Source organism: Camarhynchus parvulus, chromosome 21 (genome assembly GCF_901933205.1).
Source record: "Camarhynchus parvulus chromosome 21, STF_HiC, whole genome shotgun sequence".
NCBI classification, from domain to species: domain Eukaryota; kingdom Metazoa; phylum Chordata; class Aves; order Passeriformes; family Thraupidae; genus Camarhynchus; species Camarhynchus parvulus.
This window is the reverse complement of record NC_044591.1, coordinates 3,449,665-3,561,987: the sequence shown is the minus strand read 5'-3', so window position 1 is coordinate 3,561,987 and position 112,323 is coordinate 3,449,665. Positions and strand designations below refer to the sequence as shown.

At 41.5% G+C, this 112,323-nt stretch overlaps 6 protein-coding genes across 8 annotated transcripts; 1 reads left to right on the top strand and 5 right to left on the bottom strand.

Annotated features, from left to right (window-relative positions):
- Positions 1–8,267: 8,267 nt before the first annotated feature.
- On the bottom strand, positions 8,268–23,197 carry PDPN (podoplanin). Of its 2 annotated transcripts, none has more exons than XM_030963835.1 (6): positions 22,865–23,197; positions 12,114–12,199; positions 11,589–11,682; positions 11,320–11,355; positions 10,421–10,532; positions 8,268–9,431 (listed from the first exon to the last, which is right to left on the bottom strand). In XM_030963835.1, exons 1-6 carry the CDS (start codon positions 22,932–22,934, stop codon positions 9,425–9,427), a joined length of 405 nt encoding a protein of 134 aa, XP_030819695.1. In that variant the 5' UTR covers positions 22,935–23,197; the 3' UTR covers positions 8,268–9,424. The 2 variants fall into 2 exon arrangements, with proteins under 2 accessions (XP_030819695.1, XP_030819696.1); XM_030963836.1 differs by having other exon boundaries at positions 10,427–10,532.
- Positions 23,198–44,581: 21,384 nt separating this feature from the next.
- Positions 44,582–61,948, top strand: LRRC38 (leucine rich repeat containing 38). Of its 2 annotated transcripts, XM_030963842.1 has the most exons (3): positions 44,598–45,316; positions 52,716–52,802; positions 59,665–61,948. In XM_030963842.1, the coding sequence occupies exons 1-3, from the start codon at positions 44,689–44,691 to the stop codon at positions 59,916–59,918; spliced, it is 969 nt and encodes a 322-aa protein (XP_030819702.1). In that variant the 5' UTR covers positions 44,598–44,688; the 3' UTR covers positions 59,919–61,948. The 2 variants fall into 2 exon arrangements, with proteins under 2 accessions (XP_030819703.1, XP_030819702.1); XM_030963843.1 differs by lacking the exon at positions 52,716–52,802 and having other exon boundaries at positions 44,582–45,316.
- Positions 61,949–82,443: 20,495 nt separating this feature from the next.
- Positions 82,444–86,440, bottom strand: LOC115912345 (arylacetamide deacetylase-like 4). Its single transcript, XM_030963849.1, has 4 exons — positions 86,279–86,440; positions 84,453–84,669; positions 84,198–84,261; positions 82,444–83,514 (listed from the first exon to the last, which is right to left on the bottom strand). The coding sequence occupies exons 1-4, from the start codon at positions 86,438–86,440 to the stop codon at positions 82,740–82,742; spliced, it is 1,218 nt and encodes a 405-aa protein (XP_030819709.1). The 3' UTR covers positions 82,444–82,739.
- Positions 86,441–88,216: 1,776 nt separating this feature from the next.
- Positions 88,217–92,927, bottom strand: LOC115912387 (arylacetamide deacetylase-like 4). Its single transcript, XM_030963917.1, has 4 exons — positions 92,751–92,927; positions 91,468–91,684; positions 90,266–90,329; positions 88,217–88,991 (listed from the first exon to the last, which is right to left on the bottom strand). The coding sequence occupies exons 1-4, from the start codon at positions 92,925–92,927 to the stop codon at positions 88,217–88,219; spliced, it is 1,233 nt and encodes a 410-aa protein (XP_030819777.1).
- Positions 92,928–94,251: 1,324 nt separating this feature from the next.
- Positions 94,252–98,778, bottom strand: LOC115912468 (arylacetamide deacetylase-like 4). Its single transcript, XM_030964044.1, has 4 exons — positions 98,602–98,778; positions 96,217–96,433; positions 95,776–95,839; positions 94,252–95,026 (listed from the first exon to the last, which is right to left on the bottom strand). The coding sequence occupies exons 1-4, from the start codon at positions 98,776–98,778 to the stop codon at positions 94,252–94,254; spliced, it is 1,233 nt and encodes a 410-aa protein (XP_030819904.1).
- Positions 98,779–101,013: 2,235 nt separating this feature from the next.
- Positions 101,014–105,876, bottom strand: LOC115912467 (arylacetamide deacetylase-like 4). Its single transcript, XM_030964043.1, has 4 exons — positions 105,694–105,876; positions 105,107–105,323; positions 102,103–102,166; positions 101,014–101,788 (listed from the first exon to the last, which is right to left on the bottom strand). The coding sequence occupies exons 1-4, from the start codon at positions 105,874–105,876 to the stop codon at positions 101,014–101,016; spliced, it is 1,239 nt and encodes a 412-aa protein (XP_030819903.1).
- Positions 105,877–112,323: the final 6,447 nt, after the last annotated feature.

Sequence of the window (112,323 nt, the reverse complement as noted above, 5' to 3'; positions counted from 1 at the left end):
TTCACCCTCTTTACCTCCTTTATCCTCTCCACCCCTCAACCCCCTGAGGCCCCCTCAGATCACACCACATGCCCCAGCCACCTCCATCCACCGCCCTCTACCACACCATCAACAGGTTCCCCAGACTCTTTAACCCCCCCTTTTTTTTAATGTCTTTTTCATCTTTTTGTAGTAAAGCAGCTCCACAGGGTTGTCACCTGTGACTGAAATTAAAAAACAAAACAAAACCAAAACCAAAAAAAAAAAAACAACAACAAAAAAACCCAAGAAGGTTGAGAGGAAATTATTTGGGTCTCTGAGGTGAGGTGGGGACTGACCCTCACAGCCCTGAGGGGCCCAGGCTGTCGCTGGCTTGGGACCCATTTGTGCTGCACATAAATTGTACTGTTCCGTATAAACCAAGTTTTTTGCTCTGCTGTTCTGAGCAAGTTGCTGAGAGGAAAAAAAACCTCCTTAATCACCTGCTGGGAGATGTCTGTATTTGTACTGCAGGACATAACGGTGAGCCTGCCCTTAATTTCTCTCTCCCCTGAACATTCTATTCATAATGCAGTCAATGATGTATTCCTCGCAGGCTAGGACTGTATTTTACATGGAATTGTTAAGAATTTGCCATTGTCCCAGAGAAAAATACCCGATTTAAATCCATAGGACATTAATACAGTTACAGAGAAGAGTAAGTGTAGAAATGTTTTACATTTATTTGATGATATACATCAATGAATAACGTTAAAACTGTCAGTAAGGCTGGGCACAAAAAGTACTCATATAGCATCAGGACAGAGGAATCCCATTCCATTCCATGAAGCTGGAAGCTGGATTTCCTCAGAAAGTAACCAAGAAAATCACCTGTCTGCCCACTCTTATTAAAACACAGCTTTTTTAAAACAATCCACCATATTACCAAGAAACAGCTATAAACTTAACCTTTCACACATCTGGAAGACACACACTACCAGGGAATTTGAACACCTCTGCAGTGATGCTTATGTTTGGCAAGCAACAGCAGACTGGAAAATAACAGGACACAGTGGTTTTTCCACCTGGAACACTCAGGATGCATTTATATTACAAAATGTTTTGTTGTAGGTACACCATAATCAGTTTTGAACCCTCTAATTTTAGTAGTAAGAAAACCTCAAATAGGTTTAAACTACTTTGACTTATTAGACTAAATTAATTCTCATTTAGCTGTATTAACGTTTAATTTTATAAGTAAGCTAGACTAGTTATACCCATGTAAATTTGGAGGTTATTTTAAGAAAAATCAAGTTCCCATTTAACAGGTTACAGCCCTATACCTTTAACAGAAAAATTTAGAACTTAGAGCAAATTACCTACCCAACTAGCTACAATATTAACCTTTCTACCTTCAAGGTTAAGTATGAGATTTCCCAAAATAAACCTTATTTTCCCCACATTTATACTTACTGAGAATATCCACCATCTGGTGGTGTTCCGGGGGATCTGCACTTTCAATTTACACTTTCAGTTGTCAGAGAAGCCTACAGATCTTTATTTGATTAAAGTTCTGAACACTTAATTTTTTGTATTCTGAAAACATCAATATTTCTGCTGTAGTGCTCTTTAAAATTATGAATAAGCTTTTTTTGTTACTTGGAGGTGTGTAAGCACACAAGAGAGACAAATACTAGCAAAAACATTTTTGTAAATCTTGGTGGGTGACTGAAATCTTATTCAGGGTGACTGAAAAGGTGACTCATGGGTTAGAGAGAATTTTCTTCTTGTGTGTGAAAATCTCAGTGTGCCATGGCAGGAAAAAAACATTTCTAGAAAAGATTTTTTTTTTAATCAAAAGTTCTAAAGCAGCCTTGAAAGTAAGTGGACTCCAGTGATACCAGTATGGCCAGTTTTTCTCTTGTTAAATGGGACAAGGTCTCTTTTATCATAACTTTTCTGCTATTCTGGTTTTTCTTTATAAACATAGAAGACAATGTGCTGTATGTTATGGCTCTGGGAAAGACTGAACTGCTTGGGTTACTGCTTATTAATAGCTCTGAATTTAAGCAATATTGCCATCTTTTTCTACAAGTGTCATTTTGTAAAATAGAGAATCGACTGAACACTAAGATATTTTGGGAAACTGTTCTCAAAATGTCCTGGGGAATGGGACACTTAAGACTCAAGCATTAAATATTCCTGCTCCTTTCCCTTCCTGCTCATTTAGGTGAGCCCTTCTGACCTCAAGGTCCTTCACAGTCCTCATTTCTGCTTTCTACAGCCTGCACCAGTAGCAAGTTTTGTTACAAAAATCTAATTTTTCACAGCTTAAAGCAATGTCCAAGCTTTCACACGACTCAAATGTCTCATGGTTTGGTTTGGTTGTCACTCTTGTCTGTGTTGTAACTCACCTGTTATGTTGTACAGAAGTTCCTCACCTGCTGCCCCACAAGTGCTGCTTTTCCTACAGCTGTGGAGGGGTCCCTTTCCAGGAGCACTTATGGAACTGATCATAGCTCATAGCTGGTTAATCTTACATATTTGGGTTCTCTATCCTGCTCCAGGGGGCTTTCCCACAGCTCCCATTTGACTGACTTTAGCAAAAGGGTGACCAGGATATCTGATGGGACAGGAGAGGGGTGTTAAGTCAGTTATGTTGATTCATTTCCCTCTTGATCACAGGTTGGGATCCCAAGGTTTTTACCCTGTTTCACACAAGAGATTACTCCTGTCCAAAATTCATCATTGCCCTCTCCAGAACGTGACAGCTGTTGAGATCTTCAGTCCAGCAGGTAAATTCTGTAGGACTTGATAGAATGGGGTGGATTGGATTTTGAGGATTGTCCAGTTAGGTTGTTCCAACCCTGTCCAGCCTGGCCTTGGACACTTCCAGGGATGGGGCAGTTGCACTAAGATGGACTTAGCAGCCATTTCCTGCCTGCTGCTCACACTAACTGGCTAAAATTCATCTGTATAAATTACAGCAACAGCATCATCTTTATGGCTAAAGATAAAGTTCACTAAAACGTAAATTTATCAGTGACATTGGATAATCTCCATTGCAAACTAGAGCAGATATTTTAGGACTGTCTCTAGAAACTGATTTGAACACTACAATATTGGGTCCAGAATATTGATGAATACTAGTTTCTTAGCTGAATTAATCACTTAAACTTATTTAATCAAGAAATACTTATTGAGAGAATATGTTGGCAATACTCCATGGAAGGAAGAACGTATAAAAATAATTTTCAGCTCTTGGTTGTGCTGCTTACTAGTTGTGAGTGACAGGCTGGCTCAGAGGATGAAAATATCCCTGAGAAAGGAGAAAGCATCTCATTGCCTGCCCTCCTTCTTCCAACTTCCAGCAGCTGGATCAACCAGAACCACTGAGGGGCTGTGTAGATGGTGTAGGCAAACCACGAGTAACCAATACGTAGCTTTTCCTGGAAGCATTTTAAAAATGAAACCAGGCTTGATGAGTAGGAGGCAATACATAAGAATCTGAAACTTTTCTGTTATGAACATGCTCATCTTTCCTGTAAAAATGCCATCAGTAATTCCCACCACTAGCTGGGGCTCAGGTACAGCTTACTGTGTGTGCAGTTATCCTGCATCTACATCAGCCTGCAGAGAGGAGTCTTTCATTTTAATATTCTGCTTGTGCATTTCTTTACCCATTGTTTTCTGTCAGGGGTGAAACCTGAAGTTTCATGCCTTCATGAAACCTGAAGTCATTCCTGTGGCTCTTGCTCACTTTTCTGCATGAAATGCAGGCCTGATTTACCTTCTCAGTAATTCTAGTGCTACTTTACCCTCATTCAAGCATGCTTGTCGTGTTAGTAAGTTTAGCATTTATCATGACAAAATTAACTAGAAGAATTCATCAGGAAAATTATTTTTAAGGAGAAGCTTCATAGTTATGAGTTAAACATTTTTTAACTTCAGCCCTTCCAGGTTTAAATGAAGAGATGACAGGCTTTGCCTCCCTCTGAGAGGTGATTAACAGTAATTTATGCTTACATCATATTAATATTTTCTCTATTACCAAGACTCAGATCTTAGTTCCAGGAATAGTTTCCTCAGGCTAGGACCAGATCTGGATCACAGAGGAAACTTTGAACAGCAACTTAAATCAATAAATTCTTCCACTACTTTATAACAGGCAGCCTTTGCTTTACTGTAAAAGTGAGCTGTGCTTTTTATATAAAACTTGCCTTTAAGGGCTGGCTTTTAGGTCAAAATCTCTTGTACCACCTGTATGTAAAGCTCTGTCTAAGTGATGAGAAGTGGACTTTTCTCAGTTTTCTTTGTCTAAACAGTTTGTAGGGGTATAGGCAGGAAAACAGCTCTGGGCTGCCCCTTATTTCTCAATAAATTGCTTCAGTGCCTGATGGATACAGGAGAGAACATTCCTCCGAGAAGGAAGCTGGAATGTCCTACACTGTGCTCAGTTATTGCTGCTTATTCAACTCCTGTGGGGTTTATTCCTGTGGTGGATAGGAAATGAGGAAGAGCTGACATTCCTATCTCCTTTCCCTTGAGCACACCTGCTGAACCTGCTAATTCCTTCCCTGTTTCCTGCATAGGATGAATCAAATGTCATGAGGCAAAGTAACCACAGGACTCAAAGGAATGTGTTATTTGAGGATAGCATGGTTCATAAAGGCAGGAAATGGAGTTGCTTCCCAGCTCAAATAAGACATACAGTACTAATATCCTAAGACAAACATCAGTATATTTAAAATCATCTTGTTAGAAAATGTTTAGTCATTTTGGAGGGAAGAAGAGAGTATTTTAATAAGGATTTAGGTTCATCCACTTGTAGACAATGACTTAACTCAGTTCCTGGTCAGTATTGCCTTCAAGTTATTACCAGTAATTGTAAGAAAAATTACTTAAAGGGCTTGTGTAGTACAAAGAAATCCATGTTTCTAGAACATCAATAGCTTCCAGTTCTGCATGGGAGAAAGAAGCCACAGGGTCCTCTGAGTAATAGACAGATTCTGCTTCAATAAGGTCATCTTACCCTTCACAACCCAGCTTTTTTACATGGCTGTTACTGGACTTGTTGCTGTCTTCCATCAGCATCACTCTTACTGCCTTTCCTATCAGAAAATAAGGTCCAATTTTATCTCAAGCTGGAAATGTGAATAAAAATTAAATTTCAGTGAAGACAAAGTGCTGCAGTTCTCTACTTTCCCTTTTCCTTCCATTTTCCTCTTTTTTTTTGTACATGTCACTCTTTGGTTTTGGTTCTGAACTCTCAATAATCACTCATCCTTGCCAGCTACCTTCTGGAGACTGAACACAGCTTTGAAAATGCATGGAATGGGCAGCACTCCTTTGCCTGCTAAGACATTTGCCAGTTAAGCATTTACCAGAGTCTGAAAATCTGACTTCTCAAGCCTGGGAGAGCTGAACAAGCTCCATGATTGAATGGGGATCTTTGTGTTGCAGCCCAACTGTTTGTTGCAGAGCAGGGGGAGCTGTGGGTTTGGTCTGATGCCTAAATCCACAAGGCCTGGACAAAGACACATGGCCAGTGTGATGCTCAGTTTATTTATCCATAAATACCTCCATGCTGCAGCTGTGAAAAGTGTACAAAGCATTAATTCAGCTTTCTCATTGTGGCACCTGGTGTCAAGTTTCAGATCCTCTGTTACCTTCTGCATCCATCAGGAGCTGTCAAGCAAAAAAATGGGGATTTCAGCATGATTAATCCTTTAGTTTAAAAAAACTGCAGAAGGATGGGTATGGCCAATCTGATGTTTCAGCTGGTGAAGTAGGTGAGTACAAATAGGTGTAACAATGTCTTCTTAAGCTTTAGAGTGGTTCAGCAGAGAAATTAATTTTAGATTGTTCCTCATTAAAAGCAGCCCAAGCACACTCCTGACCTGAGTGTTCTTGGAGATTCAGTGAGGGGCTTTTTTTGCTCTGTATCCTTTGTTCCTGCCTTTTAGAAAAGAACATTAAGGATGGTGTTACTGTAAAATGTAATGGAACTTCACTTCATGGGAACTAATATGAAGCTGTGACAGGACTAATGTTTTAATGTTTAAAGTTTCCTGGGTTGGTGCCTTTCCTCTTACCTGTGTTGTAACCTTTGGCAAGTCACTTCATCTGGCAGTGCTTGCCATCTGCCTGTGAACAATGCATCAGTGCTTCTGAGTTTGAACTCTTTACAGAGGTGTTAATGTGCAGGCTGTCCTTACTCTTTAATAAAATCAGATGTGGTTAAAATAATTGTAATGACATACTGCAATGCTCCTAAAATAATAAGCAATTGCTGCATGTTTTAATTGATATTTAATCATAAATGAACACTTCTTTAATTTATAGGAGTAAGTCAATCTCCATAATTCTTCTGGTGCACGCATTTTTAGTGCTGGTTTTATTAAATTAATTCTTCTGATATTTTCTGTTCTTACAGCAAAAGCGTGCCTCAAATGAACTCTTGTAAGAATTGCTGTATTGATGTCCAGAACTATTATAAATATTGATGTATCAAGTCACTGCTTTCATAGTTCCTACTGCTGTGTATCTTCCCCACAGACACAAATGCAAGGGGACAACTATGTTTATGATGCTTTTTAGTGACATCTGGCATTCTCACAGGAAGCCTGGTGCCTGCTTGTCTGTTCGGGGGAGCCACATTTATGACTCAAAGCCAAGCTGCAAAAGGGAACATTATTGTTACTAACTCTAAAGGAATGAATATGATCAGGAGTGAGGACTTGAAGTTAAAAGCAAGTGTTGATTTATTGAGTGTTGTTCCCTGTGAATAAAAGTCAAGCTTGGCCAGCTGGTGAAAGTATGGAGCTGTTGTTTCCTTCATGCACAGGAAGTCTCCTGACCTTGGCTTGGTTGTACTGATCACTCATTTCAGCTCACAGAAGGATTTGTCCTGGGACAATGTGCTGTTTGACTTCTCACAAAGCACAAAAGGTCCCATCTTCCACAGAAATTCTACCAAAAAACCACATAGCTTGTGTTCAACCCACCTTTGAGGTCCTGAACTAGTAACAGGAAATTGCATAATGTGACAGCTCAGTCACAGAATGCTGCAGTAGATTCATGTGAAATACAAACCTCTGTGCATCTTTAGTCTGCATTTCCAAAACGTTTGTATAATGAAATTACAGATTTATTAGATTAAGGATTCAGTAACACATAGATATGTAATAAATGTGCAAGATTTTAATGAATTTTCCATTGTTTCTTGAGGTTTGCTTGAAGCTGACTGGAATGTTCTGCACTTGAGATTTCTGGGCAGCAAGGTTGTATGAATCATCAGAATATTGAATGTATCAGTGCAGCAGCAGTTGTTGGATTTTCAAAGTAAGAGATATCTTCTGGTTCTTTGGAGTCCTTGCTTTCTTTAGCCATAACTGAGTATCCTGGACTCCAGCTGATAATCAGAAGGAAATTTTCTTCATGTTTTTGTGGGACAGATTTAATACAGCACAATATTTAGTACTGAGTCTCCAGTGCTGGAAGCCCCCTAAATATTTCAGTGGAGTGTGGGCCATTTGGTCAAGGATTGACTTTTTACCTAAGATTTAAAAATCTTGCCTTAAACAAGGTGGGCTATAAAGGCACAGATAAGAGCAGAAAAATTAAGTAGTTGTAATATGAAGTTAAAATGGCTTCTGGAGCAGGAACAAAGCACAGTGTCCTTGAGCAGAATGCTGCCTGTTCAACTGTTCTGCCCATGAGAACTCAGAACTGCCCAGAAAGGTTCTCTGCTATCCATTTTTCAAATGGGGGGCTTGTTACTATTGAGAAATAAAGGTTTCCTCATTTTGGTACTTGCAAATTAGCAGGGAGTGAGCTGAGGCAGAAGAAACTGGTGACATCTGTGCATTCCCTTCAGTGGGTGAATAATTCATAATTCCATATGCCACACATTTGAGCAGGCATCAGAGCACCTTATGGGGTATTTCCCAGTACAGATAAGAAAATGTTCAATTGAGGCTAACAGAATTAATATTCTTTTGCTGCAAGAAGAAAAAACTGTAATTTTCCTGCTTTCATATCAATTTACACAATGATAAAGATTAGGTTTACTCCTTGGTCACAGACTGAGAGTCTCATCACATCAGCTCCAGAACTAACTAAAGACTTCTGAATTAGTTATCTCTCATATGTTTACTTTTCAATTATAATTTCATTTATCAATGTCAAGTGAGTTGGTTGTAGACATTACATTGATAAGTAGCAAAATAAGTCAGGAAATTTGAAAGAACAGTAAGACATTTTAATTTTTTTTTTTCAAGAAAACAAGAACAATTATTGTAAAATAATACAGTTTATATTATGATTTTTATTTCCAAAGCTTGTATTGATATGATAGTTTGAGGCACGTGAAAGAAACAGAAAAGCAAACACAGATAAGCTGACAAATTTAGCAATGAATTATGATACTGATTATCATGATTTTTACACCAAACACTGAAGTGTCATAGCATTTAGGAAACCTGATGCACTGCAGTCACTTGTCATGCAAAGCCTTTGCTCTGAGCTCTGTCCATTCAGGCTGTGTGCTGCTAAATATGCCCCAGAAAAGCTGCAGACTCCGAAGCTGCATCACACCTCAGTGACACATTCTGACCTGGTGTTGCACATGTTGTCAAACAAATCAGCTGTACAGTTAGAAAATGGGACAGGCATAATGAGAAAACACAGTGTACACTAATTCAAAAGCTTCTACACATCAGCTCTAAAGTGACCCATCAAAACTGGGTATTTTCCAAGCACCCCTTAATTCAGGATGTGTATTTCAATTCCTGCATGTCTCTGCAACAAGAGAAGGCAGGAAATTCCTGATGCCATAGTCAGATGAGCAAGCTTTCAGTTGGTAGATCAGTTCCAGCCAGATCTACCATATTTTGCCACAAAATAACATAAATATCAAGAGCAGAAAATCTGTATCAGCATTAGAAAGATTTTAGCTTCCAATATCCAGTATTTTCCTAATTTGTAAATAACTGGTTCTCATTGAAGCTAATTTCTCCTTTTTGATACATCGTGTGGTAGATAAACATGCCAGGAGCACTTAACCAGGCAAAACCACTTTTTTGTTGTTGTTTTAAAAGAATACATATAATGTAATGTGAAATAATCTTTGGTAACATTTAAAACTCAAGCATATAATACCTGCAAATCACATTTCAGATGTACATCTCTTTGCTGCAGGGTTTTTTTACTGCAATATCTTTTTCTTCTAGTAAAATTCTGGTTAGTAAAAAAATCCTATGAAATATTCCATGCTCTGTGCAAGAGGGGGTGTGAGGGTGGTCCTTAGAATTGTGTGGTATCCCCATAGATCTGAAATTCTTTGACTATATTTTCCATGGATCATCTTCTCACACAAATACAGGAATAGTCTTTAGTTTGTATGAAATAAGGAGCACTTGTATTTTCCAGCATGGAATGGTATGGTTGCTTGTTTCAGCTGTGTTTAGGGCCTGGAAAACATAAAGCAGACATTTTATTGTTCATCATTACCCAAATTTTAAGTCACATGATGGTTTTTTTCTCCTTTTCTTTGTCTTTCCTATCACCTCTGTGTTTCTCTTCCTAGTTTCAAGTTGGCTTTCTCCTGGTGCCCAGTATCTGCTCAGTTTCCTGGGGTTTTCTTACTTTCAGAGTTTGTAAAACTCTTTAGATTTGTGTGTCACCAAAAAATAAGGTAGAGATCACTCCCCAGTGTCTGGTATTTTCTGAGACCCCCATTGTTGGAAGGAGTGATGAATCTGACTCCATGTTCTCAGAAGGCTAATTTATTATTTTATGATCTATATTATATTAAAGAATGCTATACTAAACTATACTAAAGAATACAGAAAGGATCCTTACAGAAGGCTAAAAAGATAATAATGAAAACTCATTGCTCTTTCCAGAGTCCCCACACAGCCTGATCATGATTGGTCATTAAGTCAAAACAATTCACATGAAACCAATGAAACAATCACCTGTGGGTAAACAATCTCCAAACACATTCCAAAGCAGCAAAACACAGGAGAAGCAAATCAGATAATTATTGTTTTGCTTTTTCTCTGAGGCTTCTCAGCTTCCCAGGAGAAAAATCCTGGGCAAGGGGATTTTTCCAGAAAATATGACAGTGACACCCAATGTTCACATGTTATCCACTACTTCTGGAACCTGTTGTAGTCCCTAGTGAATGCCTCTGTTCCCCAGAGTAATCTTGGCCCCAAGCACCTGATATTATAACAGTATGTGCACACTGGCTGGGAAGATCTTCTGAAGCACATGAGAGAGCATGCAGACACCATACCACACTGGCAGCTCTTGCTGAGTCTGTCTAAGGCACTGTAAACCAGGAAAATGAGTTGTTTTTGTCAAAACAGAAACCTTAGAAATTTCCCAAGTGATTCCTGTGACCCTGCTCAGAGGAAGATGCTTGAAGAAAAAGCCTGATGAGCAATTTACTTACGAGTACCTGCCTGACATCTTCCTCACAACTGCAATTATTATTCCTGCAAGGATTCCAACTGCAACAATGATTCCAATAATTATTCCAAGCAGTGCAATTGTTCCCAGGCCACCTGAAAGAAGAAATTGGGAATGTTAGTATGTATCTCATGGAGACCATTGATAAGAGGCTACTGATGGACCTGGTGCTGTTCTGCTGCATTCTACTCCTTGGGGAAATTTCTTTTTGTCTTGTGAATTCTAAAGTAGATTTGGATGTTCACCAGCCTGGTGTTGTATTTGGATTCCCCCCAGATGAAGGAAGGAATGATGAATCTGACTCCATGTTCTCAGAAGGCTAATTTATTATTTTATGATACTATATTATATTAAAGAACGCTGTACTAAACTATACTAAAGTATACAGGAAGGATATTTACAGAAGGCTAAAAAGATAATAATGAAAACTCATGACTCTTTCCAGAGTCCTGACACAGCTTGGCCCTGATTGGTCATTGAGTCAAAACAACTCACACCAGAATTCAATGGAACAATCACCTGTGGGTAAACAATCTCCAAACACACTCCAAACGAGCAAAACACAGAAGCAAATGAAATAAGAATTGTTTTCCTTTTCTCTGAGGCTTCTTGGCTTCCCAGGAGAAAAATCCTGGGCAAAGGGATTTTTCAGAAAATGTGAATGCCACAGTCTGGAGCCATGCCTTTGGGCTGAAGGGCTCCATAGGGATGTGGATATGGAGATAGTGAGCTGGTGACCCAGGGAAAGCAGCTCAGGGAGCAGCTGTGCCTCTCCTGGAACCTTTATTTAATGGCATGGGCACAGGAAGGGCTGCTGGAAGGGGAATTGCCTGGCAGTTGCATTTCTCCCTTGTCTTTGTAAGCAAATCTTGTCTTTAATACCTTCATCAGTTTTCTCTGTTTCCCCACTCCGTTCACCTGTAAAGGCAGAAAGACAATAATTACTCCCTCTGCTTTGCACACTGTTGCCTTCCAATCTGAAAGGCTATATCCAAAACTTTTATTGACTTTGCCACAATGGTTTGAGCTTGTTCCTTTGATAGAAAGTGAGCAAATGAAGTTTGAGAGAGTATTTGAGATTTCCAGATATTGTTTAGTAGATGGCAGTATAACTTTGAAGTGTAAAAATAGAAATGAAAGGGATTTTTTACCATCAACAGTTTCTGTGTTAACTTCATAAGCAGTAGCATTTTCAATTTCTCCATCCTGGATGAAGGCACTTTCTGTGGTCTTCAGTTCTCCAAACTGCAAAACATTTATTACATTGTGTAGTCTTGTGGGAAATGACAAGGGGGAAAGAGGGAAAAAACCCCCTCAGTACATTCAGTCTACATGTATAAAGCAACATTTAAATTTCTTGATCTGTCAGGTGTGGATACTTGTTTAGCAGTCACCTCTCATGTTTGACTTGTGTACAGAGACCAAACAAACCAAGATAAGCTGATTTGTCTCCCCAGCTAGAGGATTTCTACATCAGATCTCTTGGTAGAACTGCAGAAGATGTAGAAGGCTGCAGAATTTTGCAGACCTGCCTTTTTACAGTGGGTTTTTGTAAATTAGTTTTTGAGGTTAGTTTGACTGAAACTCTTTGAGAGATACTGAATTGGAAGAGGTGGGAAGTGGCAGTGAATAAGAAGGTAACATAAAGGATCTTTTATTTAGCATTATATACTCACAATTGTTGGTACTTCTTCAAATTCTGTGTCATTTCTGTCTCTGAAATCACTTGTTGCACTTTCTTCTCCTTCTAGAACTGAGCTTGCTGCATAAAATTTTAGAAAATTAGTCAGAATTTTCCTTGGTAAATGTTCTGACTCCTCTGAGAAATAAACTTTATTAAACATGACCTCTGTGTGGTGTTCTGTCTCCCTGCCCTTGCCCACATGGGAATGGGAAATTATTTGAAATAAGCTTGAATTCTGTTATACTCTTGCCCAAAGCAGTAGGACAAAAAGCTGAAGCCATCACTTAACTCTGGTACAACCTTGAAACATCCTGGTTACTAGCATTTTGTCCAAGAAATTATTTTCTTTTTTATTAGAAAAAGTTTCTCCAAAGTGGATGTGATGATTCCAGATTTCAAGCTAAGCATTACCTTCTGTATTGGGATAGATTCCTTCAAGCATCTTCCATTTTCTAAAATAGTAAAAGCTTTCTCCCATCTTTCAGCTCAGCCCCAGCTGCAATCTTTCTTTTCAGACCTGCCTTCAATGCTTATGTGTGCAGCTATAGTTTGGAAATATTCCTACACAAATCAGTCCTGAGGCTTTCCTGAAGCTGCAAACCTTATTTGGCATAATTTAAATTTTTAGATAACAATGTAATGGTTGCTTGTTGGGTTTTTTTTATTCTAGACCTCTGGCTCATCTGTGCTCATTGATAAAATGGATATTTAGATTTTGGCTCACACAGTGCTGTTAATTCAGAAATAGAGCCAGAATTCATGGGTAGGGAAATGAGCTGGAATAAGGTAGAACAGGAAAGGTAGGGCAGTGTGGAGACAACTGGCAGTACCAAGAATGTGCTGAAAACCTGAAAACCTAACTATCATTTAATTCCATTTTGTGCTGATTCATAAACCTGTGGCAGGCAGAGTGTGATGTTAATGTGCTGTGAGAGCTCCTGGGAGTTTGTAATTCCTGGTGAATTTCAGATAGCAGCGCTGAAATTTAAGCAAACAGCTAATAGTAGATGTCCTGAGCAAGTACTTGAGGGAAATAAAGCACTGAAAACTTCTTTCCTGGACTCCAATTTTGCATCTAACTTCTATTTATCAAAGCAACCAGATCAGAAGAAGGACAACTCTTGATGGTTCTTTTAAAAAATGAAAATTACTGTACCATTTGAATATCTTAGGTATGAGAAATATTCACCTCTTGGTTTTAGTAAATCATAACACTTTCTACTAATGACACTTTTTATTTTATTTATAATTAGAAACATTCTCACCTGCTCTGCATGTGAAGTTGGACAATTTCTGAATTGCTAGATTGATTCCAAATACTTTTTATGGAAAACTTTACTACTTCTAAATGCACTCCACTTGTTTTATAAATGATATGGAGGCAAGTAAACAGCTTTTTTTCTGTGACTGAAATAGAAAGGATGGGCATTTTGCTTGATAGCAGCCAAAAATAAATAAAAAGGGTAGAATCTCTTTGGATCAGCTGAGCAGACATCACTCAGAAATTGTTTTTCTTTAATTGTGAGTTCTGTTTAAAATTCGTTCATTTTTACCTGTCCCTTTTAATATGAATATGTTATTTCAAATAAAATAGCCAATATTTAATTTTAAAATTGGTAAAAAAATGTACTGGCAGCTTAGAGAAAATTTTTTAACCAGAAGATGAATGATTTGCCATTGAGAAAAATAACCCCTGGTTTTGCTTGAAACTCTCATTTGAATTCTACTGGAAACTTGCAAATATTTTTCCTTGGCTTCCAAAACTGTTTTCTGAACCAAACTAGAAAATTTTTATCCATCTCAACCAATATAAGACTGAGAGCTTTGTCCCATTTCTAAGAGAGCAAACACTGAACTAAACTTAGATTTCTAATTCCATGTTTACTGAACTAAATAGAATTTTATATTTCTGTGTCCTTATAAACCTGAATACAGATGCAGTTGCTATTTAGGAGCCAAAAGGGTGTGCAGGTAGGACTTTAGGCAGTAGTGGATTAAGAAACTACATTCATGTTGTGCCAACATGAGGCCAAATATAGTGGCTAATTAAGCCAGTCTCCCAGAAATCACTTAATAATCCGTGGAAAGACTAGAACAGGGTAAATCAGATTCCAAATTAGATGGTAAAAATAATGGCTTGGTCATTTTTGATTGAAATACCCTAGGTATTATTGAAGTTGCATAAAGTGGGCTGACTTTTTTTTGTATATTTAGACACTCTAAATATCAGTGCAATTTAAGGTATAGCACTATTTTATAATCCTTATTTTTTGCTAATTACCTTTAAAATAATGTGATGTACAATCACAGCTATGTACATGTTAAGTGTGAACAAAGAAACAGCAATAGAACTCAGCAGCCCAAATGTGTATGGATCAGTTTACTTTGTAATCCCAGTCAGAGCTGAAGAAACATCCTTTATTCACTTGTTGAAAATAAGTAAAGATGGAGAAAACCAATTACTAGAGGAAAATCCCCCAGTAGAAGGTGAAATAAATTTTGTATGTTAACAAGCAGCTTATTGGGAGAAGCTGCTTATACTCCTGGCATGGCAGCAGCTTTCAGCCCTGAAAATTGCCTGATAGTGAAGGCAGGAAAGGAAAGCATGTCACACAGAAAATGTGAAGAAAATCAGTGAATGTCACAAAGAAACATAAAATAATTTTTCTTTGTGTGATGCTTGTTGCAGATTCTTGGCCATGAGTGGCAAGAAAACCTATTTCAGTGCCTTTGCCCTCTCAGTACTGATTGACAAAAGGAGGTGGCCCAGATTAATCTTGCCTAATTTTAGGTTCTTAATAAAGACACCTAAATAAAGTGTCTACTTGCCCTTATCTTCTTTGATAGCCTGTAGGGAAAAATAAATACCTCTGGAAGATAAATCAGCTCACCTGAGATTTGGGTCATCCTCGGTAGTGCTGCCTTTCCTTAATTGCAAAGGGGAACTGGAATATGGCTTCCCTATGAACTGCCCAAGGCTCAGACCGATCTGATCTGTTTTCTGTCACTCTGAAGGTCTAGTCCCAGCCCTGTTCAAGCTGAAATTCTGTATCTGATGCAGAATAATCCCTGGACTCTATTTCCAGGTTCATTTTAGACTGACAGCGGAGGTGGCTGGCTGGTGGTTAGACACTACCAAACTATTACCCAGAGAAAGACTGGCAGGCAATTTTTATCAGTGTTCTGCATTTGTAGGAAGGAACACTGGCTGCTAGACAGCTCTTTGTCAGAGAAAGTCACAATTAAGTTAAATATTGAAAGGGAATTGGGACACACTACTGGACTTCAAGCTTCTTTCACTGTACCCAGTACAAGGCTCAGCACCATTGCCCCCAAAGAGGATGGAAATGGGACTGAAGGGGTGTGTGCTTGTGTCATTTCTGGATTTCATCTGATGTGGGCCAAATGTAGCAAGAGTCAGGCCTGAGTGGTGCTTCTGCATGTGTTCTTAATATTATCTTAGAGAAGGTTGTAAATAAAAACATTGCCTCACAGTGCTGGGCTGTCTCCAAGGAGCCCCCTCTGTTTGCAGCTATATGTTGCTGCAGATGTGAATTAATCATTGCATCCCTTTCTGCCAAAGCTCCAGCTGGGAGCATTTCAGTTCAAAGTCCCAGCTGCTCTCAGGCTGCAGCTTCTCACACCAGGACAAAATTTGATGTCTTTAAAAGTTTAATACTACTTTGAAAAACCTCCCATGCTTAAGCATCCCATGACCCACTTACGGGAAGCTGAGCTCACTACTTCCATGCACAGAGTGACAGTTTACTAGAGAAACCTCTTAGAGCTGCTCTCAAAGCACAGTGGTTGTGTTGGAAAGGAGAGGGAGTTGTAAAACTGTCGTTCATTAGCATTTCTTTCAGGTATCTCCAAAACCAACAAAGATATTTCTGAAGATGAAATGTGGTGTAGGATCTTGCTTCTCTCCTTGCATAAACCTAAATAAACCCAAACCCTTGTGGGTAAAGGCAGTTGTAAGCCTGTATTTTAGCTTAGTCCTTGAAATAGTAAGCCCTCAAAATAGAATGTTTCCATTTCTGATAAGAGACCAGGAGATAAAAATGGCAGACCTTAAAGGATTCCCTCCAGCAAGAACTGCAATAATCTTTTGCTCATTGCCCTCTGCTTCTACATGAAAAAAAAAAAAACCACCAAAAACCCCCAAACCCCCAGCTTCAGTTATTTATAACAGCAAAAAATATTAACTAGCAGAGAGTTTAGCAGGATGGGTCACTTGGGACATATCACTTTTCTGTTGGAGATGTAACAGAGCAAACATCTGGAGCTGACTGATGGTTTTCAGTATCTGCTTCCGGAATTGGTACAGACCACGGGGTGTTGTTTGAAAGACTGAGTATGGATGAGTGTGTTGGCCTTCCTGTTTTGACTGGATATTATTCAGCATTTATGTCCTGATACAGGAATTCCCTTCCTGCAGAAGTGTTCTTCACTTAGAGACCTTAATTTGATTGTGAGCAAACTGAGTCTTAGATAATTTGATTGTGAGCAAACTAGTCTTCCTGATATGGGAATTCCCTTCCTGCAGAAGTATTCCTCACTTAGAGACCTTAATTTGATTGTGAGCAAACTGAGTCTTAGTCAGGATCTCATAATTGGTTCTGTTGTAGTTCATTGAAAATTTCTATTCATGGTGGTGGAGGTTGAACAAAAATGCTTGATTTGCAAGGGATCTGCCTTTTCAATACAGCAGCTCTGTAATTTTCAAAAGCAGTTTTGTCTGTGATTTGGCTTCATCCTCAATTTAAGTGTATTCCAGAGTCATGTCCAAAACCTACATCATTAGATTAATTTTGTCTGAGAATAATTTTCCATTATTTTTATACTTTTGGATTTATTTTTTTTTTAAGTATACAGGTGTCTCCTTTGTTGTGAAATCATTCAACATTACCAAATCCAAGCCACAAAATTTTTTGCACTTTGAAAATGCAAGGGTTTGAAGAATAAAATATGGTGGATTCTGGGGTTTGGATTTTACAGCTTGAATCTTTGGACAGTTACAATTTTCGAACTTCAGAAAAGTAGGGAAGATTGTTAATGAGAACTGAAATTCTCATTTGTGCCTGGGGCTCCTGCAAGGTCATATCTGCAGTATCCAGAGACCTCTGTGTCCTTGGCCTGTTTGGGGCCACAACATTGGCATTTTCTTTCTCTGTAAATTCTTTCTGGAAGCTGGAGTAATCTGTCATGTCCTTAAAAATCCCCTGGCGTGTATTTAAGTGTCTAGACTGTTGTTCAGGAGGAAGTATGTACTGTGTAAATCCTGAAGTGCTTTCTGCATTTTCCTTAGACAAAGACTGACAGCTCTGCTATATATAACAAAGGAAGCTGGATGACAGAACACCAGAAACTTTGGGAAGTATCTGCCAGTTGGGAAAATGGTCATGAAGCACAAGGAAGGATTTAGCACAGCCTAATTTAGAGTATGACTGACTTTGGTCAGGTATTCCATGTAGCATGTGATGACAATGCTTTGCTGAACTGTCAGAAACATTTCCTTTGGTCACCACACCCTGCTGCAGATGGGTTTTATTGCTGGGGCTGGCTCAGCCAAAGGAATTGTCCTGGTTTGAAAACCTGGTTTAAAGCCAGAGTTTAAATCCGCAGCGCCAAAGTGGCAAAGAACCACTCGGCTGCTCCTCAAGTAATTCACATGTCTGAATGTTACAATATTGCACTGCCAGAAAAGCAAACCGAAATGTGCTTTAAATGGGCAGATAGAGAGAAGCAACTTTTCAAGTGCTTGGTGTGTGTAATGACCCCCAACCAGAGTCACAAAACAAAGCCAGAAGAGGAAAAGCTGCAAACTTCCTAAGCTTTGTCTTCTGCATGGTGAAATCAGCCACAGAGCTGCGGGCATTAGGAAGGAAATGACAAACTCCATTACAGGACATTCCTTTAAAATATTCCTTGCAGAGCTAGAGATGAGTATTCCAAATTTATGCTTTTAATAATGTTGCTGTGTCAACATCTGCTTTCTTGTCTACTAAGCACACTAACCTCAGACATGAAGATGGGATAAAATTACTTTTTTTTGAGATTTGCTGCCCCGTGACCCTGATCAGTGAGGGGTGGAACAACAAGGTTGGGCTGGTGATCAAGGTGTAAATGCCTCTTGTATCTTGCTGTAAAGTGGCAGAATCACAGAACTTTCAGTCTTTTGATGCATGGCTGGCTAGGAAGCAGAGTTGCAGCCAAAACAAAATAAAAATACAAAACTTGGTGTAAGGGATCATCAGATTGGGCAGATGTGCAGCACAAAGCAGACGTCTGCTTACAAATACAGGGATATGTAAATGCAAATGAAAAGAATTAAGAAATGACCTCTACTAGTAATAAACTAATCTTTCCCCTAAATGACTTCCTTCCATGGACTCTGAGGCTTCAGCTGTGCGCCCTTTCGCAGCTGCCTTGTTGTAGATTACTAACCCTTTGTATCTGCAAGCAGAATGTTTTGCAGATTCCTCAACTCATTTGTTTGAAAAACTCATGCCAGACCCGGAACTGGAAACTCTTAGGTGTTAATTCTGTCCCCACAGTGATTTTTGACTACCCACTTCAAATTGCCATGCAGCAGGCAAGTTCCTTTCAAATGTGTTTAGTCGGACTTCTATACTCCACTAACAATAGACTAATGTTTGGATGGGTTTCATAGTCATAAAAACATTTTAATGTGGGTTTGGAATTAAGTGTGTCCCCATTACAAATCTAGTAATGTCTCAAGCTCTCCTAACACATGCTTGCCTGAAAATGGTGCTGGTGTAACAGCTGAATTGTGCCCTCACTAAGGATTATTCTGATGCTGGATGTTGTAGTGTTTGTAATCAACAAGTACAAGGATGGAAAAAACATGAGGAAGTCATAAAGCAACATGAGAATGTGCTCAGCATCAGCCTCTATGTCCTTTGAGAGGTTTTGGCCAAGCTTCTGAGATGGAGAGTTGGAAATCAATAGTGCATTTGTCTCTTATTTTTTCTCCATTTATTTCTCTTTAGCTCATCCCAGCATACCTATACTCCCAATCCCACATTTTTTCTGAAACTCTGTGTAACAAATTGTGCACTGCAGAGCTCTGAGCTTTGCTGTGGGAATAATCCCCATGGAGGGGATGGTCTGTGCACACACAGATCAGAGGGGCCCTTTGAGAGGATCTGGGAGGCAGGATCTGGCAGCATCTGGGTTCATCCTGCAGTCCTTGACCACATCCAGACAAAAAGCAAACAAACCAACAAAATAAACGTGCCACTGAGCCAGCCCCTGTGCCCCAGCTGGGCCACCAGCCACAGTGGGCATTTCTGTGGTCCTTGTGTGGCTCACCTCAAGTGACACATGGAGAAACACCACACGGTCCTGTTGAAGCCTCACAGCCTGAAAACCTTCCTGCGCTGCCTCATCATCTACCTAAATGCTTTCCAGGTTCTTTGCTGCTTTGGTTTTTTTGCCTTTTTTTTTTTCAGATGATTTACAAGTCCTTGATCTGAGGTAAATGCACAGATTCAATAGAAACTGCTGAACTGCAGGAGCTGAGAATCTGGCCTCTCTGTTTCCAGTTTGAGTTAATGAAAGGTCCACTTGTAAGCCCTTAAATATGACTCTTTTCTTCGTTTGTGAAGTTACAGATTCAAAAACTAACTGTCAGAATACAGATGTGCAAACTTCCCGGGTAATTTTAAATTTTAAAATCAGATAATTTTTTTCCTTGCCCAGCTGAGGAGAAATTGAATTTTATTTGTTCTGTGCTGTCTTTCACAAAGATTCTGCAAAATTCAGACTTGCAGACCCTACTAACTGAGATTCAGCAAGATTATTTTCTTCTTTCTGTGATAATAACTTTGGGTATTGGACATGTAAAGTTAGATTCATGTGGGACATGTGTGAGAGTACCCCTCATTCTTCATGCAGGATGAAAGGTTGTGCAGCACTTATTTAGTAGAAAACTGGGTCCCTTTTGAGTCAAATGTGACTATTCCATTTGATTTTACCACCAGCAGTTACAAAGTTTGATTTTCAAAAGGCTCTAGAGTTGCCTGATTTTATTGTTTAGTTTTGCCACTGCAGTAGTGACAGGGTTTGGGTAAATCAGGACTGTTTTGAAACAATCTTTTCTTGTGATTTTGTCAATTCTCTTGGTTATGATTTTGAAAAACTTTTTAGTCTTTCACAGCTGACTGTAAACTTCAATTTCCTTTCTTATGATAGAAACACTTTTAATCTGAATTATCCTGCCCCATGTTCTTACTTTCAGTCCAAACCAAACATAACATGACCTTGTATAAACCTGCCTTGCATAAGGAAATAAAATCTACTATTTGCCTCTAGGTAAGATCAGGCACATGGGCAGTTGATACAGCCCAGGTGACATGTGGTATCTTGTTAAACAATCATGTTAAATTTTGTTCATGTTATGTGACAGCCAACAGAGTAATCTCCCTCCCTGCAATGATACAGCACCATGGAAAGATTTGGAATCAGGAAATGTGTTGTGTCTGCAAAGCACTGCTTTGGATGCTTGTTGAGGCCAACTTCCATCTCAGTCCTTTGGTCTGATTCTGTGTGTGAAGATTTGCCTGAGTTTTGGCATGCTGAATCAGATCACCAAAATGTATCTGCTAATATGATAATGATGATTAATAGAAATAATATTAATAATTTTAATAATAGTAATAATAATGATCCTTTTGGAAATTGCAAATATGATTCCTGCTGGAAACAAAGCTGCTTTTCTCGATTTCATCTCAGTCCATAACCTGGAGTGCCCAGCCATAAGGAAAGGGTAGCTGCAGGTTGTTTATGGTTTTTTCTAGGTTAAGAGGTGTCAGATGGAGACTTTTTTCCTCTAAAACCCTCAGGCCACACAGAGGTTCATGGATCTGGATAAAGCCACTCCACCAAGCACTGCACAAGTCAAACCTTCTCCATCTCCCTGTCAGCCAGCAGACACTGCTGAAGGTGGCATTGCCATTTCATGTCTCCTCTAACTTGTAATTGCTGATGATTATCAGTAAACAGCAGTGATAGACACTAAATACTCAAGACTTATTTTATCTGGAGTCTGTTTTCCTGCTGTATCCTTTGGAAGTTGTCCTAAATGGCTGGCACCATGAAGAAAAAGTCACAAACCCTAAACAGACACAGAAAACCTCACATACTGTAAATCACATTCTTGATCCAGCTCTGGAGTTCAATGTAAACTGTACAGGTAATAAAGCAGAGGTAATATTCTTATTCTTAAAGAAGGAAATATTCCTATATTTTTTATGACTAGTAGAGTTTCAGCCGGAGCATTGATGGACTCCTCTCAGAGTTGAGAGAAAATATGTTTAAAAACTTCTCAAAAGCCTGAAGACCCTTTAACCTGTAATTTTGGTAGTAATTCTATAAAGTAATGGTGGTTTTGCCTCATTTCTAATGGCTTTAAAATTTGGCACACTTAATATAGATGCTTTTTAAGAACAAGGTGGCTGGGTGAGCCTAGAAAACAACTTTTCTGACTTGCCTAATGTCTGTTGATTTTAGTTTCTCTGTGAAATTTTGAAGCATAACTCCAAATTTCAACCTCACATTCTGACATACAGAACACCATTAGAAGTTTCAAGTCAGCATCCACACTCAGTGTACGTCAGTATATCTCCATTCTTTCCAGCAGGATGACATTGATTGTTATCAGGCCAAAATCAGGTAATTTTTGCTGTTTGGGTCCCCAGATCTCAGCCTGATGAGTAGATCTGTGCTTCTGATCAGCAGTGGGCTGAGTTTAAGGTTGCTGTACTCGGAGCACTGGTATGAAACTGCTGCTTGGAACGTGCTCCATGGCCATGGCAGCTGCACACCACGCTGCCTCTTGGCCAATTCATTCACATGAGTCAAATGCTACCCAGAAAAACTGAGTTTCAAAATGACATTCCTGGAATCAAGTACTGATCAGGGTAATTCTGGTTTACTGCTAACAAATCAGACTCCAAATCCTTTACCTATAGAAAGACTTAAATGTCTATTTTACCTAAAAGTGAATATTGTGTCTTTCTGATAAAATTCAAAATATTTAGATTCCAAAATTAATCTTTTTGGTACATAATGCTTTTTAAATCTGTCTTTGGTAATCATTCCCCCGGGTTTATTTTCCCTCATTGTATATCTATTGAGCCATATATATAATATATATAAAATATATTAAGAATATATAAAAATATATATAATATATATTATATATAATATATTAAATATATATATAATAGATATATTATATATATATTATGGCTAAGTTAGACTCAGCAAAGCCCTGCAGAAGCCTCAAATTCTAAGAGTCTGAAATGTCTCTAAGCACAGAAATTGATCTCCTGAATGAACAGATTCACAAGTCACTTTCACAGAGTTATACCCCTGATTTAGTTACACTAAACCATGCTTGCAGAGCCTGCTGTGAGTGTTGCAGTGAGACTGGAGCCATTTCCAAGGCTGTGCAGGGAATGCCTCCCCTGCCTGCCCCTGCCCCTCTCCCTCCCCTGCTCACACACAGAAAATTCTTTCCTAATGGAGTCAAACTCAGCCCATCGAAAACTTTTACTGCTTCTATCCAGATCACAGCTGCAGTAGGTGCCTGTTGCAGCTTAAGAATTGCAAAGAAAGTTTTACAAACAGAGCAACTATGTAACCCATGAGAGAGCACAGAAACTGTTAAATTACAGGAAATGACTGGGAATAACTGTTACCAAACTTTCCCCTTACCTTCTTGAGCAAGTGCTACAAAAGGCAGGCTCCCGAGGAGGAGGATGAAGAACGGAACTTTTAGAAACATATTTGATCTGCTCGCAGAGTCGCTTTCCAATCCTGAGACCAGATGGATCCAAGTTTGGATTATTGGAGGATTACGATGATAAAAAGAAATCACTGCGAAAAAATACTTTGGTATTCCAAATATTCCTTTGGCTGCTGTAATGCGAAGGGGGGAGGTTTTCTCAGATGATAACTGAGCAGTTAAAGAAAACTGAGTGGAGTCAGAGTTATTTTCTTTAGCCAAGGGATGGGAGCAGCCTAAGGTGGTCCTCAATGAGCAGCCAGGCCCGCCCTCCCCACGCTGTTTGGTCAGGACCAAAGTTATGATCTCAGCTCAGATTTAAAGTTACAGGACCTGTTGTGGCTTTCAGAAGACTTTTATTTAGCAAGGGGGGAAAAGGAATTTAGGCCAAGCTAGGTGTTCGTTCCCTCCCTTCTGCAAACTGTCTTTAAAAAATCCTTAAGAAACAACACTCAGGACACTTCTCTTGTTATTTCCAGCAGTGAACTGATGTTTTTTTCATTTCAAAGTGAGCCCCCATGTTTATCTAAGCAAGTGTGGTACTGAATGTGCATTTAGGGATACTGAAATAGTTTTTAGGGCAGGCTATTTAATTCTGCAGTAAATACTGTCTGAATTTTCCTGTGTGTCTGTGTCTCTCAGCTTGTGTCCTCAAGTGACATCCGGGCTGTTCTGGACCACTTCTGTCTGCCCACAGGCTTGCAGAGAGCCAATACCACCCTTCAGACAGAGGATTTCTCCTTTTCATGTGCAATATTAGGAGTGCAGCCCCGTGGAAACCCAGGGCACTGGGAATATTTCTGTGTCTGCTCTGGGGTGCCCTGACCCCCAGGGCAGCACTGACTCTGACCCTCATTCATGGAGAAAGTTTCCCAGACTTCAAGATAGACTGGAACCCACAAAAGTGGGAAATAGATTATAGAGAGCAGTGCAGGTGGATCACTTGGTGAGAAATTGAGGTTTTGGGATTTTTAGTATGTTGTGGATGGCAGCAAGATGGAGGGCACAGGGTGTCGTCCTGGGATTCTTCTTCATGCTTCTTCTTCCTCCTTCTTTATGAGTTTGGGTGTCATTTTGTAATTGGGCAGAAAAGTCTGCATTGGGCCTCTTTGGGATCAGTTATTGGGTTAAAAGGCAAATAATCTATGTGTCAGTTCTTAATTGGATAATTTATCTTAAAAGCCCTTGTACCAAGAGATTGTTGGCCATTTTTGTGGTGTTTTTTCCAGCGCTGAGCCTGGTGTGTCCTGGACGCTGTGCAAAACTCTAGATAAGATAACAATAATCAAGAACCTGAAGACCAAAAGAATCCAGTGAGTCTCTCTCTCCTGACACAAAACCACTTCAGGAGGGTCTCCCCAGACAGGGAAGCCTCCTGGGAGGGCCCAGCCTGAGACCCAGAAGTCGGGGAACAGGGAACAGGTACCCAGCACAGCCCCTACAAGAGTCTGTGCAGGACTTGCTTCTTTTTCCTTGTCTGTGTTTCTGGGCAGCAGCTCTGCAGGGCAGGAGTGGGAGATTGGACACCCCCACCATGTGTGAGAGACACCTCTGCTCACTGAAACACAAACTGGGGCTGAACAGGACCTGGGGAGAAATGGCTTCTAGCAATCCTTTCCTGAACCTTGCCTCATCTTGAGCAGGGGATAATCCACTGAGTTACATCTACTTAAGAGTGCAGTGAGTTTTAACCAGGGCTCATGTGTGAATTAAGTGTCCCAGTGACAGAGCTGGGTGGGGAAATGTGGGACCTTCCCCCTCAGCTCCTGCAGTGCCAGGACCAGGCTCCAGCACAGCAGCAGAGATTTGCTTCCTTTCTGCCCACAGTTGTAGGATAACCTCTGCCAGAGGAGCGGGCAGACATGTGGCAGAGATTTTGTCCTTTTCTAAACACACACATGTGGCATTCACATTCTCTGGAAAAATCCCTTTGCCCAGGATTTTTCTCCTGGCAAGCTGAGAAGCCTCAGAGAAAAGGAAAACAATTCCTATCTCATTTGCTTCTCCTGTGTTGTGCTCACATGTAGAATGTGTTTGGAGATTGTTTACCCACTGGTGATTGTTTCACTGGGTTCTGGTGTGAGTTGTTTTGACTCTTTGGCCAATTGTGTCAGGACTCTGGAAAGAGTCAGGAGTTTTCATTATTATCTTTTTAGCATTCTGTAAGTATCCTTCCTGTATTCTTTAGTATAGTATAGTATTCTTTAATATATTATAGTATTATAAAATAATAAATTAGCCTTCTGAGAACATGGAGTCAGATTCATCATTCCTTCCTGTACACACACACACAAGACCCCCTCACCCAACCAAACAAAAAAAGAAAACCCTAAGCCGTGGCTGGATTGTTCTGCTCAGGGAATGTGAGTCAGAGCTGTCACTAAAGACCCCTCAACTCTTGGTACTATCAAGGCCCAAAACAAGAACAAACATAAGCAGTGATGTAAAAAGGGCTGCACATGCGGAATGCAACACCTTCCATAGGGATTTTCTTTCCTTCTGGAAGTGATTGATGCCAAAGGAATTTGTTAGCTATCAATTATGGTGATATAATTGTGTTATTTGTGATGAAAAGGAGTGTAGGATGAGAACAGTTGGTGTAAATGCAAAGAAACAACAGGCAATGTTGGCTGATTGTATGCAGGAAAATAGCAAAATAAATATTGCCATGTATTGCCACAAACTTTCAGTATCTTAAAATCTAGAATTAATTATTTCTTGATAACTCTGCCTCAAGTTTAGTTAAAGGAATGTTTGCTTATTGGGGAAATGTTCCTTATAAGAATCCAAAGCTTGCTAGGGGAGTGTGTCAGTTTTAATGGAACTTATTTTGAAAGACTGAAACAATTTTTTTTTTTAACCTTATCGGAATGGAATGTTTGGAATTCTGTATGTATCTTCAGAACAAAAAATTAATGCAGTACACTAGGAAAGACAAACCAGAACACTGACTTTTAAATGTTAACATATTCTCAGTAAGAGTGAAAGGAAGGGATTTATAGAATTCCATTCAATTTTCAAAACTATTCAGAAGACCTTTTACTTTTATGATTATTCATATAAACAAATTTGTCTCATGTTTAGGAATAAGTTTTTCTAAAGAGAAGCATTTTGCTGAGTTATATAAAGTCTTGCTTTAAACTGTGCTGTATTCTGGGTATAGAGTTGAGGCACTTGATCTTCCAGGAACAGGAGATATCCAAGTTCCTGTGGCTACTCCAACACTTTTAATACTTTTATCACTCTTCCTAATAAGGAATAGTTTCTTCTGTACCAGCCTATTTCTCCTGCTCCAGCCTGTTCCTGAAAGGAAAACTCCTTAGATAACTTTATTGAACTATTTAATGAAATCATCTTCTATCATGGTATCATAGTGCACCAAAGGGCAAGAAATGTGCCCACAGATGCAAAAGAAGTCAGAGCAAAAGCTAGAAATGTCTCAGTAATTGTCAGCTGGGGATGGAATTGTTCCTGGAGGACAGCAGGGGCAGGAACTTGCCTCCATGGGGACAGCGTGCTGCTGTGCAAGGAGATTAAGGCTGGGAGACACTGCTGAGCCCTCTGATTGAAAATATCAACAAAATTGTTTCAGAGGAGCCAATATGCCCTTGGGAGAGGGGATGGATCCAGGGAGATGAGGGAGCAGTTTTCCTCTGGACTGTACCAGATTAAGGGGGTTTAATGGAACTGTGGATCACTGGTTTGTAATTCTGTTAAGCCAATAGGTTCTGTGACAAGAAAGGAGTTAGGTACAGGTGTGGGGGTCCCAGCTGTGGGTTTCTCTGGGTCTGGATTGAAGGCACTGAGACAGTAGTTCATGTTCACACTCAGGTGTTTATTATTTCTTATCCGTGAAACAGTCTCACTGCTGTGAGTTCTGCAGCTTTTCATTAGAAGGCACAAAATGCCCAACAATCTCTTGGTACAAGGGCTTTTCAGACTAAACTGTCCAATTAAGAACTGACACCTGGATTATTTCCCTTTTAACCCAATAACTGATCCCACAGAGCTGCAATGTAGACTTCTCTGCCCAATTACAAAATGCCACCCAAACCCATGAAGAAGGAGGAAGAAGAAACATGAAGAAGAAACCCAGGACAACACCCTGTGCCCTCCATCTTGCTTCCATCCACAACATACTAAAAACCCCAAAACCTCAATTTCTCACCAAGTGTCACACCTACATTACTCTCTACAATCTATTTCACACTTTTGTGGGTTCCAGTCTATCTTGAAGTCTGGGAAACTTTTTCCATGAATGAGGGTCAGAGTCAGTGCTGGCCTGGGGGTCAGGGCACCCCAGAGCAGACACAGAAATATTCCTGTGCCCTGGATTTCCATATACAGTTCTGATTTAACAATTCATCTGCATTTAAAGCAGCACCTGTGTCTGTGTCCGTGTCTGTGTCAGAACAGGAGTGAGCACACAGCCCAGTGTGTGTTTGTGCTGGCTGCAGTGGATCTGCACAGTGCTTGATGCCGCCATGAAATGCAGGTTAGGTGTACGCAGTGATGTTGTAATTTGGTCTAGCCACAAATTACCAGGATATGAGTGCATGGGCCACTCTTTTTTTTTTTTTTTTTTTTTTTTTTGCCAGCCAGGTCTGTGTTTTCAATCCCTGTGGTTTAGGGGAGGAGGAGGAGAGGGTCTCGAGTCCACTCAGCCCTCCTGTTTCCATTTCATAATCCGTTCTTTCCGTCTCGTTGTACCAGTGCTTTGCAGAGTCCTGTGGGAGGCTCAGGCTGTCTCTGGTTCAGTGAGAGCAAGGAATGAACCAGGGCTGGGGGAGTGGACAAGTGGTGACTGTAACCTGCAGCACGTTCTGCCTCACAGGCAGAGCTGTTGGGGGAGGATGCTCTCCCCTTGCTCAGTCAGTGTTACTGTAGGGACCCAGGGGTTGGATTCAATCAGAGATTCCCCCCATCACAAAAAGGTTGGGCTTCATGTAAACAACCCATAAGATGGGAACATGATCATCCACACTCGGTATAATGCCCAGTGTAGGTCAAAGTTACACCCAAGGATGAGTTCTCTCTAACTCACACTAGGAAGGGCACACAAATCTCTCTCCACAGAGGAATATCCCAGCCACCCCTCTGTCACAACATTTCACAGAGAAAAGCAAGGCACAATTCTTCCCAAGAATATTCCTGGGTTTCACATTCTCTGAACCTCAGAGAAAGGAAAAACAATTCTTATCATTTGCTGTGCCTGTGTTTGTGCTGTGCCAAAGTAGAATGCAATATGGGGATTGTTTACCCACAGTGATGGGGTTTTCTTTCCTTGGCCTATCAGGGCCAGGTGCGTGTGTGTGCTGGAACTGTCATGAGATTTTGTGCAGTTGTGTGCAGTTGAGTGCTTCAGGCAGATTCAGTTTAGATGTAATGTAACATAGTGTAATATAATATAGAATAATATGGTATGATAAAGTAATCAATTACCCTTCTGATAAGCTGGAGTCAGAGGCATCATTCTCTCCCCTCATCAGGGGTTCCCTGCAATGCTGTACCCATCCACAGTCCCACAATACTCACAGGTGGGCAGGGGTTGTAGCATGGGGACACATTTTAATGTCCTGGTTTCTGCTTGACTTCTTACAGAACTTTTCATGAATGTGCATCTCCATGTGCTGCTAAGATTTCTCTTTCCATGGAACCATCTCTGTTATGTTACAGTCGTAGGTTGGAGACAGACACACGACAGAAATCACTGAGGACCATGGACAAACAGCTCAGTTTATTGTTCAGCACACCTTTTATATGGGGTTCAAAATTCTTGCCCTTGAACAACTGATTTGTTGGGGTCCCTGCACCACCCAGCTCCTTGGCCAGTGATTTGTCTGCATTTAGGATTGAATGGGGTTGGCTGGGATTCCCTGTTTGAGTTCAATCCTTTCCTATCATTGCTCACTCAGGGACTGGATTGCTTCTTTGCTATAATGAACTAGACTAGCTGAGTTGGATTTTTTGTTATGGCCAGATTTTTCTGTCCATCTACAGACCCTGTGCTGTGACACATCTGATCCATCATCACTGGACAAGTGAAATCCTAGCTTCCAACACCCCCAATCCATAGAAAGTAAACACAAATTTTCCCTTCCTATTCTTTCAGTAAAAGCACTCAAAAAGTGTAAATTAAGCATTCCACGTGATGACATCCTTTACAAATCTGCTCTGCAACTCAAAAAAATACTGTCTCTTTCTGCTGCCAAATTTCCTGTTTCTGTACCCTGGGGGCAGCTGTGGGCCCTGCAATATTTGGTCAGAAGCATAAAAGCTGTTTTCTGCAAGCTTTATTAATTTTCAAGCCATTTCCTGTTTTCCCTTTGCAGCCAAACCCACCCCTTTTGGCAGGTACTGAAATGCAGAAACACCCAACTCAGTCTGAAGAAAAGCTCAGTTACTTGAGAGAGGAGGAGTCACCAGGAGATATCTCCAATTTTTGCTATCTGCTTTCTGTGAGGCAACTTTGCTTTCCTGTGAGGTGACCTTCCATCAGATTATGCTTTGTGGGATTGCAGACAGCTTTTGAAGAATTACAGATCCTTGCCTTCAGGAACAGCTTTTACCTTCCCTTAGTCTCAAACTGTTGGAGTCCAAATCCATCATATCTTGTCACTGATTTGTGCGCTGCTAAAGATGTGTCCTGTGGTTAGATCTTTTGGGTTTGAGTCACTTTGGGTTTAGTTTCTGATTTCTGGAATGCAGTGTTTCATTGGTGTCAGGGAATGGGAGAATGGAAGGTGCTGCTTTCCCCCTGCCTGTGTTTCAGGCAGCCTTTCCTGACTCACAGGGGATGTGAAGTCAGACTTGTTAACAAAAGAATAAGAAGTAGAATGTGTCCTATAGGAAGAGATTGGTCTCAGTATTGACAAACTCAAATATCCATATTATGCAGCTTTTTTAAGACAAGCAGCTGTAAATCAAACCCTGTTCCTTGACCATCTGTGCTCTGACAGTTTAATAAATGCACAGAGCTGGGAGCAGCCCAAGCTGTCAGATGAGGAGAAGAGAGACTGTGAATGAGAAAATTGCAACAATGCTTGAGCTTGGAGTCCTTAAGCTACAACAATGATATTTGTCAGTCAGTTTTAGAGATGGGGCTGCATTTTCAGCTGATATAAATCAGTTTCACCAAAATCAGTATATACCAGTGTTCACAAACCAGGCCTCCAATCTATGGGGCATTGAGGAGACCAAAAATATTTTAGGATCTGAGAAATGGGCACACACTGACTCAGTGCCTCCAGGCTGTACAGGAGGTGATGGAGAGAGAAATTCTGGGGCAGCCAGGTGCCCTCCCAGCCAGGAAATCTAGATGTATTGAATTGACTCTCAAAATAAATATATTTAAATAGAAAGAAGCAAGTCTCTACATTTAAAATTATTTCATTTGAGATTTATGGGCAGGTGTTCCTTGTACAAATTGCTGTTCTCCATGGTGGCATTTTAGTCAGTCCTGAAAGGAACTGATGTGCTGGGAAAGGGCACACAGGGCTGCACAGCAGCTTTGTGTAGGGCAAGTTAGTCTATGCAAAACGGCAAGATTTCTCTATGATATTTCAAAGTCTGTCATTTGATGCTGACGTTTCAAAGCTGAAACTGGATTTTGTTCATATTTTAAGGTTTTCCATTAGAAGCAGACAAATTCAGGCCATTTAACACAAAAGCCTAAATTCTAATTTTTGTGTAAGATAACAGCATTGCCCACCTGAAGCAAAACACAGGTGTGAAGGGAGTAGGAGACATTTGGTAGATGGTCTGCAGTGCCTTCCTCACAAGGATAGGAGTGTTGGTTGTTTATAGGACCCCAGAGCAGAGCTTTGAGCTGCTTCCTCAATGAGGCTTTCTCCAGAGACACAGAAATTCTCAGGGGACACAGTCCTGGAAAGAGAATTTTCCTGGAGTTCAACAGGTTAAGAGCAGATTGTCGGGAGTGGAGATGCTCCTCAGGACACCCTGGAGCTGGGATTTCTGTCAGTGAGTACTTTATGCAGAAAAAGTCTTCTTCAAGCCTGCCAGCAGCTGTCTCTACGTGACAGACAATGGAGTGACTCAGAGTTAAATATGGAATGCCCACTCTTTACTACTTTTAAACCTGTCACTGACCACCTTGTATTTAACAAAAAATTATAAGGTTGACGTAGGTTTTCTTAGGTCAGGAGTGTTTTTTGACTAGAACAGTTATATAAGGAAATCAACACAGCAATGGAGCCAGGAGGGGAAAACACACAGACTGTTCTCAGTCTCATTTATTGCAGAATGGTCCTAGGAGTTTGTTAATACTTTCAGAGGCTTTCACTGCTTTGAGAGTGAGCTTATACAGATAAAGCAAATGCCTGTCAGTAGGAATTTACATGCCCTAATTTTTTTAAACACACATGGTGATAGTGCGCTGGAAATTTAGCGAGAGACATTGAAATCCTGACAAGGTGACTTAGATCACACCTGCTGGGAATTTCAGCAGAACCTGGGGTGGTCTGGGCTATTTGAAGCCATGCTGTGTCCTAACAGCCAGCCAGGAGCTGTCTGGGCACCTTTAAGGTGTTTTACCTGGGTGTTAAACCTGGGTTTAAGGTGTTAAACCTGGGTTTACAGGGAGACCAAAGCCCACATTGCATAAGGGCACAGCCAATTCCTCATTAAGTGACTAATTGTCTCTTTGAATGAACTCGTGAGTCTTTGAGAAGAAATGAAATGCGCATGGGTGAATAAATGACAAATACAACCCCCCCATGAAGTTCCATGAAAAAACCCAACCCATTTCAACTCTGATTTTAGGGAGGAATCACGTATAAAATCATGTGGTTTCTTTGCCTTTCTGTGTACAAAGCGTGTTCCCAAGAACGAGCAGCTTTGTGGAGGAAGTGCACGACTGAACAAAGGCTGCTGGAAAGAAGAGATGTGTTCCAAATGAGGAGGGAAGGGAGGGACAGAAAAGCAGCTCCACGTGGGGATGAAGACCCAGCAACGTGGGGAAGGAGTGCAGAGTGGTGTTTCCCAGTTGGGTTTTATCTGCCAACAATGTAAATGAATCAACAAAGAGCCCGTTTCCACAGCGCCTGCAGCCAGGCCACGAGAGGGAGTGAGATGTTCACAGGTCCTGGCTGGGATGAAATTCCCTCAGTGCAGGGCTGGATTCCTGCACTGCTCCCCTAATGCCAGTGAGGAATTCGAGCAGAGAAACACGCTCCAGACAAGTAAGGTTTGAGCTGCAATGGTTTTGCCCCATCCTCAGAAGCAGCATGGTTTTCCACCCCAGCTGTGAGCCCAGATGGGGATGGAAATGTGTGGTTTGGTGAGAGAAACAAGGCAGAGTGATGTGAAAAACACCAATCATTTGGTTTTAAAATTTTAGAAGTTTAATAGTAATAAAATGTTTATAAAAATAGCAATATAATAAGAGTAATAAAAATTTGGATACTTAGGATTTAGGACAATATGAGACAACAGAAACAAAGTGTTATGGTTAGTCTGGGGGCCTCTTTCTGGGCAAAATAAGCCTGAAAAAGGACCCACGTTTACAGAGGATTAACCCTTAAAAGCAACAGCTTAGTGCATATTCATACACCTCATACATGATGCATAAATTCCATTCAAACACAGGATTCTGTCTGGGCAGCGTCAGCTTCTTCCTCTGAATCCTGACGGAATCTTCATGACTGAGAGAGGCAGGGAGAAGGTAATTTCTCCTGATAATGGGGCAATAAATTCTCTTTCTCTGAAAGATTCAGGTGTCCTGTGGCTGCTATCTCAGTGGGAGTCCTTTAAAAAAAGTATCTTACATAGCATAGTTTAAATTATGTTATAACCTAAAATTATATTTAACACACTAATTAAGAAAATTAATACAGCATAACTTTCTGTCATAACACATATAATATTCATTTTAATATTTGTGAAAAGCCAATCATAAAATATGCATTTTTCACAGCGATCTCAGCACAGAAACCAGGGGTTGTCTCCAGTGGCACTCATGGTGACCCCAGCTCACCTTCTGACTGGTGGCCACACCAACAGGGAGCAGCAATCCTGACAGTTTTATTAAGGATTATTTAATTAAGGATTATAAATTATTTAATGGAGTATTATTTATTAAGGATTATTAAGTTTTATTCTTTTTATTGCTTTGCAAAGCACACCTCAACTGAGAATGAATCCAAGCATTGAAATCAGGGCAGAGATCATGGGTGTTTCAGCTGCTTTGCAAAATCTGGATTCATTCACATATCCTTGCACTGATGTGTGGCTGAATCATGCACTGCTATCTCCTCAAATGAAATTCTGAACCAGTGAGTTTAACAAAGTCTCAGCTGCCACTGCAAATGCTTTCTTTGGAGAAATACTAGACCAAGAGCATGGCTTTACAAACATTCCTGCCAAATGTTTATAATAATGCACTGTTTTTCTGCGAAATGAAGTGAATAAGTGTCATGGCAAGGGGGGAAAAAAGCAACAGAGGACGCCAAAAAAATTCAATGAATCTTCAGCATAGTTAAAACAACGATCAGATTCAGAGTTTGATTTTTGTCTGGACTATGCTGTAAATTATTTATGTCTGGGTAAAATGAAATGATGACTTGAGGGTGAGTAGTGCCAGTCTGTGAGGAGAAGGTGGACCTCAAGGAAAAGGGATTAAAATGAGTTCACAAAGATAAACCTTATCTCTGCATCACTCAAACCACTGCCTGGGATCACCTTGTGTGACAGCAGCCTGTCAGTCCAGGGAGACAAGGGAAAGCAGTTTAAATGCAGGATTTTCCTATCTAAGTGGTAAGTTAATTCGTGCCTTAAATTAGGGGATGAGTGTTTTGTGCTTTGCTCTGTATTTGCAAGACCTGTCTTGCATAAACTAATCCTGGCAGGGACACAAAGGAGAAGGAGATAGCTGCACTCTTGGAGGTCTGCTCAGCACTTTAATAGCCCCAAGCCATCCACACATCATCTTCAGATCAAGGCACTATTGTGTTGTTAAAAAATAAATATTTAAAAGCCAGGGCCTTTTAACATGGAAATGCTGAAAGCTTTTGCAGTGAAAATCATTTAACTTTAAAGCTCCATCCTGTTGCTGCTCTGAGTTATTTTCCATATGAAATGGGGAGGAAACTGAGGTGCTGAGCACTCTGGTGACTTTCCCAAGGTTATACAGCAGATAGGAGTGGAAATAAATATTGCAGATTCTCCCTCCAGTGCCAATAGTGTCCCGATTCTATAAATCAGTTCATTAAATACAAGCAGTGAATTAAGAGGGTTTTTCTTTATTTGAATGTTAATAATATCTTGCTTTCACTGCAGGAAACTGAATTAGAGGACCATGATTCATGGATTTGTAGGCGTAGGCAGCTGTACACCAAGTACAAAGAATATTAACAGTTTTAACTGCCTGCAAGCACTACTGATAATTCAATATATTTCATAGCAAACAAGATTACTCCTAAAATGGGTGACTTAGATCTAAATATCTTGTATTATAGCCCATAAATCTGAGAGCAGTTTTACCCCTTCCCCTATTTAAATGAAAGGGAAATTGAGGCTCCAAGGCATCACACTCTAAGTGTAAGCTAAGGTAAAACTCTCATTTTGAGATGGATTTTTTTTACCTCAGAATGTGCATCCATGGAGTTTGACTTGTACTACATTGCTGGATAGAACAGAATATGGAAGATTTGAATATAGAAGAATACAGAAGAATATAGAAGAATATAGAAGAATATAGAAGAATATAGAAGAATATAGAAGAATATAGAAAAATATAGAAGATTCGTGTGCACACAAACCTTCCCAAGAGCTCCCAGGAATTCTTGGCTCCGTGGTGCCCCTGCTTTGGCCCCTGTCCCAGCAGGGAATGAGGATGTGGCACAGCAGCAGAAGGGCTCTGGAAAGGAGCAATAAGTTGTCTGCTCTGAGTCACACCTGGTGCCACCTTATTGGGGACAATATTGCAGTAAACTGGATTTTCTGAAAAGTGACAAGTCTAAAAGTAACTAAAAATCATTAGGGCTTTCTTAAATATTTGCATTAACTAATCCTTTATTGGAATTTTTTTTTCAGTATCACAAGTGACTGATTAATCTTACTCAAAACCTGGACATAAAATACTTCTTATTTACTCTGTTTCTCTGACCATCCCATGGAATAGCATGGGAGATGCTTCCTTCATGGAAAAATATCCCCTGTAATACCTGACTGGGGTAGTAGCCAGAGGAAAATTGATCTTCTGGATAATATCTGTCTTCTTATATAATTTTGGTGAAAGAAAAGGTCCCACCTTTAGGGACCCAAGAATAACAAATTTCTTTTAAATTTCTTTTTTTTTTTTGAATGTGTTTTGTTAGACATTTTTGGTTTCTCTATTTTTAGTCTGCAGCCATTCCACATTCCCTAAAAATGTCTTTTTGCTTGTAGCACTGCCTGAGCAAATGGACAGTGCATTCCACATGTTACCACGTGGACAATATTTTTACCATATTTCTTCTTTGTGCCATTAACTTCCTGAAAAATTTACAAGAGCCTGAAGCAAACTTACTTTCTCTTCTGTGTTCCCTTCAAATTTAAGTGATTTCACTTATTCCTTTCTTGTGAGATGGATTTATTTTTGATGCTACTAAAGAAAAAAAAAAAAAAAAATATGTAGAACCCTCTTGGGTTGTGATGCCTGAGAACAACACTGCACAGTGCCCATTAACTTCATTAATGCTCCCCAGGGAGGAACATCAGTGAGGTTAATGGGGTTTACCTGGGCTTTACCATTTTTTGGTGATGTCACTCAGCTTTAGTGTCTCTGAAATGAGGCAGACCCCAGAGCTGTAGAAGGCAATACAAGCAGATGTATGAAGGATTTATCCAGACATAAATTACAACAATAAAACAGGCACAGGTCACTGAGCTACCCCTGCTTGTGGAGGTACCACTTGTGGGTTTCTCTGGATCTGCATTGAAGGCACTGAGACAGTAGTTCATGTTCACACTCAGGTGTTTATTATTTCTTAGCAGTAAAACAGTCTCACTGCTCTGAGTTCAGCAGCTTTTCATTAGAAGGCACAAAATGGCCAACAGTCTCTTGGTACAAGGGCTTTTCAGACTAAACTGTCCAATTAAGAACTGACACCTAGATTATTATCACTTCAGTAGCCCTTGCTTTAGGCCTTTCTTTTATTACAATAAATGCTGATAATAAATCACTTCAGTACCAGGAGTCTGCTCCTGTTTTTAACACCACTGTAGTTCCACTACAGAGGCTGAAACCCCTGTGTTAGAGTGTCACTAACAACACGAGCACACACACTGCTGCTCTCAAGGTGAAGAAAAGGGAAGTTTAATTTCTGACTCCAACATTTATAGATTTCCAAAGGTGACATTGGATTGGAGGATGAAAGTGCCACCTCTCCAATGACACTGGACAAACCAACAGTCCATCAAATTTCTCCTCCTCCATAAAAGAATGCAAAACCATAAGTTATTTACACAAAGTGTGTGAGAAAGTTCATTACAACAGTGTAAACATCACAAGGCTTAGAAAAACTTAAAAAATCAGGGTGACATTAGAGCAGCTCACACCACTCCAAGCAGGACTGCAATAAAATTTGGGAGGGTATTTTTTAATATCACCGAGTACCAGAGAAGTCCCCCCAGTGTGTTGCCAGTCAGTGAGTGGTTTCTGAGGCAATTATGAAAGTGCTCAGTGCAATAATTAGCGCTGGTTTGTGGAAAGCAGCTCCAGAGGCAGCACGGGGGGCTCAGCGCGGCTCCTCGGGCCCCGCTGCCCTCGCTGATGAGATCCCACCTGACATCCCAGCCAGCTTATTAACAGGGCCAGGGAGATGTCACAAGGCATCAAGTCAAAGTCTGCTGCCTCCCCTGAGGGACACTCAACTTCTGCACAGCCAGAGAAACTTTTAAGAGGATGGAGAGATGTGGATGCCACGGGACAGAGAGAGAGAAACGGCGAGCGTTTCTCACAGCGGCTTGTGAGAATTTTTAGGGAGTTGTAAGGATGTGATAACTTGTGAAGTATAAACCATGTGCAGGTGGTGCTTTTCTACTTTGTCTCTACAGATCTGTCCACAGAAAGAGCTCTGAAGTTCAAGTGTGAGGACCCATGGCCACATACACACAAACACACATTTGCACACCCTCATCCTGCCACTTCCATTTGAACATGGAGCAAAATCTCATGTTCCTCATCTTGCCTCAGGTTGTCCCTTTGGACAGCCCTGTTGGTTGTCCCTTTGTATTCCAGAGTGCTCTGTGGTTCCAGTGCAGAGATGGATGCACTTCTGTGCAGTAGTTTCTTTGCAGAAATCTGGTTGTCCAGAATTAACCAGTAAAATATGGAATTGTCCACTTCTGGGAAGGGTGTACATGATTTAATGAGTGTGAGATGCACTTTAAAGGACAGTTTTCAAGTCCTATTTTGTAAGCAGTTTGATCTTTTAAGAACATAATTATATTTTTATAAAGTATTTTTATAGTACAGGGCAACAGAGGAGGGTGTAATAATTATTTCCATTATTTCTGCCTCTCAGCTGATGCTTGGAATTCCCACTGACACAAACATGCTTTCTGCATATTTAAATCCATGGAGTGCAGGCAGCAACAATCCAGAAGGGAGGAGAGAAGGGAGTACTAATGACTGTCTTGGGGTTGTTTTCTCTGCGTTACAACAAAGATTTAGAAGACCCAGCCTGCTTTTAACTCCTGTTGTGGATGGCTTGTACCACATATAACTTTAATAAATACAGCCACAGAAGAGATTTCACAGAATGCCTCTGTGAAATTCCCTTACCAAAGCAGGCTGAGGAGTCACCTAAAGACCTTCACTTCCAATTAAATCAGTGCCTTTGCAAATGGAACTTTCAATGCTGGGTGTATTTTTGGTGCTAATTTGCATAAAATCCTCTCAACTGCACCACCCTTTTTGGCCATCAATGTTACAGCATTAATAAAGATTAATTTGAGTTCTTTTTTGGTTTGTTTTGGGGCTCATTTAGTTGTTGAGGAGCTTGTTTGTGGTTTTTTTGGTTTTGTGGTTTTTTACAGTCTCTGGTGTACCATGCAGACCCCATGATCTAGAAGGGCTTTATACTCAGACAGTTTCCATGTGGGATTTTTATAAACATTCGTCAACTGCTTTAATTGCTGTAAATCCATTTGCTGCCCCTTAGAACAGAGCAAACTCCCCAAAAGGTTTTCTAGGGGGCACAGAGGACAAATTAAACCTGTACACTTCCTCCTGAGAAAATTTACTTACTTAAGTTAAACCTATACACTTTTTCCTGAGAAAATTCAAACTTGGTTTGCAGATATTTCAAGATAATTTCTGGTTTTCCTTCCTTACAGCAAGGGAGAACTTGCCTCCTTTCCCCTGGAACATTCTCCTTTGTGATGCTCTGCCCTCTGCTCACCTCTGGGGATGTTCAGCAGTTGTTCCTCCAGCAGGGCTGGAGAGGAGGAGCATAAGGAAAACAATTCCCAAGAGTTACTACTTTCCTGTCTTTTAAAGAGAATAGACCATGTTTATAAAGGCAATCATGGGTTAAAAAAATCCAGTCTATTTATTAAACCTTGCATCAGAGCTGGATTAAGCATTGTGGTGTCTCTTGAGGCATTGAGAATTTGCTCAAACTTCCTTCTCTCTTCAGCTTCACTGAAAGGTGAGAGGTTGGAAAAGGTGCAGGTTGAAACAAGTTCAGATATGAACAATGTGTTCAGCTCCAGCTGCTGCTTTAGAGCCTCTGACTATCATAAATTTTCCTCGAGAAATCCTGTGTTGGATTTCTTACATAATTTTTATTATAGAAACTCTTGAGCTTTTAGAAAATCTCGGATCTCTGATCTCCATGAGGTTTTTCAGATCTTGATAGACCCACTGGCGAATCTGTCCAAATAAATACAATCTCATCTCAAAGGTCTTTTCCAACTGAGATGATTCTGTGATTCTGTGATTTGAGGGGAATCCTGATACCACCTTTCATTTCATTGCATACATCAGCAGCAGTGGGTAAACATGAGCATATCTCTGTCAGTATTTTAGGACTTTTAATTGCCTTTAATTTGCTTAAAGTTCTGGTAATCCTGGACCAGTTCATAAACTATACAGAGGGCAAGCAGACTGCGCTGCAGCAGCTGGGTACAAACTCATTCCTGAGGGAGAAATGAAATACAATTCACACTCTGCCATCTCTTGTGGCTGCATTTAGTGACTGTAAATGCTTTGCACTGGGGGAGCGCCCACATGTCTGTGTAAGACAGGCTGTCTGGGGCAGATGATGGAAATCTTTTGATGGGTTTGGGCTGGTCTCATTTGCCTGCTGAACTGCAGTGTCTGAAGTTTTCAAATTCAATCATTGCTGCTGCCACGTTGATGGATTTTGATGCAATTTCCCTCCCAGCAGTGCAGCAGCAGCAGCAGCAGAGAGGGACTGGGCAGGTGTAACACAAAGCTTCAGCTCACAGTTTCCATCATCTCATAAATGTTAAGACTTTTGCTTTTTCAGTCCTTTTTAGATGTAAGATCAGAGGGAAAACTGCCCAGAGGTTCCCCTTGGATGCATTCATAAAACTGCCCAGGCAGAGCAGGGGAAAATTTTTCTCAAGAGAAAAAAACAAAACCAATACTGAAGTCAAAGTGGTAAAGAGCTGAATAAAAACTGGATTTCTGTTCAGAGATGCTGCTTAGCACTTGGTTTCAGTGCTTGCTGAATTGATTGAGGTGCTGTTGGTCACTCAGGCTCACCTTGTGATGTCTGATAATGAGGAGGAAATAAAAATATATGTCTGATAATGAGGAGGAAGTAAATCCCTTTGCCATCACTCTGTGCACCTGGTGCTGCAGCCTGGCTGTGACATGTGCCTTAACTCAATGAAGCATAAGCCTGGAATAATAACTTCCTTCATGGAAAAATATGCTCAATTAGCTGCTCAAAAATGTGCATGAGGATGGGCAGTTTTCAGTGCAAGTCTCTTTAAGGAAGCATTTACTGGCTGAGACCTGAATCCTTCACGTGTGTCTGCACAGTGATTGCTCTTTCTTTTTAACTCACTTACTGATCTTTTAAGAACATAATTATAATTTTTATGAAGTATTTTTATGGCAAAGGGCATAACTATATTTTTAATGAAGGTTTTTTTTGGTAAAGGGAAGGGTGTAATAATTATTTCCATTATTTCTGCCTCTCAGCTGATGCTTGGAATTCCCACTGACACAAACATGCTTTCTGCATATTTAAATCCATGGAGTGCAGGCAGCAACAATCCAGAAGGGAGGAGAGAAGGGACTACTAATGACAGTCTTGGGGTTGTTTTCTCTGCATTACAACAAAGATTTAGAAGACCCAGGCTGTTTTTAACTCCTGTTGTGGATAGCTTGTACCACATATAACTTTAATAAATACAGCCACAGAAGAGATTTCACAGAACGTCTTTGTGAAATCCCCTTACCAAAGCAGACTAAAAGCCCTTCGGAAATTTTAAAAATAAAAATTTAAAAAAATAATTTACTTAAATTATTTGGGGAAGTTTTGAGCACTTTTGAGGGAAGCACTGGAAGATGGAAGCTCTGTCAGGAACAAATGTTATTTCTCTTAGTTTCTTTCAGTACTGCAAGCACACTGAGGATCCAGTGCCTTGTCACTGCCTGTATTGTCAAGGTTTCTCCCAGTAGGATCCTGAATAAAAAAAATTAAAGAATGGAAACCCATATCACTGTTTTTAGCCCAAAGCCTGCCTACTGCTGTGGTTATCCAGCTCCTGCTACTGGGAGGTGTGGAGAGAGACTGATTTTCCTCCTTTGTTCTCCACAGAGGGGCTCAAAACAAAACCTCTACAGTTAGAGCTGGAACTGGAATTGTACACCTGATGTACAAGGATATTTTTCAAAACCATTCTGTCCCTTTAGGGGAGCCTGGAAGGCAGAATCACAGATAAATCAGCTGACAGCCAAAATCTTATCAATGTGGTGTCCCACCTTTGTGGAAGAAGAATATTTGGGGTTTTTGTTGGGCGTCAATTCCCATTTGGGAAGTTTGTGCTTTTTCAAACCTGTATGAACTAAAATGTAGTATTAGAAGTATGAAAGAAGGTGGGAAAACTGTGGGGCTTTGCCTGGGATCACTGAAGAAGCACAGATTACAAAAACCCTTTGTTTCTGAGACTACCCACTGGTGTGATTTTGTGTTTTACCACACAGCCAGTTTAGTCCATAAGAACCCACCTGAATTATGTATTTTATTTTTGATTGGGGTTTCTTTAACAGGAGGAGGAGGAAAGGAACCTGAGAGACAGGCAAACTGTAGGAATATGGTAAAACTTGCTAACAGCTCACCAGAGGGGAGCAGAGCAGCTGTGGCTGCCCAGAATTGAGGGCACAAGAGGGTGCTGTGCACTCAGCACATCACAGCCACACCCCAGGTTACTGCCACTGACTGATGCAAATAAACCATTTTTAAAAGTAAAACTTTGATATTTTTTAGGTAGAAAGCTTTGCTTTCCTCCTGCTTGTCCAAACCGCACTAAATGTTTGGCAAGTGAACGAAGCTTCAAAAAGATTCAGAAGAATCTCTGTGCCGTGAGGGAAACAGCTGAGAAACAGAAATAAGCAGAAGATAAAAAGGCAAAATTAAACAGGAAATGTTGCACAAGAGAAAGACGGGTCCCCAGGCTCTGTGCAGAACACACTGGGAGGATGGGCTCGGATGTTACTGTGATATTTTCTGAAAAATCCCTTTGCCAGGATTTTTTCTCCTGAGAAGCTGAGGAGCCTCAGAAAAGAAAGATAACATATAATTCTTTATAATATTATAAACAATTATAATAATAATTACCTGCTGCTTTAGAATGCGGTAAGTCATTGTTTGATTGGTTCCATGTGAATTGTTTAATTTAATGACCAATCACCATCAGCTGTGTCAGACTCTGAGGAGTCAGGAGCTTTCCTTATCATTCTTGTTAAGCCTTCTGATGTAATCCTTTCTATTGTTTTTGGTATAGTTTTAGTATAGATAATATAGTATGATATAGTACGATATAATATAATATGATATAATGTAATGTAATGTAATATAATGTAATATAATGTCATATAATGTCATATAATGTAATATAATATAATGTAATATAATATAATATAATATAATATAATATAATATAATATAATATAATATAATATAATATAATATAATATAATATAATATAATATAATATAATATAATATAATATAATATAATATAATATAATATAATATAATATAATATAATACCACCACACTTGAATCCAGGGGTGCCAGTGAGGGATACAGGTGAGCAGCTGAGAAAAGGAAGAGCTGCTCTCTACAGAAAGGAGTGGTAGTTTGAGCAAGGGCTGGTGGAATTCTTAGGGAAGCTGAGAGTCCTTTTCCACCCCTGCCACAAGCATGTTCTTGGAACTTTCACAAATTCTGCCTCATTGTCTGCAGTCTCCCATCTGTGAAGGCTGAGGCATCTTGGAAATGAAAATGTCACATCCTGATTCTGTGCACTTGACAGAAAAGGGGGGGGTCTGCAGAGGAGGAGCCCCTGAAATCCTGTGAATAAATACCTGACATTAACAGAGAGCTGAATCTATCCATATAAAACCACCTTGCTAAAGACATCAAAGCAGTTCTGCTTTCCTGGGTTAGAAACATCTTTAGCTCTGACCTAAAGCCTTGCTAAATTAGGCGCAGAAAACCAGTGGATTGCAGAGGAGCAATTGTTTGCAATATAAAAAGCATCAGTTCTGCATGAGAAATACCAGTTGCAGTTACTTGGTGATGCCAATTCAATGAATCCTGACCCCCCCTAAGAGTTATTTTGCATATTTGGGTTTTTCTAATTGGAGGTGGCCTGTCAAACTGCCACTTCCCCTGTAATTTAAAGGTAAATACTTTAAATAATCACCTCAGGAATTTATTTGGGTTTTACCCCGGTGTGCCCATTCCTTTCTGGGTGGTGTTTTCAAGGTAATTTAAGACTTGAAAGGCACCTGGAGCAGGATGTGTCCTTATGGGAGGGATCTAGAGGCTGTTTCAAGGTGGTTTAGCTGAAAAAACCTATGAATTAGAAACAAGGTGTGTGGCAAAATGTGAGAGAGGTACTCAAAGGCAGAAACCTTGACATGTTCCTTTCCCAAGAGCAGTGCAGGGAAATACTGGGGTTGGAAGGGACCTCTGGAAATCAACTTGTCCAGTGCCCTGCTCAAGCAGAGTCAGAGCAAGCTTGCCCAGGGCTGAAATTCAACCTGTGTGGGAAGCCTGGCCACCCTCACAGCCAGAGAAGTGTTTCCTTGTGTTCAGATGGTTTCCAATCTGTGCCCATTCCATCTTTTTCTGTCAGTGGTGCTGCTGAGAACAGTGTGGCTCCCTCTTTGTTCCCTGTTCAGTGTTTTAGGTTCACACCAAAGGAGAGGTGAGGGATGCTGCTTTGAGTTCAGGCACAGGGATCTCAGAGGAGAAGCTGTCTGAGAAGGAAATTTTTGTCCCCTATTCTGGATGAAAAATCCTCTGAATCCAGTTCTAAAATATGACCTTAAATTGAAATTTCTGGCCTCTCTTTGACCTAAGAAAGAGCTTGCCAAAGGTGTTTGACTTTGTGCTCTCCACATCAGGATAACCAAATACCATCTGCATCTAGAAAAATCTTCCATCACAGCACACAGGTGTGACCCCAGCTCTGCAGGCTCCCTGCATGAAGAGGGAGGGATGGAGTTAAAAGCTGAGTGTGCAGCTGGCTGAGGACTTGCCTGTGTGAGTTTGAGGATGTCAGGAAAACAGAGATGCCCTGTTGCAAAATCATTTCTGCTGCCCCACAGGACAGACAGATTGACTGTCAAATATTTCAACCCCCTGAAAATGAAGAAAACCCATTCAATTTTCACCAGTAAAAGGTTTGATCCACAATTTGCACTTTCATGTGGCCCAACAGACATTACTGGTGCTGTAATAGAAAGTGGATTTCTGGGTCATTAAAACAGGAACGAAAAGCCCCTCACTTTGGAGACCTTGTTGCTGCTGTAGGTTATTCTTCTTGGTTAAAAGATCTTGAGTCATATTTAGATAATGTGAACAGGCTTGCTCTAACAGCTGAGGAATCCAGAAACAGCACAGAGCAGAGCTCCTTGTCTTTGGGCTGCCCCCTTCTGCTCCCGGTTTCACAAACAAAAGGGAAACCTGCCCTCAGTTTCTTCCAGACTTCATTTTCTCTCTAGTAAATATATTTTCTACAATAAGTGACCTCAGCAGACATCCAGGACACTGCCTGACCCTCACTTGCATTTCACCCTCACCTTGATGGAGGCTCCTGCTGAGCAGCACGGTGAGTGATCTCATTTCTCATCGGGGATTTTTACCTGAGGGGCTTTTTAAGCAGAAGCTGTTGCTGCCAGAGTCACAGGATCAGGTGTGATTCCCCCTTTGCTGGAATAGACAGCAAATATTCAAACAGGCTCTGGGCTTTTTTTAGCTCACAAAAGCAAGGGAGTCCTTTGAAAGATCCTCCCTGTACCCAATCATCGCTCTCCTCACCCTGTACAGCATCACAATATCCTGGCAGTGTAAATCCTCACATTTGCCTCCCTCCCTCCCTCCTCCCTCCCCCTCCAGCCTGCTGCTATCGGATCTGTGATGATATGTGATCTCCTGGATACAATCAGACACACACACAAGTACCAGGCACTCCTGTGCAGCCCAGCAAAATGTCTTTCTCCTGAAGTGCTGCTCATCACAGCCTCCAGATCCCTGACGATGTTGCCATGCTTCCCTCCCTGCCTCCTGCCTTTTGCTGCCTTTGCCTGCCTGCTTCTCCTGCCTGGGGCTCATCTTTGCCCTGCTGTTTGTAGCTGTATGGACTACCACACCATAGACTGCCGGGATCAAGGACTCCCAAGTGTTCCCAATCCCTTCCCATTGGATGTACGGAAACTTCTGATAGCTGATAACAACATTCAGGCAATACCAGCTGATTTCTTTATATTTTATGGAGATCTGGTCTATTTGGACTTCAGGAATAACTCCCTCACCTCTTTAGAAGAGGGCACTTTTAGCAGTTCTACCAAACTGGTGTATTTAGACTTGAGCTACAATAATTTAACGCAGCTCGATGCTGGGATATTCAGATCAGCAGAGAAACTGATAAAACTGAGCCTCGGAAACAACAACCTGGTGGATGTGGACGAGGCTGCTTTTGAGAACCTGGACCAGCTCCAAGTGTTAGAATTGAACGACAATAACTTGCAGAGCCTGAACGTGGCAGCCCTGGAGGCTCTGCCCTCGCTGAGGACCATCCGCTTGGAGGGCAACCCCTGGGTGTGTGACTGTGACTTTGCCAACCTCTTCAGCTGGATCCAGGACAATGCATCCAAGCTGCAGAAAGGTAAAGCTCCGTGGCTCTCAGAGTGTCTGTGTGTGTGCCTGGCAGGGCAGGAGGGTTCCTGCTCCCATTGTCTCTGTGCCTCACTTTGCTCAGGCTGTCATTGCATGCTTTCAACAAACCAGCCCCTTCAATTCATGTTGGCTTCTTTCAGCAGCAGGTCCTCCTCCCACCTAAGAAATAAAATTTAAAATTCTAAAATTTAGAAATTAAGCCCTAATAATTTTGATTTATAGACTAAATTTGCATAGGCAGTGAAAGAGCCTTTTCAAATCCATTCAGCCCAGAGCTGGTTCTCTTGCAGACTTCATTTTCTCTCTGGTAAATACATTTTCTACAATAAGCCCTTTGAGCAGCTAAATATTCTGTGCCAGCTCCTTAGGAAAACTGTTTTTCCTCTCATTTTACTGATCAGTTATGCAGCTGCTACAAAAGAGTTAAATCCCCATTTTATGCAACTGTGATCATCAGCCCCTTCCTGGAAGTATTTAGTTGTGATGCTCTGTGTTTGAAATACTTCAGCATCTCGATTTGGGCTCTTTTCATTAAAAAAGCACGGCTTCCAATATGAGAAATAAATTGAAGTGCCTTTAGAACCCCCCAAAATGCAAGATATATAATCCTGTTATTTGAGCCAGTCATTTTTAGAAAGGCACGGGGGGGAAAAATAAAAGTGTTAAGACTGCCATGTCTAGGGAATCCAGACTCTTGCTCCACATGTCCCACCAGACCCCAAAGCCTCTCCTGATCCAGCTTTAGCAAGAGATCATCTCACACTTCATGTCTCCCAATAAGCACCAGGGCATCACCTCCTGCCACTGAGCAGCACCAGCTGCTCCCCAAGGCAGATTGCTGGGAGCAGGGAACTTTGGGAGGGCACAGAGGGGACAATTTCCACAATCCCAGCGTGCTCCAAACCCATCCAACCAAGCCTGGAGCACATCCAGGGATGGGGCAGCCACAGCTGCTCTGCCAGGGCCTCCCCACCCTCACAGGTGTCAGGAAAATCAATTTACAAACGCCAGAGGTTTATGTCCAAAAAGGAGACAGAGGAGTCCTTTGACTTTATTCCACTAAAGGGAGAGGCCATGGGCCATTCCTCTGGGATCTCTCCCATTTTTGGAGGATGCAAACTCCTTTTTATCCCAATTTCCCAGCCACATTTCCCTTCTCTCTTTCCCCATTGACTGGGGTACTTGAGAGGCACAGACTTCCCAAAACACCTGATACTGAAGATTTCCCTCTAATGTATAACCCTCCCTTTTAATTTTTAATTCTTAGGGAATTTAGGGGTTTTTCTTCCCCATTGGTTCTTTCACCTCTCAATGTCTAATTTCATTTATCAGCAAACCCAAAGTTTATTTGTAAAAGCAAATATCTTTTTCCATCCATCAATCAGTGGAATCCTTCCCATTGTTTCTTTTATCTCCCAGTGCTGGTTTTATCTACCAGCAGACCCACAGCTGGTTTGTAAAGACAAATCCACTATTCCTCTCACAGGGAAGGATTTTTTCCTCATATCCCATCTAAACCTCCTCCCTGTCAGTTTGAAGCTCTTCTCCTGTGCCCTGGCACTCCAGGCTCAGACTCTGCAGTCACTTATTCAGGTTCTTCCCATGCTTGCGAAAGTATATTCTTACATTAAGTATATACTTATACTTAAGTATAAGTATACCTGTACTCATACCACCTTAAAATTTAATATCATATACTAACAACACAACCAACCAAAAGAAACCACAATAAAAAATACCCAACAACCACAAAAATTCTAAACAAACAAATCCCAAGATTTTAACCCTTTTCTAAAACAATAAAAACTTTACAAAACACTAATCCTCCTTAATTTAAACAAAAAAACCCAAACATAAAATAGAAGAAAAGAAACAAATATAGTAAAAATCTAAACAAATAAAAATATTTTTTAAATCCTAAATAAAAAAATAATAAAATAACCTTTAACTAAACTTTTCTTACATAACCATAAACAAAACCTATTTTTTTCCTATAACACAAAAACTACATTTTAAAAAACCCCAATAACTTAAAACCAAAAAATACAATTATATTATAAAAAAAAAAAAAACTAAAACAACAAATAAAAAAAATAATACCCTCTATCTTTAATAAGGTCCCATGCTTGTGACCTTGGGGAGCATCTTTCTAGTATACTCATCTATTGCCCTGAATATTCTTAGCTGCAGGTCAGCTGTTTTAAAGAAGTGATTTGAGGAAAAAGTGTTGGGGTTTTTTCCTCTCTGTGCCAGTGAAACTTTGATCTGGATTCTTTCTAAACCAAACCTGTTATCCCACTTTTCATGATGCTTTAGCTTAAGTTTGCTTAAGTTTGCTCCATTTGAATCAAGTATTTGCCTGTCTCATTATGTTATTATATGCTATACTAAAACTATACTAAAGAGTACAGAAAGGATACAGACAGAAGGCTTAACAAGAATGATAAAAACTCATGACTGACTCCTCAGAGTCCGACACAGCTGATTGTGATTGGTCATTAAGTAAAAACAATTCACCAATGAAACATTGACCAGTTGGTAAACAATGTCCAGACCACATTCCAAAGCAGCAAACACAGGAGAAGCAATCAGATAATTATTGTTTTCATTATTTTCTGAGGCTTCTCAGCTTCCCAGGAGAAGAAATCCTGGCAAAGGGATTTCTCAGAAAATATGACACTGACAACGGTCTCCTTTAATAAAGCCCCAAAACATTCTTCACAAAGGTGACTACAAAACCAACCCCAAAAAGGAAAGATTGCCTCAATGACTTTTTGAAATACACGACCACACTTGCATGCCTTGCAAAACAACTTTTGGAAAGTCAAAGTTAAATTATTTTAACCACAAAAGTTACATTTCAACTACAAAACTACATTTACCAAGCAGTTAAAATGTGAATACAGCACTAGTAATCAATACAATAGTAAATATCTATCAATACAATAGTAATACATATAGTAAATATCTGTGTAGAGCCGTATAATATAATATAATATGATACGATATGATACGATATGATACGATATGATACAATGCGATATAATATAATACAATATAATATAATATAATATAATACAATATAATATAATATAATACAATATAATATAATATAATATAATATAATATAATATAATATAATATAATATAATATAATATAATATAATATAATATAATATAATATAATATAATATAATATAATATAATATAATATAATATAATATAATATAATATAATATAATATAATATAATATAATATAATATAATATAATATAATATAATATAATACAATATAATACAATATAATATATTTACTTTTCACAGAATGACACCTAAAGCAGTAGAATGTGCCTTTCTGAGGGAGTCCCTGAGCAGCTGAATATTCCCCAAGCCCAGGCACTGCTCCACCTCCCCTGAGCCCTGCAGGGAGCTCATCAGCCCAAGCTGCCCTTGGCTTCTACAAAAGAAACACCGAGTTGATTTTAAAAGGGGGGTTTTGTCTCTGTGAGCTGAAATCTGGATAATTGATCCTGAAGCTCTATCCCTCTGTAATTAAGGTTTCTGGAGGACTCAGTGATAGGAAAAAAGCTTTGCTTCAGCTCATTAGTTTTGCGGGAGGCTCCATTTTCCTGCTGGCACAGGACCAGAAAATAGCTTGTAAAGTTCTAACTTCTGCCTGCCCAGCTGGAAAAGGCTAAAAAGGCTGGAAAGGCTCTGCCCAGCTGAGCTGGCTCTGCTCATCCAACCTGTTGCTTCACACAAACAGCTGGGCTTTCAATAATTTTACAGATTTCAGCATTTATTCATCTAGCCTAAATTTTAAATAAAGGCTTGACTGGCATTAGGTGAATACCATCCCCAGATGATACCCTCATCCTGGCAAATTTGCAGGCAGAATTAAATTTATTTAATTAATTAAATTAATTAAATTTAATAATTAAAATTTGCAGGCAGATTTTTAAATTTGTTAAAAAACAGCACTATAAATTTTGTGATTAAACCTAGCACTTTAAAACAGCAGAAACTTTTTTTTTACCATAAAGAGATATTAAATCCAGCATTTTCTTCATGCTGCAAAACAAAAGTCCAATTTCCCCCTCTGATCTGGTCAGTAATTGATTAAAAACAAATTAGTGAGCATAGTACAAAGAAGGCAAAGGAACTGTGAAGAGCAGTGTAATGGTGATAAGTGGAAAAAATAGAAAAGTTCTTTTCCCTGGAGAAGACAAAGTGTTTGCTGTTGGTCATAATGGTTAAGTACAGCATTTATAAAGATTTTCTGTAGAAGGATGTTTGGTTGTGTAGGCATTTTTTACATCTGAATGGCATATGGTGGCAAACAGTACATATCAAAGCCTTCCTATCAGCAGGAGTATGGATATTAAGAATTTAGGATTTTTTTTTTAATAGAGGAGTTGCTGTAAGATCTTTATCCCTACAAAGAAAACTTTCATAGAAGGTTTTACTCCATGGGGCCATGAAAACTCATAGAATGAAAAAAATACCTTGACAGAACAAATGCCTAAGTTGGTCTACAAAAATACACTCAGCAACTTCTCACATTGGCCAGGCTTCTTTCTGCTTTCAGAGCTTGTTGTTCATCACATTTATCTGGGCTAAAATTGCACTTTTCTTTATTTCCTCATCTTTAACCTAGTCCTTTAGTAATACTGTTTGAAACTCAGGGCTCAGCCAGCAGAAGATTGTCACTGGTGCAAATGACAGAACAGAGGGTTATGAACCTTCCATTTCAGTGTTTAAACACAAAGGGCTTTGACGGAATAAATTTTTGCTGAAACTTCTTGTTTAAAATTAGTGCAAAAGACATTTCTTGAATCTCTCTGAGGATCCCATCAGGATGAAGGGACTGGATTCAGATAAATGCCTGTAACAAAGCAATACAAGTAATCTGCAGTGGCCACATTGAGGGGCTTTGTTGACATCTCTGTGGCTAATTTTTATTTTCTGTGAACATGCTTTGGGCAGCTGTGACCTTGTTTGCTAATGACTCAAGTATTTTTAACATACTTTTAATTAGAACTCAAGCAAGAACTTCCTTGGGGTGTGACTGTAGTGTCTCCTTTCTGTCATCTTGCCCTCATTTTGCTTTTTAGTTCCTTTCTTCCCCTTACGTTTGGGAAGTTGTATCCAGTTTCTGGGATTAATGAATTTATTTGTTCAGTTATTTAAATTCCCCACTACCCATTGCAAGAATTAAAATTTTTGCTGCTCTCTATACAAACAGTATTAAAAAGACTTTTAGCAAAAGTTTGGACTGAGCATTTTTATGGGTACCCTTTGCACATTTTTATTTCCAGGAAGATTTGAAAAACTCATTCAGAAGTGGCCAGGGACAGAAATCCAAATAGATTTGTGCTGTGATAAATAAAATAGATGTTCTGAATGTCTGAAATTGAAGTAGCCAAAGTTGAGGTGAGGACTGGTGCTCAGGGCTCATTTGGCCAACACTTGCTCCATTTTGGAAAGCTCCAGGTGGGGGCTACAAAATTCTAAGATATTCCAGGAGGGTTTTAGTGACACAGATGCTGTTTAGCTACCTGAAAGCTTTCTGTAGTTTTCAAGACCTCTTTGGAATGGATGGAGAAGTAAATTCTGGTGAAGCAGCAAATTTCCAGATAAAGCAAAAGAACAGAGGAGAAGGATGGCAGGGAGAGAAGTTAGGGGAAAAAAGCTAAGAGCAGGTGACAGTGAGGCTGTAAGCAGGAAATTCACACTGAATTCAGTCCTAAAAGAGAGATTCAGAAGTGAATCAGTGTAGTGAGAATCATAAAATATAATCACTGCGGTTGGAAGGACCCCTAAGGCCATCGAGTCCAACCTGCGACCCGTCCCCGCCTTGTCCCCAGCCCTTCCTGGGACACCTCCAGGGATGGGCACTCCAAACCTCCCTGGACAGCCCCTGCCAAGGCCTGAGCACCCTTTCCATGGGGAAATTCCTGCTGTGCCCACCCTGAGCCCAGCCTGAGGCCGTTCCCTCTGCTCCTGTCCCTGTTCCCTTGAGCAGAGCCCGACCTGGGGCTGTCCCCTCTGGCAGGAGCTGTGCAGAGCCACAAGGTCCCTCCTGCTCCTCCTTTTCTCCAGGCTGAGCCCCCCCAGCTCCCTCAGCTGCCCCTCACAGGAGTTACCCCCCAGGCCCTTCCAGACCCAGAAGAAAGGAATGGTTTTTCTCAGCTGGTTTAGACATTCCGTGCCACGAGGTTACCATCTCTTGCTTCTTGGCTCTTTCTGTGATCCCATTCCAGTCTGAGATCTATTGCATTACTTATTCTATAAATTAAACAATCTCTCATTTCACTAATCCACGCCTTTAATGAGTTTACAGAACATATTAAGTATTTTCTTCAAAACAAAGCATCATAATGACACGAGACAACAAGTTCTGCTTAACGTTTGAACCAACAGCAAGGAAACTGAGAATTTTACAAATCCTCTTGACTTTATTAGCACTTATTTGTTCATCTGCAGTGGAGAGAAGGCTCCTTAACTGCATGTACCAATATAGAAGCTGAGTGAGCTGAGCTGGGGAGGACAGGCTGTTCTGTCCAGCCACCAGCTCTCCCCCAGCATCATGCACATGCTCCCACACCACCAGGACAGAACACAAGATCTGTGTGTCTGGAAAGGAATTCAAAGCCCTAAGACATTTCACACATTCAGCAGCTTTTATGCCTCTCAGGCAGAAACTCCTCACAGAAATTATATTCCTTAACAAGCGCATCAAATCTGTTTCTATATATACATATATAAATATATAATTTGATCTCCCAGACATTTTCAGTAAAATGATCTGACTGCCACTGGCTTTTCACTCTGTTTCTTCCATCCTAAGGTTATTTGGAGTGCTTCCATCTTTCACAGATTTGAAGAAGTGAGGACAGCATTTGCAGATGTGAACACCTGATGTTGAACTTCGTATTTAGGCATTGAGAAAAACTGCTAAAGCTGTTCTGCAAATCTTTAGGACACTTGGCCATAAAAGTTTTATTTAGGGACCTAAATCTAGGCTTCAAGTTTTTTAAGCTTTACTGTTCTGATGGCTCAAGGCTATTTTCAATGAAATCTCATCTCACTTCAGAGGCAATGCCTCTCTCATTGCTTATTAATACACTTGTGACAGTGTTTAGGGAGACTAAGGCAAACCATAGCTGGGAGCAAAATACCACACAAGAAACAACATGCCACATTTAAACATTTCAAATCTGTGTCAACCACATTCAGCAACACGAGGGAACAGCTAAATTCCACACAAAAGGGCAAATACCAATTTTACTCTAAAATAAAGGGCCTATTGTAGTGCTCTCATATTTCCTGTATCCATAGTAGTGAATGTGTGTGCATGCAGCTCATTCAAACATTTATGGTTTCAGGTATTTCTGTGGGTGTATTTCCACACATCCCAGTGCATGTCCCAGTGTGCCTTTGCATTTTCTCACCCTGCTGTCCACTGCTGAATGGTAAGAAGCTCTGTGCCCTGGCACCTGCTTTTTGTGAACTCTAAAAGACCCCAAAAGAATTGAGGCTGCTTCTTTTTTTTTTTCCCCTTTTTTTCCTTTCTTTTTAAACTCAGCATCCAAAATTACAACTGGGCAATCTCTGCCTGCTAACAGAGAGACCAAAACATTGAAATGATAATGAATTCCAGAAGTTCTCCAGTCAAAAATATATTTAGCATAGGGATTAGAAATAAGCAGAGACAGAAAGACACAAGGAGTCTTTCAAAACAGGGTCAAGTGGACCTGGAGAAAGTGATGCCCTTGATGCTTGTCCTTAGCTGGAGGAGAATGAGCCCAAACTCACAGTGCAGTAGGGCAGCAGGGAAATATATCCAGGGAATATATCCAGGGAAAACCCCTGGCACAAGCAGGAGCAGCCACTCCATTGTGGTATTTGCAGGGTCCCCCAACAAAGGCAGGAAATGATGAATCTGACTCCATGTTCTCAGAAGGCTAATGTATTATTTTATGATAATATAATATAATATAATATAATATAATATAATATAATATAATATAATATAATATAATATAATATAATATAATATAATATAATATAATATAATATAATATAATATAATATAATATAATATAATATAATACAATATAATTATTATATTATATTATAATTTGCTATACTAAAATGATACTAAAGAATACAGAAAGGATACAGACAGAAGTTTAAAAGATAATAAAAAAACCTCGTGACTCTCTCCAGAGTCCAACACAGCCTGACAGTGATTGGCCAATAAGTAAAAACAATTGGCCAATAAGTAAACAATCTCCAACCTCATTCCAAAGCAGCAAGACACAGGAGAAGCAAATGAGATAATATTGTTTTCCTTTTTCTCTGAGGCTTCTCAGCTTCCCAGGAGAGAAATCCTGGGCAAGGGGATTTTTCAGAAAATATAACGGTGACACTCCATGGTTTAAAAACTCCTGAGCACAAGAACCTGGGAGAAACGTGGCTGGATTATGGCTGCAAAGACCCAGTTTCAGATGAAACAGGGTCTCTGGGTTTTTGTGGTGGTTTTCAGATGGTGAGATTAGTCCAGTTATAACTTTGGGGCATTACAGCCTTGTGTGTCTCTTTTCAGTAATTTACAAGGAAATTGTTCATTATTTGCATGCAGACTGGTTTTAGGTGCTTCCATTTTCTAGGAGGTTCAGTTATACAGGGAAAGATTTCAGCCTGGGCATAGTCCTGAACAAAAAAGTGATTTTCAGGATCTAGCAGCAGCGTAATTGCCTGAGATTTATTGGCAGGGTTTAAGTGCTGGACTTGGTGGAGTTGCACAAGGTGTTCAAAGTCATATTGTACTGCAGCCTATTTGGGAATTTCATTGAAACAAGTCTTCCTGCATCACTTCTTTATGAACACACTTCTTTTTCCTTCTTTTTAAAAACCCACTTCTCCTTTTAACATTGTGGTTCTGGAATTCCAGCATTTTCACATTCCCATGTTATTTAGACAATCTGTTCCTCAGGGTGCATACCTGTATTTTCATCTTTATTTTCCCGGAGTTGAGACAAGCCTGTGTAGAATCCAGCACCTCTGCCTTGTCTGGTATTTCAAAGCAATCAGCACCAGCGCAATTCATCTTCTTTTGATGACAGAGCAGAAGGATACAGGGTGTGTGACATTGTCCTTGGGACAGCTGGAGTCATTACAGATAATGGGATGGCCCTGACCAAAATAACCCAAGCTGCGTATTTATAGCACACTCACACTTGTTATTTCATTTACACTTTTGTTTGGTATGAAGAAGCAACTCCTTGAATATGTTGTGGGAGCAATGAGGTGGATATATATAACTGTCATCAAAGGCTCTCTTGCTGCAGCCAAGCACTAAATACCAAACTGCTTTGAGATGCCCTTCACAAGAATCCTGGCTGGTTTTTAAAAGAATAAATTCTACAGAATAATTAAAAAAAATACAGGAAACCCCCACAAACAAACTATAAAAATTAATACCATTGAAGTAAAAGTATGAGAAAGCAGAGCCCTGAGGTTAAATGGCATCTCGTGTCCTCTAGAGGTTTTGTGTGGGGACAGGGATTTGATTGAGCCAGCCTAGATGCAACAAAGTCAAACAAAGGGAAAATCTACACCCCATAATTAACACTGTCACCTTCTAGAAACCATTCTTTAGTTCATTGCTCTGGAATCACTTCCTGCCCAAGGGAAGAACAGAGATGGATCTATTGGTAGCGCCAATGGAACAGGACATGTGGGGTACAGAGCATCAGTTCTCAGGACTCCTGTGTCACAAAAACAACCTAAATGTAAATGATGGAAAGCCAGGGCTGTGTGTCTATGAAGGAAGCAGATGAAATGGGTTTGTCCATTTCTGACCTTTAGCAGGTGTGTGACCTGCAGTGATGGTATTTTCAGGTGAAGAGTTGGAAGCTCTGGTGCAACAAGCACTGCATCAGCTTTGGAAGGAGAAATTCCTTGTGCCACCAGAGACAGAACTGCTGTTCTTACTGTTGGCTGCTCCAAATGAACAGTTTGTTCCAAATTCTCTTTGGAGTCCAAAAAAATCTGCTGTTTGGCTGTGCTGGGTTTTTCAGAGTGTCACGACTCGGCAAAGACAAACATCCACCCAAAAGGACTGACCAACAATCCCTTCCCTCCCTGCCCTGTGCTCCCACCTGTTGGGGAAGATGAAACAGAAAGCCTTATAAATGTGATTGCCTGGGAAAAGATTTTGAGCATATACAAACTATAAGCGAGATGGAAATGAAAGCAGCTTTGAGATGCCTCAGTTACTGAACAACTGGAGAACAATGGTGTGGCTGGCTGAAGGCAATCCCCTTTTGATCAAACAACACCCTCTGCCTGCAGACAGCTCCAAGGGTCAGAGCAGACCCTGCCAGCTTGGCAGAAGGGTCCAAAGAGGAGTTTTTAGGGTTTAAAATGTAACACAGTATGGTAATGTAATGATTCTTATAGGCTGTATGGAAATGCTCTAGGATTTGTATTTTGTACTAGATTGGTTAGCGAGAATCAGAATGTTCAACACAGAAGAAGATTTATTGTATTGTAACGGGAACCTCACTCTCTTGCCTTTTACTCTCTTACCTTTTTTACTCCCTTACTCTCTCACTCTCTCATCCTCTCTCCCTCTCTCTTCTCTCTGCTGTGCCTGGCAGCTCCCAGCAGTGCCCTGCACCCAGGCCCTTTGCAATAAACCCCAAGTTCCAAGCCCTGGCTGCAGAGATCTCTGGTCTCAGTCCGTCCCCACCGTGCTACCCCCTGATGCTCTGACTCCCACCCAGCTCTGCATTTTGCCCCGACTGCACCACACAGCTTTAGGGGCTGCCCTGGCTGTGGACTGAGCTCAGCTCTCTCCTGCCTTTTGGTGGTGCCTGCACAGGGTGGCTGGAGCTGCAGGCTGGGAGCCACTGAGCCCCTGGCCCGGCCTGTGGGGCTCTGTTTCATCTACTGGCATCTGTTATTCCAATAACTAACAATTCTCTAAAAACTTGAGGCCACAGAAGCCTGTTGGGCTGTCACAGAATAAAGCAAGTAGCAGATTCCCATCTTATCTATTTGGTTTGAGAACATGACCTAGATTCCAGTACCCATGGCTACATGGAGAGGAGCATCTTTATTTCTCCTTATTGTATAATGAGTCTCAAAATCCTGGCAGTACACTGATTCTCATAACAAGAAATACCTTCTAAGTGCCTTGGTGTGCTGCAGCTCCTTTTGCATTCTGTGTGTTGTGATGTAAAGTGAAAGCAGCAGGGAAATAGGAATGGAGCTCACAGTGCACAGGGTCAGCTTGGATCCATGGCAGAGCTGCAGGGAATGAAGGAGTGAGCTCCTGCCCATGGCTGGGATCCTGGGCAAATGTTACCATGGGGAGTTTTCTCTCAAACCAAGAACTGCTCAGGACAAGAGTTTTCTTTTGGAGTCTTCTTTGCTCTCTTTATTTTTTAATATATTCTTTTTTCACTTGCTCCCTTATCCAGATCTGATATTCCATCCCATCACTCCAGCACAGAGGTATTTTAAATGCTGCCAGTTGAGAATTTCTTTTGCAGCTGGATAGAAATTTTAAAAGGTAGAGTTGCTTATGGTCACCTGTGCTCTCTTTCTTTTGAGGAGCTTGACTCAGATGCTCTGAAAACAGAAGTTCTCAGGAGGTCTTAACCTAAGACTGATTTCTTTTACAGAAGCACCATTGTACAGAAACTTGTTTTTTCTTGTGCTTGCTACAAGTGAAATGGAATTTGTGTAGGTGCTGTATTCACTTGGTGCAGGTTTTCCTACCAAAATGCTGCAGTGATCTTTTCATATTAGCAAGGAATTTCCTCTTCAAATGAAATTACAGTATGTTGCACTCATGCAACTGCTTTGATTACTGCCAGGATTATATTTACTTACTGAAAAAAAATCTTTGCTTTTTAAAATTTGATTTTAAAGACACAGGTATTGAAATTCCAGCCTATAACTTTTCACTCATTCCTCATGGTTTTGAATAGGGAAGGATGTTCATCTGCCCCCCATTTTGCTGACAGATGTGATTAATGCCTAGGGCTGCTACTTCCAAGTCTTACTGAAGTGAAAATGTGAATTGGTGGCCAGCTCTCAGTTGTTTCAGTAGGAAGGTTTGTAGGGGGAGGCTGGAGGGGCAGGTTTGTGTCTCCTCAGTCTCTACATGCTCAGGTGCTCCAGGGTGTCAGCTCGTGCAGAAGACAAGAACATTGCAGGTCAGATTTCCAGAAGTCTGGAAATCAACGGATTTGATCCATGCAGAGGATGTTTGAAACCATGCAGCTGCTTTCTTTTCCAGGTCAGTTCCAATGACAGGAGGTTTCACAGATCTCATGGCAAGTTGTGTAAAGGCAGGACAACCCCGATGGTGGGGAGAGAATGATGCACCTGACTCCACGGGTATCCAAAGGCTAATTAATTACTTTATTACACTATATTATTCTATACTATATTACATTACATCTAAACTGAATCTGTACAAGCACCCAACTCCATTCCACTGCCCAGCATCTCCTGACTGTCAGGCAACAGTCCCAACACACACACCTGGATCCAACTGGTCAGTGAATCAAAACACTCACACCAGAATCCAATTGTCAATTCCTTTCAGGTAAACAATCTTCCACATTGTGTTCCACTTGTGAACAACACAGGAGCAGTAAATGAGATAAGAATTGGTTTTTTTGTCTCTGAGGTTCAGAGAATAGGAAATCCCAGAAATATCCTTTGGAAATTGTGCCTTGCTTTTCTCTGTGAAGGGAACAGCAATTGAGATAGAATTGTTTTTTCTTTCTCTGAGGTTCAGGGAAAAAAGATATCCTTTGGATTGTGCCTTGTTTTCGGGGAGGGGGGGTTTTCCCATCTGCTGTGCACAGCCAGGGCTCAGGAACACCAAAATCAAACAGCCTGGGTTTGGGCAGCACTGTGCCTGCAGCAACCACTGAGCCCTGGCCAGGCTGGGGCTGGCACCGCTGGGCAGCTCTCAGGACATTCCCAGTCAGAGCAGCAGGAGAAAGAGGAAATAAAATAAATGGAGGAAAGCCACAGAACTTTAGGCAAACACGACAGATACAGGATGGCTTTTAGGGATCAAAATTTAATATAATCGTCATTACAAGGTCAAGTAGGTCAGGGTGATAATTGGTTCCACAGTGGAATTGACTTTAAACTCCTTCTCAAATCAACACAACAGCTGGGCTGGGCTGGATCCAGACAATCAGTCAGGGCAGCACCACTAACCCGAGGTTTAACAGTAAAACATCTCATGCACAGCTGTGCAGCCACAGGAAAGCTGTGATTCACAACTGCAGAGGGAATCTTATGGTCACCATTCCTTGTTTAAAGTGACATCATGGCTCTGTGGCACACCTGGGAATGGAAATGCCATGTACTGTGTGTGCATGCAGCAAGGCAGAGCCCAAACCAGAGAGAAAACCCAGGGATCATCAGGAGAGAGGGAGGGGATCAAGTAACTCAGCAGCAGATCTCGTGTCATTAACACACAATTCTTGCATTTCCCCTTCACATTCATGTCCTTAATAGTGAGACAAAAGCTGCCTTGCCTTAATTCACTCCATTCCAGCCCTGGAAATCCCTCTCCTGACGTTCCCCCGGGAAGAGGGAGCTGGGCACACGCAGTGACCTGTGTGCTTTCACCATCCAGGACCCAACTGTGCTCTCACCACTTCCTAACTCTGGGGGTTTTCGCTCTCACTACAAAGAGCCCAGCTCTTGGCATTCTCCAGTAATGCAGGGAGGAACAATATCTGTCAGTCTGCATGGCCTCAGGGCAGCCAGAGAGAAAAGCAGGAAGCAGGTCACAGACAAACAAGCATCCATTAAACCCAAACCCTTGTTTGACCAGAAAAAAAAAAAAACAAAAACAAAACTAAACTCTAGTTTGGAACTACACGGAAAAAAGTAATGCAGAAGGGTGTGAAAGGAACCTCAGTATCCCTCTTACCCTGTTTTGGAGTCAGAGTTTGTTTTGGGGGATTGCTTTCAGGTCTCCAGGTTTAGATGCATCTAGGTTTCAACATTCACTTTTTAAATTCCTCCAAATCATGATCCTAAATCACACCTGATCCCTGGAAGGCTGCAGATGAAATAACTTAATTTCCAGGAGCTGCTCAAAGGAGCTGTGAAATGGTTTTTGGATAGTGACAGGTTTTGTTCCATTTTCCCTGAATATTGTACAATTTCATAAACCTGGAATTAACCCTAAAACTTTTCTTCAGCCATTCAATCTCTTGCCCAGAACAACAAAAGAATTCATCAACATTCTGCTGATTTGTTCCCCTTTCCTCTTCCTTGCAGGTCTCCATGAAATCCAGTGCTCCCTGCCCGTGGAGAACAGAAGGATCTTTCTGAACGAGTTATCTGAGGTCAGCTTCAGTGAATGCAAATTCAGTTTGTCATTGACAGACCTTTTCATCATCATCTTCTCTGGAGTGGCCGTGTCCATTGCTGCCATTCTCTCCAGCTTCTTCCTGGCCACCCTGGTGCACTGCTTCCAAAGGTGTGCTCCCAGCAAGGACGATGATGAAGATGAAGATGACTCTGAGGACTGAACTTAATCAAAATCCTTAATTTTCCTTGGTTTATCAGTTACCAGATCATCAGCCAAAGTCTATGCGGGGAAAAAAAAGTAGAGTGAAAGCTTTAAACATGACTTAAACTCACAATGTGTAAGGATCTTTTCTGCTCTTCACAGGCAGGAATGGCAGAGCTGGGACTGTCACCTCTTCTTGCACATTGCCCTGCTGCAATCACACCAGGCTGATTTCCATGGTCCTTAACCAAACACTGCATTTAAGCTTGAAGACTGAAGGAAAAGAGGGGGGAAAAGCAAAACAAAAAAAAAAAAAGTTCCAGTATTTTAAAAGATGAGTTTCCAGATTGTCCTGATGAAATGCGGATTTTCAAAAGTGCTTGAAGCTTGTTCGAGATACACTTTGAAAATGACTGGATGAATGGACCTGGTTCAGGTTGAAAATACAGAAGCAATTCAAAATAGTATCCTTCCTAGATCTAAGTACTGGGAGATTCCATTAAAACTCCCACAAAATGCAATTAAAATGATTCCTAGAACTGTAGAAAGCATGAGAGGAAGGTTGGCATTTTCCCCCTACAAAAGTTCTCCAGAAACAGTCATCCTCCATTTAATGGCAGCAACCGCAGGCACCATTCAGCAAAAATGAAAAAAAAAAAAAAAAAATTATTTCTGTAAATGAATATGATTCTGGATCTGAGTCATCCACTGCAGATGCCTGGCACTTCTTTGGTCATGGCACAAATCCTAAATTTAACATCCTTTCGCATTTTTAGATGCAGTGAAGTAAAGGATTTCCCTCCCCAGTAGCTGTTGCAGCATCCAGTCCATTTAGCTATTTTAAAGCACTAAGGGCTATATTCTGCTCCTGGTTATACTGGAATAACCCAAATGAGATCAACACCATGATCCAAATTGGCAACTGCATAAACAAAAGTGAAATCTGGCCCAACATATTTCTGACTGTATTATAGATTTGTCAAAACTTGAGCTCTTCTATATGATGGTAGATATTTTTGTTAACATTTAAAAAGACATTTATTACAAGAGATTTTTGGAATAGTGCTGGACAGCTTTTTAGGATAAGTATATTTTTAAAATATTTGAAATGGAAATATTTTTTTAAAGCTCTGTGTATTTAAATTGTTATCTAGAGTAGCTGTGAGGGCTTAAAGTCATGAACAACCTAGTGATAAGCAAGCTAAGGACTGTATGCTATTATAAAATAATTAGAGCTGATAAAAAGTAGCATTTGTTTAACTACTGTAAATGCTATTATTTCTTTTGAAAAGCACTCTTTGTTCAAAATACTGCCTTGCTCAGTAGGAGGGAGTCACCCTGTGTGCTTGGGGGTGACAGGGTCCATCAGCACTCCTGGGGATCCCCCCAGCAGGGATCAGCTGGAAAACCTTCAGAGAACCACAGTCTGTCTGTCTGTCTGTCCGTGCCTCAGCTCCAGGGTCTACAGCCTGACCAGCACTCCAACTGTGATCCCTCTGAAGAGATTTGGGGCTGCAGGGGGAGAGCTGTGCCCCGGGGCTGTCCTCGGATCTGCCCTGTCCGTCTGTCCTGGGATCTGCCCCGGGGCTGTGCCTGCGCTCAGCCCTGTCCATCTGTCCTGGGGGCTGCCCTGTCCGTCTGTCTCTGGGATCAGCGCTGTCCATTTGTCCTGGGGATCAGCCCTGTCTGTCTGTCCTGGGGGCTGTCTCTGGGTTCTGCCCTGTCCGTCAGTCCCTGGGATCAGCCCTGTCCATCTGTCCTGGGGATCAGCCCTGTCCGTCTGTCCCGGGGCAGTGGGCCGGCCCTGGAGCTCTGCAGTTCCTCCCTTGGCTGCCAGGGCTGCTCTGGGTGTGCACCACGCTGGGGTCACAGCCAGGAGAGATTTTCAGTTCATTCAATGCACTCTTCTTCCCTTGGTAGGATTATTACTTCTGAAAAAACACCAAGACAGAATTAAGCAGGACGAGGAGGGGCTATTCTGTATCAATGCTGTCTTATTCTAATACAATTCCTTCAAGAAAAATGAAATTACATGATTTTCACTGTGTAGTGCCATGATTATTAACAACACAAATATATTTATAATTTCAACCTGGGTTTTGATGTTTATTTGTATGTGGGCATGAAAAAGGACAAAAGGCAATGAAAAAGGACAAAAGGGAATGAAATTGGACAAAAACTGCGCCTGATTCACCTTTTCTAAGGGAGGTTTTGAGGGGTGGTTGGGAACACAAGTTGCCCAGTGCAGCTCCTCAGCCTCCTACCTTTCCCACAAACACAGATCTGTTACCAACGCTTTTATATTTAGAGCTGTGCAAATTGTTCAGTCGTGGAATAGGAAACTGGGTCACACTGATTATGGACTCAAAACTCACAACCCCTCAGCAAAATGATTTGTCCTACCAAACTTGCCAGGGAGTCCCCAGTGGATGTCTCAGCAAACATCTGCCCTTGGTCATGAATTCCTGGCTTTGTGCCCTCAGTAATTTACAGAGGTCATGTATCAAACTCAGCTATTTTGGCTCTGCTCTCACTTGCAGGTTCACCTCACCCTGCTGTGGTGCCTCAGAAGGAAATGTGAATTTGTTTATAGTTTGTAGCTTTTTGTTGAACCCAACACAAAGCCCTGCAAGCTCTGGTTCTGTTTGGGACGAGGCACCCTCAGAGCAGAGAGGAGCACACCAAGCTGACACCCACACAACGCAGCACAAGCTGGAGAGCAGGGTTTGGCAAAGCTTTATTTGGGAAGCTTCTATTCTGGATACTCCATCACACCAAAGAGATTTTGCAATGTAGGGTTTTTTCTGGATCAGAAACTTTAATGATATTTTTAAATTCTGGTTTTCCCTGTAAGTAATGTACATTTCAGAGCTATTGAACACCTCCAGTTAGTAATATTGATTCATTGCAAGCACTAGCAGTTGCCAACTATTAATATTGATTTTGCATAGCTCTAACTGCTAGTAAGTGAGACAGAGCTTGGATTTAGTTCTAACTGGGATTTTTATAATTTTATGGAATCCTGAGAGCAAAACTCCTGTTGGAATATTGCCAGAACTGGTGATCACCACGATGATCCCCTGCAAAACCCTGAAATCCAGTTTCATCATCAATAGAGAGTGGCCTGAGGGCTGAACTGCACTTGCAGTTTTAGCTCCACAAAGGTGTAACACAGAGTTAATCTCTATTGTATTTGCAGGGCGAAGGAAGGAGTGATACATCTGACTGCATGATCTCAGAAGGATAATTTATTATTTTACGATACTATATTGTATTGAAGAATGCTATACTAAACTATACTAAAGAATACAGAAAGGATACAGACAGAAGGCTAAAAAGAACAATGAAAAAAGAATAATAATGGAAACTTGTGACTATTTCCAGAGCCCTGACACAGCTTGGCCCCAGTTGGCCATTGAGTCAAAGCAATTCACATGAAACCAATGAAACAACCACCTGTTGGATAAACAATCTTCAAACACATTCCAAAGGAGCACAACACAGGAGAAGCAAATGAGATAAGAAATGTTTCCCTTTTCTCTGAGGCCTCTCAGCTTCCCAGGAGAAAAGTCCTGGGTGAAGGGATTATTTCAGAGAATGTGAATGCCACAGATCCCCTCTCCGGGTTTTGGGCCATGGGGAGTGTTCCTGTGCAGGGATATTTCTGTGGCTGGGATGTGGGGAGGCTGCACTCCCTGCTCGGGCTGCAGTGACCCACATTGGATCAGAGGAGTTACACTGGTGCCAAGTGAGAGCTGAATTTAGCTCCCCTCACTCCAGCAGCACTGCCTGTAGGTGATTAGAAATGTTCTGTGCAAAGCTCTTCATTTACAATTTCCCTTCTAAAATAGCTTCACCACTTTCCTGGTGCTCTCTCTCCCTGTCAGAAGCAAGCAGGCATTTTACCTGCTTCAAGGGGAAGCAAAGATCCGCTGCATGACCCAAATAAAGCGTTGCAGGAGCCAGGAGCCAGGAAGCAGCTGCCACATTGCCTGCAGACATGTCTCCTTGATGAAATGCTAGAGCTTGGTATGTGTGAGCATCCAAAACCTGTGCAAAAACGCAAATCTGCATGGTGTCATTGAGACAGTCTGACTTTTACAAGTGTGCACACGGGTTTTAAGAAGCCCTAATCCACAGAATTTATTAGAATTTTATTTCATTTTTTTTACTTTATTATTATTTTAATTATTATTTAATTATCATTTTTATTTCACTTATTATTTTTATTTTAATTCTTATTTATATCATTATTATATTATTTATATCTTATTATTTTATTTTAATTATTATTTTCATTATCATTTTATTATTCATATTTTTATTTTATTCTCTATTATATTTTTAGATTTATCATATTATATTTTATAATATGCATTATTATAAAATAGAATATATTATTATTTATACTATTTAATAATATTTATATATTCATTATAATAGTATTTTATTATTTATATTTTTATTATTCTATTTGATTATTATATTATTTTATTATAATTTTTATTATTTTATTTGATTATTATTATTGATAATATTTGATTTATATTATTGATTTAATATTGATAAAATTTGATTAATATTATTAATAATAATTTATATTATTATTAAAATTTTATATTTTATTTTAATTTTAATTATTATTTTTATTTTATTATTTTTTTATTAAAATCAAGATCACCTAAATCAACTGTTCAAACCCAGCCTTTCATCCCCAGTGAGCCACCATCGTTCTGAGGCAGCTCCTGCTCAGGTATGAACATTCATGGCTCAGGTTTTACAGCAGCATAAAAATGCACTGGGATGTGTCAAAGGGGTGGCTCTGGCAGGTCCCACAGAGGACCACAGTGCTTGCTACCTCAGACAAGGAGCAGAGAGTGACCCACTGCACACTGACAGCTAAAATTCAGCCTGGCATGCAGAGAAATGGCAAAAACCTGGGCTTGTCCTTCAGCTGTGGATGGAGATAATAGTGTCTATCTCCATAGGAAAAATGAATGTTCTGTAAGAAGTTCCACTGATTTCTTCGATGGGAATTCCTAAATGTCATTATATTCACTGACCTCAGGAGTTTAGTCAAAGGTGACAGGAGAGTGTTAGAAATACATAGAAATATTTGAAATGTATAATGTATAGAAAATGAAGAAATAATATAGAAATGTATCATGTATAGAAATGACATTATCAGGTATTTCTTTCCAACTTTAGGTAGGAAATCCTCAACACCCCATTCTAAACCATGTTTCTGAGAGTGGTATCATGTTGTGAATGCAAATTGTTTCCATCACAAAAAAACAAGTTCTCTTTAAAACAAAAATTGGAAGAAAAAGCTGCTTTAGGGATTTTTCAGTCCAGAATGGCTTTTTTTAACAATCAAATTAATATAAACCCTACAGTGTAAGGTTATAAATGAAAGCAGAAAGTGTTTGAACCCTAAATTCAATAATATTACACTGTATGGCAGGGAAGTGACTACAGACCTAATATTTAATTTTTGTTATTCCTTGAGGGAACAGAAGTCATCAGGCTGAGAAGCTGGGTATTGTTTTTGAGGGAAATATCCCATGCAGGCTGATTTCCTCAGGTTTGGGGTCTGGGGTGCAGATTATCCACCACAGAGCCCTGGGATGGGGTGAGAGGCTGTGAGTGCATCAAAGTTGGCAATTGCTTTCTGTTTGACCTGGGTTTGTTGCGACAAAAGAAATTGCAGCTGGCTTCAATCCTGATTTCACTGTTAAATGATTTTGGATCCCATCTGGTAAAGAGTGGTGCAGCTCCATCCCCTTCAATGCTGTTCCACCCTGCTTTACCTGATGAGGAAAGTGCCTGGGCAGTGGGAGCCCTGCAGTCCTGGGCTGGGGGTGTTTATTCTCTACATTCTCACACAAAAAAGAAGGAAAAAAACTCTGTGTGGCTCTTTTGTCCTGGTGATCTGAGTGCATGGGAGTTACCTGGGTTTGTGGTGTCTGCACTGGGGGGTGAATCCTAATTTTATTTAGATGGTAGGCAGTGTTTTTAAGAGACTGCAGAATCCATTACAGCTTTTCCAGCTGTGCTCTGGATCCAGGGCTCTCTGCCCTGTGAAAGAATCTGAACAACTCCCCAAAACTGCACTGCAGCCCTGTGTGGCACAGAAGGTGTCACTGGCTGTAATCACTGTCCATCCCTGGCCTAGTTTGATGATGGATTTATAATGAACATCTTTAACCGCAGCCTAGCCCAGCCATCTGCTCTGGGAAGCAAGCTGGCACTCCAGAGCCATTTTCTGCTTCAAGGTGTCTCCTTGCAGCCTCACAGAACAAACTGTGACTCATCTCCTCCCACCAGGCTCCAGCAGCATTGTAACCCAGCTCAGAGAGGGAAGCTCCTGGTGCTGCTGGCTCTGGAGCTGGGTGTGACTGAGCACAGGCACCAAACCCAAATATTTCTGCTTCCCACTGAATCACAGAGGGGTGGCACAGTGATCAAAAACCAAACCCAAACATTTCTGCTTCCCACTGAATCAAAGAGGGGTGGCACAGTGATCAAAAACCAAACCCAAACATTTCTGCTTCCCGCTGAATCACAGAGGGGTGGCACGGTGATCTCCTGAGGGATGTGGATGCAGGGAAGCCTGTGGCTCACATCTACAGACAACAGGGAAAACCCAGCACTTACTCAACCTCCCCAAGCCTTCCTTTGCAGCTCCTGATGAAATTCTCTCCCTGCCTGCTCTGTCTCCATCATCTTAAACTCCTGAGACTTCATTCTTAAAAGTTCATGGCAACTGTCCATTTTTCTATTAACAGGATGGCTCAGAAAGGAAAAGTGTCAGTGAAGGCACTCACTTTAATTAATGGAAATCATTTTTGGGTTATGAAATTACTCTGCACCTGCCTTCTGTTAGCAAAAAGGAGCCTTTGTCAAGGCTCCAGGATTTTGGTCTCCCTTCTATTGCAGCACTAGAAAATTAGGGACATCCAATCTTAAATGGAAAAGTTTAAGAAGCTTTGTCTCAAAAAGTGACGCGTAAGACTTGTGTGTCTTTAATTCCATGTTCTTTACCAGATGATCCCCCCTGGTGCAACCTCCAAACGAAGCGATTTAAAATGGATCAGATATTAAAGCTTTCAGATCGGATTTTAAAAGAAATGAAATGCTACCAGGACTGTAACAGCAACAGCTGCTGTGTCTGCCAGCTGCACTGCAGACTTAATCACTCCATCAAATCCCACCTCCCACAGTCCTGCACTTGTTTTCTCTGCCTTCCTGCCCTCTCTCCAAGCTCCCAGCACACCCCACAGAGGGATGGACACTGCACAGGGGGATGAGCACCACACAGAGGGATGCAGAGGGACGGACAGAGGGATGGACACTGCACACAGAAGGATGCAGAGGGGTGAACACTGCACAGAGGGATGAACAAAGGGATGGACGCTGCGCACAGGGATGCTCCCCACACAGGGGGATGCACACAGGGATGCTCCCCACAAAGGGGGATGCACACTGCACAGAGGGATGCTCCCCACACAAAGGGATGGTCCCTGCACAGAGGGATGCACACTGCACAGAGGGATGCTCCCCACACAAAGGGATGGTCCCTGCACAGAGGGATGCACACTGCACAGGGGGATGCTCAGAAGGATGCACTCTTCACACAGGGATGCTCCCCACACGGGGATGCATACTGCACAAAGGGATGCTCACTGCACACAGGGATGCACACAGGGATGCTCCCCACACAGGGGGATGCTCCCCACACAGAGGGATGCTCCCTGCACAGAGGGATACACACAGGGATGCTCCCCACGGGTCACAGCCAGAGCTGGACAGGGAGGGATCTCCCCCTCTGGGCTGTCAGCACAGCACAGCCCCTGCACTGAGCCTGGAATGTGCCTCCTGAAGGCCCAAAAGCAGGAAGGAACAGGAGCTCAGGCTTTAACCTCTCTCCTGCAGCAGCCCAAGGAGGAAGGAGCAGACCCTGCCCTGCCCAGCTCCCCAGCAGGGTTTGGGGAGCCTGGCGCTGCAGGTGCTGGAAAAAGACTCCACAGGCAGAGATCCTCTGCTCAGCTGCTGCTTGTCCTCAGAAAAAAGGAACTCCTGCATCCCTGTGGATTGAATATGAACCGTGTCAAATGCAGTTCATGAATGCAGAACCTTGGAGCAGAACCTGTCCCTGCTCACCCTGAGCTCAGCACTGTGGTTCAGAGCACTGCAGGTACCAGCCAGGTCACCGGTGAAACAAATTATTTCCAGCTGAGCCACCTCAGAAAACAACTTGTGGTTTCAAAATGTCACATTTCTCCCTGACCTTAGCTCTGCATAAAGTTTACCAAAAGAGTTTGATGTGATTTCCTTTTACATGAAATTGAATTTTTTGGCTGACCAAAGTTTATGTGTCTCTCATTTGTTAAAAGAAAACTATTTTTAGTGAAACTGCAAAGACCATTTCTCTGATTTGTGCATCAGCTGCCCAATCAAGAACTGATGATTTATTTAGGTCTGGGCTCTCACTGTGCAGGTAACACAGTGAGCAGCCACAGCCACAGCAGTTAACCTCTCTATTGTGTGTTTAACCATCTGTAAAATGGATATGATCCTACTTACCTGCCTGACACAGCTGGACAGAGGCTTAATTTTTAATTAAGCTCTGTTGAAACATTTGGAGCTCATTGTATAAAAGATGCACCAAGAAGCAAAATAGTTTTATTAGGGTATTAATGCTTGTATAGCTTATATGATGCTCCAAGAGTGACAAACAGTGAATTACACCAATATTCTAGAAATTACATAAAAAAGGAAAGAAAATATCAAGAAGCAAAAGAGAAGTGCTGGGATGGAGAACAGACTTTGTGACAGTCTAGGGTTCCTTCATCCCTATTAATTATACATGTGGAGCAACTTGTTAATGCATTTCTAAAGAGATGTTGACACAGGCCCAGCCCTCTCTGCTGGCCACAGGCTTTTGAATAAATTTAACCCCAGGAGCAGAAGAGCTGGACAATGGGGTTGAAGGCATTTCTATAACAACCAAAGTGGACCAGTGGTGACACACCAGATTTCCTGGGTCTGAGAGAGGCAGTAATGAAACACCTGTGTGGGAGCTGGGTATGAATAATTTCTGTACAGGGCCCTGGAGTTACATTTCAGGCTGATTGTCCATGGAATATGACCAGGTATTATTCTCCATGTTATTTCTCTACCCCTCTATGCCCTCCAACGCTTCCAAAAATAGTGATAAAAATACTAATTTTTACTAATAAAGTCCTTCAGAAGTGATGTTAATGGTAAAATATAACTGCATGTATTTAACAGCCAACAGAAATGGAAACAAACAATTAATTCTATTTCAACAGATTGCCTAATATAAGCCACAGTATTCAAATCTTCCCATCTTGCCATCTCAGAGCCTCAAACCACACCTGTGCTCTTTCCAAAACAAAAAGAAACAGCCTGGGACTTCCAGGGACCAAACTGTGATGATTTTTCAGTCTGTAAATAAATAAGGTAATAATAATAATAAATAATAAGGTCTGTAAATAATAAGGTACACCTTGATGGGCTATGCAGCTATTCCAGGAGATGTAGTCATTAGCTGACACAGACTTTATTGTCTCTTTTTCAGAGTCACTTAGGAAATTAGAACTTTCCAGATAAAAGCCTGGAGAGGCTGAAATTAAACAAAAAGTGTCGCTCATTACTGGAAGAGACATCCCCACTGAGTGTCAGAGCCATGACATGAATTTGATCATTTCAAATTGCTGATTCAGTCACAGACAAGTCCCCCCAAAGCATCAGTGCCTCAGACAATCTAAAAAAATCAATTTTTAAAGCAACCAAAAGACTTCAGCAAACGCTTTTTAAAGTAATGACACATTGAGTGTGCAGCTGCAGACATCCTGAGGAATGGGAACTGAATGTGCTGAGCCCCTGATCCCTGGAAAATGCTAAAAACTGGAGGCACCCAAATCCCTTTGGTTTGTTTAAAGATCCTAAATCTCAAGCTGAACATTACCTCTTGATCTGAAGGCCAGATTTCATGCACAATATGAGTTCCTGTGGAGAAAAGTGTTTAAAAACATAACCAGAGACATGAGACCATTACCAATAGAATGGCTTTGCATTGTGTGGGTTTAGTGAGTCCTTTTTCCCCTTCCTTTCCCTCCCCACGCTCTGCAGAAATATCTTGAACTGCTATGGGGATTAAATCTTTATCCACCAAGACAGATCCTCTTCAGGCCCCATCCATCTAATCCAGAGTCTGAGCAATCCTGCAGTTTGAAGCTGGAAGTTTATGCTTATTGCTAGAATTTATGGAATGACCAGACTAATATTTTTTCTCTCTTTAATCAATAAAAATTGGCTTCTGGACAATCTTTAAGATCAATCACATCAGTAAGGGACAGAAGTCACTAAAAATTCACTCATGTTTCTATCATACAAGTTGCTTTGGTCAATCTAAGCTGCAATAATTTTTTTTCATTGATTCACTGGCACAACCATAGAAATGACTGGAAGGTTTGCTGAGTGTGTGACTTCACAGGAGAAAGTTTTGAGAAGAGCAGTTTCAGCTGTGTGAGTACAGGTGAGAACCCCTTTCAAAGAATGTTACCTATTGCTTCATTAAATAAAGATCTGTTTGGGAATTCCAAATCTCTAACACTTTTAAGAGGAAAAACTTAAGAAACTACTTACAAAAACATCTGTGAAATGGCAAAAAAAGAGGGAAATATATTTTTAAAATCTGAATAATCAGCCAAGATCTGCTGAGAGCCTGTAGGCACTGGGAAAAATATTTGTCTTGTGGTGTTACAATCAGTAATTGTCACATTCTGTAGAATGAGAGAAAACAGGAGCAGAGATTCCAGGCAAACTGGAAAAAATTTTTCAGAGATTTTCAGGCAAACTGGAAAAAAAAAATTCAGATATCTCAGGCAAACTGGGAAAAAATACAGCTACTCTACCCAGGGAACATTACTGATTTTTAAGGAGGTACCCACAGCACTGCTCCCCTCATCAGCCAGGAGTTAACGTTGAGGACTTTAAGGAGTTAATTTTCTCTTGCTCTTCCCTTTATCCCCCTTTTCCTGTGGCCCTGAGTGGCTCAGGGCTGGCTCAGGGCTGGCTCCCATCTGAAGGGCACAGACACTCAGGGATGTTCACATGACACCACTGCCAGCAGCATGATAAACCTATTTCTGACAGAGTGGCAAATTGCTATTATGAAATCCCAGGACATTTGATTGCAGAGTGACTTTCAGAGGGGATCACACTCAGCAAGGTTATGAAGGGCTCAGTGTTTACTGCAGTAATGCTGACTTACTGGAAAAGAATACCAAGAGCTCTTTAAATAAATAAAATAAAAAACTTGGGAGATTCCCAATTCAGAAAACATTTGGCTGAGTAGATCCAACCAGGCATTATGTTTCTCTAAAACGAAAGGGAAAAAAATGATCAGCAGGAATTCTTAGGTTGGTTTTTTTCTCGTTGATGGATGACTCAGTGAAATGGGCTTGCTAGAGGTTCACTCAAAAGGGATCATGAACTTGAGGTTGTCCTTCCCCTCCAGCATTTCTCCCTTCAGCAGGTTCCAGGGGCTCTGTCTCCCCATTCCAGCCAAAAGTCAGGATCTCTGCACACTGCCCAGATTAAAAGGACAACAAGATTCAAACAAAAAATCAAGACAAAACCAGAAGTGGGAGGAGAAACAGGCAGTCTCTGGGCTCGGAAAGAGTGGAATTTGCCAATAAAATATCTGCAAAACACAAAATATCACTGACCCACGTGCTGAATGATCATCAGCACCCAAGGGGGTGTTACAACATGGAGATAAACTGTTCCTGCCCCAAATACCTTCCTCTTAAACTTCCCTGTGGGGTGACTCAAGCAAGAAAATCAAAAAGAACAGGCATACAGGGTCCCATTTACAGCAGGAATTCTATCACACCTGTGGACAGCAAGGTACTTTCACAGTGAAATAAGTCTTAGTCCATTATCTGCTAAAAAAATATGATTATTACTTTGTTTTTCTAGACTTTGATAATAAAATTATTGGTTCTGATAACACAGGTAAAGCTCTAATTGGTTTTCTTGGTTTTATTAATTATAAAACAAGCAGCAGCCTCTGCCCAGGCAAACACTGTTGCCCTGGCAGGTAAAATCAGGTGTGTGGCAAATTCAGATTTCCCTCTTTCTCCTCCACCCTTCTTCCTCCCTAATTGAGGAACAGCTTCAACACTGGTTGAAAAACATCTGCTTGTTGTAAATGTGGGTACAAAATCCAAAAACCCCTGAAGTTCAGGCAGAAACCTTTTGGTTTGTGTGAGGTTTTTGAACAGCAAAAGTAAAAAAGCCCCCAAACACCTGCAATTTCCTCATCTTAGCACATTTTTAAGCTAGGGCAGAACATCAATAGATCAATATAAAAAAATATTCCCTTTCCTAATTTATCTCCATTTTCTTGGCCAGGTAGAGCATCCACATGATTTTATTTTGGGATACACACACAATACAATCTCATCTGCTGGCTGTGACTGTTCCAGAACCCTTTGGGCACTTCTCCCAGATGAGTTTGGGGGCTGATCCCTTTGGTTATGAAGTGCAGACCTGCAGGTTTTTCTGTATTCTGCTCCCCTGTGATATGAAGATATTTGGGTGATGATGAAAGCAGCTGCCACAAGTAGGTGGCTGGAGCCTGTCACAGTTTAAGCTCCCTGACCAATGTCTGGGGGTGGATGTGGAGCATCCACAGCTGTCTTTCTATAAAAGCTATTTTTCCAAGGCATGTGTTTCTGGAATTGGTTTCCCAGGTGGCACAAGTGTTCAAATAACCTCTGCAAACACGGATTTTGCACCTTGCTGTAAGGCCCAAAGGTGATTGTCTATGAAATCCAACTCCTGTTGGCAAAAGCTTTGTTGTGACCCTAAATGGACAGATGGGTGTGTACCCTAAATGAATAGATGAGTTTATACCCTAAATGGATAGTTACTGCCTTTCCCTGCCTGTGAAAGGGGAAGAAATTACAAATTTCTTTCTTACAAATCACAAATTTCAGAGATCTCTTTGCAGCTCTTGCAGATTTGGATAAATGTAACTTTTACCCCGCTGGGGTGAGGGCGTCACCTGTGAGCTTTGGAGGGCGAGGTGCTGATGCTGCTGTGGGAGATGCTGCTCTGCTGGGTGGGAGCTGGCAAGGAGGGCACTGCTCCTGCTTCCAGAGCCCAGGCATGAGGCACAAAAACCAGCCTGGAGGCACAAAAACTCTCTCATTTCAGCTGCTGGGTTTGTGGCTCCTGCTGCAAAACCCACCAGAAGGGTTGAGCACCGTGCTCTGCAGCAGGGAATTGAGCCCTTGGTTTATGAGTGGAGACTTGCAGGGTTTTTTTTTTTTTGGTAAAAAACTCTTTAAAAGTCACTGTGTTCCTGGTTTCTGAGCTCATATCAGTGCCTTCTCTGGAGAGCCACCCCTTTTGGGGATACTTAAACAGAGTTGGTAACTTTGGGTAAAACTTCTTGTGATGATTTACAGGAAGGAGGAGAAGAGGGCACAGGGAGAATCCAGCTCTCAACCAAAGGCCTCTTCCTCTGAAATAAAAGGAAAAACTCATTAAAAGTCACTGTTTTCATGATGCTGAGCCCAAATCAGTGACCTCTCTGGAGAGCCATCCCTTTTGGGCATACTCAAACACAGTTGGTAACTTTGGGTGAAACATCTCGTGATGATTTACAGGAAGGAGAAGAGGGCACAGGGAGAATCCAGCTTCCAACCAAGGGATTCTTCCTCTGAAACCAAAGGAGAAACACTGGGTGGTGCTACACAGAGATCTGCACCAAAATCTGCTGCTGACAGGTCTTGGTTTTGAGGTGGGGACGGCAGAATTGGGCAGAGTGGGATTTAATCTACATTGGAAAAGAGGGGTGATAGCAAAATTCTGCTCCCCAAAATTTTGAAGTACAAATGGAGAACTGAATAGAAGAAAAGACTTCTTGGGAATCATCATGGTCTAAAAATAGAATTATTTTTATCTGCAAGAGTTGCAGCTCTAACAACAGTGTGGTAACAGCCTGGCCATAAGTTTTACAGCCAGTTGAAAGATTTCCACTGTTTTCAATTCACTTTGAACCATATTGTATGCAATTCATCCCATGATGTAGAATTCCTGATTTTCCCCTGGAAATGTCCCTGCTGTGTTGTGTATTTTATGATGCCATTTCCAGCAGAGTATAAAGACAGTGACAAATGCTGGTTTCAGAGGAAATCTTTGCTCAGGTATTTCAGCTTAGTCATAGCCTGGCTGATCCTACAGTAAATCTGCATGTCAATATTTATCTTATATATGCCATCTGCTGTACTCCTGACACAGGAATTCCAAAGGATATGGGAAAAATAAAGACATAATTTCTGCAGAATTCTAAAAAAAGACAGTAATTATCAATAGTGGGTCTCCTTAAAATTGGCCTGGAAGTTTGCTATGACTCAATGTGTTTTAAGGAAAGAAAAATGTTATTTTAATGATGAAGCCAGCAAATTCTACCCTCTAGATTCCACAGCAGTAATCTCTGTAAAACCCATGATTTAAAAGCTGCTATTTCTCACCATCTCAAGCTAAGTACACTTTTTTATTCTAACAAATCTGAATAAAATTAGAGCACTCTGCATAAATTCTCCCTGCCTCTGCGCCTGCTGTCTTAGCTCGAGGCAGAAGCAGATGCCTGTGATTTCTAAGACTGTCAAACCAGCACCATAAGCCAAAGTTACAGTCACCTTAAAAAACCACAAAAATTTATTCCAGCTTGGTAATAAGCTGGTCCATTATTTCAGGTTTTTGGTGCCAGTGTTCTGCTTTTTAAAGGCCATCTGAAACCTCACAGGCATTTTTGACATTTTCCCATTAACAGGGTTGATATTTGGGGAATTGAGACTGCTTTGTGTTCAGATTTAAACTTTTAATACCTTGGATCTGTCACTGGTTCACTGGGAGATGCTATTTTTATTTTCTTCATGATCAATGAATTCTTAAAAAACCAAACACCCCCAAAAAAAAAAAAAAAGAAACCAAACCCAAACCCCCACATTGTTTATTTAATATTAACTGGAACATATTTTTTCCCTGTAGCAGTTTGCAGATTATGAATTTCAATGCCACAGAGGTGGCATTGCAAATAGTGCCTATAAATAGAAAATAAACCTTTTCTGTGAAATGCCCAGCCAGAGCAAAGGCTCATTAATCAGGGAACAGGTAGAGCTGCAGAGCCCAGCCTGACTCTCCTCATGGAAACACAGGCTGACAGAGCTGTCTGAATGATCAACCACAGCTCTCTGCTCTGTGCACAGGGAGAAAGTTTAGTCAAGTGTTTAAAATATGGAAATAAGAGTGAAAATGCCTGTGCTCTTTCTCTCCTGCTGACTGGCTGCAGGCTCATCCCCTCATCAGAACTGAGGGCAGCATTGCTTGGATTTAGCAAAAACAGTAAAAAAATTACATCATGGAGTGTGGAAGGTGGAAGTGGCCAGTGTGTAAATCACAGGGATTTGTGTGACAATTAAACATTTGATGTTAAAATGCGGTATTTTAAATGCTGGCTGCATCCTTGGGTTGTCTTGCATGCATCCTGTAGTGAGGGCATTGAGTAGAGCCAGAAAAAGTGGATTAATGGAGGGCAGCGAGTCCTCCTGTTCCCTTGTCTGTCAGCCATGGACCAGGGAACTTTGGGGGATGCTACACAGAGATCTGCCACCAAAATCTAATCAAGACAGCTCTTAGTTTCCAGACTGGCTAATTGTGTGATTTAATCTGTAAAGAAAAGGGCTGCTTTTGTGCTGGTTGCATAAAATCAAGCCCAGCTTACTTTCCAACCTGCTGTGACCTCATTTCTACTCTTAATAGAAATAAAAGCAGTGACAACGACACCTTTCACCCCCAGGCATTTCAAAACATTGGAAAGCTGCATCCTCTGAGCAGAGATGTGGCAGGAAGGAATAGGTAGAAAAGGAATATGTAGAAATTCCATCTCCTTAAGAGGGGAAATCATTTCCCTGACATCAGAGGGGGCTCTGGCCCACTGGGACATTTGCAGAGCCCAAGCTGAGCCAGGGGGGCACCGGGCAGGGCCAGGGGCATGGGCACTTTCAGTCCAGGATCAGGAGCACTAAAGCAGATCCAATTCTGCCACCTGCTGCTCCCCTCCATGCCTACAGCACCCCTGGGTGTAACCAGGAAATTCCTCTGGAGGTTGGAACCCAGGACATTCCTCTGGCTGCCCTGGAGGGCTCCAGACCCTGGTAAGGGGCTCAGAGACCTTGGCACAGAGTCACAAATACCTGAGCTTTCCATTTTAGCCCTTGGAAACACTTACCAACTTTGTATGAAGAGTTACAAGCCACAAGAGTTTCAGAAGAATGACGGTTAATTTGTCACAGGGTGAAAATGTAGAATTTTGGGGGCTTAGAATGGGGGTTCAGGAGGCAAGATGGAGGAATCTGGGCGTGTCCTGTCCTTCTCCTTCTTCTCCTTCTTCTTGTCCTCCATCTTCTGCTGTGATGGTGACACTTCTGGATTGGTTTAGAGTAGAGACTGTCTAACATAGGTGATAGGTATTGGAAAATTATTGTAAATAAAGTACATGTAGTTCTTAGTATAAAAAGCCAACACCTACCTCCACTGACTTCTGCCAAATGCAGTGCAGAACTTGGCAACAATCATGTCTATTATTTACCTCTGCCAATGGGCACATACCAGATGTGCAGGCCCAGAACCTGGGATTGTGACCCATTCACAATGGTCAGAAAGGAAATATAAATGAGATATTCTTGCTGCAGCCGTGTGTTTGCAGCATTGCTTTCAGCTACGGCTCAGGGCGTGTGGGGGGTTTTGTCTGGGATAATTTAAGTCAGCTACGTTTTGTAGGGGGGAAAAAAAGAAGGGGAAAACCTTAATTATCAGAGATATTCTGTGTGAAATTTTGTTGTGTGGAATATTTGAGATAAAGATACATTCAGGGTTTGTTTTTTTTTGGGCTGGTTGGTGTTTGGTTCCACCAGCACTGAGCCCAGGCCTGGACTCATTCTGCCAGGAGTTCAGCTGGAGCTGGGCTCACCACCAAGCAGGCTGGGCTTTGGAGGAAGGTCTAAATTTGCAGGTGGGAATAGCTGAGCAGTTAAACAGATCAAAGGAGATATTTTGGTGCTGGGTATCACTAATCCCACTGACCTGTCTGGTGGAGCGGTGCATGCTCCTGTTTAAGAAACTCTGCACCAGAACACATTTCACCAGGTTACCTTGGGCTCCCCTAAGGTGTTCTGGTTGTATATTTAATTCTAAATGGCTCAATAAAAACAGATCAGATTGCGGCTAGGGAGCTCTCGGATTTTGGAATTAATGGTTTCATGCAAATTTCATAGGTGGTTCTTGTGCATCCCAGTAATTCCCTGTACATCAAGTCAGTAATTTTTTCCATATATGAGCTTTGCTTTTAAAAGCACTGTAGATGATAAACATAAATGTTTCATTTGTTATAAATATTTAATAATTATGAATAATTGATGAGCAGATTTTAAAGCAAACTGATTAGAGTTGTGTGGAATTAAGGCTACCTTTGTATAATTTCCTAAGCTGTATTCTAGATATTATCTGGGCTCTGTTGTGCCATAGAGATGCAGGCCTGATTGGTACTGTCACCAAAAATATCAGCAGATGGGAACAAACAGAAAAATACACTTTTAATAGCTACATTGGCAATAAAATAAATATGGAGGACTTCCTTGTGGATACAAGAATTTCTGTATCCACCAATTTTCATTCCACTGTAATTCATTCTTTATGGATTATTTTAGAGATGTTTTTTCAAGAGAATGTGTTTAATAGCACAGCACTAATAGCTAACTGTGATTCACTGACTTTCACCTATTTTGCTTTCAATTTTTTTCTAATTGCCTTTGATGTCCCTGGGGCTTTGAAGCCTAAAAAAACCCATATAATGCTTATCCAATTACCAGGGTTCTTGCATCTCTGAAAGATTTCATCAAGGACGCTGCTTTCTGGCTCCTGCATTCAGCTGAGGGGCTGTCCCCTGATGATTCTGGGTGTCTCACAGAGCCACAGCCCCTTTGCCAATAGGTGCCACTGTTGCTCTGCATGTCTGAGTCGTCATTGTCCTTGCCTTGAAAACTCAACCTTGAAAACACAAATCTAAATCACAGCAACTAAAATATTGCAGAGCTAAAACTCCATCCAGACCATGGCCGGGGGCTTGTCCATGCCAAGACTGTGGTGTATGCTTTATCTGTTCCTAAAAATAATTATAATATTGCTAATCTTGAGCAAAAATGAATTGCATTGAATTAATTCTGGATATATTGAACGTAAGCCTTAAATTTGCTGCAGGTTTATTGCTGAGCCTCAGACCACGAGCAGCTGAGCTTTGCAGATCTCTGCTCTGGGCCAAATGGGATTTAAATGCAGAAGTTGCATCTTGGAGCAATAAGAATTTGGACTTGTTAGCAGCGCTTCCCACATAGGAGCAAAGTCTCAGGGTGGCCTTTCCAGCACTGGAAAGGGCTCCCAGAGCTATTTCCTTTGCAATCTGGTAATGCAAGGTCAGCTAATGCAGTTTGCCTTGCAGCTTATCTGCCATTAAGTGCTTTCCCTCTGTAAAGCCAAGGGTAATCAAGGTCTGGCTGCCTCCTGCATGGGGAGGAACCTTGCTTCACCTTGTCCTTGGACATGCAGCTCTTTCCTACATTTGCTTTATTCTTACATGTTTCAGACATATATGGGACAACACAAGGCTCTTTTCTCCTGTTTCTTCAAAGAAACACATTGCAAGCTGTGTAAAAAAAAAAAAAAAAAACAAAAAGAGAGGGCAAAGCAATTAAGAGTTTTATGTCCTTTCAAGTTCCATCCCACTTGTTTTGTGTTTTGGCTTGGTTGTTTTTTTATACTGCAACTATTCACTGACTAAAAACCAAGAGATGAAAAATTTGTTTTCAGTGATTTAATATCTTCTGAAATAGCCACCTGCAGGTCAGGATGTAAGCCAGCAACTTGTTCTAACTGGTCTAAAGCCGTGTGCCTGTCTAACCTAATTCTCCCCTCCTGCAGGGAGCAGCTCCCACAAGCAACAAGCTATATTAAGTAGTGCTTAACATCACCCTAAGCAGTTTACACAGGGGCATCCCCAGCTTCCCTGGCTCTCACCAGTTGCCCAACAGTTTGCAGATATTCTGCACCTCTCCAAAGTCCAGGATTCTACAACATTTTGGGGAAGAAATCCCTGGTCGGGAAATCATGAGTTTTGGTTGGTTGTGTCAGCTGAAAAGTGGCAAAAGCAGAAATTGCTGGGATTTCACAGGAAATGGGGCAGACATTGGATGTCACTCAACTTCTTTCTAGAGCAGTTTTTCATCAGGTCTTCAAGATGGCCATAGAGAGCTGGTTATTCTGAGACAAGATTAAATGTTAGAAATGATATAATTAAATTTTTGGTCTGGGTGTTTTTACTCTACAGTTGTCATAGGGAATGTTTGTACTCTTTTGACAGCAGATTAAGGACAAAATGGATCTTTTTGTTCTCAGGACATATGTGTCCACCCTCTGGCTGGAAGAGGAAATCACTGTTAGACACTGACAGATGAGTCATGTTATCAATCAGGAGTCCTGATTCTTCAGAGCCTCTCTGGTAGATGTGTGAAAAGTTAGCACAGGTAACCTTTTACTTAAAAATTCAGAAAGATAATAATACTCCATTAATTCTCCTGCTAGTTGTATCCCACAGTTCTCCTTGTTTTCAACTGATATTGGATGGAGGAGAGAAATCTGTTCATTGACACTCTCCCTCACTGCTTCCTGTGGTGAATAAGGATTGTTGTATGAATAACACTTGCACTTTATTAATCCAAAAAATAAGGTACTCACTGGGTGAGAAAGTAGCCAAAAGTCACCACAAGATCCATTTCCAGAATTTGAACAGAAGGAGGTTCCTATCTCTAAATCTATATATTGACCAGTGCACCATGTTCCATTCCATTGAATTAACAATGCCAAGAACTACCAAGAATGGGGAAATCTCATTTCTGAGGAATCCAGGCCAAATTGCACTCCAGCTGTGGAGGGGAGGCAGCACAGGTTGCAGCAGTGCCCATTGCAGTTCTCAGCACTCTCTGACACTAAATTTTGGCTTCTTGCTTCCTTGTGATGGAGGAAAAGTGCTGCAGTGGCAGGCCCCAGAATGAGATGCACACGATGCTGCTGTGCACAGCATTCAGATGGCTCAGTGTGGTTTGAGTCAGCCTGCATTTTTGCCACTGATTTCACAAACCTTTGTCAGTCTTTGTGTTACTTATCATTTAATCCCTGAAAATAAAGGCATTTGCATTTCAAGTGAATTCCCACTTAACTTAAGCAACTGCATCTGTGTGTCATGAGATCTGATCAGTCTGATTTCAACACTTGCATCATGGATTTGCAGACACATTTAAGGAGGCTGAAAATGAAAAGCTGATTCCTTTGTGCTGCTTAAGGGTTTTGTGCAGCAGCATTGCATATCCAACCTTCCAGCTGCCTGTCTAAAGTGAATGATAGCAATACTTGGGGGTGGAGAGGCACCTTGTTGGAAGGGACATTCTAGCAGATGATGCTTGTGGGAAAAGCATTGTAAAAGATTTGGGCCTTATTTAAGTGCAGTTTGTTTATATAAATTGGAGGTGTGCTGATTAAAATAATCCTATTTTACCAGCAAGCTGCTATTAGAACCCAGAGAATGCCCTGAAGACTCAATACCCAGTCCCAGGTGGGAGTAATACTCTGATTTTCTTCATGTGCCCTGGTCACCCCCAAGGCACAGACTGGGAAACATCCAGGGAGTCCCAAGCAGCACGTGCTGGGTGCCTGCCTGGGGAAGGATTCCCACTGGAATCCAACCCTGGAATGGCCACAGAGCTACAGTGCCTTCCTTTACACACACGGTTGTTTAAGGATATATAAAATAGGATTTAAGTATTAGTGACAGATCATCACTGCCTGGAATGTACAGGCACCACAGCCCCACACTGGAATTTTCTGTTCCTTACCTCAAATTTCCCCATCATGGCTCTCCTTAGTGTTTGGGCTGTGAGTTGGCAAGCAGATGAGGCTGTTCTGTATGAGATGCTGCTGAGTTTATAAATGTGAGATATTCAACACTCAGAACTGCTGAGGCAGCCCAGTGATCACAGCAGCTCTGTCCCAGTGCTCCTTTCTTCATCTACTCAAGAGCTTTTTTGAAAGAAGTCTATGTTCTTTGCTGATAAAAGTCAACTGGTAAAATCAGCCACTGTAAAATTTTGGATTGGTTCCATACTGTATTGGACTTGGAAAATTATCTGCTTTGGTTAATTTGGTTAAACATCTTCACCTGCCATGGGAACTAGCATCTGAAAAGGATGAAAGAACCATTTACCCCTTTCCCTTTGTTCTATTTCTGCTGCTGCAGACTGCAACACAGTCTGGCATTTGGTTCCAGGAAAAAAAAAATCTAAAGGAAGCAATTTTAGCAGAGTCAGGAGGATCTGCTTGAACAGCTCTAATATTGAACCTAACTGGCATGTTTTGACAAAGTTAAAAGTCTAATGACAAAATTTTGCTGAGCCTCTTAAGCAAGGCATGAAATCTATCGAGCAGCTCTGCTAGAAAAGATGCTCATGTTTCTACAAGCAAATGAGACCAATATCCAGATTATTAAAGATCCTCCAAGTATTAATAAGTATTAAATTCTGGAAAGATTAGTGAAGTCTCTCTTGCATGATGTTGGTAAATATTATTGTCTACATTGATGTATAGTTGTGTTTAAGTGGTACAGCAGCCTCGAGTGACTGCCCTAAGTGCCATTTTTAATTGGCCATTATATCCAGTGTGAACCCTTGAATGCACCCTGTGCTCAGGCATTGCTTCTGCTCTGGCTTAAGGAGAGGAAAGGCACATCATAAACAGAATGAATTAATACAGGCCAAGAAAGATGCTTCTCCTTCTCTCTCTTATTACTCTTGTGAGCTGAGGCTGGACTCCAGCTGACAGCCATAGCCCTGTAACACCCCCACAGCCCAGGTTCTGACCTGCTCTGTTCCTGCCCTCACCTTCCTGACCTTCCCCTTCTTTCTCTCCTGATCTTTCCTTTGTCCTCTTCTCCAGTCAGTTTCCAATGAGAGCTAGAGTTGAGTATTTGAGCCCAATTTTCCACGAATCCTGCCCATCTTTTTGTGATGCAATCATATTTGTTTGTGCCACCAGCACTCCTGTCCCTGGTTGGTGGAACTGTCCTTCAAGTTATGTGGGTGAAACATTACCCAGTAGTCCAGTGCTAAAACTGGGGCAGAAAGGGGCTCCAGTCCTGCCTGTGTGCTGAGAAACACGGGTGATGTTGGTCATGGGACCATTTGTTTGTTGTGCCCACAGTGACAGACACCACACTTGACACAGCATCATTATTTCCTAATTGTCATCATATTTTTTAATTTATTGTCAGTGGCTCATAACCCACTAATGTCAGCTGGGTTTTATTCTCACACCACACACACCTGCTAACACACAGCTTCTCTTCACACAGATATTTTTTTTTTTAAACAACTGGAACAAACCAGGATGCCCATTCAAAGAACTGTTCTTTACTAGCAGAGCTAAAGATAAGGGCTTGCAGCATGGTACAAGCTTGTATAAGGTTTGCATACTCCATGTTCCAACGAATAGCTGGAATGAGGTTCTGATAAGCCTTGTTTATCATTGTTAATGGCTGCCCCTGATTCACTACCCATAACCTGATATTAAATATCCTAAAAAGATATTTTCCTAGGTTGAGGCATGAACAGACTCATGGAATCTAAGATGTTTACTATAAGCTTTTTAAGAAGTTAACAACCCTGTCCAATCCTCTTTTCCCAGATGGAAATGAGAAGCCACAATAATCATAGAGGCTTATGATCCCATGGAATCCGTCCTCAAGGTGGTACCAGGTCACTCGAACCCCATTGTCCTCCAGCCTCTTCTTGTACAACAAGCCATCGTCCCTCAGCACGTCGTACTCGCAGGTCAGGATGAAAGATTCTGGCAGCTGGTGAACAACAGAGTCTTCAGCCAGCAGTGGGCACAGGTTGGGCTCACAGAATCTCTTCACTGTCTCATAAACTTCGGCTATAAAATCAGTGGGCCTAAGCGGCTTCACACCTCTGACCTTAAATTCCTCAGGGATGTTGTCTGGACTCACCCACTTCCTATACTTCAGCCTCATGTCTGGAGGAATATGAGAACCCTCCAAGACCTCTTGCATGTGCAGTGCATCCCCATTGAGGTACAGCAAAGCAAAGAAAGCAGCACGTTCCCGGAAGAGCAGAGGGACTCCCCGATTCTGTTGGTAGGATGGTAAATTGAAGTCCAGGGCCTGAAGGCCTGGGTAGATGAGGATCTGAGCACGGAGTCTGGGCAGGTCTGACCTGCCTGCCAGGGTCTGGCTGACAGCAGCTGCCAGGTTGCCCCCAGCACTGTCCCCGCAGACAGTGACCCGGGCAGGATCCACGCCGTAGTGCTGCAGGTGCTGCAGGAAGTGCTGGCTGGCGTTCAGACAGTCTTCGTAGGCAGCGGGGTATTTGTGCTCAGGGGCCAAACGGTACCTGGGACACGGAGACAAGAAGAAGGAAATGTCAGTAGCAGTAACCAGGAAATGTTCTCATACGCTGTTCTTCAGCCCTATCATTTTGGGCTGGCTTGGCTCTAGGCTAGGGTCTTCAGTGCCTCCAAACAGCTGCTCCTTCATTTGGGATTACAGATAATCTGTAAATGGTGAGTTCAGTCACAAGGACTCACTGAAGTACGATTGTCTCTGATTAATGATCTGAACAAGGAATTGTACAGTTCTTAGTGATGGTGAAAACTCCCTCTGTACTTCTGACAAGATTATTTACCAATTTTGTGCCTCTGCTTCCTATGTGTAAAATGGAAGGATTTCAGTGTGATTATTCTCCTTTCCCATAGTTCCCAATTACTTGGAGCATCTTATTACATGTCCATATGTTCAGCACAAGGAAGACTCTTTTCACCTAAGTTTTTAATTGGCTTTTATAGATTTACTTAGTGTGCCAAATATTTCCATTTGTATCTTTTTGGAGTATCTCTGGGCATGAATAGTTAAGGCCTGTGAAATCTTCTTTATCACTATTTTTCTCTTTATGAACTTGACTGAATCCCATAGAAATTCCTGTGCCAAAAAAGAACATCTCCAACACCAGCACAGCTCTGCTGTGGTCCCACAGTAACAATAATCTCCCAAATACAAAACTGGGTAATGTTCACTTACTGCACAGACACAACTACTGAGTCACTCTCCCTGGAGAGGTAGCGACACACCTTTTCATAGGTATCTGCAAAAGAAATATTGTTGTTAGTGCTTCACTACTGCCCTCAGCTTTGAGACAGCCTAAGAAATGTCTGTTCCCAAACAGGCTTCAGACTTCATCTCAAATCACACGCTGAAACCACATCTTATTTCAACCTTCTAAAAAGATGAGAATATTCTCTCTACACCACACAGTCCCTCCAGGAAGTATCTTACCAAGGCTTCCAAATACCCAGCCTCCTCCATGGAAGAAGAGGATGCCTCTCCTTGGCCCATCCGAGGTAGCTTTAGGCTGATAAACCCTCACAGGTACTTCATTAAACTGCAGATCCTGGATAAAGAGCTTTGGATCCAACCCTAGTTTCCGCCCCTGTCGCACGTATCGGCCAAAAGTGATTTGGCTGCAAAGCCCAGTCTTCTCCAAAATCCTTCCCTGTTAAAGGTAAAAGACATTGAGGCATCTTTAAAAGTCTGGAGTTAGCCAGGGTATAAAAACTCTGCATTGTACTTACATCAAACTCATTTGGAGGAAATTTTAAAGAAACACGGAACTCTGATTTGGAAATTAAACAATTTTCCCAAGTTCTCATATCCTGCAGTCTGTATAAAAATTTACTTGCACTAGTTCAGTCCAATGTCATTGTAACGTCACATCAGAAATTTTTATAAAGATCAGCCAAAGTGATTGTCTTGGAGTACAATCATCAGCATTGTCCTGCACACATTTGTGGTCATTCTTGTTTCATTTATACTTGATAACAACAACGAAATGCCTTATGTAGAAACAGTTCTTCATTTCTGAAACTAATATTCAGGAATTAGACCATAAAACGGAGTGAATTTGCAAATCTAAAGTGCTGAGCTGTATTGTGTGAGTTAGTTACAGCTTTTTATTTGCTACTGAGCAAAATGAAGTTCCTTCCTTTCCCAATGCTCTTGCAAGCTAGAATATAAATCTCATGTAATAAGTGAAACAAGAAGCTGGGAATCAAACAGTTACCATTCAGTGGCTGAACAAGATCCCTGTTTTTAATGCCCAGTGAGTCTGTCTTGTCACCTGCTAGTAGGGTTCAGGATTGCTGGGCAGCTTTGTCAGTAAATTTAATTTAAAGAGGATATAAATGGTTTAAGAATCTATGTGGAGGAAAACAAAGTCTGTGTGATAGCAGGGATGATGTTTGTGGCTAAAGAAATGACAAAACTGAAGATTTTAACAAATTCAAAGACAGCAAGTAAGAAATGCAGAGCTGAGGAGGGCTCTAATGCTGTTTATGCAACGCTGCCAAAGAGAGTCCAGGGATTAAGTAAAGCAGCCCTAACCGGATTGTGTGCCATAAATGTCAGCCGTGGCAGGAGCAGCTGAAGGGCTGCAGCTCGTTTTGTGCAAGGTGATTTCGCCTGAAGGTGCGGGCAGTTATCACGCAAAACCCCAGCCCAGCCCCGAATTCGAGGCTGCCATCAGCCACTCGCAATCTCTGCTAACCCGCCCCAGGCACGGCTCTGAACCGGGAACGGCGTTTGCCCGCGACAAGGGCAGTGCTCAACGCGGCAGCCTGACCAGGGGTGCCCGGGGCAGCATCCTCGGCCAGGGGTGCCCGGGGCAGCATCCTCGATCGGGGGGTGCCCAGGACAGCATCCTCGGCCAGGGTGCCCGGCACAGCATCCTCGACCGGGGTGCCCGGCACAGCATCCTTGACCGGGGGGTGCTCGGGACAGCATCCTCGGCCAGGGGTGCTCGAGACAATGCGATGGGGGTGCCCGGGACGTATCCTCGGGTGCTGCGGGGTGCCCGGGACAGCATTCTCGACCGGCAGGTATCGGGGGGAGGCGCTCGGATCGCTGGTGCCCTTGCAGTGTCCGGATCGGGGGATACCCCGGGGCAGAACCCGGGTGGGCTCCCCGCATCCCCTCCCCACGATGGAGCACCGCCAGCATCCCACGGGGACAGCAGGGACAGGCGGACCCTGCCCCGGCTGCCCGTGTTTGTACCCCCAGCCCGCGGGTTGCCCCGACGCCCCCTCGCCCCCCGCACGGCCACTCACCAGCGCGGCGGTGCCGAGCAGCAGGGTGAGCACCAGGCGCAGCTTGGCCGGCTGGTTCACCCCGGGCGGGATGTCGTAGCTGGGCCGGCCGAGCAGCACCGCGGCCGCCGCCAGCGCCGCCAGGGGCAGGAGCAGCAGCAGCAGCGCGGGCAGCAGCGCCATGGCCCGGCCGCGGCCCTGCGGGGCTCCCCCGGCAGCGCTCGGCAGAGCCGCGGCCCCGTCACGGGCCGAGTGCGGCCGCTCCGCAAAGCCGGCGCAGGGGTCATGGTGCGGGCGGCCGGGGAGCCGCGCGGAGCGGCCGGAGACGCCGGCCGGGTAATCTCGGTTCAAGGAGGCCCGGCGTGACCTGCCCTGCGCGCGGTACCGGGGAACGGACGGGCCCGGCGCCGCCCCCCGCCGCCCCGGGCCGGCACGGCCCCCGCGGCCCCGGCCGCCTCGCCCGCAGCTCCGCGGTGCTCTGCCCGGGGCGGTGAGAGCAAGGGCTGGCTGCCCGTGCTCAGTAAGGGCTGCCCTTGCGCAGGGAAATCTAAGGAAAGTCAGCATTTGTTTTTGTAAATAGTTCTGGTTTTCTTAGCACTGTAGGATTTTTCCCCTTTTTTCCTGAGGATTTCCTTAGGACGAGGAGCAATGGGTATATGCTAAACTACAAGTTTCACCTCAGCATGCGGCAGAACTTTACATGGAGGGTGACGGAGCACTGGGACGGTGCCCACGGAGGGTGTTGGTGAAGGGGCTCCTGGTAAGGGAGGCCTTGCCAGTGCTCCCAAGTTTCTCTCATACCCTCTGAGGTTTCTGGGGTTTCTGGTTTTGTCTCCTTTAAAAGCATCCAATCTGCCATTACTGGTACTTTCCCTCTCTGGAGACGTTTGAAGCACACCTGGATGTGTTCTTGCGTCACCTGCTCCAGGTGACCCTGCCTTGGTGGGGGATTGCACTGGATGATCGCCAGAGATCATTCCCAACCCTAGCAATTCTGTGATTTTCATGTCCTCAGTCTGGCCATTCTGAGTGCGCTCACTGCTGTTCTTCCTTGCTTTCATCAGCAGGGTGTAATGAAGCATCATGGCAGGGAAAACACTGTCTCACCCTGTAAATAAAACTCAAGCCATGGAGTAAGCACAAATTCAGAGATTCTAGCACAGAATCACAGTACAGATTCTGCAAAAGTTAATACTGGGGGACACTCTTTGGAAGAACATGAAAACATTTTCCTTCATATTCTCTCTTTAACCTGTACCTTCCAGTACACAGAGACCAAGAGCCCAGTTCACTGATCCTTCCTGCCTTTCTAAATCCTGATGTCAGCATTGCATCTCAACACTATATGCTACCCTCTGTAAGCATAGTGGAGACTTTGCAAAATTAAAAAGGACTTTGTAGAGCTACAATTATTTCAAAATCAGAGCAGCCCTTACTTGCCTCCAGCTAGGTGTGCCCCATCAACTCTGGCCTTGCACTGCTACTTTGGAAGCCATGGAATATTTGCTCAATCTCCTCACTGAGATCTTGATCTCTGCCTATTTGTCCTGAGTTTTCCCTCCCTCACTATCTACCCAGCTTATACTTTTTAGATAAATTAAGTCAGGCTTTGGAGCTTAGCAAATGGACATCACAAATAAGCTGGCTGTAGTGAATGACATTTAATCCAAATCATTCCACATAGATTATTTGTATAGAAGTAAATAATTTAGTAATTAAAGACAAGGAATCAATCAGATGCCAATTTGAAAAAAAAAGAGCACATGGAAAAAAATGTACTGTCAAAAGATTGATCTGTCAGAAGTCTCACAAGGAAAAGATCTGTGTTAATTTGAAGTTCATGGATCTTAGTATTTTACACATCAGAAGGTGTCACATTCTTGCAGAGCAGCACTACCTGAAGTGTGAGAGCCTAAGCAGAGTCATTAGTGGGAGAAGCATAATGAGGGAGAGTTCTTTTTACAAGCCTTTTATAAATTCAACAACCCTATCCAATCCTCTTTTCCCAGATGGAAATGACAAACCACAATAATCAAAGAAGTTTATGATCCCATGGAATCCGTCCTCAAGGTGGTACCAGGTCACTCGAACCCCATTGTCCTCCAGCCTCTTCTTGTACAACAAGCCATCGTCCCTCAGCACGTCGTACTCGCAGGTCAGGATGAAAGATTCTGGCAGCTGCTGGATAATTGTGTCTTCAGCTAGCAGTGGGCACAGCGTGGGCTCACGGAGTCTTTTCACTTTCTCAAAAACTCCAGGCTTGAATTCAGAGGGCTTGTGTGGTTTGTAGCCTCTGACCTTAAATTCCTCAGGGATGATGTCTGGACTCACCCACTTCCTATACTTCAGCCTCATGTCTGGAGGAATATGAGAACCCTCCAAGACCTCTTCCAGATTTGATGTGTCCCCTTGTACGTACTGCAAAGAATAGTAAACAGCTCGTTCCCGGAAGAGCAGAGGGACTCCCCGATTCTGTTGGTAGGATGGCAAATTGAAGTCCAGGGCCTGAAGGCCTGGGTAGATGAGGATCTGAGCACGGAGTCTGGGCAGGTCTGACCTGCCTGCCAGGGTCTGGCTGACAGCAGCTGCCAGGTTGCCCCCAGCACTGTCCCCGCAGACAGTGACCCGGGCAGGATCCACGCCGTAGTGCTGCAGGTGCTGCAGGAAGTGCTGGCTGGCGTTCAGACAGTCTTCGTAGGCAGCGGGGTATTTGTGCTCAGGGGCCAAACGGTACCTGGGACACAGACAGAGACGGCAAAAGGGTTACGGACATATTTTATGAAAAATCCTTTTGCTAAGATCTTTTCTCCTGAGAAGCCTCAAAAACTAAATGTAAACAATGATTATCTGCTGCTGTGGAATGCAACAGGTGCATCTTTGATTGGTCTCATATAGTTGTTTTTAATTACTGGCCAATCACAGTCCAGTTGTCTCAGACTCTCTGGCCAGTCACATCGTTCCATTTCTTTCCTTGCTAGTCTTCTGATGAAATCCTCTCTTCTATTCTTTTAGTATAGTTTTAGTATATCACTTTCTTTTAATATAATATATATCATAAAATAATAAATCAGCCTTCTGAAACATAAAGTCAAGATTCTCATCTCTTCCCTTGTCCTAAGACCCCTGCGAGCACCACCATACAAAAGTAACAGAAGGAAATGTCGTAAGTGTAAATACAAAATTTCTACAGCATCCTGGTTCTCCCTGTGTTGGACTAATTTTTCCCTCAGAAAAACCAACTCATGAAGGTATTTTTTATCTACTAAACAGTTATTTGTCCAATGAGTAATCACAGAGAAGTGAGAGCTATAGGATGGGGCTGCAAGAGCATAGTGTGGTTGGGATATTCCGAGAGCAGCCCTGATCACAAATTAAGTGATGTAACTTCATTTTCTGTTCTAGTGTAGACTGCTTCTGGTTTGTGGAATAACTAATTTAATCAATCTGCACCTCACTGTTACTTAGGAGATTTCATTTTTATAATTATTTTTTCTTTATTTAAATCACTGGGACAGTTATATTTTTCAGTATTACTGGTATTGATAGTACTAATTAGTAGTATTATTACTTACTAGCATTTGATTCTCACTGTTAGAAAGCTCTTTGAAGTTCACAAGGTAATTACACCTATTTAAATGGTTCGTCACCTTCTGAGTCAGTTTATTACTCATTTCTCAAGACATTGGAACTCTCTTCTGGAAAGCATTCCTTGGTTTTGTGTGCTGCCAGCATAGCTCTATGTTGGGACACACATGGACCTTACTGTGGGCTGTGTCCGCACTGTTAGCTGATGGAGCAGGGAGAGAAATGAAAAACAAACAGCCCCCTTGCAATTCTGTCTGGACACCTGGGATCCTGGGAAAATCACATGCTAAGTTGGAAGGGATTCAAGAGGATCATGGTGCTCAGGTCCTGATGAGGAGCATTCTCACCAGTTGCACATCCCTGCAGTGCTGAGGGGTAACAAGAGACAAAAAGGCTTCTCTGGGGCAGCTGGCCGTAACTCACCCCACAGATACCACCAGCGCGCCGCTTTCCTTGGCAATGTACTGGCAGATCCTTTCATGGGAATCTGAAACACATCAAAGGATGTTTTACTGCCCACAAACAGTCCAGCTCCCCTCGTCCTTCTTCCCTCCTCCCCTGTGCCTCCTCCCTTCACAGCACTGTGTGGGAAAGCCCAGCCAGAGTTAAGCCATGCAGCAGCTGGAGGTTATATAACTTTTCTAATTAATTTTGAATTATTTTTTAAATTAATCATAACCAGTATATTAATTATAAGCAGTGTGCTAGTCTTAAATCACTTTTAAGCAGCATGTAGCTAACTTTCTTTACGCAACTATCATTGTTGACTTGATTGGGAAAATCACTGAAACTTTTAAAAGTTTTGCCAAACTAACCCTGATATGCTTCAAAGAACAAGGCCTGAGAGTGGGTGGGTATTGTGGAAATTGGATACAAGAAGGGCAGAATTTATGGACTTCAAGGACATTTCGTAGAAACCAGAATATAAAGCAGCAGCTAACAAAAGTATGTTGGAAAGTCCCAGAGGAAAAATACACTAAAAAGACTAAAGAGGACAGAATACCAATTCATGAAAGAGAATTAAGTAATTTATGCTAAAGCAACGCCCGCCTGGCTAACAGGGACAGTGCCGGGGTGCTGTGGTGGCAGAGCCGGGCCTGGGCCGCACCGAGGCTGCAGCAGATCCAGCCGAAGCAGCAGCTAACAAAAGTAGGTTGGAAAATCCCTACCCGAGGAAAAATACACTAAAAAGACTAAAGAGGACAGAATACCAATTCATGAAAGAGAATTAAGTAATTTATACTACAGCAATGCCCGCCTGGCTAACAGGGACAGTGCTGGGGCGCTGTGGCGGCTGCAGCTGGGCCCGGGCCATATCAAGGCAGTACCAACCGAAGCAGCAGCTAACAAAAGTATGTTGGAAAATCCCTACCAGAGGAAAAATACACTAAAAAGACTAAAGAGGATAGAATACCAATTCATGAAAGAGAATTAAGTGACTTAGAACAAACGGGCATCAATTCCTTTGCTCGCTAAAAGTATATAAACAGGCAAAAAAGTTTTGCATCAGCGTCTGTGTGAAGGCCGGAATTCTGTCAGCCACAAACACAGGGTGTACACTAAAGCAATGCCCGCCTAGCTAACAGAGACAGTGGGCCGGTGGCAGAGCCGGGCTGGGACCGTACCGAGGCTGCAGGAGATCCAGCCGCCGCCGTGGAACAGCAGCACTGCGGGCCGCGGGTGCGCCGAGGGGCCGCGGGGCCGGTACAGCCGCACGGGCACCCCCCCGAGCCGAGCCTCCTCCTGCCGCACCCCCGGGGCCGGGGGCGGCCTCCACCCGGAGAACACGAGGCGCTTGATGGTCAGGCTGCTGCACAGCTCTATCTTCTCAAAAATCCTGCCCTGTTGGGAGAGAGGGAGGACAGCTGGGGTGAGATGAGGGGAGACCGCGCACGGACAGCCCTGAGGGGGGCAGCCGGTGAGGGGGAAGCAGGAGAAGGGAGAACCGTGTGAGGGGCAGCTGGTGAGGGGCACCCGGTGAGGGGCACCTGGAGAAGGGCAACTGGAGAGCGGCAAATGGTGAGGGGCAGATGGTGAGGGGCAAATGGTGAGGGGCAAATGGTGAGGGGCACCAGGAGAAGGGAGAACGGTGTGAGGAGCACCTGGTGAGGGGCAAATGGTGAGGGGCACAAGGAGAATGGCAACTGGTGAGGGGCAAATGGTGAGGGGTAGTTGGTGAGGGGCACCAGGAGAATGGCAACTGGTGAGGGGCAAATGGTGAGGGGTAGTTGGTGAGGGGCACCAGGAGAAGGGCAGCTGGTGAGGGGGAATTGGTGATGGGCCTCCTGGAGAGTGACAGGAATTGGTGAAGGGGCTCCTGGAGAGTGAAGGGGTGGTTGGTCATGAGGCTCCTGCTTAGGGAGGCCTTGCCAGTACTCCCAAGTGTCTCTCATCCCTCTAAGGTTTCTGGGGTTTCTGGTTTTGTCTTCTTTAAAAGCATCCAGTCTCCCATTACTGGTACTTCCATTACCCAGCCTCCCATGTTACTGGAAAGCCTCAAGAATGGCCTAAAAACATCATGTGTGCTTAGCTAAAGTGTAAATCAAAGCAATCTCACTTTTTATGAATATTTAATTTTAAATTTAATTAGGGAAGCTCAGCTGATAAAGGGCTCTAATGATTGACTTAATCGTTATGTAATAGGGAAAATCTGACTGAGATCTAACAGAAATTATTTTCCAAACACTGTCCTCTCAAGTCAGCCCCCAGAAGAGAAAAGCCATCATTTAATCCTTGATAGAGCTGTCAGGATTCTGGTATTTACACGTAGAATGAAATTAATATCTAACAACATCTAACACGTAGAATTAAATTAATGTCTAACAACATCTAACAACTAATTTCATTCACGTAGAATGAAATTGACATCTAACAACTTTCTCGCAGAAGTTGCAGCAGAGCTACTCACCAGAGTAGATGTAACAATCAAAACAGCAACAATAAGTCCAAGTTTTCCGGGGTTGCTCACTCCAGGAGGGATGCTGCAATTGGCATACTCAGTCTGAATTGTTCTTATGATTGCTGATATGAATGAAGCAACAAAAATCACCAGCAGTATCGCTGGCACTAGATAAAAAAATGCCATTTCATGTATCCAGAGGTGATGTGTCTTCACACCTATCTTTGAATTGGCTTTTTCAGGTAACCGCAAGGCCTGGAGCAGTCCCAGTTGCAAGAGATCTCTCAGGTGTTGCTCACTTTAAAGTCCTTGGAAATGTTGCGCAATGAGATAGCAGGTATCACATTGGACAAGAGTCAAATGTGTTTAATTTCCTGTTTATCTTTATGGTAATTGTGGGACTGATAAAGGGTCTGGTATTAAGTACAGAATTGTTGGATTGTGGGTGATAACTGAGTGCCCAAAGACTGCAGCTGATTCCTGAATGAAGTTCTAGTCCATGACAGAGAGCCAGTGAATGTGGAGATTAAAATATTCATGGCAGCTGATCTGCAGCCAGGACATTCACTTCCTGCATCGTGGGCATGCTTTGCGTGGTTTGGAATACATACCTTTAACAGGGACTTTTAGAAAAGAAAATGGGAAGAAGGGAGGCATGGGGGGCAAAAGGTAAGTAACAGACTCTGCAACAGTGAATGCATCAGTCCTATATTGTTAGATTATTTGGGGCTTGAAGCAACCTTGGGTTGACCAGGTGGCCCTGCCCAGGGCAGGGCTTTGGAATGAGATGATCTTTAATGTTCCTTCCTACCCAAACCATTCTGTGATTCTAGGAATTTATTCAAGCACAAGAACAAGTTTTTCGCACACACAACAACAAGTTTTTCAGCTGGTGATTTTTGTATGTTTGATAAACATAAGAAAACACTTAAAGCATTTTCTCCATTGTGATTTAAAGAAAGCTGTCAATAGAGTATTTCTGTTGGGAACAGTTACATTTCTAAAAGTCAAGTTAGCTAATGTGACTTCATTTTTTTGAGTATAAAATACTGATTGCCTAGCCAAGAGATACCTTCAAATTGGGACTCTTAAACTCAGGTGCTACGTGTAGCAGAGAGTACAGGCTGTGCATTATAGCACTGTAATGTCAGTGTATTTCTTTGCCAAAACACATACTTCTAGGAAGAATGAAATAGTTGACTGTAATTGAATAAAACAGGTCAGACTAGATGTTGGCTTAAAATTTTACTGCATTTTTTATATGTACTGAGACACCAGCACTTGTGCTGGACAAGTGTCTAGTCCAAACAGATTATTAAAATAGGCAGACTGCACATGGACTACTTCAAACAGCACTAAAAGAAACTATTCTTGAAATGTCTTTTATGGTGATCACACTGGCATAAATGCTTATTAACAAATTGTCCTATATGAACTTCTTATATGGAATTTAGAAGCATAAAAGACCACAGAAATTTGGCAGTTCTTACAGAAACAAAGAAAAATCTTGCTATAAGCTTCTTAGAAAATTCACAATGCTGTCAAGGCCCCTTTTTCCAGCTGGAAATGACAACCAGCCACTATTAAATGAGTTTATGATCCCATGGAATCCGTCCTCAAGGTGGTACCAGGTCACTTGAACCCCATTGTCCTCCAGCCTCTTCTTGTACAACAAGCCATCGTCCCTCAGCACGTCGTACTCGCAGGTCAGGATGAAAGATTCTGGCAGCTGCTGGATAATTGTGTCTTCAGCCAGCAGTGGGCACAGCGTGGGCTCACAGAATCTCTTCACTGTCTCATAAACTTCAGTTGTGCAGTCAAGTAGCACACGAGGTTTGTAGCCTCTGACCTTAAATTCCTCAGGGATGTTGTCTGGACTCACCCACTTTTGATACTTTAATTTAATATCTGGAGGAATATGGGAACCTTCCAAGACCTCTTCCAGTTTTGTTGCATTTCCATTCAGATACTGCAACATGTAGAAAGCAGCACGTTCCCGGAAGAGCAGAGGGACTCCCCGATTCTGTTGGTAGGATGGCAAATTGAAGTCCAGGGCCTGAAGGCCTGGGTAGATGAGGATCTGAGCACGGAGTCTGGGCAGGTCTGACCTGCCTGCCAGGGTCTGGCTGACAGCAGCTGCCAGGTTGCCCCCAGCACTGTCCCCGCAGACAGTGACCCGGGCAGGATCCACGCCGTAGTGCTGCAGGTGCTGCAGGAAGTGCTGGCTGGCGTTCAGACAGTCTTCGTAGGCAGCGGGGTATTTGTGCTCAGGGGCCAAACGGTACCTGGGACACGGAGACAAATGTAACAGAAGGAAATATGAGTTTTAAATATATTGCTAAAGTCGTGGTTCCTCCAGCCAGGAACAGCCTGATTTCTGCAAAGTTTTTCTTGTCTCCTCTCCATAGGATTACCATCAATAAGATTAGGTGGTGCAGATTATTTTGTTATGATATAATCTATTTATGATGTCTATTAGGTCTTTAACAACACTGGAGTACTCAGCTGCCAACTAAATGTAGGTTTTATTGACAATCAGTTACTTTCTGCTTCAGTTTTTCATGGTTTGGACACCAATGATTTCTGGTCTGTATCTTTGTTACATAAAGTTATGTTACATATCCTTGTAATCTGAACTATTATGCCAGTATTCTGATAATGTATTAGCTTGTCATTCACACTGTGCTTCTCTAAGCATCAAGCAGGCTTTCCTTGAATAAGTCTTAAGGAGATCACATAGCTCACAATCTGTTTAGAATCAGTTTTGAATTTGGAATTTGAAAATATTCATTCAAAACTTCATTTTCCAGCTAGATATCCCAAAGTGTAATTTGTGATGTAATCAGACAGTGAAAACAGCCCAAGTGAGTCTTCAGTGTCTCCAAGCAACAGCAAATGAAGTTGTAAATCACATACTTGAGAAGTCCCACAGAGACATTTCTCTGAGGAGATTGTTGCTGTGACTGAGGGGACAGGAGGTGATATTTACACTATAGGAAATAATCTCTCAGAATCAGCATGAGCAAAGACTCACCCCACAGATACAACCACAGATTCACTTTCTCTGGCAATAAAGCGGCACAGCTCTTCGTGGGTCTCTGAAAGAGATTTGGTGGGGTTTGGGTTTAGGTTGGGGTGCATTTTCTCTCCAGAGAAGAAATGTTATCTATTGGAGAAATCAAAGAATTGCAAGAAGGAAATGGTCTCTACTTTTCCCTGCTGCTTCCTACAAAGCTCCTCAGTTCTTTTGTACCTCCTCATCTTCCCATTTTAGTATTTTTTCCCCTTATATCATTGTCCTGTAAGGAAAATCATATGATCCACAGCAGATGCCTTCTTCTGGCAGCAAGAATTACGAGATTGAACCTGTGGTCATATTCAAAGTTTGCAACTGCTGCAGATCAAGAAACAACCAACTTTACTGTTTATGAAGGATGTATTTCTTTAACTGAAATATTTCTGGTACATATCTTACCAAGACTTCCAAATACCCATCCTCCTCCATGAAAAAACATAACTCCTCTCCTTTGGCTGGCAGATGGAGCCTTAGGCTGGTAAATCCTTACAGGCACTTTCTCAAACCACAGATCCTTGATGAAGAGCTTTGGGTCTGCCCCCAGAGTCTTTCTTCCTTGCACGTACCGCACAAAGCTCACCTGAGTGCAGATGCCAAAGTTTTCCAGAATCTTTCCCTGTTCAAAGGCAAAGAGAACAGAGAGCTCACTCAAGAGACCCTGTGCTTTCCAAAGGAAAGGAACTGTGTGGACAGTGAACTCACAGTGCCTAAGTCATGTGTTTTTAGGGCAGTAATAAACGAATGGAATAGTTGTACAGGTATGGGAGAAAACTGAACAAGTTACAACAGCATCAGGAGGGGTTATGAGAGAGTTACATGAACAAAGAACAGAATCCCAAACAATGCAACATTAACAAAGTTGGGGAGCTAGAATCATCTGCTTCCTCAGCAGGTCCTTTACCTAACAGTGAAAGCAAGTTTGGTTTTCACTGGTTATTCTATCCTTCCCCCCAGATTATGTGGAAACATAGCAAAAGATGATCATTCTGGTGCTGATTTTCATGGTGCAGGCACTTGCCCAAAGTAGAGTTGACTAAGTTAAGAATACATTTGACAATTGTTTTCTGATCCATTTCCTAAGTCTCACTGATGTGTGCCATGCACTGACAAGAAGATCCTGACATATTTAGTAGGAATGAACTTCTCTGTGCCACAGGGGTATTTGCCAGGTACCAGAAAATGAATACAAATCAGAGCTAGTGCTCCAACATAACTTTGCATAAATAAAAGGCAAATCCTCTGTTTTGAAATGCATTGTTCAGCCATGCCAGTCAGTACTTTGGTCCTTAGGAATATTTGGATCAAGTTCATATTACTCAAGATTCTGTTATGAATATTTCTTATTAGCCAGCCACATTTGCATGGATTGTTGGTAGTGTCATAACTCTCAATATGTTTATCTACAAAAAGCCTTTTTTTTCAGCGATTCCAGATATTTGTAATATTCTTCATGCCTGATCTTGAGGAAAGATTTTGTGAAGAAACTTAAGACATTTTGCAATGTATTGATTTTAATTTTTTACAGAAACTAGTCTTAGTGTCTCCAGTTGTATGATAAAATGATCTATTCTTTTGTATTTGCTATTTTCCAAGCAGGAATGGAACAATACCAAGGATATTTTAACTTTTACATTCAACTTGTTTGTTTTCTTTCACCCTGTGTTGCTTACATTGCAGCATACAATGCTGGTTTATGGTGGGCAGTGGATTGATGATTAAAAGAGAACAGGCTTTTCCAGATGCTTAAGTGATATAATCTCTTTCTAATTACAACTTCTGTGCAGCCAAAGCATGAGAATATATATATATATATATATATATATATATATATATATATATATATATATTCCTTACTATGGTTGACCATAATCTAGAATATTTATAACAGAGAAATTTTTTCTCTTTGATTTCCTTTTTAAATTTTAAATAGATTGTATCTCTTTGCAGATATTCCATTAAATTAATTTAGTAATTATATGCACAGCCTCTGTTACCTCCTGTCTAGTGCCATGTCTCATCAGAGCATCACCTGTCATTACATAGAAATACCTGTGATTCAGTGAGCTCCTCTGTCAGCAGAGCTCACCAGATGTTGAGTGCTGCTCTTGGAGACTGATTACCTTCCCACACATTTTATAGGCTGCTTCACCTGGAGAAGTTGGGCTGGTCAGAGCCCCTCATTCCCATCAGATAATCCTGCTTAGTTGCTGCAGGAGTTATATAAATGTGCTTTGGGCAGAAGAATTCCTTCAGCTCCTCTTGAGCAACATTACCTGATTTTGTCACGTGTGTGACAGAAACTTTTCCTTCTCAAAGCCAATTCTGAAATGTTCAGCTTCTCACTTCATATTCAAAATAAATACAGAATTCTCATCCCCATGCCCACGAAAAGCTTGAAAGCACAGGCCAGAGACATCTGGTATAGTCTGAGCCAAGAATGGAAATACAAATGATCCAACATGGATAAACATAATAAATCAAGTGATTGCTAGGTCAGCTGGAGTCAGGGCAGAAGCACAGTCAGACTTTCACACACTTGTGTTAAGGCAGCATTTAGGTACCTCCTAAGATAGAGCTGGGCAGGACTGGATTAGAGCAGTGCAGTGTCAATAGTCTGGCAAAAGTTTCTTTAGCAACACTCAGCTCAATAAAACATGCAGCATGACAGCAATACCCTGCTCTCCTCTCCAGAACATAATTCCATGCAGGCTTCTAGCACAGTAGTAAGTTTAAAATCTACAGGTTCTCTGTTCTTCCCCCAGAAATAACACCAGGTTCACTTACCACCACAGCTGTGCATATTAAAATTATATGAATGATTCGGAGCTTTGCAGGCTGAGTCACTCCAGGAGGAATTTCTGAGTTGGAAAAATCAAAATTAATTGCCCCTATGACCAACAATATAAATGAAGCAAGAAAACCAGCTAAGAATAACACCAGCACTGTGAGTACAACTGCCATTATGCTGAACTGCAGTGGTCTGAGATATCTTTGATTTGACTTTCCAGTATATATGTCCTGTTACTTCCTGATTCTTTGTTTGCTCCAGTAAAAACCTTTCTCCTCCCTTTCACAAATACATTAGCAGGTATCTCCCTCTCCCACTTTCTTTCCCCCCCCATTCCTGTTATCTCACAAAAGATAAGTTGGTCAAAGTCCTTGATTTGTCAGTAGATCTACGCCAGCAGCATTTTGGAATTTTTGCAAGAAACCAGTGCTTAGCTGGGAGAAGAGTGTTAGGACTGAAGTGCATTAGATTTAAATTAGTTGGAGGTGGAAAATGGACAGAGAGCATTTGTGTCCTTTGAGTTTGTGGCACTATAAAACACCCATCTGGAGAGTTTCCTCAGGAGTGGGAACCTGCATGTGATGATTGTCACTCAAAAGGGCCAAAGGGGTTGTCACCAGTGCTCTTTGGAAAGGTGCATTAGAAAATTCTGTCATTACCCAAATCTCAGTTCTTTTTAGTATTTGTGCTTTCTTCTAACAGAAGAACATGCTTTTAAAAAGCCACAGGAGGTTGACTTTAGCTTCATAATTAGGTGACCCTGTTGCAGGTAACTTTCAGTAACTCTATGTGCAAGAAATACAGCTGAGAATGACTTAAGATAACCAATGATTAAAGAGTTCTGAATCAAACTGCTTTATCTGGTTCTTGATGAGGAGTAGGATTGTGCTAATGTGGAGGAGGTGTATTTTAAATGATGCAAATAAATTAATTGTGAATCTAAGCCTGCAACTCTTCAAACAACTAGGTTGTCAGAACATTTAAATGGCAAATTCATGGGGAAAGAAAAGAGGTAAAAAATCTAACCTTATTAGGTGGCAATGTGGGGGCTTGGGTTTTTTTAAATTGTTGTTGTTGTAAAGTCAAATTATAAGTGATGGGGGGAAAGTACCATGTTATTTTAATTACAAAACTTTATAAAAAATTAATTTCATATTGTTTCTCTAGTGGGAAGTTGAGTGTTTTTAAAAGGGCACATGGTCATCATAAAATAAATAAAATATTCTGAAGTAGAAGGAAATCTTGTTTCAAAAATCAGCAAAAGCCCAGATTTGTAAAAAAAAAAGTCCATCCAGCGGTATTTGTGGATTTTCAGTTTGTATTGTGTTTTCACAGTTGTGTGGTTATATCCGGTTGTTTGGTAGGTTAATTACTGACCACATCACAGGTGTGACCAGGTAAAAGCAGCAGCATTGTGGTGTCTGCCTGCCTGTGTTGTGTTGTTCCTTTCACCACAGGAGGGGGGTTTCAGTTGTGTTCATTAGTCAGTATGCATTTAGCAAATGTAACTCCCACTCTTATAACAGAAATATTTGCAGTGCAGGTTTTTTATTTTGTTGTTGTTGAAAGCATCACAGAATCACCATAGCATTACAGTGATAATATGGATAAAATTGTGCTTCTCTGCCTTCTTTACGTGATTTTCAGATTTTTTTTTCAACACAGCAGAACAGGTAACCTTGAGCATAAGATAATCTTGAAAGAAAAAAAGGGTTATGGGAAAGTCTTATCTCTGCACTTCTCTGATATCCACACACTCATTGAAGTTCAGAGATTCCAGTTTGAGAATGAAGTTCCAAAATGAAACATCATTTCTCAGATCCCAAACAAAATCAAACTCATGCTAATGCCAGATTAGGATTTCTCTTCCAGACAAGAGCCTTCCTTCTGACTTCCCTGTTTTTGGAGCAGGGTAGTTTTTGTAGAGACTTAACCTGGAAATTAAATTCATGGCTGCAATTTCAGTGTCTGCTGTAAGACTTCGTAGGAGCTGAGTTCTCCATCTGATACCATCAACACCTCCTGTCTGTCACAAGGGCCAAAGCAGACCTCAGTTGTTGTTGTCAGCATTTCTGGGCTGTTGAAGTATCTTCATGGAGAGTCTTGTCTCTTGCCTTCAGTGTGGGCCAGCCATGCAAAGATACTGAACTGCTGTGGTTTTAGTGAAACAGGATGTGCTAGGTGCCTTGCCTTTTTCACTTCATTCTTATTGTTTTGACAAGAATATTTTCTAGAATAGTGGCACTTCAAATAATAACATTTGTTTGAGAGTCACTACAGAAGCAGAAATCAGAAACTACAAAATGCAGTCAAAATGCAAACGATAAATCAAAGGTGTTTATATCCCTTGCCAAGTGTAAATTCATAGAGATACTGCATGACTTGCATCTTTCTTCTGAAAAATACTTCTATAAACTGTTTATATAATTCACCATACTGTCCATTATCTTATTTCCAGATATAAAGGAAAAAATCCCATAGCCAAAAAAGGCTAAAATTCCATGGAAGCCATTCTCACAATGATACCAGGTCACTCGAACACCATTTTCCTCTAGTCTCCTCTTGTACAACAGACCATCATCCCTCAACACATCAAACTCACAGGTCACAATAAAGGACTCAGGGAGCTGGCAAATAATGGAATCTTCAGCTAATAGTGGGGAAAATGTTATTGCTAAAATTTCTTTGATAGCTTCATGGACTTCAGGTTTATATGGTGCAGGTTTTGTTGGTACATAGCCTCTAACCTTAAATTCATCAGGAATAAGATCAGCACTTACCCATTTTTTATATTGGTGTCTCATACTATCAGGAACATGGCTGTTTTGTAGAATCTCTTTCCAAAATGTGGGTTTTTTGTTAAGGTAACGAAAACAGAAGTAGATGATCATCTTCCGGGATAACATGGGGACAAAAGCATTCTGCTGGTAGGAGGGCAAGTGGAAATCCAGCCCCTGGAGTCCTGGATAAAGCAGGACCTGAGCACGTACTTTTGGCAGATCTCTGTCATTCAGCAGTATTTGGCAAATAACTGTAGCAAAATTAGCCCCACAGCTGTCACCACTAATGATGATGAGACCAGGATCCACATGATACTCTTTTAAATTCTTCATGAAGTATAAGGTGGCATTGAGACAGTCAAAATATTGCCCTGGGTAGGGATGTTCAGGAGCCAGACGGTACCTGAAATGTCAAAGTGGAGTTACAAACATTCAATTTGTGTTGTTTGTAGTTGCTGTGGTAGTTATGCAGACTTTTTTTCTGAATTTTAAAGATTATATTTGGGTTTAACTAATGTAGATTGGAAGGCCAAACTAATGATGCTACAGCTATTTTAGAATACTTTGCCTATAAGCACATTTCTAAATTAAATGAAAGGTTTAAGTGAAAAATAGGGATGTGATCTAAAACAGTAAATATTTTCAGCATATTTTTCAGAAGAGTTTCAACTGAGAGCTGTATTCCCATAAATACTTCTATGGCAAAATAGCACTTACCCAACAGACACAACCACTGAGTTGCATTTTTTGGCCATATAGCGGCATACTCTTTCAAAGGCTCCTAGAGAGAGAGTTCAGCAGAAATGATGATTTGAAAATCAAATATCCTTTAGAAATGAAAATACAGATCCCTGAATATGTGCTACGTGGAAGGCACTGCAAGACAAGACTGATAAGGAACTCGTGCTGTGGAATGTGGTCTTTACACATTAATACATTTTCTGTTGGCCAGTGGCTCTCAGGGCATCACACAAGCATGTAAGGATGGTGATATTGAGGAAACACAGAAATCTGTCTGGTATGGTCTCACATTTCAATTGGTGGTCAACAAAAGGAGAGTGTAAGCTGAGGACAAACAGGAATAAGGAGCATACAGGAATTTGAGGCTCAGGGTGCTCCTTTGAGACAGAAGCTGTCATTATACCTAATGCCCTTGATTAGCATTTCTTCTGTGAATTACCCAAACCACTTGTTAAGCCCATGATTTTAACCTTAACCATAACAGCTTTGTGCAAGGAGGAGTTCTCTCACTTGCCTACAAAGGTGTGAAGAGCCATTTCTAGTCGCTCCTTTTGTAGCTGGCATTCACTGCTTCCACATGGTGGAATTCTTGTACTGTAAGAAATGGTGCATAACTCCTTCCCTGTTTAACTTCTCTTGCTTCTCATGATTTTATAGTCACTTAGTGGATCTGTCTTTATGCACCTTTTGCAGCCTGAAGAGTCATGGTTCATTCACATATTCTCTGCACAGAAGCATTTTTCTCACCTGGGCAGCCTCTCCAAGTCTTTCCAGTACTGCTTTATCATTTTTGAGGAGTGGGAAACAGAACTGTAAGCACTATACTGTATTTAGATACACCATGGATTTATTACAGTGGCATAAAAAAGTTTCTTGTTTTGTCTTTCCTTTCCTACTAATAATTGTTTGCCTTTTGTTTGCTTTTTGACTGCTACTGTGCACTATGTCAAGAATTTCAGGTGACTTCCTACCATAGTCCCAAGAGCTCCTTCCTGCTCCTGCTTGGAGTCCATTGCTTCATTTATAAGGTCAGAATGCTCTGTTCATCTGTTTGACTTGTCTACATGCCATTTCTCCTGTCATTTTATTGTGATCCTCTGCTGTCATAAAGACATTCTGCAGTTTTTCAGCCATCCATTTATGACCCTCAAAGGATTTAATACCACATCACCTTGCACCATCTTTTCTGCTTGAATAAATTGATTGAATAAATTGATTAGCACTGCTCCCAGTACAGATCTCCTTATGGGAATCTCACAGGAAATTCCCATAACCCATCTTTTTTCTGTCTTTCAATCAGCTGTAATTCAAATGAAAGACCTTCCCTCTTGTGTCATGGATGTGTAGCCTCTAGGAGACTCTTCTGGAAATCAAAGTGGGTTTTAGCAACTCAGTCTCCTTTATTCATGTATTTGCTGACTTAAAAAACTTAAATTGATGAAAGTGATAAAGAGTGGGTTTAGATTAGATATTAGGAAGAAATTCTTCCCTGTGAGGGTTGTGAGGCCCTGGCACAGGATGCCCAGAGCAACTGTGGCTGCCCTGTCCCTGGAAATGTTCAAGGACAGGGCTTGGAGCAGCCTGGGATAGCAGAAGGTGTCCCTGCCCATGGCGAGGACTTGGAATGAGACTTAAGGTCCCTTCCACACAAACTATTCAACAATTCTAGGATTTGTGAAGTATGACATCCATTTGGGGAATAAGCCATAGTTATCTGTCCACTGACTCTTTTCAGTGTCACATCTGCTAATTTGCTGGTTGCAGACTTCAGGCTTCCTAGGCTGGAGATTCCCAAAGGCCTTCTGAAAGCTTGTCATCATGTTGTTTTCCTGTTATCAAACACCAAAAGGAATTGAAGCCAAAGGTCAGGTCCCGCTCTCTGTGTACAGGTATGGCTGTTACATCAAGCCATGCCACGTGAACAGGGACTCACTGAGCAACTTGTGGTGTGTTTTTTCCTTCTACTGAGAGGAATTCACCTGTCACTGAGATCACAGAGTGCCTGCCATCCCTGGAGTCCTCACTGCCACCCAGACTAACTCCAGACATGAGCCTGGCACTCCCCCCAGGCTCCTGTGCCCTGAGTACAGCAGGGTGAGTTATCTGTGCCCCAGTGCAGAGGGGAACCTATGGCACAGGAGTTATGTTGTGATTCATGCACGGGGCTGAAGGATGCCAGGAAATTCAAGCCTGCCCAGTATAGTGCAGACCTACCCTTTGAAACAGTAAAGGATTCAAACGCCTCAAATTGCACTGCCTGACCCCTGGAATGAAGTTCAGATTTCCATGTTAGGGACCTTGGCTTGCAGAGGAGGCACTCAGAGCCTTAGCTGCTCAGAAGGAGATCCAGAGCACTCAGGGAGCTGAACTCCCAGCTGCTGAGAGGAGGCTTGTCTCCCTTTCTGGAAAAGAACGAGTATCCTGTGACATGTCACCACAAAAATCAAACTCCCCCAAATTGCTTCTTCATTATTTATATTTTCATTCATTTGGATTCCTTGTTTGCATGAATGGGAATTTATTTACAGATTTTTAAAAATTTATTTAAATCCTTCCTTGGACCCATATTATATATTTTATGTAAGATAGGGTAGTCTTAGTAGAGCAGCATCCCTCACTGAGAGCTGAGAGCAGCGAGGGAGGAAACTCTCCAGATGGGTGTTTTATTGTGCCACAAACTCAAAGCACACAAATGCCCTCTGTCCATTTTCCACCTCCAACTAATTTAATACTAATGCTGTTCATTCCTAACACTCTTCTCCCACCTAAGCACTGCTTTCTGGATCTCTTGCCCAAAGGAAGCAGAGATGGGACTCCCTTTAACAGGAGACTGTTCATTCCACAAATACTTTCCAGTCTGCGCTGAGCAAAGACTGATGACACTGGGAAAGACAGGGCAGACATTGACTGACACATGCCTGAAGGCAAAAATGTAAAGGTTTGGATTTGACTTGAAAAATAAAACTTGCCCATTTCTTACTAATGCTCCCAAATGTGCCAGCGCCTCCATGAAAATAGAGAATTCCTCTTCTTTTGCCAGTGGGTGGGCTTTTGGGCTGATAAATCCTCAAGGGTACCTCATCTACTGTGAGATCTTTGATAAGCAGTTTGGAATCTCTCCATGGAGGTATCCCATTGACCGCTGCTCGCAGTATGGTTAAATCATTGCAGATCCCCAGCTTCTCCAAAATCTTTCCCTGTTGAAAAGAAAGAATTTGGAAGGAGTAATGTTGCCTTGTTTCTGAACAGTACATTATTCTATGTACATGCAGTTCAATGTGTACAGGATACATCTAGGTATTTGTTTTAAATTTTCATATAAAACAGTTTCCCAGCATAAAATGGCTGGAGTTTGACTGAAAAATCTAAAGAAGCTTTTAAGATTAGTCATATTAATTTTATGAGTTAATTTACTGTGTTTTGGATTCATATATCAATGCTTACAGGTTTCAGGAACATGAATTGCTTTTTTTCTTTTTTTTTCCCTTAAGTAAGCCATTTCCCTCCTGCTCCCAAATATCCTACCTAAGCAAAAGTGAAATCCCCAGGTTAAGAAATTTAACTTACCACGACCATGGTTGTGATCATCAAGCAGTGGAAAAAACGAAGCTTTAGAGGTTGCTCAATTCCAGGGGGCATTTCTGTGTTGAAAAGATCATATAATACAACCCCCCAAAACAGTGCTGGTATTAAAACGGGAGAAATAAAAAACATTCCCAAAATTGCTAAAGTTGTAGAAACAGATGCCATTTCACTTCAAAACAGGAGTGAAAAAAAACTGGGTTAAGCTCTGTTTTCAAGTGCATCTAAGGTGTCTTCACAGAAGACTGAGTGCTCAGTTCATATGCAGAAATTAAATGTTTATTAATGTTGCAATGCAATGTAATGCAGTTTTCTCCACCCTTCTTTTGCTAATGATACTATTCACAACACTTGGGTGCTTTCTTTATACCCTTTACAAAAGGTGGGATTCAAACTCTATGGAAGTGATTAATACTATGAACAGAGAAATTATTATTCAGAGGGGCCTTGATTTGAAGATGGTCTTTTTGGTTTGCAGTGGATTCATTTTGGATGGGCATTCCTGTTGCAGTGTTAAATTTTAGTGATGTGGGGCTACTTGCATTTGTCATCAAAGCATATATACACTTCTCTGAGAAGAAAAATACTCAAATCCACATTTTTTAAAAACTCTGTTTCATAGGGGAATGACACATTCATGCTTTAATTTATGTTTAAACAAGAGTATATTTGCTCTGTGTTTTAAATCAGTGCAAGCCTGAATGTACACAAAGGTGTCTCCAGACACTTGAGGGTATGTTTGTAGATTGAAGCCACTGTTGCTGCTGGTAAAAGCTTTTTAGCAATTAACCCTCAAAGTTTCATATTCACTGTAATTCTTGTTTGCATATGAATACATATGTATTGTGAGGGATTGGCAACAGTTGGTGGCAGTTGTTTGGTGAAGTAATTTTTCTGGTTTGTGTTCTTCTTACTAGAATTAATGTTTTCTACATTATTTAAAATTTACAGTCACCAAACATTTTGTGCCTTGGCTTTTAAAGTGGAATTCCAGTCTGAAAACTGATTTAGTCTTTAGTTTCATTAGCACAATATTTAAATCAAAGTAACACTGACAGCTGATTTGCACAACATTGGCTTGTGAAGGTAAGGGTGTGTGGGATGAAGCAACATCATAAATCTGTGTCAATGTTTGTGAAATAGGGAGATCATTAGAGCCTTTTCTGGGCTGAGATTGGCTGGTTTGGAGCCTTTCCCTTCCACAGAGCACAAATTTAGGATACAAGTAGTTAAAATATTAGACTGTAGAGTATTGAAGCCAAAGCCAGATGCCCATGGCCAGTGCTCAGCTTGTCTTAAGTTCATCAGATGTTCTCCACAGGGCTCTGTAGCACAGCTGGGGCAGCCCAGTGGTGTTTGTGGTTATTATTTCTAGAAATGTTTCCCTGCAGTGTGATATTATAGCACAGCCTGTGGGGATTTGGCTTGGTTTTGCCATATATTCCTGTAAGAACAGCACAGTTTAACTAAGTGCTTATTTCTGATGTCTGTGCCATCAGTCAAAATATCCTGAAATAAATTCTCACATGAATATCAGCTCTGAATCTTGTATTTCAGCATTCTTGATGATTTCTTATATTTGAGTCCTCAGAGGAGGCAATTTCTGTGCTTTCTAAAGAACCTTTAATGAAGAATAAAAAGTTCTTAAAGCTACTTAGGACTTCAGTGGCAATAAATGAAACTTTTAAAGGTGACCAAAGGCAATTAAACACATGCTATTCATGTGATCAGATTATGAAAGCCTTATACCAAAGAGCACATGTCTGTCTGATGTTACCTCTATGAGCTCTTGCTGACACTGTTCTGACACAAGATTTCTTCTCCTATTCAGTGAGTCAGTAATTAATCAGCTTTCATCAAAACCAAAACACCTCACACATGCCACCTCTGTTTTGAAACCTTGATGGACCTGATAGAGCAGGAGGGAAATTGCTTTACTGTCTTTTTATGTAAAAATAAATTTACAAAGGGACAGTTTGGAGTTTTTTGTTCATTTGCTTTTTGTTGTTAGGCCCTGGCAGTTACCGACAGAATCTGTTGTACAGTCATGACAATCTGAACAAAAATCTTTCAGTTCTGCATTACAGAATGTTGTTAAAAAAATGTTGGTGAATCAAGGTTTCAAAATAATATCCTATGGTTTTAATCTCTTAGTATGTTATACTGGTGGAATATAATCAGCATGTGAACTTCGAGCATGTTCTAACTCTGTGCTGTTTGCACCTCCAGTCCTCCTTGTCCTGTTAACTCAATGTCCAAATTTTTCCAGAATCAAGCAAATCCCATGGTCTTAAAGCTGCTTGGTCCTGCTGGGGATGTTTATATTGACAATTGTGTGGTGATACTTGGTGCTTTATATTCCATATATTTCATCTATTTCCAGTCTGGCCAGCCATTCCTGTGCCCACAGGATGGGTAGGAAATCTATGGTCAGTGTCAGCTTCTCAAGTTGTTGCAAAACAGTCAGTGAGGTTTTCAGTGGGGTTTTTTTCCCAGTTGTTTTTGAGGTGGTAAATATCCAAAGAATGTTTTTATTTCATTTGAATCCACTGCATGAAATGAGTACCTTGTATCTTTACAAACAAAAAGGCTTCTTCTCTAACTGGAAGTAGAGAGGTTGTTCTTTAAATGGTGGGTGTTTGATGTGTTTTGCTAAAGCCATATTTTTGTTTTTCAGCAAACTCATCCCAAACCTCAATTTCCACAAAGTCTTTACCTATTGATGAGAACAGCCTTGCACTAACTAAATGTTGATGAGATTCCACTAAACCAGAGAAAATGAACACAGTGTGGAGTTTGACATTGTAATGAGAGTTATGAGCCTCATGTGGTTCTTTATTGTTATAAAACAGCTTCTCAGAGCTCACAAAATGATTCTTTATTCATTGAACTTGGTGTTGCTGGAGTTTAATTGGTTAATGTAGTGCTTGATGAGAACAGAATTGACAATAGTTGGGTAAATGCTTCCCATTTTCTCATCAGCAAGTCTCCATTTATGCATTCTAAAATTCATTCTCTTCTTTTTTCAGCATATTTCTAATAGTTATAGTAATGATGGGAAGGGGAAGTACAATAAATGATACCTATTCAAAGAAATGTGGTTTTTTCAGGTTTTCCCAAGACTCAGTTTTGTGGATTTTCTAAAGCTTCACACATAGCTTTGTAAGCTGAGAATGTGTAAAACTCATCAACTTCCCCTTAATTATTAGTGGAAGAGGCAGGAGCTGACAAACCCAACACTGTTGGGTTTGCAAGGCAGGAGCACTCAGGGGAGTTGGTGCCAATGAATTCTGTGACTGTCCTGAGTTATTGGTTTTCTTGTGAAGTCTCTCTAAAACATTACAACACATTTCACTTGTGTTGCAGGCTGTTTCCAGCACTGCTAACCTGCAGTCAGTTGACTATTGCAGAGTTTCTCTGTGTAACACAGGAAATACTATGATGAGTAACTAAAGCATTGTAAAGTAGTCAGCTGTGATGACTGAGTATTGATTGCAGCAGGTATAGCCAGGAGCAGAAAACAGGAAAAAATAACATATTACAAAGAAAATTTAAACCCAGAAATAATAGCTTCTGATAGAGTTCTTTATTTTTTTAATGTTCATTTCAAAGTGAAACACTCTGGTAAATATAATTTGCCTTGCTTTTAAAAATTATTCTTATTTCCTCTAGGTAATTGAGCAGAACAATTATTAGAATCTGTAGAGTACTTTAACTGACTTTGTTTTTACCACTTCGAGCATGGGAGGAACTTGCCATACTTCAGTTCACATTTCTCCATTTCACATTATGTAAACAACTGACTGAAGGCACCTCAGAGCTTTTCATACCTGTAAGCCTGGGTCTTCTCATCTGTGAGATGGTTTAATATGCCCTTCACAGTGACAATAAGAAGCATTAAGAAATTACAGCTTAGTACATGCTGTACCATACTGCTTTTTAAAGGTGCTGTGTATTTGCTTCATCTGCCTCTACATTTAGGCTGCCTCCTACCTACCTTTCAGTGTCCTCCCTTCTTGTTATCTCCATCTCCCCACCCAAATAAGTAGCTAGTTCCTGTATGCTTTGCTCTTACAACAGAAAGCCACCTTGCACTTGGCATGAATCTTTATTTTAGCCTTTTCTTTCTGCCTTCTCTTCTTTGAAGTCCGTCCCTTCCAAAGAACTCCTAGGCTAAACAGCTGCTAACAAATTCTGGAGTAAAAAGCTATACTGTATTTAAAAACAAAAAAAGATGAATGTTATGTATTAGCATTCAGTGATGGAAATTCAGATCTTGTGTTGCGCAGTTCAGAGCAGGTGCATTTTTGAAATGCTTATTCAACTGGAGGGTTTTGTAGAGCAGCACTGGGAAATGTGGATGGATTGTTGGGTGTCTGTGTCTCTGTTGCTGTGCAGTTCTGTTCCTCTGAGTGAATGAATTCTGCTCCATACATATGGAATCCAAAAAGCTGCTCTGGAACATCCACTTGGGCTTTCATGGCAGGTCATCACATCAAAATGAATCTTATTAAATCAGAAGTTGCTTGAAGGTAAATATAACAACTTCACCTGCCCTTCTTTTCCCATGGCCAGGTTTGTCTGAGTCTCAGTATCCCAGATATTCAGGTTAGCAGTGTCTGCACTCTCATAGGAATCAGCAGAAACAGTGAATAACTGAGACAGGGAAGACAGCAATAAAAACAGCCAGAGTTTGCAGGATTCTGCCTGAGCAGTACAGAGAATGGGTATCATAGGCAGAGAATAGTGTTAAATAACATTATTTATAAATGATAGAGCTAGTAAATTTGGAATGTTTTCTAATTTCCTGTTTATTTTTAAAAATGCTGTGGTGTCTGAGTGGTAACCAGTGTGGTATAAAGAGGTGATGTGAAGACAACAGAGCAGAAGATAATTGAAGTTGTAAACTTCTGTAATTCACCACTCCAAACTTGATTGGTTAGAACAGGTAATCTAAAGTTGTTATGGCTTAACACGTGCTCTGTTATTAAACAGAAAGCTTCAGGCTATGAAGGCATAAGAACAAGTTCACTAAAATATTGAAATCAAACCACAGTTTGACCTTTGGGAATGTGTTTCAGGTACTCACATTGTGTGCCCAGAGCACCAAGAGGTTTTCCAGGTTATTACAGACTCAGCTGGTGCTGACATCTGGTGATAGAATGATGCAGGGCAGCGTGCTTTCCCTTCCTTCATTCCCTTTAACATCTCCCTGTCACACAGAGCAGCTCAAAGAGTGTCAGGCCCTCCCAGCTGCACTGAGCTCAGCATTTCACTGGTTTTCAAGTTTCTCACCAGTTTTCAGGTTTTGACAGTGTTCCAATCTGTTCCTGGATCCTTTTATTTGTGTTACAGTGCTCATGGGCAAACTCTAGAGACCAGTTAAAGAAATGTGGCTCATGCCCACCTTCTCTGGTTAATACCTCTGGATGGACCAGCCTTGTCCCCACCCTGTTCCTGTCTGAGGGCATCTTGGGCTGTCACTTCACTCAGGGTACAAACTCTGGAGGGAATTATCACCTCAGGCACCTCACCCTCCTCCCTTGTGGAAGGAACTAGTGGTTTTTGTCAAGATGGGAAAGAACTGCCCCAGCTAAGGAAACTTACTTGTCAACATTGTATTTTCCTAAGTTCTTCATAGGCAAAAACTCATCAATAACCCAGGAGCTCTAGGTTTAAAAAAAAATAAATCTGTAGTATCTTCATCATATGGTCTTTGGGATGTAATACCCATGAGAGGTTTGACAGCTGTCAGCCTTTGTGCCAGTCTGACTTTATTGTATATTTGAATGTCAGGAATGTAGTGCTCTATCACTTTATGGACAAACTGCCACTGGTGTCATGTGAGCATTCATGGCATGGGTTACACATGTGGAAAACAGGCAGCAGTCAATAGTGTCAGTGTCAGTGTTTGCCTAGAAATCAGGAAAACACTGGAGAAGATTTTCTGAGCTTTATGCTTATTGGCATTGTATTCATTCAGAGATGCCATATGGAAGATCCCTATAAAATTTCCCCTTTTACCTGACTACTATGTGAGTGTAACTAAATGTAATTCATATTGTTCTGGCAGGCTTTCTTTGCTCATATGCTGAGTGTAAATAGCCATGCAGAGCATTGCAGGAAAGCCTTTCCCTTGGTTGTAGGGTGTCTTCTGTTGGATCATGTGTCTTACATAACTGTCTGCAGCAGCCTTGCTTTTGGTTATAGTTTAAATGAGCCAGTGGGGGGCAGAAAACACATAGAGTAATATCAGATACAGAGAGTATTCTTTGAAAATTATAGAGCTAGAAATTTCCCTGACAAGAATGGTGGTAATTTCAGTGTGGGTAGTGTTCCAGGTGTTAATTTAAGCAAAGACAGTCAGAAGTTTTGACTGTCAGTAAAACTGCATCCTCACCCTGGTTTTGATTCTTCATGGAAATGCATCCTGCTTCCAAGTAGAACTTACTGAAGAATTTAAGACAATGGAGTCTAGTGACATGATAAGTTATTTTAATTCAGGACATAAGATTATAACAAAACCTGAAACAATTACACTGTTCTACAATTATACATTCACCTCAGAATGGTGTAAGTAAAACATTTACTGACATTTCTGGCAAGACTTGAGTT

Coding starts and splice junctions, on each gene's coding strand:
- PDPN (XM_030963835.1), bottom strand. CDS start 22,934: ATGTTTCTAAAAGTTCCGTTCTTCATCCTCCTCCTCGGGAGCCTGCCT. Junction 11,683..12,113: donor TTGAAGAAGTACCAACAATT/GTGAGTATATAA, acceptor AATGTTTTGCAG/TTTGGAGAACTGAAGACCAC. Junction 11,356..11,588: donor TAACACAGAAACTGTTGATG/GTAAAAAATCCC, acceptor CTGCCTTTACAG/GTGAACGGAGTGGGGAAACA.
- LOC115912345 (XM_030963849.1), bottom strand. CDS start 86,440: ATGGCGCTGCTGCCCGCGCTGCTGCTGCTGCTCCTGCCCCTGGCGGCG. Junction 84,670..86,278: donor TGCTCGGCACCGCCGCGCTG/GTGAGTGGCCGT, acceptor TACCTTTAACAG/GGAAGGATTTTGGAGAAGAC. Junction 83,515..84,197: donor TCAGTAGTTGTGTCTGTGCA/GTAAGTGAACAT, acceptor TCCGTGTCCCAG/GTACCGTTTGGCCCCTGAGC.
- LOC115912387 (XM_030963917.1), bottom strand. CDS start 92,927: ATGGCATTTTTTTATCTAGTGCCAGCGATACTGCTGGTGATTTTTGTT. Junction 91,685..92,750: donor TGATTGTTACATCTACTCTG/GTGAGTAGCTCT, acceptor CTCTCCCAACAG/GGCAGGATTTTTGAGAAGAT. Junction 90,330..91,467: donor CTGGATCTCCTGCAGCCTCG/GTACGGTCCCAG, acceptor GATGTGTTTCAG/ATTCCCATGAAAGGATCTGC.
- LOC115912468 (XM_030964044.1), bottom strand. CDS start 98,778: ATGGCAGTTGTACTCACAGTGCTGGTGTTATTCTTAGCTGGTTTTCTT. Junction 95,840..96,216: donor ATGGGTATTTGGAAGTCTTG/GTAAGATATGTA, acceptor AATCTCTTTCAG/AGACCCACGAAGAGCTGTGC. Junction 95,027..95,775: donor TCTGTGGTTGTATCTGTGGG/GTGAGTCTTTGC, acceptor TCCGTGTCCCAG/GTACCGTTTGGCCCCTGAGC.
- LRRC38 (XM_030963842.1), top strand. CDS start 44,689: ATGTTGCCATGCTTCCCTCCCTGCCTCCTGCCTTTTGCTGCCTTTGCC. Junction 45,317..52,715: donor TGCATCCAAGCTGCAGAAAG/GTAAAGCTCCGT, acceptor TTATGGTTTCAG/GTATTTCTGTGGGTGTATTT. Junction 52,803..59,664: donor CTGCTGTCCACTGCTGAATG/GTAAGAAGCTCT, acceptor TCTTCCTTGCAG/GTCTCCATGAAATCCAGTGC.
- LOC115912467 (XM_030964043.1), bottom strand. CDS start 105,876: ATGGCATCTGTTTCTACAACTTTAGCAATTTTGGGAATGTTTTTTATT. Junction 105,324..105,693: donor TGATCACAACCATGGTCGTG/GTAAGTTAAATT, acceptor TCTTTTCAACAG/GGAAAGATTTTGGAGAAGCT. Junction 101,789..102,102: donor TCAGTGGTTGTGTCTGTTGG/GTAAGTGCTATT, acceptor TTGACATTTCAG/GTACCGTCTGGCTCCTGAAC.